Source organism: Crinia signifera, chromosome 4 (genome assembly GCF_055691185.1).
Source record: "Crinia signifera chromosome 4, ASM5569118v1, whole genome shotgun sequence".
Classification (NCBI taxonomy): domain Eukaryota; kingdom Metazoa; phylum Chordata; class Amphibia; order Anura; family Myobatrachidae; genus Crinia; species Crinia signifera.
The window spans coordinates 130,186,902-130,331,080 of record NC_139220.1 but is presented as its reverse complement, the minus strand read 5'-3'; the positions used below and the strand labels follow the sequence as shown (position 1 = coordinate 130,331,080).

The 144,179-nt window shown below is 43.2% G+C and overlaps 1 protein-coding gene across 1 annotated transcript; it reads right to left on the bottom strand.

The window, feature by feature from the left end:
- Nucleotides 1–59,346: 59,346 nt before the first annotated feature.
- Nucleotides 59,347–129,191, bottom strand: WIF1 (Wnt inhibitory factor 1). The gene is made up of 10 exons (XM_083179671.1): nt 128,895–129,191; nt 128,563–128,702; nt 96,597–96,705; nt 83,971–84,111; nt 75,204–75,299; nt 70,830–70,925; nt 69,652–69,747; nt 66,335–66,430; nt 65,116–65,211; nt 59,347–59,572 (listed from the first exon to the last, which is right to left on the bottom strand). Exons 1-10 carry the CDS (start codon nt 129,034–129,036, stop codon nt 59,451–59,453), a joined length of 1,134 nt encoding a protein of 377 aa, XP_083035797.1. The 5' UTR covers nt 129,037–129,191; the 3' UTR covers nt 59,347–59,450.
- Nucleotides 129,192–144,179: the final 14,988 nt, after the last annotated feature.

Below are 144,179 nucleotides of genomic sequence, written 5' to 3'. Positions count from 1 at the left end.
TTGTACCAACAAACACTGGTTGATGACCACTCGGAGGATTGGCTTCAAAAATTGCAACAACAACTGGAGACTTATAAAAAAGATCTCATTAAATATAAGCGTGAAAAATATATGAAAGTGCTTGCAGATTATGAGTCTCAGAACGTGTACAGCTGGCTTACAGGGTCCTCTAATGAGAGAACGTACCCTGCTCGCCGCAGATACAGACGCGGCATGCCGGCGGACTCCTCCAATGACTCTGCAGCTTCTGCTAGTGACAGTGAGCGACGGGGCCGTGGCCGTGGGAGACCCAGGAAACCGTTTGTCCCTTTAGGGATACGCACCCGGGCACAACGGATAGAAGACGGCGACCCAATAGAAGAGGGGGGCAATGGCAACGCAAACAAATCAAGCAAACCCCCGAGTCGCAGCAGAAAGTAGTTTTTAACTTGTCCTCAACTCCCCTTACGAATGAGGAATATGAAGTTCTGCAAAAAGGTCTTAGTTTTGTACCTACTACTAGATTCGATCCATTTACCTGGAAGGTTGAAACACATAAACTCAACCGTCAGTTGAAAGTTCAAGAATTCTTTGGGACACACAAATCGATTGCTACAAGAGACACTTTACCCCCGGAACTTTACAAATTGGCTCCTAAATCACAATTTGATCCTCCCTCTGCGAGTGCTTCCATCAAATCGTTTGTACGACTTATTGATAAATCTGTGACAGATGCCAACAAATTGGACTCACATTCCAATCTGAATAAAAATCAATATAAAGCCTTACAATCGCTCAGTTCCAGGAGGGACATTGTTATTAGAGCCGCCGATAAGGGCGGTTCTATCGTTGTACAAAATTTGTCTGATTACAAGGCAGAAATCGCCAAACAGCTTAGCGATACTGCCACGTATAAATTATTGGATGCTGATCCTACGATCGTTTTTAAACGTGAGCTGGACCAGTATCTCAATAGTGCTCACACAGCTGGTGTGATAACCGATAAAGTACTTAAAATACTTACTTGTGATTTCCCTAAAAAACCTGTACTCTATACACTTCCAAAGGTACATAAAAACCTGCAATGTCCCCCTGGTAGACCCATCATATCTGCCAGGGGGTCTATTTTCCAGGTTGTGTCAGAGTACCTTGATGTTTACCTGCAGCCAGTAGTGCAAAAGTCTATATACAGTCTGCAAGACACTACAGCATTATTGCTAGATTTACAGAAACTTACTGACGTTCCAGAGAAATGTGTTTTAAGCAGTATTGATGTGAGTTCTCTTTACACCTGTATTCCTCACGCAGAAGGTGTTGCCGCTACTCGGAAGCTTATTTCTTCCAGCATTTATTACAAAGGGCCATCGGTGGAATTTTTTTGCCACCTTCTGGAAATGGTGCTGACCCGTAACTATTTTTATTACGATGGTCGGTACTATCTCCAGACGGCGGGCTGTGCGATGGGGTCCTCAGTGGCCCCATCGTACGCGAACGCCTATATGATGGCAGTAGAACAGCAAATTTTCTTTACTGATCCTATCATCTGTAGCGGCATTTTTTATTATGCTCGCTACATAGACGATATGCTTCTTTTATGGAGTGGCACCCCTGACGCGTTGACGGAGGTCATCACCAAACAGAATAATAGCAACAGCCCAGTGAAGCTCACACACTGTTGGTCTTTCTCCACCATCGATTTCCTTGACGTGCGCATTAGCCTGACAGAAGGTAACCTACTTACTTCACTTTTTGTAAAATCCACAGACCGCAATATGTTGTTGAGCCCGACCAGTTTTCATCCAGCCGCAGTGGTCAAGGGGCTTCCTTACTCACAACTATTGCGTGTCCGTCGGATTTGTAGTGATCCCACAGACTGTGAAATCCAAATGGATTTAACGATCTCCAAATTTATTGACAGAGGTTATGATCGCCAACAACTAATATCTACTAAACAAAAAGTTATGGCAATCCCCCGTCACAAAACCCTTAAACGTAGATCCAAGTCTGTTTCCAAAAATAAATTGTTCTGGCCAAACAAGTATAACACCAACAGCGTTATTGCTAAAAATGCAGTCAAACAATATTGGCCGATTGTATCTGAGGACACTGAGCTACCCGGTTTGCATAACAAGAAGCTGATTACCAGTTACTCACGTGGACGTAATCTTCGTGACTACCTGGTACACAGCGACATTACTGATTTTGATAAAACCAACGTCACTCCGTTCTTTGGGGCTCCAAAGAAGGGGTGCGTTAAATGCACTGGGTGCACCACCTGCGGATATATGGCAGTTGGTGATTTTATTAAACATCCCACCACCAACAGAAAGTTTAACATTAATTTTCGTTTAACTTGTTCTACCAAGTTCGTTATTTATGTTTTAATCTGCCCGTGCGGGAAGTACTATGTCGGGAAAACCGACTGTCAGTTCAAGATTCGCATGGCACAACATCGCCAGGCGATCAGAGCAGCAGTGCTGAAAGGCGACAGTGAACAGCCTGTCGCCCGGCATTATGCGCTGATGGGACATTCACCCACTGCGCTTAAGCACAAAATTATTGATCATGTCCCCCCACTTTCTAGGGGAGGCAATCGCTCTAAGCTGCTCCTCCAACGGGAATCCAGGTGGATCTTTTTACTTAATACACTTAGCCCTAATGGCTTGAACGAATCTTTAGGTCTCAACTGTTTCCTTTAATGCATTAACATGTTCTATATGTCTCTGCATCATTTTTGTATTGGCACATTTTTGCCTTGTTCATTTTTACTGAAATGCTTGTTATTTTGTCCTTTAGCTTGTATGTTTCTATGGTGACGGGTGCACACTGGGTGACGTCATCATGAATAGCCGGCGTGGCCACGCTGCCGCACGGCTCCTGCAGACGCTGAGGTGTGGGTGTTTGAGCACTTAAATGGTGAGTTGTTGTTTATTCTTGTTGTATCGCCCTGACGAAAATGCACCAGCATTGAAACGTTGGCAAAGTCCTGGCTGTGTGTCGCGTGTTTATTTATCCTGAGTGCCGCCTGCAAACCTGTGTTATATTGGGAGACATCGTGCATGTAGTCCTACTTCCAGGAAGGCAACAGGAGCAGTTACCTGCAAGTGTGTCAGTGAGTGCCAGAACACTTGGATATTTCTATTAGCGTGCTTATTCTTAAGCACCGTGAAGATTCAGGCACCCTGTGTTTTATCGTCTTACCTCACTCCGTGGCGTCTGTGGTGTTCCTGTCTGTTTGGACAGCAGGTCCACTTGGGATTATTCCCTGATTACAAGTCTATTTGGACTACGTCTACAGCATTATGACAGAACACACGTTTGAACGCGTGGTATTGGATGCTGGAGACCTCCATTCTTATTCGGATGTAGAGGCAAATGACATCATCTACAAAGATAAAGTCTTTTCCATTGCAGCCAACTCTCCACCAGCAGAGTTGTATCGAGACTTAGTCCGTTTAAAGCGCAGAGAAGTGGATTTTTATTACCACGGCGCAACGCTTTCAGAATATTTTACAGAGAAACGTATTCCACGCGGTTTCCGTATTAAGAATGTGCCGACTATAGGCAGGCACAATGTGCAATTTTGTAAAAAGTGGTGTGCCATCCTCAATAAGTGTTCTTTTGATTTATTATTATTAGTTATTGAAGAGTCCAAGAAAGAACTCAGTGCTACAAAGGATAAAATCACACAATTTGAAGCATTGTACCAACAAACACTGGTTGATGACCACTCGGAGGATTGGCTTCAAAAATTGCAACAACAACTGGAGACTTATAAAAAAGATCTCATTAAATATAAGCGTGAAAAATATATGAAAGTGCTTGCAGATTATGAGTCTCAGAACGTGTACAGCTGGCTTACAGGGTCCTCTAATGAGAGAACGTACCCTGCTCGCCGCAGATACAGACGCGGCATGCCGGCGGACTCCTCCAATGACTCTGCAGCTTCTGCTAGTGACAGTGAGCGACGGGGCCGTGGCCGTGGGAGACCCAGGAAACCGTTTGTCCCTTTAGGGATACGCACCCGGGCACAACGGATAGAAGACGGCGACCCAATAGAAGAGGGGGGCAATGGCAACGCAAACAAATCAAGCAAACCCCCGAGTCGCAGCAGAAAGTAGTTTTTAACTTGTCCTCAACTCCCCTTACGAATGAGGAATATGAAGTTCTGCAAAAAGGTCTTAGTTTTGTACCTACTACTAGATTCGATCCATTTACCTGGAAGGTTGAAACACATAAACTCAACCGTCAGTTGAAAGTTCAAGAATTCTTTGGGACACACAAATCGATTGCTACAAGAGACACTTTACCCCCGGAACTTTACAAATTGGCTCCTAAATCACAATTTGATCCTCCCTCTGCGAGTGCTTCCATCAAATCGTTTGTACGACTTATTGATAAATCTGTGACAGATGCCAACAAATTGGACTCACATTCCAATCTGAATAAAAATCAATATAAAGCCTTACAATCGCTCAGTTCCAGGAGGGACATTGTTATTAGAGCCGCCGATAAGGGCGGTTCTATCGTTGTACAAAATTTGTCTGATTACAAGGCAGAAATCGCCAAACAGCTTAGCGATACTGCCACGTATAAATTATTGGATGCTGATCCTACGATCGTTTTTAAACGTGAGCTGGACCAGTATCTCAATAGTGCTCACACAGCTGGTGTGATAACCGATAAAGTACTTAAAATACTTACTTGTGATTTCCCTAAAAAACCTGTACTCTATACACTTCCAAAGGTACATAAAAACCTGCAATGTCCCCCTGGTAGACCCATCATATCTGCCAGGGGGTCTATTTTCCAGGTTGTGTCAGAGTACCTTGATGTTTACCTGCAGCCAGTAGTGCAAAAGTCTATATACAGTCTGCAAGACACTACAGCATTATTGCTAGATTTACAGAAACTTACTGACGTTCCAGAGAAATGTGTTTTAAGCAGTATTGATGTGAGTTCTCTTTACACCTGTATTCCTCACGCAGAAGGTGTTGCCGCTACTCGGAAGCTTATTTCTTCCAGCATTTATTACAAAGGGCCATCGGTGGAATTTTTTTGCCACCTTCTGGAAATGGTGCTGACCCGTAACTATTTTTATTACGATGGTCGGTACTATCTCCAGACGGCGGGCTGTGCGATGGGGTCCTCAGTGGCCCCATCGTACGCGAACGCCTATATGATGGCAGTAGAACAGCAAATTTTCTTTACTGATCCTATCATCTGTAGCGGCATTTTTTATTATGCTCGCTACATAGACGATATGCTTCTTTTATGGAGTGGCACCCCTGACGCGTTGACGGAGGTCATCACCAAACAGAATAATAGCAACAGCCCAGTGAAGCTCACACACTGTTGGTCTTTCTCCACCATCGATTTCCTTGACGTGCGCATTAGCCTGACAGAAGGTAACCTACTTACTTCACTTTTTGTAAAATCCACAGACCGCAATATGTTGTTGAGCCCGACCAGTTTTCATCCAGCCGCAGTGGTCAAGGGGCTTCCTTACTCACAACTATTGCGTGTCCGTCGGATTTGTAGTGATCCCACAGACTGTGAAATCCAAATGGATTTAATGATCTCCAAATTTATTGACAGAGGTTATGATCGCCAACAACTAATATCTACTAAACAAAAAGTTATGGCAATCCCCCGTCACAAAACCCTTAAACGTAGATCCAAGTCTGTTTCCAAAAATAAATTGTTCTGGCCAAACAAGTATAACACCAACAGCGTTATTGCTAAAAATGCAGTCAAACAATATTGGCCGATTGTATCTGAGGACACTGAGCTACCCGGTTTGCATAACAAGAAGCTGATTACCAGTTACTCACGTGGACGTAATCTTCGTGACTACCTGGTACACAGCGACATTACTGATTTTGATAAAACCAACGTCACTCCGTTCTTTGGGGCTCCAAAGAAGGGGTGCGTTAAATGCACTGGGTGCACCACCTGCGGATATATGGCAGTTGGTGATTTCATTAAACATCCAACCACCAACAGAAATTTTAACATTAATTTTCGTTTAACTTGTTCTACCAAGTTCGTTATTTATGTTTTAATCTGCCCGTGCGGGAAGTACTATGTCGGGAAAACCGACTGTCAGTTCAAGATTCGCATGGCACAACATCGCCAGGCGATCAGAGCAGCAGTGCTGAAAGGCGACAGTGAACAGCCTGTCGCCCGGCATTATGCGCTGATGGGACATTCACCCACTGCGCTTAAGCACAAAATTATTGATCATGTCCCCCCACTTTCTAGGGGAGGCAATCGCTCTAAGCTGCTCCTCCAACGGGAATCCAGGTGGATCTTTTTACTTAATACACTTAGCCCTAATGGCTTGAACGAATCTTTAGGTCTCAACTGTTTCCTTTAATGCATTAACATGTTCTATATGTCTCTGCATCATTTTTGTATTGGCACATTTTTGCCTTGTTCATTTTTACTGAAATGCTTGTTATTTTGTCCTTTAGCTTGTATGTTTCTATGGTGACGGGTGCACACTGGGTGACGTCATCATGAATAGCCGGCGTGGCCACGCTGCCGCACGGCTCCTGCAGACGCTGAGGTGTGGGTGTTTGAGCACTTAAATGGTGAGTTGTTGTTTATTCTTGTTGTATCGCCCTGACGAAAATGCACCAGCATTGAAACGTTGGCAAAGTCCTGGCTGTGTGTCGCGTGTTTATTTATCCTGAGTGCCGCCTGCAAACCTGTGTTATATATATATATATATATATATATATATATATATATATATATATATATATATACACACTGCTCAAAAAAATAAAGGGAACACTGACATAACACATCCTAGAGCTGAATGAATGAAATATTCTTATTAAATACTTTGTTCTTTAAGTAGTTGAATGTGCTGCTGACAACAACATCACACAAAAATTATCAATGGAAATAAAAATTATTAACCCATGGAGGTCTGAATTTGGAGTCACACTCAAAAGTTGGAAAAACACACTACAGGCTGATCCAACTTTGATGTTATGTCCTTAAAGCAAGTCAAAATGAGGCTCAGTAGTGTGTGTGGCCTCCACATGCCTGTATGACCTCCCTACAATGCCTGGGCATGTGGCAGATGGTCTCCTGAGGTATCTCCTCCCAGACCTGGACTAAAACAACTTCTGAACAGTCTGTGGTGCAACGCGGCGTTGGTGTATGGAGCGAGACATGATGTCCCAGATGTGCTCAATTGGATTCAGGTCTGGGGAACGGGCGGGCCAGTCCATAGCATCAATGCCTTCATCTTGCAGGAACTGCTGACACACTCCAGCCACATGAGGTCTAGCATTGTCTTGCATTAGGAGGCACCCAGGGCCAACCGCACCAGCATATGGTCTCACAAGGGGTCTGAGGATCTCCTCTCAGTACCTAATGGCAGTCAGGCTACCTCTGGCAAGCACATGGAGGGCTGTGCGGCCCCCCAAAGAAATCCCACCCCACACCATTACTGACCCACTGCCAAACCGGTCATGCTAGAGAATGTTGTAGGCAGCAGAACGTTCTCCTTGGCGTCTTCAGACTCTGTCACGTCTGTAACATGTGCTCAGTGTGAACATGCTTTCATCTGTGAAGAGCACAGGGCGCCAGTGTTGAATTTGCCAATCTTCATGTTCTCTGGCAAATGTGAAATGTCCTGCACAGTGTTGCGCTGTAAGCACAACCCCCACCTGTGGACGTCGGGCCCTCATACCACCCTCATGGAGTTTGTTTCTGACTGTTTGGGTAGACACATGCACATTTGTGGCCTGCTGGAGGTCATTTTGGAGGGCTCTGGCAGTGCTCCTCCTGTTACTCCTTGCACAAAGGCGGAGGTAGCGGTCCTGCTGCTGAGTTGTTGGCCTCCTCCACATCTCCTGATGTACTGGCCTGTCTTCTGGTAGCGCCTCCATGCTCTGGGCACTACGCTGACAGACACAGCAAACCATTGATGTGCCATCCTAGATGAGCTGCACTACCTGAGCCAGTTGTGTGGGTTGTAGACTCCGTCTCATGCTACCACTAGAGTGAAAGCACCGCCAGCTTTCAAAAGTGACCAAAACATCAGCCAGAAAGCATAGGAGCTGAGAAGTGGTCTGTGGTCACCACCTACAGAACAACTCCTTTATTGGGGGTGTCTTGCTAATTGCCTATAATTTCCACCTGTCGTCTATTCCATTTGCACAACAGCATGTGAAATTGATTGTCAATCATTGTTGCTTGGAGTTACTGTACATTGTGTTGTTTAAGTGTTCCCTTTATTTTTTTGAGCAGTGTACAGTATATATATATATATATATATATATATATATATATATATATATATACATACTGTACACTGCTCAAAAAAATAACGGGAACACTTTTAACAACACAATGTAACTCCAAGTCAAAGTGTTCCCTTTATTTTTTTGAGCAGTGTACAGTGTGTGTGTATATATATATATATATATATATATATATATATATATATATATATATATATATATATATATATATCCAGATTTGTTGTTTGGCACTCTAGGATAAAAGTCAATTGCCGGGGTGCCTCCACGGGTTTTGAATACGTATAGCACAACTACCCCAGGTTCCCCTGGGAATAAAGAGCGGCACTCTCCGGGCTTGTAACAAAGAATTTTAGTGATGCAAAAAATCAAAAAGGTTGTCACATATACATCAACGTTTCAAGGCTTTGTCAGCCTTTTCATCAGGACGGACATCTAAAGTGCAATAGTGATTGTGCAGAAAGAAGAGTATAAGAATATATATATATATTTATATATACATACATGTCCACGCTTGTCGGCACTCTAATGATACAACTGCTCCGGTGCCAATTCAATATCAATGCAGTAATCCAATGGAAAAAGCACTCTGGAGACTTGTAAAGGCAAAAGTAGCGTCTGTATTGAGGAAACTTTAACGTTTTCAGGACCTCAGTCCCGTCATCAGGGCTGTAGGATTTTCTGATGATGGGACTGAGGTCCTGAAAACGTTAAAGTTTCCTCAATACAGACGTTAATTTTGCCTTTACAAGTCTCCAGAGTGCTTTTTCCATTGGATTACTATATATATATATATATATATATATATATATATATATATATATATATATATATATATATAGTCAAATGAGGCGTGCGGCTCTCCATGAGAGAGAGATAGAGAGGAAGATTAAATGTTTCACATCTAAATTGCTTTTCCCATAAATAAAATTGGTTTCCATAGAAATTTACATACACAATTTGTGCAAAAAAGTTGTTTTTTTACATTCTGGAGGTCATTAATCTTAGGCATTTCCAAAAAATATTAATTTTATTCTCATGCAAGCGGTACAATGAAAATAGCAGATGTCAGAAAGGCTTAGGTGCTTTTATTTGCCAAGTGAAATGATTACTTAGGACATAAATATAAAGGGAGTGTACCAGTTAGAGAGACTTAGAACATAGAAAATATACAAATGGTTACATAAATGAAGGTTGATGTCTCAATTGGCTGTAAGTCAGATCAATAACAGAATGAAATTTTTTGAGATGGGTCCTACGATGAAACTCATTAACTACAAAAGTTCAGATGGGGAATGTTTGTTACATAGAAAACCGTGCATCAGCAGCACCTGTCTAATTCACTTAAAGGTGCCAGAGTCCTTGACATACACTCAGCCCACTCAAATAACCTAATATTTGTCAATAACAAAAAAGGGACATTCTGCATAAACCTACATGAAAGAGACCAACTGTGACAAGATATCCTATATACTGTAATAAAAGCCTAATGCTGCTCCTCACCCCTGAGGAGCGCTGGCAGCCACTAGATGGTGCTCGTTGAAGCTCTGATCGTGTGCGCATGCACAGACACACACTATCGTCCTTAAACCTCAGCATAACAGAGCCCGCGGTCCAAGCAGGACTGTGATTTTGTAGTAGGGCAAAATTCCTCTGAATGTATTAGATTGGATGGCAGTGCACCATAGAGTCAGTAGCAGGGAAGGCTTCAGGGGTGGGGCTGCAGCACAGTTCAAAATTCAAATAGGGGAGCCACACCCACTGCCACCAAATGCCATTCCAAACTGACCCACTGGCAGTTGGTGTTTCTCCCTTATTTTTTGTGATGGTCCAGCATCCCACCCAGGGCCAGTCGTTTTGTGAGGTGTGGAGGGACAGATGGGGGTCCCCCTACTACCCACTGCTCAAGTGTCCCTCTTCCATTGCCACCAATGTTGGGAGGTATGGTCTAAGGCAGCTGGAATAATGGAGTTTTGAATACTTTCAGCAAACCATTTATACTGTTAGCATACAGAATCATCTGCATTTACATAAGAATAAAATGGGAGGGTTTGATTTTACTACATAAAATTCTACCAAGACAAACTTTGCTATTAGATAAATCTGGTGCCTAAATAAACCAGCCATATGCTTCAATTAAAATGAATTTAATAGACAATTCTGCTTCTCAAAATAGATACGTTAAAGACCATTTGCCCCACTGGACAAATATCTACATCTTTATGGACTACATTTGATCGCCTGCCATTTGGAGTGTATGTTATTTTATTGCCTACACTGAGTCTTGGGAAACAGGATTAAGCGTTATTCCATACAAGTTGGCAATAAATGCTTTCCTTTTTCATTGTGCCAGTGTATAGTATTAATATTATTAATGTCTCTGTTGAGTTGACGGTTTGCTTTAGATCATTTTATTGTTTTCAAACTTTTTATGTTACATTACATTACAAGCAGTAAGAAATTATTTACAATTTATTTTCATCCAAACAGTCATTTTTAATCAACAGCCTCCTCCACCACAAACTAGAAATGTGGAGAGGCCCCTCAGTATCTGTGTTAGAAACTAAGAAACTAAGTGTGGATTGCAAAATGTTCAGGTTGTTAATGCATACATACTACACAGTTATAGCCAGAGCCAGATTAAGGTCTAAATGGGCCTGGAGCTGAAAATTATCAAGGGCCTATTATGCGCAATAATAGGGGTTGTGGCCAGCACCTAATAATGTGGGGGGCGTGACCGTCTGCTCATGGGTGTGTCTCTATTTGTGTAAATACTTTCAACTAATTATATATGCCTGGAAAAGGCAGGGAGCTGGCATAGGAAAAATGCAGGGAGATATTGCCGGGTGCCCAAAAAAGGTGCACCCGCAGGACGCCGATGTCCTAAGATACTTGCGGGGTGAGGCGGCACTCCAGTCATAAAAAAAAAATACTGAAAGCCGAAACTTGGTAGACAACATTTCAGCACCTTTTATGTGGTCACCTAAGTTTACCACACCATATACCCCTTATACAAATCATGCAACACAATCGTAACCATCTTATACTGTACTTGCCTCTTACACATTATGCCACCAAAATTCACACCGACTGAGCAAAAATTCACACTATGGCACATGGATCGAGCCAAAATACACACTATATACCAAACAGATTGAGCAATAATGCACAATATGCTTCATAAATAGGAGCATTGTGCGCATAAAAAATTTACACCATAATGCCCATTACATGTTAAGCCACACACCATAATATCCATTACATATTATGCCAAACACCATAATGCCTATTAAAAATTATGCTACATAAGTGCTGCTTACCTACATGCTCATTGCCAGGGGTTCCATGCTCGTTGCCATGTGGGATAACATGCTCATTGCCAAGGGGGAACACATGCTCATGTAACTGGGGGACAGCAGCCGGGCAGAAATTACAGCCATTGACAGCCTGGCAGAGAGCAGCGGGCTGCCTGGCTGTATTTAGAGCACTGCAGGTTCCAGCTATTTGAAATAATACCCCTTTCACACCAGAAAATGCAGGGAGTTACCCAGGCTGGCCCCTTTTACACCAGCCTAGTCCCTGCATTTTCTGGTGCGAGGGAGAAAGAACCCCCTCCCCCCCTTTAACCAACCAGCTATATCTTCGGAACCAACTGACCCATTTACATAAGACCAGTATCATATTGAACTTTTGAGTGGGCTTTGAATGATTTTGGTCCCGTGAAACTGGGACATTTGGTTCCCGATAAATCTGTCCTCAAACAACATGAACAGCCATGAAATTACATTTCAGAAATTAAAAAAATCGGTTTTCCCGCAATATCTCTGGAACCAATAAACCCATATGGACCAGCCTGGTATCAGATTGAAGGCCCAGTGATTTGGGTTCGACTGAGATCTGGCAGCCATTGAAGTCAGATGGGGGTCGGAATTAGTGGGTCCCATATTATCCTACGGGAAAATCGTTCCAGCTTTGCCTGATGGTATCTCTGGTTCCCAGGGGGCTAGCAACGCGGGGCTGGGCTCGTTGGAAAGCCCTGGTCCTCAAGAGTGGGCCTGGTGCTGTAGCTCCATCAGGTCCATTGTTAATCCGGCCCTGGTTATAGCGGTTATAGGGGTAGAGTTGATAAAAAAGTGACTATTTGATTGGCATTAACAGCAAAAACACCATGATCAATTATGAACCGACACACAGGGCTAAAGCCATTGAGAGGTTATATAAATCTATTTCTATATAATGTCTGCTTATACCTTATTCAGCTTATACTGCAAATTTGAAGACATTTGTTTTGTTTGTTGGTTAATGTTGTTTTTGTTTTGTTTGTTGGTTTCCACCAGGAAAAAGTCCCAGAACTAAGAGGATTATCTGAACACATCTCTTTTCATGGAATCAAATGGTTTTAAAATGTTGCGCATGCACAAAAGTGAATTTACACATTTTTAAGATATCTCTGATGGATTCTGAGTTTAACAGATCTTCGCCAGATGTCGCCATGAATACTGTGTACCAAGATATGTGTCATGATAGTGGAATGGGCATGTAACTTAAGTTTTGTGCTACTTTGAGTTATGCATACAGAAGGGGACAGGTCTGACAGGTCTCTTGCACTTAGCATGGGGTTAGTGCAAGTGCTAATAATGACAATTGCTCCATTTCCCATCTCAAATCCCTCACTTCTTCCCCCAGTAGGATCCAGCATTCCAATCCCTGTGCCCCCCCTTCCCTGCACCATGGCCCTTATTCAGATCTGATCACAGTACAAATTTGTTCTCAAAATGAGCAAAACCATGTGCACTGCAGATGGGGCAGATGTAACAGGTACAGTATAGAGAAAGTAATATTGGTACTTCTTTTCTTTCACGGCGCCACTAGATTAGGAAAGATAGGATATCGCGGTCATCGCGGGCATTGAATGCACTAAAAAATCGGGTGCGACGCGATGCCCGCGATTTCCCATAGGGACCAATGTTAAATTTCTCAATTGACACGATTTTTCTGTTCAATGCCTCAATTGACACGATTTTTCCATAGGAATCAATGTTAAATGGCCCACAGAGGCCAAATAGACACCCTGAAGTGTGAAATGGCCCCCACAATTGTTAACGCCACCCCACGATCAACGTGAACCCGAAGCGTGGCGAGCGCAGTGGTACGCGTCCTACGACCTTTTCATACCCCCACTATCCACGTCGGCGTGGAGTTGAGAATAGAATAGTGTGGCGAGCGCAGCGAGCCACCGAGCCCGAAGCGTGGCGAGCGCAGCGAGCCCCGCGAGGGGACGAGGATACCTGTGAAGCCCGCGAAGGGACGCGTTTACCTGTGAAGGTATCCGCGTCCCCTCGCGGGGCTCGCTGCGCTCGCCACGCTTCTCCCAAGTCTAGTCTTACCTGTCCTATGAACCTCCAGTTGCAGTCCTAACAAACCCAGACGTTGCTGGTCTCTTCTATATTGTCCCCATCACCCACCTTTCCCCTGTGCCCCCACAATCCCAAATTTCTAATGGAAGCTCTGGTTGCATCTATAGATCATAGGCGAATCTAAGGGGTGGTCCGGGGGTGCACCAGACCGCAGCCTCATAAAATTTAAAGAAATGACATCCGGGCAGAGAGAGCTGTGCATTACCCGGCTGTATAGTAAGGGAATTGCTCGTTGCCAAGGGGGAGTGACTGTGAGACACATCCTGCTGGACACATCCAATTTAAAGTAATGACAGCCGGGCAAAGAGAGCCGAGTGCTGCCCGGCTGTAGTCTAAGCAGGAGCATTGATATTTTCAGTTCTCTCTCTGGACCACCTGCAGCCAACCAGGAGTGGCATTGGTGGTATTGGTAGCCGCTCCTGAGTGTAAGGGCACCTTTAGACTACAGCCGGACAGCGCACCACTCTCTATGCCCGGCTGTCATTTCTTTAAATTAGGTGCATCCAGCCACTGTCTCACTCCCCCTTGGCAACGGGCAAATCCCTCCCCCCCTTGGTGACGAGCAATTCCCTCCCCCCCTTGGCAATGAGCAATTTCACTCACCCTTTGCAATGAGCATTTAACTCCCTCTTGGCAACAAACATGTATTCCCCCTTGGCAACGAGCATAAAGCCCCCTTGGCATCAAGCATGAAGCCCCTGGCATTGAGCATGAAGCCCCCTGGCATCAAGCAAGAACCCCCTAGCAATAAGCATGTAGGTAAACGGCACTTATGTGTCAAATATGCAATGGGCATTATGGTTTGTTATATAGTATGTAATGGGCATTATGGTGTGTGGCAAAATGTGTAATGGGTATTATGGAGTTTTCGAAAATGTGTAATGGGCATTATGGTGTGTGGTCTAAAGTATAATACCACACCCCCTTTTATAATGCCATGCCTCCTTTCCATTAGGCCACACCTATTTCAGCTCAGGGCTCTGCCGCGCAAAGGTCCGCCCTGCTTGTGTATTTGGATCTGTGACCACCCATTACCATAATTCGCCTATGCTATAGATGATAATACATCGGGTGATGTGCTTTCCCACTTGAAGCCACACAGATGCACACAGAATGCATTAGCCCTATAGAAAATTAAATTAGCCTAATGTAGTAAATCTGGCTTTCACAAAGTCATACAAAAACATCCAATTGGCATCAGATTCATAATCTGCACTTCAGTGACTACAATTCCTATTTTTTAAGCTAGATTTTGAGTCCATGGTATAAAGCATATAATAACTTAACTGATATTTTGTTTGAAACAGAGGCAGAATTAGACCATACTGTACTTGCCTACTTTTGAAAGCTAGTTTCAAGAAGATTATAGTAGAATTTTGCACGCTGCCCCATTGAGGGGGCGTGTCATGCTCCTCCCAAAGGGCGTATCTAGTTCCATATATGGAGAGATTGTGAAAAGAGATTGTTAACGTGGCCCCTAGAATGGTGGGTGTGTACTGCTACATATGAAAGGAATCTTTTGAAATGACTTATATCCAAATGTAGATGAGCCCCAAAGCAGTTAGTAATATCTACTGTACTTGGTAAAGAGCTGGGAAATTGTGCTGATGATTTAATGTGAATGTATCTATCTCTCATTCCTTTTTTCCCCAAAAATGTAACAGTGTAATGTGGGCTAGGTGAAATGAGGGAGATTGCTAGACTAATGAGGGAGAGAGGGAGATTGCTGCTATTTCAGGGAGTCTCCTGCAGAATGAAGGAGGGTAGGAAGCTATGAAATAGATCTCATTGGATTGGACTATATGAACAATGCCAATTTGGGGCCTCATCCATCCAACAATTCATAACACTATATTTTTGCTGCTAATTACAGTTAGATATTAACCTTCATGAACTTCAATCTGCTCAGTGCTTGAACCCTCGTCAGGCTCGATGGTCATTATTCTTCTCCAGGTTCTCTTTTAAAATTATGTTTCGTCCTGGCACTCAGAATGTAAAGGCTGACGCCTTATCTCGCTCCATGGAGGAGGATCAATCCCCGCAGGAAGATTACCGCATTCTTGATCCCATTGCATTTGCTCCCACGCAAGTATCTCCTGCAGCTCCTTCTAGTAAGACATTTGTGCCCCCCGAGCTCCGCCAAAGACTGTTGTCATGGGCCCATAAATCTTTGTTTTCCAGGCATCCCGGTGCCCGAAACACCCTTGAGATTCTGCAACGCTTCTATTGGTGGCCACAGATTAGAAAATATGTCAAAGAATTTGTGGCGTCCTGTCCAGGGTGTATGCAGCATAAAATTCCACGTCAAGCTCCTGTGGGCATGCTTCATACCTTGCCAATTCCGACACATCCATGGACACACATATCCATGGACTTCATCTCTAAGTTACCCAAGTCTCAAGAATTTAACACAATCTGGGTGGTAGTTGACCGATTCTCAAAAATGGCTCGGTTCAAACCTCTCCCAGGTTTACCGTCTGCTCCCAGTCTGGCACAACTCTTTGTACAGAATATCTTTAAAAGTCATGGCTTGCCAACAGAAATCGTCTCCGATCGTGGAGTGCAATTTGTTGCACGATTTTGGAGAGCTTTATCTTCAGCGCTTCAGGTAAAACTGAATTTCTCTTCTGCCTACCACCCGCAATCCAATGGCCAGACTGAAAGAGTTAACCAAGACTTAGAAACATTTTTACGCATGTATGTATCCTCATCCCAAGACGATTGGGCTAAACTCCTCCCATGGGCGAAGTTCGCTCACAACTACAGGTACCATTCTTCTACAGGATGCTCTCCCTTCTTCATTGTCTACGGTCAACATCCCAGACCTCCCAGCTTGGAGGCATTACCTGTGACTGAAGTCCCTGCAGCCACTGCAGCCCTGAGACACTTCTCTCAAATATGGAAGAAGGTTCATATCACCTTAAAGAAAGCTTCTGTAAGATACAAGTTCTTTGCTGACCATAAGAGATGTATCGTTCCTGTACTCCATCCTGGGGATAAGGTATGGCTTTCCACACGAAACCTACACTTAAAGGTACCCTCCATGAAGTTTGCACCTAGATTCATTGGTCCATACTCTATTAAGCAAAGAATTAATCCTGTGGCGTATAAACTGAAATTGCCTAAGTCTTTACGTATTTCCAATTCTTTTCATGTCTCTCTCCTGCCTCCCTTGGTTCTTAATAGTTTCCAGACATCCCCTCCTGTGTTACCTGAGGTTCAAATGGAGTTTGAAGTCAACAGAATTCTGGATTCACGACATGAGAGGAGGAGGTAAACAATACGCTGGGCCACCAGGTGCCCGGCTGCAGTAACTTATAAAGCAGCCCAGGGGGCACATGGCACCCTGCCCCCGACCCAGCCCGCTCCTGGCAGCCATACACTATCAGCTGCAATGCTCTCAAATTAAGTTCAGGAATATTGTGTAGACATTAGTGGCGTATGAGCAGGAGACGGGTGATCTGGAGATGTTATACCTTAAAGAGGAGGGAAGCTACAAGTATAAGTAATTTAAACAGATAATTGACAAATGCTTCCAACAGCGCCCCCTACCTTGTAGTGCAGTTTATGGTGGCACACTTTCCACTGCCCTAGTTACAACCCTGTTGATCTGCTTTTAAAGAGGTACAGTAAAGAGTGAATAAATGAGAAAGAGAGAGAGAGAGAGAGAAAAGAAAGAATCCTTAAGATGGAAGAGCAAGAAAATCCTAGAGGGAAGAGTGAGCGAATTCTGACGTGGGAAGAGCAAGGTCCTTGGAGAGGGATTAGGGAGAAATGTGTGAAGAGTGAGAATAATTTCTAGATGGAACTGTTAGAGAATCATGGAGAGGGAAAGGAGAGAATCTTTGCAAGGGAAGAGTGAGAAAATCCTAGAGAGTGAAGAGGGAGTGAATCCTTGAGAGAGAAAAGCGAGAAACTCCTAGAGAGGGAACAGGGAGAGAATCCTGTAGAGGTAAGAGCAAGAGAATCTTGGAGAGGGAAGAGTGAGAGAATCCTGTAGATAAAAAGTAAGAGAAGCCTGGAGAGGGAATAGCCTTGAGAAGTAACTTTCAGAAAATAATATTGTAAAAGTTGTAGTAAAATGGGCTTACTGTCTGTAGTCATATTGATTTGTGTGTCTCCAAAGGCTCCAATTAAAAACAAGTTGTAACCCTTTAGTAATTTACAAATAGGTCCTGGCAGCATCACAACTACATTTTAATAAGAAAGTTAAACAAAAATACTATAAATTCCCCCCCCCAAAAATAATAATAATAAAAACAAAACACTGAAGGTATATCATAAAAGAAAGGAGCAGGTACATGCTCTAAAGTATACTTATACTGGAGGGTTCAAACAGGGACAGAAATAATTTATTATAGAATATACGACTATTGGATGAAGTGTAACATAAACTATTAAACTATTTAATCAAGAAAAATAGAACACTCTTTACCATTCTTCAGAACAGACCTATGCACCGCTTATTCCAACCTCATTTACTAAGAAATATTCCATCTCTAGCCAAATGAATTGAAAACCAATCCTCTTGAACACAGCAGCAATAAATATGGTTAGGAGAAAGGACAACTTGAAACTTACACAGATGACAAATTAGATGCTACTGACCCATATATCACAAAAAAAACAACAAATTTTAGCTTAAATTCTGTGTATACAAATTTGAGTTGGAACAGATTTCTCCTTATTTTTGTGCTGCCACCTACCTAGATGAAATGTTTCATGAGACACAGCTGGAAAAGGAACAACTGGAATATACACACTCAGACATTATGAACAAAATGTACTTTATTCCGGGAGCACAGCCTAAATACTGAGCACACAGAAGAAGCCCTGAATAGCTGAGCTGCTGGGCACCTGTTGTAGATTGAGGTGAACTACTGCAATTTACTATGCTGGAAAGCTTAGCAGAGCAATTTGGCAGAAATAAAAAAGCATTCAGTCTTTGTAGTAATGATTCAGTTACTAATAAGAAAAGTGGGAACAGAGACCTATTTAAATTTGAAACACGTTTGAAAATCTATAATATATTTAAAGTTATAAGCATTCCTTTGCTGTCTACGTGCACATGTTCAGTGCACAGAACTGACAGGTTACTGGAAATAGAACCTCTTGCATAATGGAGTTTTGGGAAATGACCTTGCAATAACAAACATAAAGTTCTGCATGTTTACTTAAAGAGTTAGTTAATAAATATTGTTCAATTAGCCCACTGCAACATACCGTATTCTTATATCAGGGTTGCCTACCCTCCCAGAATGGCCGGGAGGCTCCCGAAAATCGGTTCCCCCTCCCGGCCCCCTGGAAAGGTGGGCAACCCTCCCGGATTCTGAGGGACCCCAACTCCACCACCGATCGTGGCATCTTGCCCCCTAACAGCAGCATTTAATTACTGCAAATACACGTGTCTCCGATTAGGGGGCGGGGCTAAAATGTCATCATCGCATCATTTTAGCCCCGCCCCCTCCACGGAGATCTGTGCATCGGGTTAGTTGCATTCCTGGGGCTTGATGAAGTCGCGATCAATTGCTTCTGAAAGTCTCCTCTCCGCCGTCTCTGGTCTTGTCCCAGAGACTAGACTAGAAAATTAGGCAACTCTGTCTTATATTAAGAAATGAGCATCATAACAACAACCTGTAGCAGGACACCACATTAACGCAATCTGAGCTGAGACTCAAGCACTGTATTCATGGTTTGGCTCTGGGCATGTGCGCATTGTATTTAACAGCAATTGACTCCTGGCAAGCATGAGCACCTTATGGGGCCACAGGCTGCTTATACGCAGCCTATACAGCCACGTCCTTTACTGATACAGCATTGGGCATACAACAGAAAATCAAGAAAAGAGGAAAATCAGAAAGCAAAGAATGAGAAAAAACCCCAGAAAAAATCCCCAAGGAAATCGAAGGAATTACATTAATTGGGTAGGTCAGTAATGTAGTATATTATATTAGATTTACCAATTACTGTTATGTTCATGTAATGTTTCAGATGGCACTTGTTTAGTATATGGACAAATGCAGACCCAGATTAAGACCCCCGTGGGACCCCGTCCAAGATCTGAAAATGTGTCAAGGTTTGATGGCAGGTGTCATATAAATACTTAAGTCATTTGTTCCCAAACTGTGCGTCTAGGCTCCCTGGGGTGCCTTGGAGCACTTGCAGGGGTGCCTCAGGTTGGTGGTCCAGAATCAATTCAAGTTATTTATGGTCAATGAAATAGGCAAAATCAGTGCTTGTGGCTTCCAATTAAGAATATGTGGGTAAACAGAAGTGAATCCTGTTTCTCACCACATAAGTGGACCTAAGGAAAACATTTAAATCACAACTTTTTAAATATTTTTTCCTGAAATTAGTAACTTTTGGCCTAGGGGTGCCGTGAAAAATATTCTGATACTCTAGGGTGCCGTGATTCAAAAAGTTTGGGAACCACTGACTTAAGTATATATCATATGTACCAGCACAGCTCAATATAACACCATGTCATGTGGGGCCAATACAATTAACCAGTACCGTATACTTGTTTTATATTGTATATTTATACACAAATATAAAAATAATAAAACAAACATTTCTAGCTTCTGCAACAATAAGACCTTGGTGCAGGTACGCAACCTCCAGATATCAGACAAAAAACTGACCTGAGAATTTGAACCAAATTGAATAGTAGATACACATTTATACTGTAGGATGCCTATAGTCCAGAGTAGAAGAGGCTATTAAAGCTCACCTACTTAATGCATTAAGAACCAGAAATGTCCTAGAATCCTACAGACCCTTTTTATTAAACAAAATTAGAAAGTCAAGCCAAAATTGTACCAGCCGACATCCTCTCCCTGTAGCTGCTGATTATGGTTGGAAATTGCTGCCATTCAGACGTGGATGAGCAGTAATTACCAGCAACGTAGATCGGTCCAAACTAGGGAATTACTTTCTGCATTGCAGAAATTAAATTGACATTGCTGAAATGTCAACATGAAATATGTAGGCATCTGCAGACTATTGATATGTTCACAATGTTGACAGCTGAAATGTCGTCATTCTGTGCAATGCTGTCATTAGGGTGAGGCTGTGGACATGGAGGGTTATAATTAGGGTTATATATATATATATATATATATATATATATATATATATATATATATATACACAATCCAAAGAACGGCACTCAGGAGGCAAACTTTCAAAGTCAAGGAGGATGTGTATTAAATCAAGCTTTCGGGGTATTAGCCCCTTCATCAGGACACAATCCTATATCAAACAAACAGTGAAACTAACACAATATATATACCTTATCCACACATACTCACCCACGCCGCACCTCCGGGATTCGCGCCGCCAGTCAGAAGATGTCATCCAGATGCGCACTTCCGGGTACATGCGTCCCAGCGTTGCCAAGCAACCACCAGGCTTGCATTCCACGGCGACCATCTTCCGGAATGTCACGACTGGGGATTTGGGACCCGGGAGTGACCTTGGTGGCTAGCTGACAACCCAATGGAAACAGGACGGAGGCAAGTGGATACAAATGGGTAATGTTTATTGCATAGAATGAACTGGTACAGGGGACATTAGAAAGTCTGTAAAAGTCTTTGGAAAGCTGGGAACTGATAAGTTACTTGGAGGCACGTAGTAGAGGCACGGGAGCACAGGAGCTGGAAAGCACAGAGTAGGGCCACTGGAGAGCAGGTGCCGGAAGCACTGTAGGCAGTGGTGAAGGTGGTTGCGGGTGCAGGTACTGAGGCACGCAGAGACAGGTGGACACAGGTGCAGATGCTGGAGCGTGCGGGTGCAAGTGGTCACAGGTGCAGGTAACTCGGAAGCACAGGTGCAGGAAACTCGGAAGCACAGGTGCAGATAACTCGGAAGCACAGGTAACTCGGAAGCACAGGTGCAGGTAACTCGGAAGCACAGGTGCAGGTAACTCGGAAGCACAGGTGCAGGTAACTCGGAAGCACAGGTGCAGGTAACGGAAGCACAGGGGCAGGTAACTCGGAAGCACAGGTGCAGGTAACTCGGAAGCACAGGTGCAGGTAACTCGGAAGCACAGGTACGGATGAACACTGGCACAGATGAACACAGGTGCAGATAACTTGGAAGCAGGATACAAATGCTGGGTAACTGGAATACCACAGAGCTAAAGCAGGAACACAAGCTGAAGCTTCCTCCCAAGTTATTGACAACAATGCAAAAGCAAAGTGTCTATGCAGGGCTGGGAGGATAACCCCTCAGAGCAGTACTGATTGGCCATCCGGGTGATTGGGAATGGCCACACCTGGAACAGTCTCTGGATGAGGCCAACAGGGAACTTGTATCTTTCAAGTGGTAACCACAGAGTTAATGGCTGAGTCAGAATCACCCAGGTGCTCATTACAATCAAATACTCAGATCTTGCTGCAGCAGGCTGAGAAACAAGACTGACAGGCAGGTAAGACAGGACAAACACACTGAGTTCTGGCAGGATTGTGACAGTACCCCCCCTTTACGGGTGGCCACCGGACACTTCAGGAACTTTGAAGAAAAGTCACAATTCTGCCTCATCATCAGAACAGGTGGACCATCCATCGTCGATGTAAACGGAATTCCCGTTCCATTGGACACGATAATGAGGATGACTTCCGTCCTGAAGGAACACTTGACTTGGACGAAGAGGACCACTGGAGAAAGACGTAGAATCAAATTCATCAGGGATAACTGAAGTATTTTTGACTGGAACTGAGACACGAGAAGATCGGGCCCTTGAGGCTAAGGCACCACTAGGACTCAAATTAAATCTTGTTCGATATCCAGGGGCTTTCGGATAGCCATCTTTAGCATCTAACTGAATTTTTCTCAGAGGTAAGACATGGCAAGGTGAAACAGGATTTTCAAGGAAAGGGGTAGAGTCATAATCCTCATCATACTCGGAATCAGAATCCATGTCTAGAGTTAAGACTGCCTTGCTCTGACTGGAGGTTTCTGAAGACTTGTTGGGGCAAGGTACCGTAGAAGGTTCCACTTGAGGATGAGACAGAGAAACACAGCCAACTCTTAAGCTCATGGGTACAGACCTTGAAGATGTGGGATATTCAGCAGAAAACTTGAAGGAATCTTTGGAAGGAGACAGAGCCATATAATTTAGTTCCATATCTATGGACTGAGTCTTCGGTGACGACTGTGAACCAGCCTGTTTTCTGGCAGCCCGAAAATTTTTGATATATTGGTCAAGAAGAGCTTGGTCTTGTTCGGGGAGTTCCATCTTGAAGGACTGAGCTAAATCTGTGTTAAAGTATAGAGTCTCTAGAGTACTAACTGTTTTTTCAACACAGTGGGAGTCGATAGAAGACAGGCTGGAATTATCAGGATCAGGTAAGTTTGGAAGAGTCTCTGGGCTGAAGGATAGTACAGACTTGGAAGTAGACAAACTTGGACCAGCTGGAACCGGAGGACATCCGATTGTACTTGAACCAGCTAGGACCGGCAGGGACTCTGGATTGACGGATGGGACCGGATGATCACTGAAGATGCTTAAACCGGCTGGGACCGGCATGGACGCAGGATTGATGGATGGCAACGGATGATCACTGAATATACTTGAACCGGCTGGGACCGGCATGGACTCTGGACTGACGGTTAAGACCGGATGAGAACCAGAGGTGTCGGAATCGGCTGGAACGAAATGAGCCTCCTGACTGACGGCTGGAACCGGATCATCATTGGAGGTACTTGAACCGGCTGGGACCGGAGTGGACTCTGGACTGACGGATGGGACCGGATGAGGTCCAGAGGTGTCGGAATCGGCTGGAACCGAATGAGCCTCCTGACTGACGGCTGGAACCGGATCATAAATGGAGGTACTTGAACCGGCTGGGACCGGAGTGGACTCTGGACTGACGGATGGGACCGGATGAGGTCCAGAGGTGCCGGAATCGGCTGGAACCGAATGAGCCTCCTGACTGACGGCTGGAACCGGATCATCAATGGAGGTACTTGAACCGGCTGGAACCGGAGTGGACACAGGACTGCGGACCCCCTCTTGGGGCTGGAGACTGCGGACCCCCACTTGGGGCTGAAGACTGCGGAACCCCACTTGGGGCTGAAGACTGCGGACCCCCACTTGGGGCTGAAGACTGCGGACCCCCACTTGGGGCTGAAGACTGCGGACCCCCACTTGGGGCTGAAGACTGCGGACCCCCACTTGGGGCTGAAGACTGCGGACCCCCACTTGGGGCTGAAGACTGCGGACCCCCAATTGGGGCTGAAGACTGCGGACCCCCTCTTGGGGCTGAAGACTGGATGTGGTCAGAATCACTTTGTTCTTGGGCTTGCGGAGTGAACAATTCTCAATGAAGTGGTCTGGATTGCCACAGTAGAAACATAAATGGAGAGACCTGCGTCTTTGGCGTTCAGATTCTGAAAGATGGGACCTCCGCTTGCCCTGGACAGAAATTTCGCTCTGAAGGTTGGGAGGCCTTTCAGATTTCACAGGCACTGTCACTGAGACTCCTTTCACTTTGGAGCTGTAGCTGATGGGCTTCACAACCTCAGGAGTGTAACTGAGTAACGTAGTTATTATGGGAAAAATATTTGCCAAAAGTTCTTGCAGCTGGATAAGTGAGTGGTGGTAGGTGCCCATTGGTATTGCTGTCAGATTTTGCATAGCCACTTTAAAGTCACTAGCCAAGTCCAGGGGCTTTTGCATACTGTCACGACTGGGGATTTGGGACCCGGGAGTGACCTTGGTGGCTAGCTGACAACCCAATGGAAACAGGACGGAGGCAAGTGGATACAAATGGGTAATGTTTATTGCATAGAATGAACTGGTACAGGGGACATTAGAAAGTCTGTAAAAGTCTTTGGAAAGCTGGGAACTGATAAGTTACTTGGAGGCACGTAGTAGAGGCACGGGAGCACAGGAGCTGGAAAGCACAGAGTAGGGCCACTGGAGAGCAGGTGCCGGAAGCACTGTAGGCAGTGGTGAAGGTGGTTGCGGGTGCAGGTACTGAGGCACGCAGAGACAGGTGGACACAGGTGCAGATGCTGGAGCGTGCGGGTGCAAGTGGTCACAGGTGCAGGTAACTTGGAAGCACAGGTGCAGGAAACTCGGAAGCACAGGTGCAGATAACTCGGAAGCACAGGTAACTCGGAAGCACAGGTGCAGGTAACTCGGAAGCACAGGTGCAGGTAACTCGGAAGCACAGGTGCAGGTAACTCGGAAGCACAGGTGCAGGTAACTCGGAAGCACAGGTGCAGGTAACTTGGAAGCACAGGTACGGATGAACACTGGCACAGATGAACACAGGTGCAGATAACTTGGAAGCAGGATACAAATGCTGGGTAACTGGAATACCACAGAGCTAAAGCAGGAACACAAGCTGAAGCTTCCTCCCAAGTTATTGACAACAATGCAAAAGCAAAGTGTCTATGCAGGGCTGGGAGGATAACCCCTCAGAGCAGCACTGATTGGCCATCCGGGTGATTGGGAATGGCCACACCTGGAACAGTCTCTGGATGAGGCCAACAGGGAACTTGTATCTTTCAAGTGGTAACCACAGAGTTAATGGCTGAGTCAGAATCACCCAGGTGCTCATTACAAGCAAATACTCAGATCTTGCTGCAGCAGGCTGAGAAACAAGACTGACAGGCAGGTAAGACAGGACAAACACACTGAGTTCTGGCAGGATTGTGACACGGAAGTCTTCACCTACCATTGCCGCAATGCGTCCCGATAGTGCTGCGGAGGGAGAGAACAATAACATTAACCACATGACATACATAAATGCAAAAGAGAGACATATAATACACTAAACAATACATATTGCACCAACAAGCGAGATCATAGCAGGGAATTCCAATTCATTTTATCATTTAGTCCGTGTGGATAAATGGTGTCCAGGCGGTAAATCCACCTGGACTCCATCAGCAACAGATTCTTAGCTCTGCTGCCACCACGGGGAGACTCCGGCACATGATCAATAATAAAATATTTAAGAGAGGACAATGGATGATTCTCGTCTCGTCCAGAGAGTGACAGATCAATAGCAGACCTGTGGAGCCCCATTCTTTCTCGAAAAGTGCGAGTGGTTTGACCCACATAATAGAATCCGCAAGGACAGGTAATGACATATATCACAAACGAAGTCAGAACATGACAGATAGAATATTCCTTACCATTATGTGGATGTCTAAAGCTCTTACAACTGACCAAATATTTGCAGGTGACACAACTGTGACAGCTGTAACAACCTGGAGGTTTTACATAAATATTGGTTGCTCTAGGGCAATCCATACCGGTGATATCTGTCTTCACCCAGACGGTCCCTGAATGCCGCCATGGGACGAACCGTGTGAAAGGCTGGCAATTCAGGGTCGCTTCTAACTATAGGCCAAAGAGCTCTAGACGCATGGTGAAGAATAGGACTAGCCACCGTAAAAGTAGAGGTCCAAGGTAACATGTCAGCTGAGCTTCTTGTATTAGACTTTAATAGCTCAGATCTATTCATAGACAAAACCGTGGTCTTCTGCTTCTGCAACTCATTAACATCATAACCACGAGCCACAAATTTCTCGATGAGGTGATCAAGGCGACCAGGGACCAAACCAGGATCACTGATCAGCCTTGCCACCCTCATCATTTGGGACATAGGTAGTCCCTTCTTCAGGGCCGGGGGGTGATGGCTTGATGCCATCAAGAACATGTTTCTGTCTACATTTTTGTAGAAAACATCTGTGGAAATATAACCATCTTTAATGCACACAGTCACGTCTAGAAACTGAGCTTCAGTCTCACTACAAGTAAACGTGTACTTAATAGGAGAGTCATGTGAATTGACCCTGGTCATGAGGGACATGAACAGCTCCCATCCACCCGTCCACAGAATGAAAATATCATCTATGTAACGGGTGTACAGGAGCAAATGTCCACGGACCCCAGGACACCCCAGAAACATACGCTCCTCCTCCTGAAACATAAAAACATTAGCATACGAGGGTGCGATGGCAGATCCCATAGTGCACCCTCGTAGCTGCAAATAATAATTCCCATCAAACAAAAAGAAATTGCGCTCAAGTATTAAACCCAGCAATTGCAGGAACAACTCATAGTTGAATGCATCAGCATCCAGGTGTTCAGTCAAGAAAGACCGCATCGCATTCAAACCACCTGCATGGGGTATAGATGTATAAAGGCTGGCTACGTCCAGACAGCACATAAGCGTCCCAGGGGGCACTGACTGTATTTCAAGAAGAAGTTTAAGGAAACTGGTAGTGTCTTTCAGGAAAGTGTCCTTTTTGGAAAGGAGAGGTTGAAGAATAAAGTCCAGCATTTGTGAGACTGATTGAAACAAGGAGTTCCTGGCGGCTATGATGGGCCGTCCAGGTGGTTTCGATGCATTCTTGTGTACCCTTTGGAAGTGTGTACAACACTGGTACCACAGGGTGACTAGGGAGAATCCGATCTTTAATCTTAGCAGATATATGTCCATCGGCTACCGCTGTGGTTAGGATCTTAGACAATTCTTGTTGGTATTTGGCCACAGGATTATTGGGTAATTTGCAGTATACCTCTGACAACTGTTGGTATATCTCCGCCCGATGGTCAGAGGTATTCTGGATTACCAGGGCACCCCCTTTATCCGCCGGCCTGACTATAATATCTTCATAGTTACTCAATTGCCGGAGGGCCATCGTTTCATCCCTGGATACATTTTTAGACACTTTGCCAGGAGCTGCTACAAAACGATTGGCGGAATCGTCCAGCAGACGGCCAAAAGTCCTCAGGGAAGGATTCAATGAAGGGGGGTCAAATTTGGAGCCAGAAGAAGTAGCCAAAAACCATTCAAGAAAGTAGAGGGCCCAGCTGTCGGTTTATGTTGATAATATTTTTTTAACCGAAGCTTCCTCATAAATCTATGATGGTCACACTTCCAATTAAACTGATCAAAGTAATTCGTAGGTACATAAGACAAGCCTTTGTTTAAAACAGATAGCTCGGATGGTGACAGAGTGCGGATGGACAAGTTGAAGATCACGGTTTATATATATATGCATCTATTTGATTGCAAGTTTGGAGGAAAAGTCACATCACGGTACATTTATTTGACTGGATACTGAGAAGAATTCTGAATGGAGGCATATAATAAACGATAGAATTTTAGGGGAACATTTAGCATTTGGACACAAACAACAAATACAGAACTGCACAAATGTGAAATTATCATAATAGGCTTCAGCAAATGTATCATGAAAATCAAGTGGTATCTAAGGTCAAATGTGCAAAACAAATGGTCACACACCTAGGCAGCTCACCTCTCTGTGGTGCAGTAGCTCACACAATGGACCCTATTCTAGTTTACTCGCTCCCCTGTGTGTACTCGCAGGGAAGGCATTTTTAGCGACTGCAAATGCACAGTCATGTATGCGCATGTGCAGCCGCTGTGTGCGAGTGGCTGGGTGCTTGCACACAACAGTGCGGACGAGAGACATGGGGTGGTGGGCCGGGGGGATGCGCCCATGGGAACGACCATCGTTTCATGGGTGTTCCCATGAAAACTCTGGCCGTTCTCATGGTAATTACCCAATGGCATGTGAGCGGGGAGCTGATGTCAGCGGATGTCAACTGCCCACCCGCTTCCCGCACAGGGTGCACGCAGATTTGAGACACCACAGAGGTTGCTGACCATTGAATGATTTCTCCCCCGCACCCAAGGCTGTGAATCGATGTTTTTGCTAAGCATCAATTCATGCAGGTGATTGCAGCATGTGAGGGGGGGGGGGGGCAGGTGGCCGTGCGGGTGGCATCTGGTGGACTCAACAGGCTGTGAAATTCGCAGCCTTGTGAGTCAACCAGAATATACCTAAAGAAGGCTATCCACTTTGCATGCACTATGTTATTTGTTCCCAAGTTTTTTGATTCATGGCGTCCTATAGAATTTTATCCAAAGCACCCCCTAAACACCCCCTAAGCCAATGTTCTTATTGAGAAATGAACAAAAAATATACAATAAATAAATTGTGTTCATATGTTCAGTTGCAGTTTTGCTAAACAGGCAAACCGCAGCTAAATTCTCTCACATGCCGGGGGCTGTCCAGCAAAGGCAAGGCCACCCACCATGTAAAGTAAAGGCCCTCAACGCGATCGCAATACAATTCTACCACTACAAATAAAGGTAGCCTCCTGCCTCTGCTGCCTGGCAGCAAAGGCATACACAGCACCTCCATTTTTTGGTTTGCAGCTCTCCTGAACTGACCTGAATACGGTCCGGACACACCTGTGTTGCCAGGCTGCACCCTCTCCTTAACATGCCAGTTGCCAACTTGTCACTGCCGTCCACTGACAAACAAATTGCAATCACATCCTTTCCGGGACGTAATTGCATTTTGACACTTATCACACCTTATCACGGACTCATGCAAAGCTTGCTGAATTAGCCCCCTTATTGGGGCCATGAATGAAGGGATGCCCAATGGAATTAAAAGCTGTCATGAATAGATAGAAACAAATTTATCAGATCTGTCTTTGGAACCATTAAGCGCGGTACAGAATCATGGCTCAGGACACATCAAGGTGTAGTTGGACAAGGGCCGTGTGAATTAAATGGCGCCTGCTTAACAGGGGGTGGGTGTTGTTATAACAGAGAGGCTGAGCAGAGGGCAGGGTAAACTTGTGGGCATCTAATTGGGGCAGTTTATGGGCAGCAATGGGGGAAAGGCAGATAAAAACAAAAAAATACCTGCCTCAGAACCAGAAAACCTCGCAACCCTCTCTTCAACAGGGTCAACACTTTTCATGCAGGCCGCTACCGTGAGATTAAAAAAGTAGAATAAATGGGCATGATAATTAAGACAACTACAACAGATTAGACGCCTAAAGAAATAACATTTCTAATAACCGGGCAATGGGCTTTAAACCCCTCTCCGCCAAGAGCATGTAAATTCCACCAGGGAACGAGCATTTAAAAACCTCTATCAATGAGCATGTAAAACTCCCCCTGCCAATGAGCCCCGTGGCATTGCACAAGAAACATATAAGTGCAGTGCCACCCTAAATGTAAAGTCTAGATATGCCCCTGGACCGTGGTGATACATATACGGTGCATATTCCGGCACTCCCGGGTTCATAAAGCTTACTGTGCCGTACTGTGGACACACCCCCCTCCTCCCCTTAGGGCCCTGGGAAGCTGTTGTCCAGAATTTCTCTTGACACCCTTGCTCATGCTGGTATAGGGTGACCCCTGCAATCTGGGAAGTTTTGGACTTTTGTTAGGATGTCCTCTCTCTCTCTTTCTCTCTCTTTCTCTCTCTCTCTCTCTCTCTCATTCACTCATACTAAGCAATATCCCTTGGTATGCCATTGTAGACCTTCTCTGGGAGCCTTTTTTCTAAGACCTCCTACTATCTGACTCTTCTATCTCTCTCTCTCTGTCTGTCTCTCTCTCTCTCTCTCTCTCTCTCTCTCTCTCTCTCTCTCTCTGTCCCTCTTTGGCTATGCCCCTTCTTACCAGTGAGAAATGCTCTTTGTCTTCTTATAGCTACTGTATGTGTCCATCCAATTCATTGTTGCCAAGGCTAATGCCTTGTCCTGTTTTCTGCTGCCCTATTTTAGTAGCAGCACATGGAGATGCCATTCTCCATTTTTGTCCTAATTCCCTTTAGCTGAAATAACCAAAATAAATCTGCAGCATAGATGGTTAAATCAAAATAACAGGCACTGATTAAGTCAACTGTGCTCAAGTACGGCTACCCTTAATTTTTTTTTAGAAAAATATCAGGCAACAATGAAGGTGACTAGATAAGGACACAACTGGCACAAATTTATAAATCAGAGTTATACTTCAGAAGCAGATTCAATGGGTATCCAAGTTATTTTCAGAATCAACAGTAAATATACTTTGCAATCCATGGAAAGTAGTTTTACTGTTTCCTGAACTTGACTTACTTTGCAATTGTATTTTTATATAAGGCTTAATATGTTTTATCATGTTTTCTTTATTATAAATGAATACATTTATTGGTTAAAATTTAATCAATATTAAACACCAATCACCACCTGCAGATTTATTTATATTAAACATAGAATTTGATAAGATAAGAACCACTTGGCCCATCTAGTCTGCCCCTTATTCTAAAAAGAAACACTGCAATATTACTTGAGATAGATGCCAGATTTAGAGAAAAACTTGTTAAACATAAGGCTGATCTTCCTGGCTAGACGTTCAAGGTCTGCTGATCCCCGCCTGACATCTCCACTCTGCAGAAGGTCTACGTCTCTCATCCACACTCATTACCCGCTCCCACTTATATTTGCAGGATTTTTGTCGGGCATCACCCACCTTATGGAATGCCCTTCCACGCACACTAAGACTCTCCTCTAGCCTTCAAACCCCCTGAAAAGTCACCTCTTCAGGCAAGCTTATCATATTCCAGAACCCCCACATAACCTCCAGTAGCTTTCATATGTATATTGCATCCCATCAGGACTGTTTTACAATCTGGTGGGACTGCCATGCTATGGAATCCTATTCTTATGTATCCCTCCTATTATCCCTTTAGATTGTAAGCTTGCGAGCAGGGCCCTCCTACCTCCATGTCGGTTTGTTTCTACCCAGTTTGTTTAATCACTGTTGTTTCTGATTGTAAAGCGCAACGGAATATGCTGAGCTATATAAGAAATGGTAAATAAATAAATATTGTCATAGATCAACATATTGACAGGCACTATGTAAAAATCCTCAGAAATGTAAACATGCTTACAATGTCTTCATTTGACATGTTGCCAGGTGAAATTTCGACATTCTCAAACAGCTAAATAAGATGCTGGAGACAATCTAGCTGCCAGGAGAAGGTAAGGGACTAGGGACCGGTGTCAACAATATTTCATGTCAACATGTTATCCTTGTCGACATAATACATGTCAACATGGTCACTGTTATCATGCTGTTAGACTACATCGTCAACCTTACGTAGGTTGACATGATAACTGTTGGCCAAACATAGCACACCCTTGGAGAGAGTCTATATGCTATACAGAGGCGCTGCATTTACAGACAATCTGATACTATTTTAGTTTGTCCTGGTGAATGTTGTTGTTACTAATACTAATACATCACAACCTAACGGTGCAACTATTTCATGGTAAGATACTGAGCATTCACTCAGTATATCACTCTTACCATGAAATAGTTGCACTGATAGAATGATGGCGTTTCAAATTGTAGTTTACAACAATCAATATATTATTTGGTGAATTTATCATTTAAATATTAACTAAGCCATTTCTAAGCAAATAATAAAAATGGCATTGCATTGTTGAAGGACCTTTCCACTGAATGGATAGCAGATGTCTTTTTCAATCCACCTTGGCTCGATTTCTTTCCTGACCACTTTATAATTTTGATAGACTGACAGATTTGCATCCCTTGCCATACTTTTGCCAGTAACAATGAAAATTATGCTTTTTAGAATATAATATTTTATGATTCCCTGGTATTTCTGAGAGTCCTTTAAGCTTTTACTCTCAAATTGTTTCCATGATCCCAGTAAATGTTTTACATTTTTATTTTTTAATGCCAATTTATATATTGAAAATACTGGTGATAAGTTAACTGACAATATACAGATTGGACTGACGCTACAAGCCAGAAGTTGTCATACTGTATTCTTTCCATATACCAACAGATCATCCAACCAACTCAATTTACTCTTTTAAAGCTGGAACAGATGCAGCATTTAGGCCTTGACAGCGCTTTGCTAGCAAAGCAAAAACAAAATAAAATACATAACTGGGCAAAACCATGTGCAGTGCAGACGGGGCAGATGTTAAATGTGCATATATTAAGATTAGGGATGTGGGAGTTCATATTGGGGGAATCCAAACACCCCCAATCCGAACTCGCTATCCAAGCCAGTTCAGGTGTTCCCAGCCAGACTTGGAGTACGGGTCTCAGGACCTCGCGAGATCCAGCCGTCAGAGCTCACAAGATCCGGACCCTATAAAGGGACGGGCGTCCGGAGGCCATCTTCACTCCAGTCTAGGAGAGTAAAGATGCAGCATGTGTCCTGGCCACCTGCCCGCCCGCTGTCCCGCTGATACTTAGTAGTTTTTACTACTAGTATACAGTGATGCTGCTGTTGTCCAGTCCAGTGATAGACAGCACTCAGTTCTGTAGTGTACAGATGGAGCGGGTCTCGCTCTTGCAGGGGATGGCGGAAGATTCGCCATCCGCCATCCCCCACCAGCCGCCGTAAGGGGACGCGTGCGCGTCGCCTTACAACAGGGCTCCCCCCGGGTCCTCGCCGACGGTCGCCCCGGGTCCCCGCCGCCTCGCCGCACCCCCCCCTAACCCTGTCCATCTCCCTGAAGCGGAGACGGACGGGGTTCCCATCCACCCGCCGACAGGAAACTGAGGCGCGCGTGTGTGTGAGACCCACGCGCGTCTCAGTCAGATGGGGCGCCTCTCCGCCAGATTCTGGCGCTGGCGCATCACCAGCAAAAATGAGAGGTGCTCCATCTGTATATACTGTAGGCCAGTCCAGTGATAGTGCTGTGCTGTATAGTCCAGTCCAGCGATAGTTCTGTATAGGCCAGTCCAGTGATAGTGCTGTATAGGTCAATCCAGTAACAGTGTTCTGCTGTAGTGTATATAGGCCAGTCCAGTGATAGTGCTGTGCTGTATAGGCCATTCCAGTGATAGTGCTGTATAGGCCAGTCCAGTAATATTGCTGTATATAAACCAGCCCAGTGAAAGTGCTGTATTAGGGGTACACTCTCCTGTGCCGCCCGCATATAAATAGTAAATAACCCCAAAATAAAAGGCTTATTTTAATCCGTCTAATTTTTTCAGGCTTTGCCGTGTGTGTGTGTGGTACATGCTCCTGTGCCGCTCGCATATAAAAAATAAATAACCCCAAAATAAAAGAATTATTTATAATCCATCTAATTTTTTTTTCAGGGTTTGCCATGTGTGTGTGGTACACTCTCCTGTGCCACAGATAATAAATAATCCACACTGGAGAGTAATCCGGGCACTGTGGGAGAGGGGTGGTGCTGTATTAGATATTAAATTGCAATGAAGAGTAGACACACTGGAGTAAAACAAAGGTAGTTTGTGGAAGGCCCAACTGAAATATTGCATCTATTTCCTGCAATAATATTACATGATTGTATGCTAGAACTCACAGAGGGGAAGATGACTCTCTTTGTTGGGGCACAACTTATTAAAATCGAATATTCTTTAATGATATGCATTAGAAGTAGGACTCACAAACACCCATCAAAACATTTAATATTAAAGATAGACTGTGAAGAAATTAATGAAGAATTTTTTTTGTGAAAAGTTATTAGTAAGAAATTATTAGTGAAAAATGATGTGTGTATCGGCCTCAGTCAGAAATGATCTCAATGTGGGGATATTCATTCTCCCATGAGGCATTATAATCGCCTGGCTGATATTTATTTTGAGTGACAAAAGTGCAAATAATATAATTAATGACTATATATAAAATAGTGACATAAAATGTACAGTGAAAGTTTGGCGAAGTATTATAGATGGTATTCAGGTGACTGTCACAGATGGGTTACCACAGCATAGACCTGTGGTATTCCTGTAGCACATAATTATGAGGTTATCTAGTACATGTTGAACATGGAGATAAAATTCTACAATAGGGAGAGAGAGGAATATAGACAAAAAAGCTGCTCTCTTGAATCTCAAATCATTCCTACTGTTATGATCCGCCTCCAACGGATCGGTGTTATGTACTATTCACATTTTCTGTGTGTAGTTCATGTTCTCCCTGGGTTTATCTCAGCCTGGGTGTGTGTGTACTCGCTAGTGGCATCCAGTGGTCAGCCTGGGCCATTGCAGGTTACTTTCAGTACTGTGTGTTCTGGACTCAGGTGTCTTGATTAGGCTCCTAGCCTGCAGTGCACACCTTCAGGCTATGTGTAATCAGCACACATTGTGCTCCTTATATAAACCCTCTGGTTGTTCAGTCCCATGCCGGTTATAGCTTGTACCTCAGGGTCTCAAGTGTTCCTGGTTCCTGCTTACCCACTGCTCCTGGTTCCTGTGTCCAGTCATCCTGCATCCTGTCATTGATTCCCAGCTGTGTCCTCCATCCAGTCTCCTGTTCTCCCGGTGTCCGTGTGTCGTCCTTTATCCGTCTCCCGGTCCCTGCAGCTCCTGTTGGTCTTTGTGGGATTCCTTCTCCAGATATTGATATCCCTCGGTTCCAGATAAGTTGGGAAGATTCCCCCTCTTTGTCTCCGTACTTATCATTTGCTTATTGTGTCAGCGTATAGTGTCAGCGTATAGTGTATTGTTACACCTGTCAGCGGTTCTTAGTGTGTCAGCATATCGTGTATTGTTACACCCGTCAGCAGTTCTTAGTGTGTCAGCATATCGTGTATTGTTACACCCGTCAGCAGTTCTTAGTGTGTCAGCATACTGTGTATGGTTACACCTGTTAAGCATTAGCACAGCGGGTTCCTGTTTAGAGTGCTATCCACTGGCACCCCTCTCCGCAGGGCAGGGTGGTTCTCGCCTCTTTGTTTGTAGATAGGTTTCCCCTTGTTCATCACTGGCCTTGGCGTGTGTGTTGTCCTAACATAAGACCAGGTGGCATCGAGGTGGGAGCCTGACTAACGGGCTCCCACGAACGCGGCTATTATTGGTGAAGCCTAGCACCCCGCACACACACGTCAACTCCATCTGGGTACAACGGAGTCAGGTTGGCGAGGCTGCCCTGGTCCTGTCTCTATCTCCTTCCAGCCAGTGTCACGTGGTGTCTCGCCAGACAGCGTGGCACAGGAGATCGCCCTGGTCCTGTCACTATCTCCTTCCAGCCAGTGTCACGTGGTGTCTCGCCAGACAGCGTGGCACAGGAGATCGCCCTGGTCCTGTCACTATCTCCTTCCAGCCAGTGTCACGTGGTGTCTCGCCAGACAGCGTGGCACAGGAGATCCTAACATTATAACCGGCCATACAGCACTCTGGAGCTGAGTTCTGCCCTCTCAGTCCAGAGATTTCAAGCCGTGTCAGCTTTTTGCCCGTGTCAGCTTTTTGCCCGTGTCAGCTTTTTGCCCGTGTCAGCTTTTTCTTGTGTCAGTTTTTTTCTTGCTGGTGTATAAACTTGCATGGCCATATCATGCAGGCCATGCAAGAGTCATTAGCGGCTCTAAATTTGGCATTCAATGCCGTAAAACCTGGGCAGTGGGAGATTTTGCAGCAGTCTCTTCTGCAGCTGCAAAGACTCATCACTGATATTTTTCTGATCCTCCCAGAGGTCACTGGGGTTTGTTCAGCCCCTAATGAGGCCCTGCCTAGGGAAGTATTAGGCAGCAAGTCCTCAGACCCAGAGGGTCAGGTAAAGCATAGAAGTTATCTACGACCGAAGCTTCCGTTAGAGGAGCGTCAGCGGCGTAGAAACCTTAACCTATGCTTATACTGTGGAGATTCTGGCCACTTCTTGCAGACGTGTGGCTTGCGTAATTCCGGTGGTGCCGTCAGGGTATCTCCTCTGGCCAGCTCTGAGCAGGTTGTCAGATCTAAGCCTGTCTCCACTGTGGCAGAGGAGCTCTCTGCCGAGTCTCCCAGTAAAAGCACTCTGCCTTTTTCTACTGGTTCCAGTGCTGATGTTTTATTGACCAGGGAGTCAGAGTTGCAAACCCTTGAAGGGAAAACCCAGGTGGTTGACTCAGATACCGGGGGCCCGCTGAGCCAGTCTGATGCCGGGGGCCCGCCGAGCCGGTCTGACGCCGGGGGCCCGCCGAGCTGGTCAGATGCCGGGGGCCCGGAGGCCGCAGCCCCGAGTGGGGGCCCGGAGGCCGCAGCCCCGAGTGGGGGCCCGGAGGCCGCAGCCCCGAGTGGGGGCCCGGAGGCCGCAGCCCCGAGTGGGGGCCCGGAGGCCGCAGCCCCGAGTGGGGGCCCGGAGGCCGCAGCCCCGAGTGGGGGCCCGGAGGCCGCAGCCCCGAGTGGGGGCCCGGAGGCCGCAGCCCCAGAAGGGGTTCAAGTTGGTGTCACCCCAGAAGGGGTTCAAGTTGGTGTCACCCCAGAAGGGGTTCAAGTTGGTGTCACCCCAGAAGGGGTTCAAGTTGGTGTCACCCCAGAAGGGGTTCAAGTTGGTGTCACCCCAGAAGGGGTTCAAGTTGGTGTCACCCCAGAAGGGGTTCAAGTTGGTGTCACCCCAGAAGGGGTTCAAGTTGGTGTCGCCCCAGAAGGGGTTCAAGCCTGTGTCGCCCCAGAGGGGGTTCAAGCCTGTGTCGCCCCAGAGGGGGTTCAAGCCTGTGTCGCCCCAGAGGGGGTTCAAGCCTGTGTCGCCCCAGAGGGGGTTCAAGCCTGTGTCGCCCCAGAGGGGGTTCAAGCCTGTGTCGCCCCAGAGGGGGTTCAAGCCTGTGTCGCCCCAGAGGGGGTTCAAGCCTGTGTCGCCCCAGAGGGGGTTCAAGCCTGTGTCGCCCCAGAGGGGGTTCAAGCCTGTGTCGCCCCAGAGGGGGTTCAAGCCTGTGTCGCCCCAGAGGGGGTTCAAGCCTGTGTCGCCCCAGAGGGGGTTCAAGCCTGTGTCGCCCCAGAGGGGGTTCAAGCCTGTGTCGCCCCAGAGGGGGTTCAAGCCTGTGTCGCCCCAGAGGGGGTTCAAGCCTGTGTCGCCCCAGAGGGGGTTCAAGCCTGTGTCGCCCCAGAGGGGGTTCAAGCCTGTGTCGCCTCAGAGGGGGTTCAGGCCTGTGTCTCCCCAGAGGGGGTTCAGGCCTGTGTCTCCCCAGAGGGGGTTCAAGCCGGTGTCGCCCCAGATGGGGACGCTGTCCATCTAATCCCTAAGAGGGATTCTGATTGTCCTGTCTCTGAACAGAGTTCCAGCCATGTCGGTAACATGGAGAGACCATCTGTTGGTCTTTTTGTTGTTGCCCAGCCAGAGTTTCACTATAGTGCTGCCCACTTAGAAGTGCATCACAGTGGTGATCAGCCAGAGACTCATCATAGTGCTGCCCAACCAGAAAGACCATCAGACTTGGAAGAGGTCATAACCTCTAAGGGGGTCCCTAAAGTCTCAGCCTCAAGGGCCATAATTCCAGCTATACAGTCCAGTCAGTTAGCGGATAATGAAGTTACTGTTGATGCTTTGAACGATATCTCTACATCTATAGTTTTTGATGGGGACCTAACCCAATTTGTTGCGCTCACTAAATTTTTTATCACTATTTTGGAGTCCAGACCATTTTTAGGTATCACTTCAGATAATGTGGTGCTCTATTTAATTTATTGCTTCAGAGGTGAACCTTTCAAATGGGCGTCCAAATTTATTGAATCTGAGGATCCCATTCTTAAGAATCTCCCAGCATTCAGTGATGCTGTATTGAAAAAATTTGGTCCCAATAAAAGTGGTTCACCTGCCTCTGGACTGACCATCTTCTCTGCAGAGACTCCATCATGCACAGGAAAGTCAGTACAAAAGTCCCAGCCCATAGCTATGGTCGCTGGGTGTGCTCGTTTTAACAGGAATGCCCCTGGAATCTTAGCTTTTACACCAGTGGAATCCAGGCTTGATTCTGTCTTGAATTCAGAGATCGATGGTTGTCCAGTGTCTTGTCCAGTGTCTACTCAATCTGTCAAGAGTCCTGCCTATGTTCAGTCTTGCGATACTACTTCTTCTCCAGTGCCAAATGTTACCAAGATTGAAACCATAATCCTTCCCTTAGATGCGGACTCCAACTCAGATTACAACTCTGAAATCGATGAAATGTCTTTAGTTGAGGGTACCGTTAGTTCAGACAATATTTTTGGTATTACTGTGTTTACTCCCAGGCAACCTGGGAAGAAGAAGAAGAAGTCTTGTCGGAGACATTGAGTCTGTTTTTGTTCTTGATTCCCCTTGATCAAGCTGGGGTGTCCGGAGTCCACCTTTTTTAGGGGGGGATTCTGTTATGATCCGCCTCCAACGGATCGGTGTTATGTACTATTCACATTTTCTGTGTGTAGTTCATGTTCTCCCTGGGTTTATCTCAGCCTGGGTGTGTGTGTACTCGCTAGTGGCATCCAGTGGTCAGCCTGGGCCATTGCAGGTTACTTTCAGTACTGTGTGTTCTGGACTCAGGTGTCTTGATTAGGCTCCTAGCCTGCAGTGCACACCTTCAGGCTATGTGTAATCAGCACACATTGTGCTCCTTATATAAACCCTCTGGTTGTTCAGTCCCATGCCGGTTATAGCTTGTACCTCAGGGTCTCAAGTGTTCCTGGTTCCTGCTTACCCACTGCTCCTGGTTCCTGTGTCCAGTCATCCTGCATCCTGTCATTGATTCCCAGCTGTGTCCTCCATCCAGTCTCCTGTTCTCCCGGTGTCCGTGTGTCGTCCTTTATCCGTCTCCCGGTCCCTGCAGCTCCTGTTGGTCTTTGTGGGATTCCTTCTCCAGATATTGATATCCCTCGGTTCCAGATAAGTTGGGAAGATTCCCCCTCTTTGTCTCCGTACTTATCATTTGCTTATTGTGTCAGCGTATAGTGTATTGTTACACCTGTCAGCGGTTCTTAGTGTGTCAGCATATCGTGTATTGTTACACCCGTCAGCAGTTCTTAGTGTGTCAGCATATCGTGTATTGTTACACCCGTCAGCAGTTCTTAGTGTGTCAGCATACTGTGTATGGTTACACCTGTTAAGCATTAGCACAGCGGGTTCCTGTTTAGAGTGCTATCCACTGGCACCCCTCTCCGCAGGGCAGGGTGGTTCTCGCCTCTTTGTTTGTAGATAGGTTTCCCCTTGTTCATCACTGGCCTTGGCGTGTGTGTTGTCCTAACATAAGACCAGGTGGCATCGAGGTGGGAGCCTGACTAACGGGCTCCCACGAACGCGGCTATTATTGGTGAAGCCTAGCACCCCGCACACACACGTCAACTCCATCTGGGTACAACGGAGTCAGGTTGGCGAGGCTGCCCTGGTCCTGTCTCTATCTCCTTCCAGCCAGTGTCACGTGGTGTCTCGCCAGACAGCGTGGCACAGGAGATCGCCCTGGTCCTGTCACTATCTCCTTCCAGCCAGTGTCACGTGGTGTCTCGCCAGACAGCGTGGCACAGGAGATCGCCCTGGTCCTGTCACTATCTCCTTCCAGCCAGTGTCACGTGGTGTCTCGCCAGACAGCGTGGCACAGGAGATCCTAACACCTACTGTCCGGAGAGGACAGTGAACGGACCGAATGAGGGTTGATTTCTATTGAGATCAAATGCTGAGAGCAGTAGAAGGAAGATAAAGGGATCTGCTGTTGAAAATCAGCGTCCAGTATCACATGTTGGTTATGAGTGACCAGCGCAGGAGATCAATAAAGAGCCGAACACAATGAGAGTCCCTTAAATAAGAGTTGTGAGAATCCCTTAATAGGGATTACTATTGAGATATACAGTATGTCTCTCTTATACCATGAACACATATAATCTTGATGAACAATATAACTCTTATATAATAAGCCCCCTCTTCCCCAAAAATTATAGTAGATAAGTCCTCTCTTATAGTATAAATATATATATATATATATATATATATCAAAAATACACCACACAGATAACGATGCGCAAAAATAGAAAAAATAATGTCCCTTAAGGGTAAGGGAAATACCGTCCCAAAGTCTGTGTAGTCACAGTCCACTGGATAATGTCCAATAGATATATCCAATCGGTAATTGTAGCACTCAGATCTTTTAGGATCCGGCAGCACTGTTTTCCACCGAACCGGTGTGTTCCTGGGTCCAAACAGGTAGAGAATCTAGAAGAGTTTTGAAAACAGGCGCTTCATAGTGCAATAAGACTCTTTTAAAAATTTGTATTTATTAGGTGAAAATAATGAACAGATAGGGATAGGGTAAACGTACCAAAATGAGCGGTATCAACAACCGCAGTACATAAAACATATAAACAAAGTGCAGGGCACCAGAGATAGGGAGCCGGTGTACACTCACTGCTCCTTCTTAGTAGTGACGTCGCTAGGCCACGCCCCAACGCGTTTCGTCATCGACTTCGTCAGAGGGCTGGCCTAGCGACGGTCAGTTGCCTCATTTATCCTCCTTCCTGCCTCAATCACAGATTGAACACAGTTGGAGTCACTTAATTAATAATTGGCACCCGGTGTGTGCTCTAGCATGTTTACTATGTCTATCACAATTTAAAAGACATCGTTATTTAACCTAGCATTATATAAAATTTGTTTGCATTATCAAACAGAACAATAAAAAGAACAATAAAAATTCATTTGCATAACAAGTTATAGGGTCAGATGCCTTCACCCAAACCAGATAAATGTACAATAAATTGTCACATTTTTAAAAAAAAAAAATCACTTTTTTCATAAACACATTAATTGTATAAAACACTACTAAACTTTACATATATCATGGCATAAATTTGAATTTAAACACTAAATACAGAGACATAGCGTGGCATAAGTTTTAGGACTAAATACATGGCATTATTTGTACTCATTAGCATCGGCTTTCATAGTGCTGATATAATCAGCGAATATACGAAGAAATAAGCGTTTAATAAAACAAACCAACTTTTATGGAGGCTCTCTTAGATTTTTACAGCTCAATCATTCTTAATGTAAAAGTAGGAATAACCCCGCTCCAGTGGGTTTCCTAAGTAATCACTAATAGCGACATGGCAGCCGACATTGTCGGCATTATTTTTACTTGTGCGGATATATAGCGTAATAAAACCTTTTAGGAGCTTTTTAAGAACTTTTTAGGATACAACGAAAAATAGACAGATATTGTAAGTCTGTTATAGTTGGTTCTATATATACAAAGTTACCACAAAGAGTTTTTTTGATTTTTCAGTTCATTAAAGCATCAACATACGTTGTCAGACCAATATTATAAACAACAAACTGGAGAAACCTTTATCAAGGGTCTCCCTAATGCTCACAGCATACGTGATCTTGGTCACAAATGGATAGGTCCGTTTCTCACGGAACCTCCAGACACGCCGCCCGGCAATCATGCCGACAGACATTTACCAACCTTATCGCATCAAATACATAGCTCAAAAAAGAGAACTCCTAGAAGGGCTAGGAGTGTCATAGTACTATTAAAGGCTAATACATCATTATCAAACAAAGAGAAGGAAGAAATAAACATAAAAATATATTCATCCAATAAACGGGGTGATTTCCAATCCCTCGTTTAACCCTTGCGGGGACAACGTTGCTAGGTTGAACATCCACCAAGACTCCCTTCTTAGGAGCTGCTTCTCTCTATTACCTCCCCTGATATCCAGGTTCACTCTCTCCAGGCCTACGAATTTCATGCCTGAGGGATCCCCATTTTGGCAAGATAAAAAATGCCGTGGAACACTATGATTTTTTAATTTATTTTTTATGTTCCTACAAATTTTATATAATGCTAGGTTAAATAACAATGTCTTTTAAATTGTGATAGACATAGTAAACATGCTAGAGCACACACCGGGTGCCAATTATTAATTAAGTGACTCAAACTGTGTTCAATCTGTGATTGAGGCAGGAAGGAGGATAAATGATGCAACTGACTGTCGCTAGGCCAGCCCTCTGACGAAGTCGATGACGAAACGCGTTGGGGCGTGGCCTAGCGACGTCACTACTAAGAAGGAGCAGTGAGTGTACACCGGCTCCCTATCTCTGGTGCCCTGCACTTTGTTTATGTTTTATGTACTGCGGTTGTTGATACCGCTCATTTTGGTACGTTTACCCTATCCCTATCTGTTCATTATTTTCACCTAATAAATACAAATTTTTTATAAGGCAAAAATGTGGAATGGTTTTTAAGCGCTGAAAAGGTTCTCCTTAATATAAAGTCACCAAGTCAGTCAAATTCGATCCTGAGCAGGCAAGTTAGTCCAAAATGCTTGTATCCTCCATATATGTAAAAGAAAGAAAAGTGCAAATAGTGCATAACGTTTTAAAACAACAAGTTTTATTATGAGTTTGCACTTACAATTTTGGAGGAATAATAAGGCAATTGGTTAAAACCCGGGGCACAGCAGGAACACAGAAGTCCAGAGGAACACGCGATCCAGTTCCGGAACTGGGGGACGCCGTCCAAATGTGACTGATGCTCCTGGGGTCCAAACGGGGGATCAGAGTCTCTGTGGCAAGGCACGCCAAACGCGTTTCGGATCCTGGGATCCTTCGTCAGTAGCGTGCCTAGCCTTACCAACAGATAGTTTAAATAGCAGCGGGGACTGATTAGCAGCGATCGTCACTTCCGGATTTTTCCACGCATTCGTGCGTTCCACAGCGCTTCAATTTTTCCTCTCCGCCTCGTTATGTGACAGGCGGAGGATTGCGGAGCAGTTTCCGGCTTGGAGTTCATAGCAAGATGGCGGTGCGTTCCACTGCGCCGCTGTCTTGCGTGTCAACTGATAGGAAGTAATCTCAGCAATTTCGCACATAGGCATTGGAATAACAATTTTGTACAGGCTGATAATGTAAAAGAATCTTGCGTGTCAACTGTCTTGAGTGTCAACTGATAAGAAGTAATACCAGCAATTTCGTACATAGGCATTGGAATAACAATTTTGTACAGGCTGATAATGCAACAGAGTGATCTTAAAGTGACACAGTGAACAATAATAGATAATTTAAAACCACAAGTGTTTAAATAGATGTGAGAAGAAAGATGAAGTTAATGGAGATCACGATAAAACATATTGTGGAGGAGTGGTCACAATAAAATTGTGTATCATAATGGAGAGATGATCATGATAAAAAAATATATAAATAATATATTAAAAATTGTATATTAAAAAGTATATTAAAAAGACAATGTTCGATTAAGATAAAAAATGTTTCAATTCAAAATCACCGTTTAAACCTTTGGGAACAAGGGTATTTAAGCGGTGAATCCATCTCATTTCATTCTGCGCCAGGCGTTTATCGATGTCTCTTGTGCGCCATTTGGGGGAGATGAGTTGAATACCCCAAAAATTTGTAATGAAACATTCTCTTGAGTTATGGCAATTTTTAAAATGGTTGGAAAAAGTGTGGGTTACTAATCCTTTGCGGATATTATAGATGTGTTCCGCGAGGCGAACTTTGAGTGGTCGACTAGTTCTTCCAACATAAAATAAATTGCACGAACATTGCATTAAATAAATTACATATTTTGACTGGCACGTAATAAATTCATTAATTTTAAAAGACTTTCCTTGTACAGTAAAATCTGGGATTTTCTTAATCGTCCCTTTAACGGTTTTGCACATTAAGCAATCACCGCATCGGTGAAAGCCTTTAGTCCGAATGCTGTGGCGTGGTGCTTCTTCTACAGTACTTTTCACTAAGTGACTTTTTAATGAAGCTGACTTTCTGTATATAAAAACCGGTTTTTCGGGTACCAATGTCCCTATAATTGGGTCTTGTTTAATTAAGTGCCAGTTGTTTTTAAAAACAGTCTCAATTTTGTGATGGGCGTTATTAAACTGAGAAATAAAGGCCCATTGATATTTATTTCCACTTTCTATTTTTGAGGGTTTGATTTTCAAGAGTTCAGACCTTTCTATTTTGTCAATTCTATTTTTTGCGGAGTCTATAACGGTTGATTCGTATCCTTTAATTTTTAGCCTGTTGGTGACCTCGTTAATTTGTTTGTCACAGACCTCTGGGTTTGAACAATTTCTTTTAATTCTTGTGAACTGACCGAATGGGATTCCTCGTAGCCAGTTTGAATGATGCTGGCTATTCATCTCTATATACCCATTTGAATCAGTGGGCTTGCGAAAGGTCTTTGTCTGTAATTTTCCATCCAGGATATAAATAGTCAAGTCTAAAAAAGAAATTTCTTCGCAGCTTGTATTAAAAACCAAGTTAATAAAAACCTCGTTTTTATTTAAATCCTCACAGAATTTTAAAAGCTTATCGTGACCATCTCTCCATACAAATAAAATATCATCTATAAAACGTTTCCATAGGACCAGACCCGCCCCCAGCTCACCATCATGCCAAATATGGGTATGTTCCCAGTAGGACATGAAAAGATTAGCATAACTGGGGGCGAATCTGGTTCCCATGGCAGTTCCCACACACTGCAGATAAAAACAACCATTGTGATAAAAATAATTATTAGACAAGATAAAATCTATACTCTTTTAAGATAAAATCTTTTAAATTTTCATCCAACAATGACTGATTAAGAAAAAAGGAGACAGCTTTGAGGCCTATTTCTTTCTGTATAATTGTATAAAGTGTACTAACATCGGCACTACACAAGATGTCTCCTTCCTGCCAATTGTATTCATCTAGATTTCTCAAAAGATCTCCAGTGTCTTTCAAGTATGCATTGGTTTTCAACACGATAGGCTGCAGATAGAAATCAACAAAAGCTGACAAGTTGCTGGTTAAACTATTGCAACCGGAGACAATGGGTCTCCCTGGCGGATTTTTTTCATCCTTGTGGATTTTGGGGAGGACATATAAGGATGGAATGGATGGTTCTTTGATGTTGAGAAAATCAAATTCCTTTTTGGAAATAACACCCTTTGATAAAGCTTCTGAGGTTAAATCGATTAATGCTTTGCTTATACGTAGGGTCGGGTCACTCTTTAATTTCTTATAGGTGTCTTTAATTTCTTATAGGTGTCTCCTGTAGTAAGTTGTTTATCTATTTCTCTCAAATAAAAATCTTTATTCATTAAAACCACTCCACCACCTTTATCGGCAGGTTTTATAATTATGGATTTATCATCCTTAACCCCTTCCCGACATTTGACGTACATTTACGTCATGGCCGGGAGGTACTTCCCGACACATGGCATAAATGTACGTCATGAGTTTAAACTGTCACTGCGTCTCGAGACGCAGTGACAGAGGGACGATGTCTGCTGTCCCTGACAGCAGACATGTCCCTGCATGCCCAGGGGGGGCTGCGATGTCGCCCCCCCGTCGGCGATCGCTGTGATTGGCTGTTCAGTGTGAACAGCCATTCACAGCGTTTTCCTGTGTTACCAGCGAATCGGACGCTCGGTAACACAGGTGTCAATCACCGCCGGGCGTCAGGGGGCATGAGGGGGTCATCGGTGACGATGACACCTCACCCCACCCTCACCCCACCTGCCCCCAAGGCTGTGATTGGTCCGTGGGACCCACGGACCAATCACAGCCAAGGCGCGACATTTAAACTGACGGTGACTGCGCTGCAGACGCCATTCCGGTCTGGAATAGCGTGCAGAACGGTCACCGTGCCTGCCTGCCGTGAATACCGACCTGATCCTTGCTAATACTTACCTGATCCTTGCAAATACCTTACCTGATCACCTTATCACTGCTTGTAGCGTGCTGGACGCTTCCTGGATCTGACTTCCTGAGACTTCCTGCTGCTGCTGCAGTGTGATAGAGAGATAGAGAGATAGAGAGATAGAGAGAGAGATAGAGAGAGATAGAGAGATAGTGACAGAGAGAGCTATATTTTGTGTCTGCTACCCCCCCCTTTTTGGGGGTGCAGGGGTTTTCTATATATATATAACTGTCAGTGCTGCTGCTGCAGTGTCATACAGTGATAGATAGTGATAGATAGTGATAGATAGTGAGAGGTAGAGAGATAGAGAGATTTGTGTCTGCTACCCCCCCTTTTTGGGGGTGCAGGGGTTTTATTTTATATATATAACTGTCAGTGCTGCTGCTGCAGTGTCATAGAGTGATAGATAGTGATAGATAGTGAGAGATAGAGAGATAGAGAGAGATAGTGACAGAGAGTGATAGAGAGTGTATATTTTGTGTCTGCTACCCCCCCTTTTTGGGGGTGCAGTTTTTTTTTATACATATAACTGTCAGTGCTGCTGCTGCAGTGTCCTAGAGTGATAGATAGTGAGAGATAGTGAGAGATAGAGAGATAGAGAGAGATAGTGACAGAGAGTGATAGAGAGTGTATATTTTGTGTCTGCTACCCCCCCTTTTGTGCTGATCAGTATATCTGTGCTGATCAGCAACTTTTTTGGGGCGCAGAGGTTTTTTTTTTTATATATATACCTGTCAGTTGCTGCCAGTTGCACTGTCAGTTGCACCAAAGGTTGTGCACCTGCTGTCCCTCACTGGTAATCAGTGTCGCATCACTGATCACCTTTTTTTTTTTTTTGTGAGTGCTGTGGGGTCTTTTTTTAATTTTTTTTTTACACACACTGATTTTGTGGGTGTCCTGTGGCCACTGTGCGCCGATCAGTGACGTACATCACTGATCAGCTTTTTCGGTACAGGGTTGATCAATTTTTTTTTTTTTTTTTTGATCAGATTCCTGTTGCCTTTGAGCGCTGTTCAGTGACAGACGTTACTGACCAACATCTGTGCTCAATTTTTGGCGCAGGACCTTTTTTTTTTTTTTTAACCCCTTCAATTTTTTATTTTTAACCCCTTCATTTTTTTTTTTTTTATTGGTATAAAGTATTTTTTTTTTTCTGCACCACATACACACTACATACCCCCCGGATTGAAATAAAGTTTGTACCCCCCCCTACACTATACACGTGTTGAAACATTTCACTACCAGTAACACAAAAATAAAAATGGCATCCCAAATGTCCTCCCAAATGTCCTCCCAAATGTCCTCCCAGTCATCCAGGAGAATGTATTCAGTGGAGGAGGCATATGCCATGCTTGCTTCTGACTCTGACACAGCCAGTGATGCAAGCGGGGAATTTGAAGGATTCGTCTTAAGCTCCTCTTCCTCCTCTGGTGATGAGGGACCCCCTCAAAGACGCCCCCGTAGATCAGCTGAGATTCCCCCCCCAATAATTGATCTAGTATGGACCCCACCACCAGACAATTTTGAGCCCCAGGTTCCTGAGTTTTTGGCCATGCCAGGAATCCAATTTGATTCCACAGGTCTCAGAGAAATTGACTTTTTCAAATTATTTTTCTCTGATGATTTTATAAATTTAATGGTGGACCAAACTAATTTATATGCCCAGCAGTTTATTGCTCAAAACCCCACGTCATCATTTGCTAGGTGGACCCCTGTAGATGCAGTAGAGATGATGACGTTTTGGGGTCTGGTGTTTCATATGGGCATAGTAAAAAAGCCAGAAATTAGGCAATATTGGAGTACAGATGTTCTGTACAGTACTCCATTTTACCGTATGGCCATGCCCCGGACTCGATTTGAGACAATTCTTAAATTTATACATTACACCGATAATGCACAGTGCCCACCCAGAGATGATCCCACCTTTGACCGGCTATTCAAAGTCAGGCCGGTCATTGATCATTTCAGTGCCAAATTTGAAGAGGTGTACATCCCTGAAAAATTTATTTGTATCGACGAGTCCCTTATACATTTTAAAGGAAGGGTTAAATTCCGCCAGTACCTTCCCAGTAAGAGGGCAAGGTATGGCATAAAAATGTATAAACTGTGTGAAAGCACCTCAGGGTACACCCACAGGTTTAGGGTTTATGAAGGGAAGGATTCAAGAATTCAACCGCCAGAATGCCCCCCCTCCCTCGTAGGTGTTAGTGGGAAAATTGTCTGGGATTTAGTGCACCCCTTCCTGGATAAAGGTTATCACCTCTATGTGGATAACTTTTACACTAGCATCCCCCTGTTTAAGGCCCTTGGTTCAAGAGGTACAGCAGCTTGCGGTACTGTGCGCAAGAACCAAAGAGGCCTCCCAAAAACGCACATTGCCCAAGTAATGAGAAGGGGTGAAAGCAGGGGAATATGCACCGAAAATATGTTGTTGGTCAAATATAAGGACAAGAGGGATGTCCTTATACTGACAACAATTCACGGAGACAGTACCACCTCCGTCCCTGTACGAGGTACCAGTACCCACACCTCCAAACCTAATTGTATCCTGGATTACAATAGGTACATGGGCGGAGTGGATCTTTCAGATCAGGTACTGAAGCCGTACAGTGCCCTGCGGAAAACAAAAATCTGGTACAAGAAGGTGGCCGTGTATATCATCCAGATGGCACTGTATAACGCTTACGTGCTATTCCGTTCTACCGGCCAGAGGGGGACATTTATGCACTTTCAAGAGGAAGTCATAAAGGGCCTAATATTTGGGAACCAGCAGGCAGAGGGCCCCAGTACTTCTAGTACTGGCCCCCGTATTGTACCAGGGCAGCATTTTCCTGATGAAATCCCCTCCACTGGAAAAAAGGGCAGGACACAAAAAAGGTGCAAAGTTTGCTATAAAAAGGGAATAAGAAAGCAAACTATTTTCCAGTGTGACACTTGCCCCGACAAACCCGGCCTATGTATAAAGGAGTGTTTTAAAATATACCACACATCTATGGAATATTAGGTTCATAATTTCACCGTGCTTCGGGGGTCTTGCTAATGCCACATAGCACCCACCATTCATTCCACCAGAATCTGAGCCGCAAAATCCAAAAATCACTCCTTCCCTTCTGAGTCCTGCCATGCACCCAACTGGTATTTTTTGGTCACATGTGAGGCATTGCCGTACTCGGGAGAAATTGGGGCACAGATTTTGGGGTGCTTTGTCTCCTTCATTCCTTGTGAAAATGAAAAATTTTGAGCCAGAACTGCATTTTTGTGTAAAAAAATGTAATTTTTCATGTTCACTGCCCAGTTTTATCAAAATTGGTGAAACCCCTGGGGGTTTGAAATGTACACTATACCCCTAGATGAATTCCCTGAGGGGTGTAGTTTGCAAAATGGGGTCACTTGTGGGGGGGTTCCACTGTATTGGTGCTTTGGGGGTCTTGCTAATGCGACATAGCACCCACCATCATTCCACCAGAATTTGTGCTGCAAAATCCAAAAATCACTCCTTCCCTTTTGAGTCCTGCCATGCACCCAACTGGTATTTTTTGGTCACATGTGAGGCATTGCCGTACTCGGGAGAAATTGGGGCACAGATTTTGGGGTGCTTTTTCTCCTTCATACCTTCTGAAAATGAAAAATTTTGAGCCAGAACTGCATTTTTGTGTAAAAAATGTAATTTTTCATGTTCACTGCCCACTTGTATCAAAATTGGTGAAACCCCTGGGGGTTTGAAATGTACACTATACCCCTACATGAATTCCCTGAGGGGTGTAGTTTGCAAAATGGGGTGACTTGTGGGGGGGTTCCACTGTATTGGTGCTTGGGGGGTCTTGCTAATGCCACATAGCACCCACCAACATTCCACCAGAATCTGAGCTGCAAAATCCAAAAATCACTCCTTCCCTTCTGAGTCCTGCCATGCACCCAAATGGTATTTTTTGGTCACATGTGAGGCATTGCCGTACTCGGGAGAAATTGGGGCACAGATTTTGGGGTGCTTTGTCTCCTTCATACCTTCTGAAAATGAAAAATTTTGAGCCAGAACTGCATTTTTGTGTAAAAAAATGTAATTTTTCATTTTCACTGCCCACTTGTATCAAAATTGGTGAAACCCCTGGGGGTTTGAAATGTACACTATACCCCTAGATGAATTCCCTGAGGGGTGTAGTTTTCAAAATGGGGTGACTTGTGGGGGGGTTCCACTGTATTGGTGCTTGGGGGGTCTTGCTAATGCGACATAGCACCCACCAAAATTCCACCAGAATCTGAGCTGCAAAATCCAAAAATCACTCCTTCCGTTCTGAGTCCTGCCATGCACCCAACTGGTATTTTTTGGTCACATGTGAGGCATTGCCGTACTCGGGAGAAATTGGGGCACAGATTTTGGGGTGCTTTTTCTCCTTCATACCTTCTGAAAATGAAAAATTTCGAGCCAGAACTGCATTTTTGTGTAAAAAATGTAATTTTTCATGTTCACTGCCCACTTGTATCAAAATTGGTGAAACCCCTGGGGGTTTGAAATGTACACTATACCCCTAGATGAATTCCCTGAGGGGTGTAGTTTGCAAAATGGGGTGACTTGTGGGGGGGTTCCACTGTATTGGTGCTTGGGGGGTCTTGCTAATGCGACATAGCACCCACCAAAATTCCACCAGAATCTGAGCCGCAAAATCCAAAAATCACTCCTTCCGTTCTGAGTCCTGCCATGCACCCAACTGGTATTTTTTGGTCACATGTGAGGCATTTCCGTACTCGGGAGAAATTGGGGCACATATTTTGGGGTGCTTTTTCTCCTTCATACCTTCTGAAAATGAAAAATTTTGAGCCAGAACTGCATTTTTGTGTAAAAAAATGTAATTTTTCATTTTCACTGCCCACTTGTATCAAAATTGGTGAAACCCCTGGGGGTTTGAAATGTACACTATACCCCTAGATGAATTCCCTGAGGGGTGTAGTTTTCAAAATGGGGTGACTTGTGGGGGGGTTCCACTGTATTGGTGCTTTGGGGGTCTTGCTAATGCGACATAGCACCCACCAAAATTCCACCAGAATCTGAGCTGCAAAATCCAAAAATCACTCCTTCCCTTCTGAGTCCTGCCATGCACCCAACTGGTATTTTTTGGTCACATGTGAGGCATTGCCGTACTCGGGAGAAATTGGGGCACATATTTTGGGGTGCTTTGTCTCCTTCATACCTTCTGAAAATGACAAATTTGGAGCCAGAACTGTATTTTTGTGTAAAAAAAATAATTTTTCATTTTCACTGCCCAGTTGTACCACAATTGGTGAAACCCCTGGGGGTTTGAAATGTACACTATACCCCTAGATGAATTCCCTGAGGGGTGTAGTTTGCAAAATGGGGTCACTTGTGGGGGGGTTCCTAACTTTTAGCATCTTATGGTGCCTAGAAACCTACATGGTGCCTAAAAAATAATCTCATAAAAAGGAGGCTCCAAAATCAAGTAGGTGCTCCTTCTATTATGAAGCCTGTGGTTTGGTCACCGTGCACACTAGGGCCACATATAGGATATTTATGAAAACAAAAGAATTGGGGGAATCAATTTTCAGTCACATTTCTCTAGTAAAATGTACTGTGTTCCTTAGAAAAATGTATTAAAATTGCAAATCTGCAAAAAAAAAGAAATTTTGAAATTTCACCTACACTTTGTTTTAATTCCTGTGAAACACCTAAAGGGTTAACAAACTTCCAAAATGCTGTTTTGAATACTGTGAGGGGTGCAGTTTTTGAAATGGCATCATTTATGGGGGTGTCTCACATACAAGTCCCTCAAAGTCACATCAGAACTGAACTGGTCCCTAAAAAAATCAGTGTTTGAAATTTTCTTGAAAATTTGAGAATTTGCTATTCATATTTGAAGCCTCCTAGTGTCCCAAAAAATTAAAAGGAAGTTGAAATAATGATGTCAACATAAAGTAGACATATGGTCTATGTTAGTTATTCACTATTTTGAGTGGTAAGATTATTTGTCTCACAAGCAGAAAATTTAACATTTTGCAAATCGCTAAATTTTCCATTTTTTCACGATATTTTGGTATTTTTCACAAAAAAACACAGACTGTATCGACCCAAATTTACCACTAATTTGAAGTACAATGTGTCACGAAAAAACAATCTCAAAATCACTGGGATAAGTAAAAGCAAAAAAAAGTTATCCCCACTTAAGTGAGACATGTCAGATTTGAAAAAAAGGGCTCTGTCAGGAACGCAAAAACTGGCTCTGTCAGGAAGGGGTTAAGGGTTTTAAGTGTCTCGTATTCCTTTTTACTTAAATTACACTTTTTGCCGAATTTGTTGTCCTTTTTATCCAAAATTTTGTTGATTTCGTCACAAACAACTTGATTAAAACAATCTAAAAAGCTACCTCTGCAGTGTGTGGGATAAAATGTAGAAACTGGTTTAAAAGGTGTAGGTGTGACCACTGATTCATTCCCCTCACTTAAATCCTTAGATTCAAAAAAACGTTTGATTGTGAGTTTACGTATGAATTTTTGGACATCTAAAAATAAGTCAAAACTGTTTGGCTTACATGTGGGAGCAAATTTCAAACCCTTTTGTAATATATTAATCTCCGTTTCTGTTAAATCTCGATCCGTGAGATTAAATACTTTTCCTTTGGATTCTAGGTCTTCTGGCTTATTTACTCTTGGGGATAATTTTTTGTTTTTAATTTTAGTGGATTTTCTTTTTACACCTGCCCTTTTTCCTCTCTTAGTGGGTTTTCTTTTTGTATTAATAGTAATGGGTGGAACCGTTATCTTCTCCTGTAATTGTGACGGTCTCGATCTAAAAAAGGAGATGTTTCTCTTTCTCTAAAAGTGGGGTTTGGGTCCAAAGTGGTGTACCGATTAGATAGATTGATATTATAATCACTTGTAGTATTTCTATATTGTTGTCGATACGGTCTTTTTGGTGTTTCCCACTTCTCAAAGTTATTACCTTCTTTATACCGATTTAGTGGGTTATGTCTAAGAGGTCTCCTATATTCTCTTATTGTATTGTCATTAAACACTGGTAATTGCATGCGATCTTCAAGAGGTAAATTAAACCTATTTTTCCTCCACATAGGTGCTTTTCTTTGTGGGGTGTAGGGGTGTAGTACTTTTTATTATTTATAGGGATCTTTTTCGGAGCTGGGGAAGTTGGTACATTGGGTATCAAATCTTTCTCGGGATTTGAATCCCTAAGAAATTTTTTTCCTTTTCTTTCCCTATCCCTATCTGTTCATTATTTTCACCTAATAAATACAAATTTTTAAAAGAGTCTTATTGCACGATGAAGCGCCTGTTTTCAAAACTCTTCTATATATATATATATATATATATATATATATATATATATATATATATATATATATATCTGTCGTCGGGTCGGCACTCCACACAAAAGTTAATGAACTGACCCTGGTGCCTTCCCAGGAAGGGACAAATCTCCACCAACAATATGCAGGGTTTAGGGCGGCACTCACTGGTTTTCTTCTAGAAATCATACACCTGGACACAGGCAAGTTCCGTTCAACGTTTCAATCCTTTCAGATTTTTATCAAGAACACAAATGACAAGTTGTACTCACCAGACTTTTAAAGAACAAACAGTGAGATCCTGTGTGGTGTCCCTCCCCCATTGGGTTGCGGTGGATTGCCGTGAGTGCATTTTCCACGAGAGGTTTGAGCCTACTCTCCTCCCGGTTACAGTATAACGCTGATGCGTTTTGCACACGGCAATCCACTGCAACCCAATGGGGGAGGGACAATGCACAGGATCTCACATGGGTGCACTGTTTGTTCTTTAAAAGTCTGGTGAGTACAACTTGTCATTTGTTTTCTTGATAAAAATCCAAAAGGATTGAAATGTTGAACAGAACTTGTCTGTGTCCAGGTGTATGATTTCTAGAAGAAAACCAGTGAGTGCCGCCCTAAACCCTGTATATATATATATATATATATATATATATATATATATATATATATATATATATACCTTTAGAGATACACACTATTCGAATATAGGGTGAAGGAATAATGGACTACATAGGTTTACTTAACTACATAAGTGCTCCATGTTTCTCCTGTCGGCATCATAGCCTCTCATCTGTGACTGTCATACCTTTCCTGGACGCGTGTTTCGCCAGGAGGCTTGTTCACGAAAAAAAAATGCTTTCATTAACTTCTTCACAGTCTATCTTGTTTACATTCATTTGCTCTCTCCAAATATCTTACATCTGAAACAAAGTCTGCTAGTGCCTTTACGGGAAGCGAGCTGGTAGCTTTTTTTATAAATGCTTTTAAAATAAATTCAAAATAAATGCTTTTTTTACAAATCTTGAGAAGAGGTTTGGACTGCACTATTTCATAAGGATCATCCAGTTCACATTGATTCCAAAGGTCTAGCGCTGTGTTGAGAACCCCAAGGAGAAATCCTTTGGTCATTTGATCTTTTTGGATTTTTTCATCTCTTTTTTTCGAGCTGGTAGCTGACATCCACTGCCCCCCCCCCCCCCCCCCCAATCTGGAAAACTACCATGAGAATGCCCAGAGTTTTCATGGGAACACCCACGAAACACTGGGCGTTCCCATGGGCGAGTCCCCGAGCCCGCAACCCCACACCCCCCAGCCATGCTGTTGTGTACGAGTGCAGTTTGCCGTGGCCGCTTGCACACAGTGGTTGCACATGCGCATAACTGGGAAGTGATTCAATCTGAATAAGGCCCTAAGTGTAGGATGGAACATTTAAATTATAACTGTTTGTTTGAATTCATCGGGGTCAATAGACTGATACAGATCAACGTAATTTTAGTGTTTAAGACTAACAGGTCCTCCTAGACAACTAAAAGTTACTTTATCTTTTCTGTCTTCATCACAAAATAAAATGAAAACTTAATCCCTCCAGATGCTGAATGCATGTTGATGCGGTTCTCCCGGGTCTCTGTACATGCTCCACGTTGCTTCTCTCCTCGTGTCCACTGCATGCTGCTCGGGGCCTAGTTTTTAAAACTGCCATCCTGTCTGTCACTGCAGTGTCACTGCTAGATGTGCCAGGTGTTTGTGCTGCCCACTTGTGTCACTTTCTTGATCATTTATTGTTTGTCCTGCATTTGCTTTAATACAAAGCACCCCTGGGCTTATACAGCAGACAGAGCAACTATTTTTTTTGTGTGGCTCGAACAAACCAATTTTTTCAGCCACAGTTATGGCAGTTATGGCAGACCCTGTCACTGAAAGGGTTTGTTAAACTGTGCATGTCCTGTTTATTTAGGACAATTTCATCTTACACTTCCTTTTTTAAGGAGGTGCAAGATGAAATACAACATAATACAACATAAGGGTGGGCGGGAGGACCCAAGGACAATTCCATCTTGCACCAATTGTTTGTCAGTTTTTAAAACTGCCATCCTGTCTGCCTCATACCCATGAAAAAAACTAATGTGGGCCACATATTGCCACCCTTAATGCATATATCTACAGTGCAAAACAACCCAATACCCCAAAAAAGCGGGCCAGTGCATATCGCAAAAATTTAGGGCTTTGTGGGACAGGGGATTATGCACACGGTTATACCTATTACGACACACACAGTAATACCCATTGCACAGTATGCCGCACATGGAAATGCCACTTACATATTATGCCATATAATACCTACATGCTCTTTGCTAGGGTTTATTACTTGATGCCAGGGGTTTCTTGCTCGATGCCAGTTGTTTCATGCACAGTACCAGGGGTTACATGCACAGTGCCAGGGATAACATGCTGGGTAATTAACACTAATCTTAGTATTTCCTTCTTCAAATTCCTAACGTAGTTACTCTCAAGGGTGAAACTCCACACCGATTACCTATATGGTTTTGTTACCATCTTACTTCAATTACTTGTGGATTAACATACACATTTTTGGATTGAAATTAACTGTTTTCCCATGCCTGTGCACTTGTCTTTCCAATTTCCCCTATCATAAAATAACATGCTGGGTGCCAGGAGTAACATGCTGGGTACCAGGGGTAACATGCTGGGTACCAGGGGTAACATGCTCTGTGCCAGGGGTAACATGCTCTGTTCCAGGGGTAACATGCTCAGTGCCAGGGGTAACATGCTCCATGCCAGAGGTTAAATGCACAGTGCCAGGGGTTAAATGCACGGTGCCAGGGGTAACATTACATGTACAGTGCCAAGGGAGAAGTGTGTGCACAGCTCTCACTGGGCGGTAAAGGAGACAGCCGGGCAAAGTGGTGAAAACCCGGCTGTCTCTCTTAGAAAAGATCCATCCATCCGCGGCGTGGCTATTTAAAATGATGTGCCGGGCCTGGCTCACAGCCTGGCAGCCAATCAGGCAGCGGCAGCTTCGATTGACTCGTGGGTCGCAAGCCGTGCGTGTAATTTTAAACAGCAGCACCTTGGATGGACCTGCTCTAAGAGAGAATACTTAAACACATTTTTAAAAATCCCAGCTGGTCAGTATTCCATTCCATCTGCTTTATAGCCTAGCTAACCAAATTGTTTACTTTGTGTTGAAACTATTTTGTTAAATGACTTGGATACCAGAACTATTTTTTTGCACATTTTTATTATATAATTGTCATTTCCATAAAAAATAAAAAAAAGCAGCATAAATTTACTTCTGAAGTGTGATCTCTTAATACCAAAGTATCTGGGTACTTTCTCCTATTGTTCTCTTTTATGTTTATTTAGGCAATTTTTTTCAATAACTTTTAACTTTGTAGGTTATTTAGACATGATCTTCTAGCTGCAGTCTGGGCAATAATCAATAGATAGCGCATGTGTATGCCTCAGAGTATGCATGCGTGAGGCCATCCTGCAACAAAATCTGTCTACTTTTTTTTATCACTGGCCATCCGCAAGTTTACATTTGTGGGTGGTAGCCGGCCATTTTCTGTGGGTGTCATGAAAAATACAGGCGTGGCAACGAATTTTCAGGGAAGGCATGTGATGTCAACTCTGGCCCCGAACTGCCTGTTTTTATCGCAGCAACCGAGTAGGTCCTGGGCTATGCATAGACTGCTCCCAGTGGAAAAATCATTTAATGGTGAGTGATTGCGAATTAATTTGCTAAATAACAGGGTTGCAAAGCTTATTGTAGCCTTGCACGGGGAGGATTTCACTCTTTCTGGGCAGCATATACCCAGCTAGAAGAAGCAGGGGGCGGCGGCTGCAGCCATGCTGAGAAAGGGGCAGAGCTTTAGGCGGGGTTAACAGATTGAGACTAGTTTGGAGGTGTGGTCATTGTGATATCATCATCTTGGCCATGACCCCCGCTGTGAAATGCCGGTATTACAGGCATTTCACATCAGGGGTGGGTCCACGATAATGTGATTCACCTCATCAGGTCCCCACGGACCCCCCAGTCAAAGGAGAATGCGGGGGACTTGCCCACCTTCCAGGGTGCCAGGATGTGGGCCTACTTTTCAGGATTTTCATCCCACTGCTCTGCACAGTAGACAGTTTACATTAATAGTAAATACTCAAGTACAGTAGTTAATTAAATAATGTATGGAATGTATTACTATTGTTCTCATTGAACATAATTACTAATAAAAAAATAATTAAACTAATTAGACTAATTTAGATTGCTTATTTTATAAACTACAGAACTGCTTAACAGTAGGGGAAATGTGGCATGTGTGATCTGGGGTTTCTGTGTGGCATAATGTGAACTTGGGGCACTACAGTGTGTTTAACGCATTTGTGGTGCTGGGAGTATTTATTTACACATTTTTTTTATAAGTTGCCCTGGGACTTCCAAAAACTGTAAACCAGCCCTAGTTACTAGTTCAATTTGGTAAAGGGTTCCACATTTATGGCCTTTGCATGCTCTGCATGTGCTTGCATGTGTTTCCTCCAAGTGTTCTGGTTATCTTCTTCTTTCCAGAAACATTGACCCTTGTCAACTGTATGTGTGATAGCATGTCAGGGAATTGGGTCTGTAAGCTCCAATGGGGCCAGGATTAATCTAATATTTTAAAATCCCATCCCCTAGAAGGTATATAATAGTGTATGCTTTACACATTCATAGTAAAACAGCATTGGTATATCCAATTTTGTTTATTTAATGTAAGAACTGTAATTTAAATTAATATTTTACATACAAGTTTGGTTTACTGGTTTATACTGGCCACACTTGTCAATGTGGCAGAGATATTGAGCAGCTAGGTTACTATACAGAACGTGGCCTCAATACAACTGTAATGGGCCCTTAGCAGCCTAATATGGTAGGCTACTTTTCTTGAGCACATCTATATTGCAGAATGGCCATTGTTTGTCTTCTCTTTCTCATAAACCTTTTATCACTTGTCAGAGATGTCCTGCCAATGTTATGAAGCATTTTAATACTATTACAGTGGCTGGGAGTGTTCCTCAATACAATTGCTTGGGACTGTGGCCTAGCAGTGAGACTAGTGTTATGTTGTATGATACTGATGGGGTGTTGAACAAATGAAAGATATGACAAAGAGCAGGCAGAGAAATAATAGCAATTGGGCACTACAAACGGTGTAATGGTTAGCATTACTGCCTTACAGCACTGAGGTCATGGGTTCCATTCCCACCATGGCCCTAACATTGCAGAGTTTGTATATTCTCCCTGTGCTTGTGTGGGTTTCCTCCTGTTTCCTCCCACAATCATAAAATATACTGGTAGGCTAATTGGTTCCCAACAAAATTAAACCTAGAATGTATGTGTGTGTGTGTGTGTGTACATGTGGTAGGGAATATAGATTGTAAGCTCCACTGGCGCAGAGACTGATGTGAATGTTCAAATATTCTCTGTAAAGCGATGCGGAATATATGTATGCGCTATATTAGAAACTGTTAATAAATAATAAATAAAAGAACAACACAAAGCAATACAACCCAACAAACATACAAATGTACACATACAATCCAAGTGGCCCTTTTATTTTATACATAATAAAGTTTTATTGTGATGACGTTAATAATAAATTTGAAGCCAATGCAACATGTCTTTACACATTCTGTAGTTTTCTATATACTAGTTTTGTATGCCATTTTATTATTACAATGCAATCTCTTAACTCGTTCTTGAAATAAAAGCACATCTGAACTATACAGCTTGATTGGCCTTTTAGACTGATGTATTAAATACCATCAAAATATGGAAAGAGATTTAAAAAAAATTAAATTATGTCACTGATAATGTTTCAGAAAAAAAGCCACAGCAGTTAAGAAATTAACACCATACTGTGCGGTAGCAACCTGCAAATGTTAAGGAATTAGGTGTAAAACATTCTGGACAATGTCATGGCCTCTCCTTGGAAATGAGATTTATTATTGCAATTAATAAACATAATGAATGGTGAACATATATTACATAGGTTATAAGAACCACTGAAAGAATACTAGGCTTCTGTAACAATTACATCAAATGAAATGTTATGTCAGAGGGTTATTAAGATGAAGCTAGTAAAACTCAGGCCGGTAATGTCAAACTGTTATGAACAGCATTTTATACCCCAACACAAAGAAGGTTAATGAATGCTCAGAACTTTGCGTGAAAAGTTTCAGATGTGTTTGATCTTCACCAGATATAATTAGACTCGGGAGGAACGTGCCTGTCTTCAGTCCTCTTAGGTGAAGGCGTGTGCTGTCTGTTTTTGGTACCTGTTGGCCTTAGAGCGTTCATGACATTGGCTCCATAGCCTGTAAAATGAAGAGAATGGAACATGAACTAGGAGCATCGTGCAACATTATTCACATGTTCAACTTATTTCAAGCACTGTATTAACAAATAACATTTAAATGTGTTAAAGAAAAGATACAAGCAGCAATGCCTATCAGATGTGTATAACCAAGAGGTAGTTATGCACTAACCACCCCATCAAAAAGCATGATCTCTTGTAATTCTTCTATCATCTATTTAATTTCTTGTAGATGCAATCTATTGAATGTTGGTAAAACCAAATGATAATCTGAATGCGTGAACACATTCTGCAATATTAAACATGGACTACAAACACACACTGGGCCTGATTTAGAGGCTCATGCAAACCACATGCACAGTAATGCAAATATTCATGTAACTCATACCGCTTTCAGAGCGCAAAATGCAGGGTCGCAACAGGACTTTGAAACGATTCAGTCCCATGCAGCCCTGTCTGTGCAGTCTGTTCAGATCACATCAGCGAACCGGCAATATTGCAGGAGGCAGCGCTTAGAGATGGCACTGCTCCAAGTGCTGCCTCCTCCATAGTGTGAATGGGATTAACCCGTTCACACTGCACAGCAACACGGCAACGATCCCTTCTTTTTACCCGGTTCGTATTACCGGGTTGCTTAGCTGCTTCCAGAGAGAGAAAGTTCTGACACAGGTGCAAGGATTGATGGTGGACATGTCAGGTACAGGGGGACATTGACACTAGCATTTCTATATTATTGCTCCTGCATCTCCCCAAAAGACACAGCAGCAGCAGTGAACCAGGCTCACAGTGTATGACACCATTGCAGTCAGATACATGTGAGAGATCTCAACTGTCTTAGGCTGAGAGGATTAGAGGTGGTTCTTTGTAACCCTAGAGATGGAGATAGAGACAAAGATTAAGGATTTTTAAACTAATACACTTAGGGCCTTATTCTGTTTGGTACGGTGGGACCGTATACGGGCGGATCGGGGTTTTTTTTCATCTGTGCATGCGTATCTTTAGCAATGCGCATGTGCGGCGACCTCACACCGCTCACAGATGGGTCTCTCCGTGCGAAAAAACCTGTCCCCAAGAACACGGTCATTGTGTGCGGCATGTGGGCATTTTTATGGGAGCGGCCAGAAAAATAAGGAAAACTGGGCGTAAACATGGGCGTACACAGGGGTGTGCACACAAAATGCACGCTGCTACTACCGCTCGATCGGTGAACGCACCGTGCATTTTGGCCCAAAAACAGGCGGACGCCAAAGATAGCTCCAGACCACCCCTAGAGATACCGTATGAGAGCGGACTCCTGGGTCTGCTGATTACTAGTCACACACATACACCTGAATTTAATAAGCAATGCTGCAGGCTATTAAGTGAAAACCATTATTTCACTACCTGAAAGCCACACACAGCCCTCAAACACATTGGAACCTTATCTTTCTACACTTCTCAACATGTAAAGGTTGGTTTAATTTTAGGTAATAATCATTCTATGACCTGGTTATATATGTCCAGGTAGTTATTTTATAACCATCTACACCCATTCAGAAAGTGTTTTTGTATACTTTAAAAAGCAGGACACTCAATTCACAGGAGTCGATATGTGTCAACTTTTTCACTGTAACACAAACATACCAGTTTTTTATTATGAAAAAGACACATAAACCACGTCTAAGAGCAACAAGGATGTTTTTGGACTCAATTTCCACTTGCAATGATGGAGCAATGTCCTAAGGCCATGGCCACTATTTTGCACACAATCTGTATATTTTTGCCCAACAACATACATTATGCACTTTCATATCTGCTATGAATTTTATGTAGCACACTCTGTATGTAAGATGCCACCAAGCACATTATTGCAATCACATATCTCTAACAAAGGATTCCTACATCTGCCTATCACACTCTAAAGTCTTATTTTGAACAATAATAGAACATGTTTGCATGTGGCGTACGCTCAGATATACGGAAGGTGTCGGTGGGAAAACGGACGAGATCCGTCCGTGCACTGTGGCGTACGCTCAGATGTACGCCAGGTATCGTGGCTAAGAGGGAGATCCATCCGTACACGGTGGTGTACGCTCAAGTGTACGCCACTCCCCATTGTCGGTGTCTGTGACCGTCCATGTGTGGCTGTTCTGTGGGCGGACTTACACTCACCGTGAGCATACGGGAAACGTACAGTGTGACGGACTGTACGTACGTTTCACCGTACCAACCAGAATATCCCCCTTAGTCTCGTTGGGCTTACTGAAAGAATTGAGGTTGGGCCTGATTAATAAATGGATGGATATCACACAGCCGCTACATCTCAGTACGCAGTGGCTGTGTGAGAATATACTAACACCGTAGGAGACGTCTTGTGTAAATAAATGATAAAATAAAAGCACCTAACTATTTTAGACCTGCCACAAGTACCCAGCTTATATTTAAGTGGATGTTGTAAGCCTTAGATACTGCTGGCCTGTCCTCTATTCATATCTGAGTAAGCTGTCTATATATACAGCTTTGCTGCCTTGGTTGGAGTCCAGAGCAGTCCTTGTAAAAGATGAATAGCAGAGCCAAGGTAAGAGAGTCGGAGACCACAGCCACAGTGCAGACGTGCCATCAGTGTGCCTATGTTTTATATGGACAGCGATATAATTGAATGCTCCAGGGAAAGTTTAGTGTGTGTTGGAAAGACATATTTCCAATTGCTTCTGCACAAGTAAGAGCTGGTTTATGGTTCCCTGGAGAGAATGGAGGAGAGAGCAGGCCTCCCAGCCAGGTAAAACTCTGACTAACACGCTGCTGTGTGTGGCCTAAATAAGGCTGTTCCACCTTAGTATCTGTGTCTCGCCAAATGGGGAATACGGTAGGGAAGTGAGTCCTTTTGACTTACCTATTCTAAGTGAGCAATTTCTTTATTTTCTTGGACTTGCGTTCTGAAATGAGGTGTACTTGAAAGAGAGTAGTGCCTATGGTGATAGAACCACTGGTTCTCACTGCATCTTCTGCACTTTAACCTTAATTTGATCAGCAGTATAAAGCAGGGGTGGCCAACTCTACCAAAAGATCTACCAACAGTTTATGTTTCCCAGACCACCCAGCTAGGGTACAAGTGTAGTCATTGCTAACTCACATTTTCAAACATGTGGTGCTTTCATTCCTAACCGACACATTCTACAGATCCACAGGTGGCCTTAAAAACATGAACTGTTGTTAGATCTCGAGGACCGGTTTGGCCACTCCTGGCAAAAAAGCATATTTCGTGTTACGAAAAGCCCAGCTTCCCAGCCCAGCACATATGCTGTGTGCAGGCCTGCAGTGTTGCCAGGGTGGCTGATACAGTGTGGCCAGCCTCCCACAATTAGGCCACACCCCTGAAAAGTAGCCAGGCCTGGCCCTGCTCAGAGTGCAGGGTGTGTGGTGTCAGACCCAGGGGCCCATGTGCAATGCTCACCCTGCACCTACTATAGGAAAGCCACTAGAAATATGTGTTTTTTTTTTGTTATGTATATGAAGGAATGGTTTCTAGAGCTAACTTACTGGAGATCAAGTTTCTTACAAGTATTAAAAAAAAGTCCAATGAAAACGGGTTCTGTTACTGTTACTATAAGCCGGCAACTTATGCAGTATAATTAATTGAAACACTTTGACATATACCTGGTTTGTGGGATGATGAGAGTAAATTAATAAACAATTTTTCTTATTCCAGCAATCCTTCATTTGAAGATTTCCAGGTTTATATGAGGCGCCGATCTTGCCAGTGCTTCAGCTCAAACTTTTTATTGCAAAGTTCCCTTTCTGGCTCTTTTAAAATGGAACCCTTGTTATATGACTGCTGTGTGTATATTATGACTCTTATGCCATGTCACTGTTTGTTCAGCATACTTACAGATTTGGTAAACAGTTCTGCACGGTGCATGAATACATAGGCACAGACCTGTTTGAAGTTCTGTCGCACTCCATAATAGTGCCTATCATTATCTGCCAGCATCATCAGATTAAAAGCTTGTGTTGGACAGGAGCCAAAATGTCCCTGCCAGTTTAAACTCCTGTGGTGGTCTGGCTCCTGTTATGCTAAACTCATGGAGGTAAAAAGACCCTAACACTGTTATTTTGACTGACACTAGGAAAATTGGCAATTTAAAGACGGTAGTTATTTATTGAAGATAATCAAGCTATACAGTATGTGTTAGAAGAAGGTGCTTACAATATGGCACCCATCTTAAATTAGCACTTGGTTAAATGCCCTTTTATTAGAGTGGCTAGAGTAAGTTGCTGGTGTCACCATCATCATGATTCTTTACACCAGGCCTCTAGTACCTGCACAAGATGTGCCTTCTAAGAAACATGTCTGGGGATGTGAGAAAGTATAATTACACATGTCCAGGGGGCGGCCTACACTTACTAGAACATAAGCTTTCTGTACAAAACTAGACTTCCCTGCTCTTTCCAGACGTAAGTGGGCACAAGATATGCACAAATCTAAATATGGATAATTTACATCAAGTCCACAAAAATGACTGTCCACCCAGCTCTAAATAATGTCTTCCCATGGGAGTACTTTTAACTGTGCTTCAAATTGTAACAATAGCAAAATGAGTCCAAAAATATAAATGTGGCTTCCTGCCCTCTTCAAAAATGGGTCTGTTCTGACTGTATTACTGGGGGGGGGGGGTTCATGCCCTTAGCTGTGGACCCCTCCCCTTGGCATACATGGGTCTGATCTGGCTGTATTACTGGAAAATACAGCTTTCTTCCCATTGTCATACATTGGTCTAATCTGGCTGTATTCCTTTAGGATGTGGTCTCCTGTCCTTAGCTGTGGCTCCCTCATCTTGTCATACTGTACATGAGTCTGATCCTGTTTTTTTGTACAGTTAGGTTACGTGTGCGCAGTAAGGGTTTTCCAGCACTTTCATGCTTGCAGAATAGCAAATATCAGTATATGGGCCTAATTATGTGAACAAAATTAGATCCCGGGTCACAAAAGTCCCGCCACCCCTGACATAGACCAATATTTTCTGATACTGGTACAGTATGTGCACTAATCAAGTCCTGTTTTTTTCTATGGTGTCCTGACAGATACATAGGAACCACTGCACACTGAGAATGCAACCCCCCCGTAATATTTCTGGTACTTGTACAGTAGCACTGACTGGCAGCTCACTAACTAAAGCAACGATAAGGATGTGTCCAATATGCAGTAATATACAATGCTTCCACCACTGAAGTAACTATTGAAGAGTTGTTGTTACCCTAAACAGAAGTCTCCCAAAGAAAACTTTGAAGGGATGTTCGGTGACAGAACTTACAACCCAAATGGGCTTCAATCCACATGTGACAGCCCAATGCATGTTCAATGTAGGAGACCATTCGGAACAGATCAACAGTATCTCTGGGAAACCTTCGACAAAGAGGTGACATAACTTCTGCACCATCAGTAGTTACACCACAGATCCTTATACTTTAATATTTAGCAGCCATTATACAGTAGGTTAGACACGAGAAGATATAGAACATTATTTATGAAAGTAGCCAGTTCGGTAAGACAGAGCGCTCACTTACGTTTGTTACAGTATCTACCATTCCATCCTTCCTTACACTGGCATTTGTTGGGTTCAATGCAGGTTCCATGTGATCCACATGTGGGTTCACAAACAGCTGTAGGGAAACAGCATAAGCTTATATAAAACAACTAATACAAAGAGCAATAATAGTATATATATATATATATATATATATATGAATAATAACAATAATAATTGATAACAGCTGTACTACTTTAGGCCATCTACAATATACTGTACATAAATTAATGCAAACTGTTAAATTACACCTTCCAGGTTATGCTCACAAAGTATGCTTTGTAAAAAGGGTAGTCAACGTACTGTACAGAAAATAAGCAAATACTCCGTGGCTTTCCCTATCACCCAACTAACATCTAACAGAGTTCACATCTATACTAGATCAAACAGCTTGCCCGGCAATGTTCTCACTGCCTCAGGAACCTGAACCTTAGCTCCACCCCACCGCATTCTAATTGGCTGGGTTAAATCCATGTTTTCTTCATCCAGAATCTGATTCAAAACGAAAGAGCAGAGTCTTCCCTAAATGTACATGTAGTAAGTACCTTACCACATATCTCTCCTCCTAACATCACCAAATCAGGTTGGGTTATACATCATATGAAAATTACCTGGATAGTGTATACACATTTTTCTGTAATAGATCAGGTCAATGTTATACTGTATAGGGGAAGAGCTGTAGCATCAAGTACATACATCTCTTTCTTGGTTACCTTGGGGTTTGATTTGCAACCAATGTAATGGCGAATGGTTAATGACCAGCATAAATTATTTTCCTAGCAAATCGTACCAATTATTTTCCTAGCGAGTAGCTCACTTTATCACTAGGAAATAATTTTCTACAATAGCAACTTCTGTATTTCTTTTTTTAATTTCAAATAGTCTGGTTTAAATGTTTAAATTAATTGCAATTAAATTTTGTTTTTTATTAAAAAATGGTCTACATTGAATGTTTAACGATGTTAATGTTCTTATTTTAAAGTGGTTCAACATTGGATCTGCTACTAGCGCAAGGGTATTGAGCCTGACTAGACGTTGGACTTAAAAGGGTTAAAGTTTTACTAGTAAATCTAAATATGTTAAAACAATTAATTCTCCGTAGTCTTACTAGCAATATACTGTTCAAAACCATAAGACATGTTGTAGCAAATTTGCAACTTGTTGCAGGATAAGTATTCTAATTCTAATTCACTACTCACGTTTTGAGCAGAGATCTCCTTGGTAGCCCTTGGAACATTTGCATTTGTTCTTACCACTGCATTTGCCTCCATTCCGGCATGGCTGGTGACATTTACCTAAGGAATCCCACAAAAGCACATACCATTCTTAAATTACAAATCTCAATTTACATAAACATCAATCATCCTTATCCCTAAACGAAATGAGTAAATCCACCTAAACACTGGTGTTTATTTCAATAGATTTATTTTCATTTCTTTGATCTAGGACATTTTGCAAAGTACCAGACACATTCAATTTACAAGGTTTATTTTTTATGGAAACAAAATATAAGTACCCTGCAGTTCCCATGACCATATGCCATACACAATGTATGTGTAAATGGCTTCATATTTTAAACACACACACACACACAAACACACACAAACAAACACACACACACAAATATAAATAAAACATTTTCAAAAATATAAGATACCCCAATACACATTAATCATGCCTCCAACTTCCTACTAATACAATAAAGAAAAATGGGTCTCTATGTACTAAGCCTTAGAGCCAGATGTATCAAGCTACAAAAGTGAAAGTGGAGAGTGATAAACAACCAGCCAATAAGCTCCTACCTGTCATTTTTCTAACTCAGCCTGTAACATGACAGGTAGGAGCTGGTTGGCTGGCTGTTTATCACTCTCCATTTTATCACTTTTTGATACATCTGGCTCTTAGAGGACGATAAGGTGGTTGGAGCTAAAGTACCAGCCAATGAAGTCCTAACTTCCATGTTACAGGGTGGGTTTAAAAAATGACAGGATCAGGTTGATTAGTTGGTACCTTATCTCTGTTCACTTTATCTCTCTCTCTCAGGCTTAGTACAAAAACCCCATAATCCTGTATCTATATTCGGTACTTATATGTTAGTTGGGCGCCCACTATAGTTAGTACGCTCATACCCCCACTATCCATGTCGGCATGGAGTTGATTTTATATAGTGTGGCGAGCCCAAAACGTGGCGAGCGTAGAGAGCCCCCCGAGGGGACGCGTACAACTAAGCAAATAGCTTAGTGGGCACCCAACTAACATATAAGTACCCTATATTCTGTTGTATGGACGTTTTCATAAGGCCTCCATTACTGTGTTTCTATTGGGCAATGAAAATCTAACAAGAAAATGGGCAATGATCCTTTATTAATATGCAGATAGCGAATGGCTGTCCACTGGTAAGGACAATTGGCACCTCAGGAAAAGAGAACAGAAGATATTGCCAACGTGTGCTTTAAAGTATTGACTGAAAAATAAACTGAACTTCAAATTATACTTACTCAATATTAATAGTACCATATCAAATGAACGTCATTAAAAATAGTGGGCCCTGGAATGAAAAGCAATATCCACATGGCAAATTTTATTTTCACACCTCTACTGTTCTGGCACCAACTTCATACAATGTAACCAACTGTCATTTTCCAAATTCCACTTTAATGTAACTACTGTATTCCAATTGTTCATTTACTTTATGTAGCAACACTGAAGAAGCAAGTACAGAACTAAACTTAGTAGAAATCTAACATTATCACAATTTCACCCTCTTTCACCCTCGTCTGCACATCTGAAAAATCTCAAAACAAAATGTAACACTGTGCAGGCAGGGATGCTAAGATCCTCCACCCGTGACCTTTCCATGCATGCTCTACACCAGGACATAGTCACTAAGGAGTCCTGGGAGAAGTCTCATGTCGCGTTCTGGTAGCAGCAACAGCAGCACTCACAGCAGTGTAGCAGCATCACTCACTCCAGCATAATACAAGCAGGGTAAGGAACACATTATATCAGGAGGGAAAACTGGGGTGTTATTTATAGTGTTCATTCTTCTTTGAAAACCCATGCAGTTCCTCATCCTTGCTTGGGGTGTCGCTGTCTGCTGTGGTGTTTCTAGCACAGGTCTGGTTTGCATATCAGTGCTGATACACAGACCACACTGTGCTAGAAGCACTACAGCAGACAGCGACACCCTAGGCAGGGAAGAGGAACTGCATGGGTTTTCAAAGATAGCGGGTGCTAGAATGAACACTAATTTACACACCAGTTTATACCCCCTAAAGGGGCCCATACATCTGCTTTATATCGTGGCGATCCCTTAACTGTCATACTGGAGGATCAGTGAGTAAAACATGCTTATATATCCTACTTATCTGATCCCGGTAGGATCTTTGTTTTTACATGATTAATGTCCCCAATCTGCTGACAGGTAGCCGACCATCAATGCCTGCCAATTGGCGCATCTGTCAGTGGGTTGGGGATCAGAGGATTACCCCCGTAGGTGTATGGGCCCAATAAGGTCAAACCCTTTTTGTGAGGCCAAAAATATGGGCGGCATACATTTTTATTTGTTTGTACTGGGAGCCAAATAGATGAGAAACAGCCCTGGTACCTACCCTCTCTTCTCGCCACCACTGTCTCAGTATTTACTTGATATTACTATATTTTTAGTACATATAAGGGTAAATGCAAGTTCTAGACTGAGAATTGGACCTTAGAATATTTATTTTATTAAGTGGAAAATGTAGGCTGATGACTTTCAAATCTGTATCAGATGAATTGTGGAGAGAATCTCACACGCTATATGCCTATAACTGCCTCATTTGTGACTCTATAGCCTACATTTTCCATTGAAGGAAAAATGCCATTAAAGTCTACATCCTCAGTCTAATGATAGCAGAGAGATGAAGTGTACCACTCTTTAAATGTTTAGTTTGAATTTTATACTGTAGTTAGGAGTAAATCTAGCTAAAAGGTTGTGACGATGGGGCAACATTAAAAGATGCATTTTAGATTGAAGTTTCAAAAATAAAGCTTCCCATGGCAACACGGTGCATAGTCACAAACTGTAGATGTACTTTTTCCTAACACTTAACCAGACTCCTTGTGCTGTATTTGTTGGTTTCATTCTTTTCTTCATATTAACTAAGGATTTATCAAAGAGATCATAATTTCCCCCTGTAATTTAATGCAAGAAAGGGTTTGCCCCCCTCTCTCTCTCTCTCTTTCTTTTATATACATATATATATATATATATATATATATATATATATATATATATCCTTTAGATCCTGGCTGATAGGAAAATGTAAAGGAATCACGCTCTGCTTCTTTAACATCACCGTTAGAGTGGCATGTGTGATAGACTTTGATGCCAAACCTTTGAAAGTTCTTTGATCTTGACATAAATAAAAACAGCTTTTACCTTGCTGTGGGGGTTACAATTTATTACTTTTTAACCTAACACAGACAAAGGTCAAACAATCTCGGAATTTCATCATAATTGGTTCTGGTCACTTACTTGTTTCACACTGATCTCCCTCATAACCTGATGGGCAGATGCACTTTCCTGGATAAAAGCATGTTCCTCCATTCAGACAGTTAACTGTACAATTCGCTGCATAAAAAGATGAAGCGTAATATGTCAGTGTTATTGCTGCATTACAGCTCGGTGCAGAGACATCCTCTGTCAATTATTACGCTCTTTTGGATTTTTTATGACTTTATTTTTTATTCTTACTAGGCTAGTAGAGGTATGTATGCTTCATATGTAGTCCTACAAGTCATATTACATTTTGTAGTATTTTAGCAGGTGTATTATCTGTGTACTGTATCTATGCACCTCTGCCATTATCTTATAAAAATGTACCACTATGATGCAGACTGCTGCGGTACAGTATGTAGTATGTCACTGATTCTAAAAGCAAAGGATGATGCACTGATCATGGATTTTATCTATACTTCCATAATTATATACATAATAATTCACTTATAAACATCTATTTATTGAAATATTTGAAAACAAAAAATATTGAAGCAAAACAGACCCACACCACAACAGGTTCTACCACTGGGCACACCAAGGCATTCACATAGCATGCCAGGGTTTCCAGTGCACCTAAACCACTGAATGCCCAGGATGTGGACAGCGGTTCTGTCCAGACCGGAGCTGCGTGTTGTACACAATGTCAAAGAAAATCTGATACATAATAAAGGCTCATTATGTATCAGTTATAAGTTGGACAAACACAATTCAGGTCATGGTTTTATGTTTTGTACATTATTAGCACACACACACACACACACACACACACATACGCAGCTACAATGCCCTTTTCTGATAGTTGTAGTATTGAAAATTAGAGAAAGCAGCTGGCCTTCTGATAGAGTTAATTAAGTGCCCAATGACCTGACACTTCCCATTGTTACAAGCCAACATCCTATGGCTACCTGAGCCAGGAATTCCACCACACGGACTATGAATTTGAAACACTGATGTTCAGCATTGCTAATCTGTTGCCATAAATAACTCAGCATTGCATCATACACATGGCCAAAGTGAATAAGCACACCATTGCATCAACAGATCAGGTCAGAAAGATTCAAATGAAAGATGGCAAATTCAAGTTCTACCAGTTACCATATTTCAGGGCAAATTATAACCAAAGATATGTTTTATAATATGTGTATTATTTCTACCTTTATCACAGTTGATGCCATAGTATCCTGGGGGACAGATGCACAATCCTGGAGTTACACAGAGTCCACCATTTAAACACCGCGGCGTGCAGAGTGCTATAATAAAATACGTATAAAATAAATCAATTCAGTCTCAATGTCGTACAATGTTGTGTTTTTACACGCATGCTAATCTCACACACACAGATAACTGCTGAACACAGCGCCTGTAATCAAAATGTTTCACAATGTTAAAAAAAGAGGTAGAGTAGAGATGTCACTTTAAAAACCGACAAATCATCATTACCCCAAAAAAAAGAACAAAAAGGCTGAAGAACAAGCTCTCTCTCTCCTCAGGGATTTGTAAAAAGAGAGCTTGTTCTTCAGCCTTTTTGACATCTCTACTCTACCTCTTTTTTTAACATTGTGAAACATTTCGATTTCAGGCGCTGATACTGTCCTCAAATGTGGGAATGAGCAGTACAAGTAAAGATGTTGATGATGACATAATATAAATTGAGGATGTTAGTGTGGATTACAACAGGATGAAGGTGCTATTTCTGTACTATCTGATACGAATGAGGATATTGATGATGAAGGTGATGTTGTTTGTGTGTGTCAGCCAAAAGTGGAAGCAGTTCTTGCCCATGGTAAACATAAAATCACACCTGTTAATTGTGGGATTATTTTTACCTAAATCCTGATTATTTTTGTAAAGAAATCTGATCCATTTATGATGCCAATGTTAGTAGATGAACCTCCTTCAACTAGGAACCTCCTCCATGTTACATCATTTCTACCAAATATCTGACATTTATTTTCCAAAATTATAATATTTTGTTCAGTCATAAGAAAAATAACAATAAGTCCAATAAAAGTAAAAAAAATGGTTTGTGAGGACCCAAACAAACCAAGCACTTCAGCAAAACAATTGGCAGTCCTTGTCGCTAAAGTGCTTGGTTTGTTAAACTGTGCATGTCCTGTTTAATATATGACATAATAATGGTGGTTGGGAGGTATCCAATGATGATTCCATCTTGCACTGCTTTTCATTTATTATGGTCTGTTTGGGGGAATTACTGATGGTCTACTTTGCTGAGACAAATTTTTTATTAGTTTGGGTATTGCTCTAAATTCTGTACTGCTCTAATTTGCTAAACATTTTTTAAAAATAAATTATGTGGTAACTCACACATGTTAATTTTAATTACTCAATCAACCTACAGTCATTCTTCTATTTTCCGGGTTTCTACTCATCCAATTTGTTGCAAAACAGGTAGAGGTCTTAATCTAGGCTTGACATATGTTAGTTTAAATTCATTAATCGGTTATTTTTGTCTTCTTTTATGGCCTCTTCTCTCCTAATTTGCTGCAGAACAGGTACAGTTTTGATATAAGCCTCACATATGTTATTTTTAATAAATCAGTCAATCAATCATTGTTGTATTTTTTATGACCTGCACTCTCCTAATTTGCAGCAAAATAGATGTTGATATAGTACACTACTTATTTTTTTTTAAATAATCTATTAAATCAATATGACTTTCTTTTACCTGCTTTTAACAGTTATACAGTATACTCCACTACCATTTCACCCAGGCCTTTGAGCTAGTTCTTAACTAATTGAAACATTATTGTTTATTTACTATGGAACTAGCTTATATGGAATACACAGTCCTTATTTATCAAACCTTGTAGAGATGTCAATTATCACCCCATCACCCAGTCAACTTCTAACTGCTTTTTACAGGCTGATACAAAAATGACAGAAGCTGATTATTTATTAATAGCAACTTCTCCAGTGAATCTCTCTCCAAAGATTTTTTATTGTACCATTTACCATTTCCAAGGCTGACTGACTTTCATGGCAATAAACAGAACTGATAGTTATGTTTGCAGCAGATTTAGAAGAACCTATGAGTATCATTGTGTAATGGCTCATTCATGTATGTGCCAATCTTTAAAGAGTTAAGTGGTGCCATCTGGGGATAACTGTAGAGCCATCTTTTAATCTAATCCAGTTTGTCTCCTTATGGGGAATTTCAAAAGAGTCGGTAGTATGCATATCAGATCAGGAATGTCTGTAATTATGTGGAAGGTAAACTATCACATTTGGTAGTCAAATCATCAATCATTGTATAAAATATTGTAGTATTGGCATTGTCGGATTGTATCGACAGGTCACACTGAAGAACACAAGGTTTGCAAGGCTATTTTTCCAAACATTGGCAGGGCTATAAAACCACTGCTGCAGGCTATCACATACTCAGATTGCATTTTTGTTTGCAAACACCAAATACAAAACAGCACTGAACAATTCAAACTGTATTTATTTCACAAAACTATGTTAAACCACAAAGACTTACAAAGAATCAGGAATGCCCGAATACCAAAACAGAGGAAGCAAATTAAATTGCAATTTATTATGAGAATGGCCCTGAGATACACAAATTATATATATATACACACTTTATCATACCTCCCTATATTCCTAAATGGACAGGATAGTTTTGATTTGATATGACTATCGCAATAGTCAGGACTTTGTTGGGAGCAATATCCAGACATGTGCAATTGGTCGAGATGAAGGGTTGATCAATAAAAAGGTCCACATGATTTTCTTTTATGATTTTTTTATTTGAAATTTTTATTTTTCTTCACATGGACTCCAATTGAGGAGTGTAAAATGTGGGCAACCTATTGGGGGTCCATGTGTTCAGGTATAGACCCTGACACCATAAAATTTATAAAACTCAAGTCAATCTTTTCATGTGTCAATGTTTCCCACCTTATGTCAATTTTGTCGTTGTGTATGTCAACCTTCTACTGCCAACCTAGACATTGTATTTGAGCTATACCAAATATCAGTGGCGTAACTAGATACATGTGGGCCCCATAGCAAAAGTTTGTAAGGGCCCCTATTCATCACATAATGCTGAAAAATGTATATAGCACATGACACTTTGACAGGCAAAGTGGGCCCCTCTCAGCTCTGGGCCCCATAGCAGCTGCACCCCCTGCTGCACCTATGGTAGTTACGCCCTTGCCAAATATGTTGGGAGCTATTGCATGTAAACTGCTTTTTAATGCTCTTTCAATACTGCACATTATAGTGGGCTCTGTAGGGGTGTTTTGGAGGCAAGGAAATATAAGCACACTCATTGTGTGGTGGACAAGCCTAGTGAATGGAGTTTGGTCACTCCTCCATGAGTCATGTCTTGATTTAGGATTTCACAATGTTGGGAGATAGTACCACATAGTACCACATAGTACCACATAACTTGTTTGCTAACACTAGCATTTACTTTTTCAGGGGCTCTAAGGAGTGTGGGATTTTACCTAAGGGCTGCGGGACAGTCAAAGACTCTACAGGCAGTCCTATTGGCAGGTGCTTCCTCCCTCGGGGGCTGCCAGTCCAAACTGTTATAATCAGAGACCTGGCTTCTTATAGCCACTCCCTCTCTTATCCCTTCCTGTCAAGCCTGCTTCTATGGGCTGCGCTGCAGTCAATGCAGTCCATAGAAGTCTGGGTTTGTGCATGTGCAGTCAATCCTCAGAAGGACTCAACAGTATGTCAGTGGCAGCCCTCCTACTCAACATGGGTAGGAGCCACCACCGGATCTCGAGCACGATCATTTATGTTTTTAACCATGTTTCACGATAATTGGTCATGGTATGCATCAGTGCAATCGTTATTTTCTAGTTGTTATTTGAGAGGCTACCATCTCATAAACATTAACTAACAAAATTCGGCACTTATGTTATATCTGGGCGCCCGATTTTTTTCATTGCATCGCATCGCATGCAATATAGTGGCATACAATTCATGCGATGCGATTTTTCATTGTAAAGACCCGATTTTTTATTGTATAGTCACCCATGGGTGATTTCATACCCCCACTATCCAATTACGCATGGAGTTGATATTATATAGCGAGCCACCGAGCCCGAAGCATGGCAAGCGCAGCGAGCCCCGCGAGGGGACGCAGAATACATGTAAAGTAATCTGCGTCCCCTTGCGGGGCTCGCTGCGCTCACCATGCTTCGGGCTCGGTGGCTCGCTGCGCTCGCCACACTATATAACATCAACTCCATGCGTAGTTGGATAGTGGGGGTATGAAATCACCCATGGTTGACAATACAATTAAAAATCGGGTCTTTACAATGAAAAATCGCTTCGCATTGCATAGCATATACAGTAAACACAAAAAGTAGGATTATACAATTATACAATCATGTGATTAATTTTTTTTTTTTTACAATTAGTTGCTTTTGTAGTGATGTATATTACATTTTATCAATCCATTTAACCTGTTTTCTTTTTTTTTTTGGTCTGTTTGACTTATGACACAGCTTCTAAACTTTATTTATCTTAAAAACATAGTATGGCTTTACCTTTTTCACAGTGTGGTCCATAGAACCCATCCGGACATTCACAGACATGTCTCTCATTACAGAAGCCTCCATTTCTACATCCACCAGGACATTTTGCTTGAAAAAGAGAAAACTAAAGATACTAAATTAAAGTTATTTTTAAATACTCTAAAATATGCAACCCAGCATACGATCTGTATTATATATAATACGAAATACCCCTAATAATGACAGCTAGGAAAATCTTCCCCCCTCCCTATACCTTGCTGCTCCACTGCTGCTTAGGCGGTATCACCAGGACCCAGGCAGTGCTGACTGTGGAGCCAGGGATGGCTTCCCAGCCCTCCCACAGGTTGCGGCCTAGTGCAGGACAAAGCTGGGGACTCAATTTTGGCCGCACTCGTGGCAGCAGGTTCCGGACGTTTCTCCTGCACAACAGGGGCAGCGGACCTCGGTCTGCTCCCGGCCTCAACCCCACCACACCACCGGTGCCGTCCGGGTTCCGGAGGGAGGGCTGCAGCCGGGTACTTTATTTTGGCCGCACTTGCGGCAACAGGCGCCCACGGGTGGGAGCCGGCGACATCAACCACCCAACCATCCCTCCTGCATAATAGGGTGGACCTCGGCCTGTGGCTCCTGGCCTTATCCCCACCACGCCACCAACGCTATCCAGGATCCGGCTTCAGGCAGGAGGCCACAGCACACCATGGGACAAGGGCTCCTCCAGCCACCCGAATTAACCTTTCATTGCCTCCAGGCCTGACTGATCATCCATCCACCAAGGTACTGTGCAATAATACATGTTGCCCTGACTGCAGGGCTTGAGGTCTGTTTGGGCAAGTTGAGGCCTGTTAATTGAAGAAACCTGGGCCTCAATTCTTACAGTGCTGGGTATACCTCCCCATATCCGGACTCTGCTAACCATTATATCACTGTGATCCCTGCTGCTGGGGTTTTATCACCATCAGGTACTACCCTCATACAGCCTAGAGTGATTTCACTTGTCATGTCTCAATACTAGTCCTGATTCATATTCATACTCTTCAGACCTTCTACAACACCCCATTCTATGGCTGCCCCCCTCGATATACACAGCCCATCTGATACATTTGTCTCCCCTATTGAGGGAGAAATGCTGTGTATCTACTGTTTTTTACACTATGTGACTGAACTCTGTTTCTGCACCTTCATGTTTTGAATATATTATTCAGAAAGACTATGGCCGGCTGTTGCACTGTAATGTAATCTGGCCTCTTCCTCTATGTCCTGACGGACCTAAAGTTTTTGCTGCTCTGATCTCCCTTACAATGTGATCTATCCTCCTGCAATATTCTCACACACATAGCCTCCAAATTACTCATCCTACGCTCCTTCACCTGCCTCCTGCAGCATAGCGGGACTTTGGTTTATGAGAAAGTTCTTGGTACCTCTTCAAATGTCCTGTATGGACCAGGCTGTCGACCTCCCCGACGACACCACATATGGACACTCCACTGATTCTGATTGCTCCTTCATTAGATCTTCATCAAGAAATAAACGCAAATCCACCCCTAAACCTGCCCAATCCAAAATGAAGCCTGCTGATATTGCTGCGGTCATTGGCCCCTTGCTGGACAAGAAGCTAGTGGGGCTTAAGGAATCCATTGATTCTACCCTCACCCAAATGACCCAACATTCTCAGCATTTGGACACGGTGGAACAGAGGGTTTCCTCGTTGGAGGCCCACCTTCATACAGCCCAAAGCACTATAGATGTCCAGTCTAAAGATATTGTGGCCCTCCAAGAGAAAATTGATGACCTAGAAAACAGGAGCCTACACAATAATCTGCCAGACGGTGAAGGGCCATGAGTTACTCCACCTCCTATCCCCCTGGCTTCTAGAACAACTAGCCCTTGACCTGAAAGGAATCCCACTAAATATAGAAAGGGCACATCGCATTTGCCCCGACAGACCAAATCCTGAAGGTTATCGAAAGACTGCCACCCTCTCCTACCAAGGTGAACGATTGCTAATTTTTCAGGATTTCTCCAACCTGGTGGCCGCTTAACGCAAGGAGTTCTCACCCGTTTGTAAGCACCTTATTGATTCTAATATCAAATTCTCCTTGCTATACCTGGCTCATCTCCGTGTCTTTATGGATAGGAAACCGCTCTTTGACAATCTGGAGGAGGTGAAGGCCCACTTTTCTATCCCGGACCCTTGAAGCTTTTTCCTCCCCTGTTATTCTGCTGGGTTAAATTTTTACGCTAGCTTGTCTTTTTGCTAGAGCTTACTACTGTATGTCTACTATTAACATCGCATGCTAATACTCTGTTCATCTTTATTAATGTTGGCTATGATGTGTGAATATTTATCACAAGCTATTACTGGTTAGGCGACCGTTAGGTCTATTTGCATTTTTGATATTAATGTTTTTCTTGTTAGTTTTTATAGCAGTTTTTGCCCATCTCGACCCCAGGCCCATCCCCTCTATGGGATTCCCCCCCTTTGCTCACTGAGACAGAGGGGGTTTCCTTCCTATTCCTATTTCTTATTACTTACTGATCCCACCCATGGGGGTTGGTTGATATGACTGACCAAGCTCCTTCATCCACACCTCATAGGGGAGCTATCCCTTTTCTTTCATTTAACATTGTATTATGGAATGTAGAGGGCCTAAACCACCCAGTTAAATGATGAAAGGTTCTTTCACATCTCTCTCGTATGTCTCCACACATAGTTTTTTTTACAGGAAACACACTGGCATCCTTTGCTCAAATCTCCTTGGCTTGGGGATTATTTTTTAAGCTCCTTACACACCTATGCTACCTCTTCCCTGAACTTGCCCTTTCAACTTAATGAATCCTGGGCGATATTAGGGTATGTCATGGATCAACTCTCTGTCCCTAAACATGATAAGAAACTCCTAGTGATTCTATCAGCGGTTGGCAGGAAAGCCATCCTACAGCAGTGGATACACACTTCAGCCCCCTCTTTAGAAATGGCAACCTCTAGACTACTTTTTTTATTTACCATGGACTGGCCGGAGACGTCCCTTCATAAAGAATCCATGACCTCAGCCCTATATAAATGCTGGGACAAATATATTCAAACCCTTCTTCTTAGGACTAAAACGGCAATAAGGGAATGTTTCCAGTCCACCTCATGGTATAATTTGCAACTTCTCCAAAATAACTATCTAATACTCCTCACACCACCCTTGTCTCTTCTCTCTCTCCTTCCCTCTCTTACTTTTCCTTTCCTTTAACTCTCCTTTTCCTTCTCCTGCTGGACGGCTAGATCAGTCCATGGATAAGTTGATGGCTTGGTTCTGGGAACGGGCGAATGTTATATTTTGTTTTGTTAGGTTTTATTTTGCTGTCTGTTTTACCCCTTTGTCCCATGTTATTGTTATGGTGTGATGCCTTTTATAGGATTGATCTGTGACATCCTCCTTATTTCCTCTTTTTATGCGGCTGTCATCGTCAATCCTACAGTAATATATTTAATATTACCATTTAGAAATTGGGGCCACCATGTTATGTCCCTAATCTTTTCAATTTAACTTTATTGATATTTGTTTGGAAAATTTTGAAAATTGTGGGTTGTTCCTAATCTACTACTACTGTCCCATATCTTCTTTATTTGTATGCTATGTGATTGGTGAGGATCAATAAAATATATATATATATATATATAAAAAAAAAAAAAGAATAATGATATATAGATCAAAAAGGTCCTGTTAAATCAAATAAATTGTAACTTCCCACAGTTGTGGATTTCATATGAACCATGAAACTAGATGAGAAATAAAGTGGGTCTACAAGGGATATGTTGCTTTGTTTTTCAATATACTATTTTTTCAGAATCTGTATGTTTTGTTTTTTCGGTACTTGTTTAGTTTCACGGCGGCAGTTTATGCTACATTTGAAGCTACGCTAATAGTGTAGCCCAACGGCTGACTTACTTGTGTAGTTTCAAGGCGGCAGGCTAAGCTACATTATCAGCATAGGCTGCCGCCGTTAAACTACACAAGTGTTGCTGGGAACTGCATCTCTGTCCCCGGCGTCCCTGGCAAGCCTAGTCAGCACCTCTCTCACACTGCTGGCGCCAGCATGATCCCCTCTCTTTGGCAGAGAGGGATCATGCTGGCGCCAGCAGAGAGGCGCTCCATCTTTTTCAGACAAAGGAGTGCTCCTGTGTCTCATTAGCTATTGCGGCAGGGTACATCAACCCTGGGGACAGCGTTATGGGTTCTGTAGCGTGTGCATCTCCTTTCCAAAGTGGGGGTGCGGACGCAAGTGCGTAAGTTCATTCACAATGAAGGAGGCATTTGCCAGTGCTCCATGTTACATACTGGAAAATGCCTCCTTTTGAATCCCCCACTATCCATGGCAGCCAGAAGCGTGGCGAGCAGACGCGGTACGCGTCCTCACGACCTTTCCATACCGCCTCTATCCATGTCGGCATGGAGTTGATCTAATAAAGTGTGGCAAGCGCAGTGAGCCACCGAGCCCGAAGCATGGCAGATTACTTTGCATGTATTCCACGTCCCCTCGCGGGGCTTGCTGCGCTCCCCACGCTTCGGGCTTGGTGGCTCGCTGCGCTCGCCACACTTTATAAAGTCAACTCCACGCCAACGTGGATAGTGGGGGTATAAAATGGTTGGTAGGACGCAGAACGTGTGCGCTCGCCTCGCTTCAGGCTGGCATGGATAGTGGGGGTGTTTCAGGAACACATTCACACCTGCCATATCATACACCTGAGACAGCAAGTTGAAGAGTGTCAGCTTATTAGCAGCCATGACTGAAGTATGTCTGCCTGTCACACGCTGACTAGAACTGCCTATGCTGACTAGCTGAACACACTAAGCTACTTCTGACTGATTACGCTGACTACTACGCTGACTAGCTGGTCACGCGGAACACACTACGCTACTTCTAACTGACTACGGAACACACTACGCTACCTCTGACTGACTACGCTGACTATGCTGGTCGAGGGTACACGATGCCGATTCTGAAAGGGACGCTACGCTAAGTACGTAACTGCCGCCATGAGACTAAACAAGTACCATTTTATTTCTCTACAGGAGGATTGCAGGTACCACCAGGTCTTGGATGCTAGGGAGTAGTTACAGGGATGGTGACATGATGGAGTGCTGCAGTCCAAATAGTAGAAGGGGGCTGGGGCAGGATAAAGTGGAGGATGGAACGAGGCAGATTGGGGAGAGGAGACACAGCAGGAGACATAGCAACCTCTTTAAAATTGACATCTTTTTTTACATCTTTTTTGCTTTGCAGACGCAGGGAAAAGCCACTCAAAGGCCCTTATACTGGTTCACTCACAAAAGAGAATTCCTTCTGAAATGGACAAAACTATGTGCACTACAGGTGGGGCAGATGTAACGTGTCCGCAAATGAATATTAAAGTCCATTTTTTGGCTAGCCAAAAAAAAAAACAGCCTTAAAAATGCACACTAATCGGCTATTTTAGAGTTGGACATATGTAAAGATTATCAGTTGTGCAAGCTACATGTACCCACACTAGACCTAAACTGAAACAATCCATCTTACTGCATACAATACTGTTTTACTTGTCGATGTTTGTAATTTATCAAATCATCTGCTCATGCAGTTTAAATTATATAGGAAAAACTGATAGAAAATTTAAAGAACGCATGGGTGGACATCGCTCTAAATAATTGCTACAGCTTGAGGCCTGCTGGATCTATAAAATGGATGTGCTATCTCCAAAAGGTCTTAATGAGAATTTTTCGTTCTCCGTTTTTAAGTGAGGTATTCATGTATTCTTTCTAGGTTGTTGCATTTATTATGTATCGGTTTATTATGTATCTAATTTTGTTCTGATTTAGTAATGTATACTGGTAATATGTTCATTTGTATGTATTCACTGTGCTACTTCTTTGTTTAACAGTTGCTATGGTGATCCCTCTTGCAGTCTCCTGGCTGATGCCGCTGACTAAGCAGACGTTACCTGATGATGTCCCCCCCCCCGGCGCGATAGGATGGGTGCGTGGTCCTATTCCTGCACGCTTCTTTCTGTCTTGGTGGTTCCTATAAAGGTATGTTTCTTTTGTATTTTATTTGTATCCTGAAGACAAATTATATTTGAAACGTTGATACAGCTACACGTCTGTTGCGTGTTTCTTTGAAGTCATTACAAAGGTTGGAGTACCGCACCATCAGCGCCTATATATTATCTACCTATCTATCTATCTATCTATCTATCTATCTATCTATATATATATATATATATATATATATATATATATATATATATATATATATATATATATATATACATAGACGGGGAGGCGCGGCACACATGGCTGGAAGAATCTGCAAACATCAGTGTACCGTGCAGCTCTTCCAGCCGTGTGTGTCGCGCCTCCCCCGTCTATGTACAGATGGGTCAGGTCCCATCCTTGCTGGCGGGTCGCCAGAACGTCAGCGCTGGCGACCCGCCAGCAGCCACGCCAGCGAATACACTGAGACGCGCGTGCGTCTCACGCCCACGCGCGTCTCAGTCTCCGTCGCCAGCGCGACGGAAACCCTGTCCGTCTCCGCCTCAGGTAGACGGACAGGGTTAGGGGGGGTTAGGGGGGGTGCGGGCAGGCGGCGGGGACCCCGGGTTACCGCCGGCAAGCCGACGAGGACCCGGGGGAACGGATGGAAGCGCCGTCAGAAGGGGACGCGCGCGCCTCTCGTGCGCGCGCGTCCCCTTCTCACCATCGCCATGGCGCTGGCGGGGGATGGCGGCTGGCGACGCCAGCGCCATCCCCTGCCAAGATGGGACCAGACCCATCTGTAACTATATCCAGCGAGGGCACCCGGTAAAGTAACCTTGAATAGCGGTGGAGCATTGGTGTGTGCCGGTCTAGTGTACTCATATATATATATATATATATATATATATATATATATATATATATATATATATATATATATATATATATATATATTATAGTAGCTGGCACTCAACTCCGTGGGTTAAACTGGCCCGGTGCCTTCAGCAGTAGTGCAGTACAAACTGCCCCATTTACAACGGGATGCAGTTAAAATCCCGGCGGTCGGGATCCCGGCGTTCAGAATCCCGACGCCGGAATCCCGACCGCCGAAATGCCGACACATTCTCCCTCCTGGGGTGTCCACGACACCCCTGGAGGGAGAATAAATTAGTGTGCCGAGCGTAGCGAGGCACCGGGCCCGCTGCGTGGCGAGCGCAGCGAGCCCGCAAGGGAGGGCGATCCACGTCCCCCCCTTGTCGGCATTTCGGCTGTCGGGATTCCGGCGTCGGGATTCTGAACGCCGGGATCCCGACCGCCGGGATTCAATACTGAATCCATTTACAACAACATAGAAACCGTGGCACTCGGGACTTAGCTTGAAAGAACAACACGTTCTTTCCCCTGAGTGGCTACGTGTTGTTCTTTCAAGCTAAGTCCCGAGTGATAGATAGATAGATAGATAGATAGATAGATAGATAGATAGATAGATAGATAGATAGATAGATAGATAGATAGGGCACTACAGTAATCAGACTCAGAAAATAACACATTTCCAGCCTACTAAACCTAGATTACTGTAAATACTAAATGTACTGTATTCTAACTTCTCAAAGGAATTAGAGATATTCTTCAGAATAATCCATTACAGTATCATTAAACTATCTGCAAAAGTTCTTACTAAAACTGACTAAAATTGGACTAAAACTGGGATCCACTGACTAAATCTTGTCTAAAACAAAACAAAAAAAGAGACAAAAATTTGATTTTAAACCAACAAATATTATGTAAGCGATTAAAAAGAAATTTCAATTCTTTGTCAAAAAATAGCTTCACAGTATTAACAGTAAATGCTAAAATCACATTATTTACTGTATTTATACCAGTATAATAATGCAATAAAGTCTCACATAGACAGACAGAATAGTGTTTGACACTGTTATTAATAAGTGCAAATATTTTCCATATAAAATGTAATTGGATACAAACAGAAATGAAATAAGACTAAATAAAAACATATGTTCAACTCTTTAAAAATCCAATCTTCTTTTCTACAAAGACCAAATTAAAATAAACAATAATGCAAATAGATGTCCATAACTTTGTATCATATAGTTGCTGAGTATTGGGAAGGCAAATATACAGTAAACCAATAAGAACGAAGTAGCTAGGTAATGATAATATAATCAGGGGTGCAGATAAATGAGCAGGAGCAGGTACAGTTTACCTAGGCAGTGTACGGAAGGTGTAAACATGCCCCTAGGGTGCTGTGACACGTGGTTAGTACTGAACAAGTAGTAATAGCCACAATCTTTTCCGATGACCACCCCAGCTCCCAAGTGCATAAGCTATCTGGTATTCTGGGTGGCGCTGACATAAACATTACATATTGTTGCATCAGCACTCCTGAATTTTCAGGAGATACATATCTAGATACAGTAATTGTATGTACGTGTACAGGTTCATGTCAAATTGTCTTACATTTAAGTGAATTTACTCTACTTACTCCACTTATGATTGTCTGCTCTTTCACCTCCTTATTCCATTCCAGCCGTAAGGAGAACCAAGTCAACAATGTGTAAAAGTCTACAAATGGTGTATGCCTGTGTGCAGTATGGAAAAGTGTATATTATGCACAATATATACATAAGCCCCTAAAACTCTACTTATGAGAGGTGCGTCTGTTTGAAGAAGCAATATTTTAAGCTGCCATCCAGTAAGGCTTAGCTAAGCAATCAATGATGTTAGCAATATGATAAACAGGGTTTTTTTTTAGTTACCTTGCTGGCATGTCTTGAAAAAGATGGCATTTTGTGGTGTTTGAAGAATCACATTGCCTTCTGAATTCATCACAATTACATTAACTTCAAAGGCTGCCACTCCATCCTGATTGCCAAGGCATGGAAAACCAACCTGTACAACTAAAGCAAAACAATATAATTGGCCCAAATTATTATAAACCATGACCAACTGTAGGTAGAAAATCCAATTGTAAAAAAAAAAAAATGTATTAAAGAAAAAAAATCATAGATATTAACTAGACACATTTGGTGAAATGTAATAGGGTGAGAGATTTGCTAAGAAATCTTAAATTTTTTTACACTGTTTGATTTTGCAGCGTAAATGATTGCCGCTTTAAAAATACTGGAGATTTCTTACCAAATCTCTCACTTTCTGATTCTCTCATCCTATTACATTTCACCCATAATACGTTACAAAACATCAAGTTGAGGTAAACAGGGCAAATACATCAGTATCCAGGATTCCTATACTGTCTAATATGCTGCTTTCACATTGCCTAAACGTTTAAGACCCGGTATTTCGAAACAGTATTTAATACGGGTCTGAGACACTTAACCCCTTTCACATTGCAGGTGAAAAACGTTTCAAATAGCATTTAATACCATTCACACATTCAACCCGTTCAACCCGTTTAACCCCATAGAAATGGCTCTGAAACGGGTAGGACTCTGCTTTTTAACCTTTTAACAAATACCGGTATTTGTTAAACGGTTAAAGCACCCTGAGCTTTCACACTGCAGCTCTACCCATTTTTAAAGGCTAAAAAAATGCCAATTTACTGTTTAAGAACTCCAGTGTGAAAGGGGTATCAACGTCAGTTAAATACGAAAGTGCAGGATTTTCATGAAGGCATTGCTCAGCAAAAAATATTATACAAATTTGTCCTATTTTTATAATTAAAAATAGAAGATCTGGAGATGGTAGGGGAACTGGGTCCTCTCAAATCTCCAGAAAAAATCTGGCACTGTTCAAAAAAGGATTTTATAGTATACTCAATGTATTGAAAATTTTAAATATATAAACCATGCTTCTCTCCTGCAGCAGGTGTGAGAGCTTGCTAAGCTCTAAGCATTGGACCAACAGGAAAGAAAATTGACACTGCGCTGGAGGGGAGAATGTGTATTTAAATACTTCACACTGATTTCAAGGACACAGGACACGCTGCTGATACAAATTAATTATTTATATATATATATATATATATATACAATCCAGCAGACCGGCACCCTCCTTCAATAGTAACTGCCGCGGTGCTAGGAAACAGTGTTTAAATATCGATTCCAACAACCTGCACCCACGGACTTGCTTCAGCAAAAAAGACTCATACCAAACATGCTCTTGTGGACAAGCTTTCGGGCTTTATTGCCCTTTGTCAGGTCAGCAGCATACAAATTACAAAGTGCAAATATCTCACCTTATATCCCCTAGTGCCATTTTATATGTTCGCTATTGAAGAGGAGATGTTTTTTAACAGGGATGTTCGTGACAGGATCTTTTATTATAAAAGATATATAGACGACATCCTGTTATTATGGTCTGGTTCAGCCTTTGATTTTTCTGAATTTGTGGACAAATTGAACAACCTTGATTGCCCTATTAAGTATACTCATCAAATGAGTTTGGAAGAGATAGACTTCCTTGATGTAAAAATTGTAATACAAGAGGGTAAAATTGCTACTAGGCTGTTCACAAAATTAACAGACAGGAATACACTGCTGAGAGCTGAAAGTTATCATCCCCCTGCAACCATCAAGAGCCTTCCATATTCCCAATTCCTCAGAGCAAGAAGGATACACAGTGAGGAACAGGAATATGAGAAGTGCCTTGATGAGATGTCTGCCAAATTCAAAACAAGAGGATATTCTGATGAGATAATTGCAGGAGCTAGGAGTAAAATACAAGGGGTCTCTAGACAAATATCCCTAACTCCACCTCCCAAAAAAGATAGGAAAGTGCCCAATCGTATGCATTGGGTACAGCATTTTGACACCGCCCATCAAGCCATTAAAACCACATCTAGGTCTCTGTGGCCTATTATTCAATCTGACAAGGAACTCATGAGTCTAAAACATTCAACCTTAATGCCCTGTTATAAACGGGGGAAAAATATCAAAGATTGGCTGGTACATTCAGATATCACTGAGCACATGCAACGTGATGAGAGAGTTCTAAGGAGAAGTCCAGGGTGCTATAAGTGCACAGGTTGCACTACATGCCAGCACATGATAGCAACAAAAAATTTTTTTCATATACACACGAGAAGAAAATATGTGATTAAACATATATTGACATGTAGTACTACCTACGTGATCTATATGGTAAAGTGCCCGTGTGGGCTGTGCTACATTGGCAAAACCATCCGGGCCTTTAAGGAACGGATGGCTATGCACAGGACCTCCATTAGAGCTGCGTTATCTGGAAAGCCATCTGATCAACCACTGGCAAGGCATTTTGCTGAATTTAAACATAATCTTGCCAGTTTTAAACATATTATCATAGATCATGTACCAGAGAATAAAAGAAGAGGAGATAGACATAAAACTTTATTGCAGCTAGAATCAAAGTGGATTCACTACTTAGATACAGTTAAACCAAGAGGATTAAATGACCACTTGAATCTAGCTGTTTTCCATTAATGACAATGTTGTGTGATTATGAGATTAATGCTCCCTGTTTTAGAATCATAAAATTCAGTTCTTCATCTATTTGCACACAGTACTTCTGTTTGTACATTTTTATATATACACGGTTTGCACTGTAAAAACGGTATTGTTTATGTATGTTCAATGTATTGGTTTATGTATTCCAGAAACCTCCGTCTGAAGCCGGGTTACCATGGTAACGTGACGCCGGCGACGCAGAGCATGAGGAGTGCACCATTGAGTTCCGGTGAGAGCGGGACAACGTGGGGATGCACCCGGAAGTGACTGCGGCGTGTGGGGCGGACCAGTGGTGGCCGTGACGGACGGAAGGGATATGGCACTAGGGGATATAAGGTGAGATATTTGCACTTTGTAATTTGTATGCTGCTGACCTGACGAAGGGCAATAAAGCCCGAAAGCTTGTCCACAAGAGCCTGTTTGGTATGAGTCTTTTTTGCTGAAGCAAGTCCGTGGGTGCAGGTTGTTGGAATCAATATATATATATATATATATATATATATATATATATATATATAGTCATTTTCATGTGTGCGGCACTCCGTAGGTATGCAGATTGTAATAAGCAGGGAATTCCGGTGCCCTCCGTGAAAAAACCCCTGCACTCTGCAGGCGCCTATGCAAACAACGTGGATACGGCGGCACTCGGATGGAGACAAAAGAGACAGGAGACCTTGTTTCCCGACGTTTCAAACCTCAGTAGGTTTTTTATCAAGGTGCAATAGACCTTATATATAGGGAAACAAAGATATATATAGGGAAACAAAGAGGCGGCACTCGGAGACGGTGGTAAATGTCAAAAACCCCCTAAGGTGGTTTAATGTGACATAGGCGCATTTCTTGTCACGTAAGAAAGGCTGTCACAAATGCCTCGGATTCACAACATGTGGATACATGCTGATGGGGAATTTCATTCTACACCCCCACTCAGGGAAGAAATTCTATATCAACAAAGCCCTCACTTGTACATCCAGGTTCGTAGTATACAGGCTCTTCTGCCCATGTGGCTGGGCAAGACGGAGCGACAGTTCCGCGAGCGAATGGCCCAACATCGGACAGCCATCAGGGCAGCCATAGCCAGCGGCACGAGTGAACAACCAGTGGCAGGCCACTTTGCCCAGTTGCAGCACGGAGTAGCCACCATGCGACACAAGATCATCGACCAGGTTTTGCCATCTCCCAGAGGAGGCAACAGGGGGAAGACCCTGCTTCAGCTGGAAGCTAAATGGATTTTTCGTCTGGACACTGTGCAACCTAAGGGACTAAACCAATCCCTGTGGCTAGGATGCTTCCTTTGAAATGACACACACCTAGAAGTCCGTGCATTCATGGCAGTGAAGCACTGCCATACTTACTGCAGACGCACGGGTCCACCTGATTAACCACCCTATTACCCATTAGGCAGAGGCAGCAGTTACGGGTCACACTGGGGGTAGTTACTGCTGGCAGGTAGATTGCACAGCAATACAGTAGGACATCCCTATGGCGAGCGCAGCGAGCCACTGAGCCCGAAGCGTGGTGAGCGCACGCGGATACCTGTGAAGCCCGCGAAGGGACGCGTTTACCTGTGAATGTATCCGCGTCCGCTCGCAACACTATTCTATTCTCAACTCCACGCCGACGTGGATAGTGGGGGTATGAAAAGGTCGTAGGATGCGTACCGCCGCACCTCGCGGGCTCGCTGCGCTCGCCATGCTTCGGGTTCACGTTTATAGTGGGGGGGTGGCGTGGGGGTGCATTTAACATTGTAAGCACCCATTAGGGTGCTTATACGATTTTTTATCGTATAGGGGGTCAAAATCGCATCGCATCGCATGCCATCGGGTACATGGCATGCGATGCGATGCGATACGTTCATCGTACGACGGACATCGGGGGCGCCGCCAAAATACACAAGTACCTAATACTCCTCTCACAATAATATGGTCATAAGTAAATCATGACACTATGGTCAGAAGGCCAAATGGCAAAGCATAAATGTTCCTAATGAATATAAATCTAGGATAGATTTCCCTTTATAGTCAATTGTTGGAAACACCATATGAAATAGTCAGATATGTATGTACTAAGTATAAATAGATGTGCTAAAGTAATCGCAATAGTTATCATTCAGTTGATGCCATTTGCAAACTAATGGGGTTATTCAATCCCTGACGCTATTTCTGACAGGGAAAATAGTGACGGTGACCATTCAGTGCTGTCGTTTCCGAAAGCTTTGAAAAGGGCAGATCAATAGAATGGACCCCACTTTAAAAGCAGTCGGCCCAGTGGATTGTCGAGATCACAGCTGGATCTCGACAATCCACAGCCTTTTTCGCTGACACGCCCCCCTTTTCAATGATTGGCAGGCGGGGCATAAAATCCTGTCTGCTGATAAACTGGTGAGCAGAACCAAAACGGGTCAGGGTCCCGACTGTCGGGACGTACCAACAATTGGGACCAGGGATTGAATAAAAAATCTAAAGTACTTAGTTCTATTTAGCTATTTTAAGCCACAATACTTTAAATATTTAAATAGATTTTGCTGATGGTTCATATTATTATTAGGTACTTGTTTCCTAGCACGGCGCCCGTCGTGGTAGATCGCATACCTTAAGTTAAGGTAACTTAAGGTATGCAATGGACGCAATTTTCTGTAAATTAAGTGATTTTATTGCCGGCAAGGAGAAAATCGCGTTGATCGCGTCCATCGCATGCCATTATAATGGCATGCGATGCGACCGACGTGATCAACGCGATTTTACATAGGGCTCAATGTTAAATTAGCTTTCAATGATAAAATTGCGTTGATCGCGTCCATCGCATGCCATTATAATAATTATAATTATAATTGTCATGCGATGCGATCAACGTTATAAAGTGTGGCGAGCGCAGCGAGTCACTGAGCCCGAAGCGTGGCGAGCGCAGCGAGCCCCGCGAGGGGACGCGTATACCTGTGAAGTTATGCGCGTCCCCTTGCGGGGCTCGCTGCGCTCGCCACGGTTCGGGCTCGGTGGCTCGCTGCGCTCGCCACACTTTATAAAATCAACTCCACGCCGACGTGGATAGTGAGGGTATAAAAAGGTCGGAGAACGCGTATTGCCGCCGCTCGCGGGCTCGTTGCGCTCGCCACACTTCGGGTTGGCGTCAATAGTGGGGTGGCGTTAACAATGGGGGGCCATTTCACCCATGGGGGGGGGGGTATGCAATTAAAATTGGGGTTTTGGGGGCTTTTTCATTGGGCCCAATGTAAAATTGTGTCTCAGGGACCATTTTACATTGATTCCAATGTAAAAATCGCGTCGATCGCATCGCATGCGATTTGGTTGCATGCGATGCCGTCAACGCAAATTTTTAGGTCCCGATGCTTGAGATAAAAATCGCTGGCGCTGTGCTAGGAAACAAGTACCTATTATTATTATTATTATTATTATTAATAACTGGATACCAGAGTACTAGGTAAAACAAATGGTCTTGCCTGTATTGATCTATAGATACATTTAAATTAAAATTATTTCCTTACCAAAATCAATTTAGGAGACACCATATCTGGACTGCGTTTCAAATATTTCCCCTTGTTCTCTTTCATGTCCCATTAAAATACACATTGGCTAAAACCTCATCCTGTTATTCAGCTATAAATAGCACGTAAGTCATGTTCTGATTACAGTGTATTGGGCCCACACATCAGACTAAACACATGCTGCGATGCACTGTAATGTTTCATGGTGAATAATGAACTTGTAGCACACATTTCCGATACTGCCATCTTGAGACCCAAAAGCTAATTGCATGCTAATTTAGTTTAAAAAGTATAGATTTTAGTATGGACACAAAAAGATAATATGCCATACAAATAAAGTTACATTAAATTGGAAATTGCTGATTTTCCCACACATATGGCAGCCACTGAGTATATACAATATATACGCATAATAATTAAAATATATACAGTAAATTACATTTATTTATATTAAAAACAATAAAAATAGTAAAGCACATTAGAAACTTTGTCATTTCAAGCATCTATTTAATTATATTAATCAGCTACCTTATTAGCTAGTATTTTGCACTTTTTTAGGGTGCACAAGCCTTTCTTACCTCCAGCTGGTGTTGTTTCCTAGCATGCAGCTGTGGAGGGAAATCTGAGAAAAGGTTTCTACTTGTCTCCCAGACCTTTAGTGCAGTACACAACTCAGAAGCACATTAAGACAAGGCTTCTCCCCAATATAGGTACAGCATAACGCGTTTCTCCACCTTAATCACATCTCAACGTAATATCTTTGATTGCCTGCACATGTGTTTAATTTTACATAACCCACTTAAGATGTGTATGGCAGACAGTGTAAGAAGGATATGAAAGTAAAGTCTCATAATTTATCTGACCACTTAGTAAACGTAAGTGTGCATTTAGTGGGATTAATCAGTTTTTGGTGTATTCGGTAGTACAAGAACATTGGCCCGAGGACATCTCTGCCATTAGGCAGCTTTAGGCCACTTTAGGCAGATGCTTAGGGGCATCACAGTCTGGGGGCACCCCCCAGTCTTTTACAAAATTAAGGAGGACTCTAAGAGAGACATCCTTGTTGAGCTAAATGCAAACGGGTATCTGGTCCTTGGGTCGACAATGTCTATTTCGACAGTCACTAGGTTGACCACTATTTGTCGACAGTGACTAGGTTGATGTCTAAGAATGGTCGACATACCCTAGGACGACAATGGTAGAATGTCGACACAAGCTTATGGTTGACATGTTCATGGTCAACACTCAAATGATCAACACACATTTTTCATGTTTTTTTTTGGTTTAGACGGACTTGGTTAATACTTTACTATCCTAGTCAGCATAGAGTTAGATTATAATATTGTGAGGAGTGCAGAGAGGCAATGCGCCAAAAGCATGGCGAGCGCAGAGAGCAACGCGCCAAAAGCAATGAGAGTGCAGTGAGCCATGCGCGGGGACACGGTACACTTATAGTGTGCATGTCAACATAGATACCAAAAAAACATGAAAACACAGTGTTGACATTTTGAGTGTCGTCCATTTACATGTCGACCTTAAAATTGGGTTGACACTCATCCACTTCAAAGGTTGAATTTTGATCAACCAGTTAATCAATTAAGCAAAAGTCATTATCAATCGGGTCCCATGTATGCTGTGGGAAGCACATGGCAGGTAGCACAGCCAGGTTTTCATGTGTGCTGTGGAATGCATTGGGCAGGTAGCGCAGCCGAGTCTCCAGGTGCGTCGAAGTAAAGCCTAGATTCCATGTTTGCTTTGTAATGCATAAAGCAAGTACCACAGCTGTGTCTCTGTGTGCATGGAAGGAAGCACGGGGCAGGTAGTAGTCAGCAGGAGCGTAACTAGATATTCGTAGGCCCCATAGCAAAAGTTTGTAAGGGCCCCTACTGTATGTACCAAATAATGGCGATAAATGTATATAGCAAATATAACTTATACAGGAAAGCTGGGCCCCCTTCAGCTCTGGGCCCCATAGCAGCTGCACCCCTTGCTCCTATGGTAGTTACGCCCTTGGTAGTCAGGTCTCCACGTGTGTCATCAGAGGGACATGGTGGAACTTAAGACACTGAATAGTTGTGCAACATGCATTGTGGGAAACACCGCCCTCAGGACAGCAGGCAGGTGGTGTGGTTCTCCAACCACTTCTATGCAGGGATTCTGTGATCTGAATAAAGCCGGTTTCTGGTGGGGATGACCTATGGGAACAATCAGTCTTGGTGCTGCCATGCCCTGGCACAAGTTTGAGGACTCCCGGAGCGAGCCCTTTCTTGCCCTTCCCTTCCTCTGAGTCCTGTGTTCTCAACCTCTAAGGCACATCTCCCTGCCAAATATGTTCTCTGGCTGCCCATACTCTCTGATCCTCCAGAAGTCATCACAATTCTCTTTTGTTGGGTTATGCTGCAGGAGGGGTTGGGTTAGGATCCCAACTGCTGGGATTTCGTACCCAACCCTGTTGCACTACAGGTGGCCAGATTTAAAATGTGCAGAGAGATTTAGATTTGGTTTGGGTGTGTCCAATCTCAAATCTAAATTGCAGTGTAAAAATACAGCTGTTCATTAATTGTGGACTACCTGCAGAAGCAGAGTTTTTACCATCAATGCAAAAACAATAAATACATTTATCAGCACCTCAAAGTAAATCCAGGTGAACAGTTACTTGATCTTTTTTTTGCTTTATTCCAATCTGAGAATCAGTCCCTTGGTCCAGTAGGGGAATTTGTTATAATTATAGCTATATATATATATATATATATATATATATATATATATATATATATATATATATATATATATATATATATATATATTGGGGTTTTGGCAATGTGTTTCTATTAGTGTGTGGGTGCATCTTACATTTAGTCATCCAATAAAAATGTAATACTGTACTAGCATCTTTCTTTTTTTTTATATCATAGATTTTATTGAGTAAATGTAGTTACATAACATTTTCAGCAAAAGAAACAGACAGTTATGATGACATTTACAGTAATTAAAATGACAGGTCATTGTAATGGACAGGTTAGATCAGGAACAATGAATCATGACTGTAGTGACGATACTCATGTGAAGTGGGATTTTTGATGTTGTTAAGTGACGTTAACTGACAACCCCTTAAATAGGGCAGTGGCCAAAATGTGCAATTTAGCTAGATGTGGGCTTATATTAAGAGATCTTCACTGTAACTTGTAATAGGTTCAGAGGAAAGCTGGGCGATTTGAAGGGGTATATAGGGGAGGGAGGGGGGGAGGGAGGACCCAACGACGGGGAGAGACAAGTCATAAGAAGAAGCGGGAATAGTAAGTAGCGAGGTTGAGGTGAAGAGATAGGTTATTCATATGTGAGAGAAAGTTTTAAGACTGACCAGGAAGAGGGGCGTTGTGATGTGTATACCATGGGAGCCAAACAGAGTGGAATTTACGAACAGTGTTGTTTTGTAGACTTGTGATATATTCCATTTTAGCTATGAACCATATTCTATTAATCAGTTCTTGTTGGCTAGGAGCATTTGTTTTTTTCCAATTGCTTGCTATTTGATGTTTAGCCGCGCAAGCAATGTGCAGGATCAACTTATTAGATTCCTTAGGGAAATGGTCAATTGGGGCACATAAGAGTAGGTTAATGGGTTCGATGGGAGTAGGAGGGATGACAAGTCGAGTGAGGAGGGAGAGAACCATCTTCCAGAAATGGGCTATAATTGGGCAGGACCACCAGATGTGGTAGAACGTCCCCCTCTGCCCACAGTTTCTCCAGCATAGGTCTGATGAATTAGGATAAATGCGGTGAAGACGAGTTGGGACCAAATACCACCTGGAATATACCTTATAGGAATTTTCTTTAATTGATACGCTAATTGAACATTTTGTACTAGCATCTTTCTTATTTGTTTATTTCCAAGAGATTTACATCAGGAATGTTGTGATATAAAAATTATTTTGTTATTGGACGCCATTTCAGTTGATATTCCAAAATATAGTAGAATAAAATATATGTGCTACCCACATATTTTATCAGGTGTAGTATTCACAATGAAGTGACACACCCCACTGTTGAGGGTTTGCATGATAAATTGCAGTCGAAGAAGTTTTATATCATTCTGTACAATTTTTATAAATGTTATGTTTATATGTAAGTTAAGACCATGTAATAATCAAAGTTTTATTATATACCAGTCACCAGCCTGTCAATATGATGGCGGTGTTGGGTCCCTGTGCTCTGTCATGCTGAGATGTGTAGGGGGGGCTAGGTGTGTGTGTAGGTGGGGGTTCTAGGTGTGTGTGTAGGTTGGGGGGGCTAGGTATGTGTGTATGTAGTGGTTATAGCTGTGTGTGTAGGTGTGTGTGTGGGTAGAAGGGGGGGCTAGGTGTGTGTGTAGGTTGGGGTTCTAGGTGTGTGTGTGTAGGCGTGTGCTCGGTGTGTTTGTAGGTAGGGGGGCTAGGTATGTCTGTATGTAGGGGTTATAGGTGTGTGTGGGTGGGTGTGTGTGTGTAGAAGGGGGGGCTAGGTGTGTGTATGTGGGCTTCTAGGTATGTGTGTAGCATACCCTCCAACTGTACCGAATTTGCTGGTAGAGTACCGTTTTTTAGCAGTCTGTACCGGCAAATCCAGTTTGTACCGCATGTACCCATTTTTCAATAACTACAGTGGGTGCGCCGCAAAATCATTCCTCCAAGTCCTCCTGGAGCTCCCGGGCCCCGCTCCGGCGTGTGCTGCCTGGTCCGCCGGCTCTCCCCTCTCCCCCTCCTGTTCCCATGAGTGCATTGATGTCACGCACGCAGCTGAAAGGCCGTCTCTGCCCTCACTATCTGGACGCCAATCTCCGTGGGGGAGAGGGGTGCATTGGGCAGCTAAGCCGCGGCACGCATGAGAGGGGGATCCATCCCACAGATCCGACTTTGCAGCGGAGCCTCAGCCTGTGCCACACATCACAGATGATCCACTACAGCGCAGAGCAAGTAGGTGGCTCTGCTCAGCAGGTTGCACTTTGAAAATCACTCCAGTCTTCTTGTCTACACAGCATGTGACGCACCTGTTTGCCAGGCGTGCATCTCATGTCACATGTGGTTTGATGGGCTGCTGGCATATTAAATAAGTATACTTATTTATTAACTAAGTATATTAAATAATAATTATTTAATATACTTAGTTAATAAATAAGTATACTTATTTAGGTACTTGTGAGTTATCTGGGCTGCCGATTTTTTGATTGTATGCCTTAAGTTAAGGCATACAATCAGATGCGATGCGATGCGATATCGCATCGCATCGCATCGCATCGCATGCGATCATCGGATGCGATGACCCGATTTTTCCATAGGAATCAATGTTAAAATGGACTGAGTCCATTTTAACATGGAATTCAATGGGAAAAAGGGGTCCTTTTCATACCCCTACTATCCAAGTGGGCATGGAGTTGGATATAAACCTGTGGCGAGTGTAGCGAGCCACCGAGCCCGAAGCGTGGCGAGCGAAGCGAGCCCCGCGAGGGGACGGTATTCTGTGTCCCCTCGCGGGGCTCGCTACGCTCGCCACGCTTCGGGCTCGGTGGCTCGCTACGCTCGCCACAGGTTTATATCCAACTCCATGCCCACTTGGATAGTAGGGGTATGAAAAGGACCCCTTTTTCCCATTGAATTCCATGTTAAAATGGACTCAGTCCATTTTAACATTGATTCCTATGGAAAAATCGGGTCATCGCATCGCATCGCATCGCATCCGATGGTCGCATGCGATGCGATGCGATGTGCCCGATCCGACCCGATTTAGAAATCGGCAGCCCGGATAACTCACAAGTACCCTTATTTAATATGCCAGCAGCCCACCAAGCCACCATGTGACATGAGCTGCACACCCACTTTACCCATGGCCACGCCCCTTCCTAAATGTGTACCGATTTCTGCCCTTCAAATGTTGAAGGGTATGGTGTAGGTGTGTGCTAGGTGTGTGTGTTTAGATTGGGGAGCTAGGTGTGTGTAGGTGAGGGTTCTAGGTGTGTGTGTCGGTATGTGTTTGTAGGTGTAGGGGGCTAAATATGTATATGTGTAGGAGGTTGGTTTATCTTCATACTGAACAGAGCTCCATCTGGCACCATCTAGTGGCTGCTGGCGCACCATAGAGGTGAGGAGCAGCGTTAGGCTTTTATTAAACAGTTCACTATTTTTTTCTTATTAAGATATGAGCAGAGGATATTAATCACAGGACTACGCATCAAGCAGTTATGTTATTTTAAATGTATATGTCAAAGCGCAGACATTTGTACTGTTTTTCTGTTTCATTTACTGTTGTAGTTTGTTGTGCCATTAGGAACTACATGGAAATAACTGCAATACGTTGTCTTACACAAGTGATTTATACAAAGATATCCTCGGAGTTATGCCATGCTCAAAGTGGAAAACTGTTTGGGATAAATCAAAAAAAAAACACTTAAAACATTCATGTTACCAACCTGAAGCCTTGTGTGGAACAGTTCCCAATAATGGTATGTTAACAGTTGGATCAGCCATGATTCCTTTATCCAGAGAACGAAGAGACAGGAACTCATAAAAATATTCCGCCTGTAACACAAAACATCCAAGTGTCTTATTTTCAAATGATCTACATATAACTAAACAAGGTTTAAACTTGGAGTAGGATGAAATGTCACATCCTGAACATACATGTAAAGTAACAGCTGCAAAAGTGCTGGCTACTGGGTGCATATTTGTATATATATTACTGCTCCTACTCCTCGTTTCATGTGGAAACAGCAGTTTTTACAATATTGTAAATTCACTGCACTTGGCAAAAGCTAAAAAACAGAACCTTGATGTCCTTGATTCAGCTAAATAACTCAAGTTATCACTGTTCACATTTTTTTCATTTACACCATTTTCCCAGAGGGTATGGATCATTAGGTGACCAGCATTATGGTCGACAAGCATTAGGTCAACATGCATTTAGGTCGACATGAGTTAAGGTAGACATGCAGAAAGGTCGACATGACTTTAGGTCAACAGGGTCATTAGGTCGGTATGGGCAAAGTCGACATGTTTTTTTTTTTTTTGTGATGTGATAACCTTTGCAGTCACTTGCTGGGGTCCTGTAATTATTTTTATTGTTTGCTAGGGTCCCAGAGCAAAACAGTTTGAGGACCCCTGCTCTAGATAGATAGCATCTTATCTTGAAGACAGCATCTTATCTTGAAGACAAAAACTCCTAACTGGCCTTTTGGCTATTAGGCTTTTACTCAGTGTGACTAGGGCTTTCCAGTGCAAGATGCACTTGGGCCATCTTCAAAGCAAGAAAAATCACACCCATGGTCTCAATTTGACTAGTGGAATAAAGGAAAAAATTAGAACACAGAGTACATAGACCTTGTTACTACCCATGTTTAAGATACGGCGGTGCGGGGGGTGGGGTTGGCATTCGGACGGGCATCAGGCCTATGGTGACATTACATAGAGAAACACAGTGCACCGAGGGAATACATGGATTTGCAAGATATAGATTGTGGACATCTTTGACAGTACGGTAATTAGTATTTTATGTTACCATTATGAAACATTTATACACATAATATTTTGGATTATTTTGTAACATTCATGTATTTTATTTTAATTTGACCTGTCATTTACTGGTTCACTAGCTGCCTCGTCTCTTTCACTACCTGCCATCTGCCTTTTATCTCCGCACATCCACCCTCTTACGCTGCCTTTTTCTCCATTGTCATTTTTGCAGTGTACCACCGTTTTGATATTTGCATTGTTGACCTCTGGATCCCATCCTGTTTTTAGATGGCACCTGCAAACCTCTTAGTATAAAACTTTGTCATACAGTACTTGTATTGATGCGTTTTCACTTCATAGCTTAGAACTTATATATTGTATGAAAATTCTTTCTATAATAGGTGTTACTCATGTCAGACAATATGGATGCTTTAAACACTTTAGTATTGGCATAGTTATTGGCTTTAGAGCTGATTCAGAGTTGGATGCTGCTGCAACCGCATTAGCATCATTTGCTTTAGTTTTGTCTGTGACTTTATGCCAATGTTATAATTAGCACTTCCTCTGGTGTAGAGCTGTGCATCTGATTGAGGAATGTTTGGACGCCCAATTTGAGAAATTGCAATCACAACAATAGAAGTACTATTGGGCCTTGCACCAGCCCCATGCTAGGTGCAGACTCTCCATCCGAGTATGGCCTCCAATGCAAGTGATAGAGCGGGCGATTCTCTAACACAGGAATGTCACTCACTTGAAGATCCCCTAGCCGCCAGTTTCTGTTACTCTAGATCAGGCATGTCGAAACTGTGGCCCTCCAGCTGTTGTAAGACTACACATCCCAGCATGCCTTGCAATAGTTTCAGCATTCCCTACTAGCAAAACTGTGGCAAGGCATGATGGGACTTGTAGTTTCACAACAGCTGGAGGGCCATAGTTTGGACATGCCTGCTCTTGATTGTGGTGACAGTGTTGGTTGTTCTCTCATGACCTAGAAGGTAATTGGCTAGTTTGCCCATTTGGCTGGAATGCGACTGCACTCTCAATCAGTGATGGAATGCTGCTTACAGCTGCTGCTGCTGCTGTAAGGAGGATAAGCTTGGCTTATCAGGCATGAAACCAGATCTTCAAAGGTCCACAATCCTCCGCTGGCATCAGTATGACGTTTGCACAGACCGTTCCCCTCTCTTTGGTGCTCTATGCAGAAGTGTTTTAGGAGACACAATGAATCCAGACCTGGGCTAAACATAGACATACTCGTTTTGCATAGGCTTAGGCATTGTGTGCTTTCCTGCGAATGCGTTTGCAGCAGTGCACAGGGGAAGGGGTGGGACCTCAGCGGGCGGCATTAACATCTCTGAACAGCCCAGCAAACAGGTCTGAATCAGGCCCAATGTGGCTATGTTTTATAGATTATGTCCCAAAATTTAGGGAAAAGGGGAATTGGGAGATCTGCACAGGTGAGTGCTAATATATTACTTTAGTTGAGGCCCCAATTAAGTTATTATTGAAACATATTTAGTTATTTATGTTATTTATGTGGGGGTGCAGCCAGAGGAGGATTTTCCAGAAGGCAGCCTAGGCACTTGCCTAGGGCCCAGCAGCTCACAAAGGGCCCCATAAAGATATTCAAAATGTCCCCAGAGGAGCATTGCATGACTACGGCCTGATGCCATGACATCACATTGGCCTGCCCACACGCACAAAGTCCCTCTGATGTTCTTTGAGAGGATAGAAAAATAATTGGACAGACAAAATGATTTCATCCACTGTATGTGGGCAGTCAGTTGCACTTCCAAAATATGTGCCAAGGTACTCTATCAAAGCAGCCTGCAATCAGTAGAACAAATATAGTTCTATGGATTGTTTGATGATGGCCCCAAACCGGTATCTTGCTTAGGGCCCCATGAGATCTAAATCCAGCCAACGACAATAAAATAGATTATATACAATAGGCCTGATTCTGGTTGACTCGGTAAGTTGTGAAGACTCCCAAAAGTGCCGCCCTTGCCAAAAAAATCCCACCCCCTCCCCCAGCCACCATTATGAAAACACATCCCTTTTCATACAGTATGTGCCCACAGCAGAAGAAATCATTCGATGGTCGGCGACCGTTGAATGATTTCTCCTGAGCTCACAAATATCAGTGGAGACCGAGTTATATTTGCGGACACCAGACTGAGACAGGGCAGGCGGAAAAAAAGGGACTACTTGTACCACAAAAAAATGGGTGTGGTTTCACAAGGAAGAGGCGTATTCACACAATAGTACCTCAGCCCCAAGAGTACAGGGAAATGGAAAGTAAATGGGGAGGCAGAGGTGACAAGTAGATAGGATCCAGGCAGTGACATTCATAAGGTTAAGTACTCCTGGGGCGGGTCCAATTCAGATGAGCATGACAGTCTACATATATAAATACGTACATAAATACATACATATATATACATATTTATATACAAATGCCCCTCAAGGTGGAACTTATATGTAAACTCCTGTTATTTTGCTGGTTACCCTTCACAAGTGCGAAGCAAACTGCAGTATATAGACATAAATGAAGAAGAAAGCAGCTGTACCCTCCACAGTTTGGCTCCCTGCCCTGCGCCATTGCATAGTCAAGGTTATGGTCGGCGAGACCCTGCCTTTGAACTAACCCAGCTATCCCATTCAGGATGAGCTGTACTGAACTGCTGTTATGAATTTTTTTATGTGATACTGTATGTAATGTTTTATTACGTAATATAGTTTTTTTCAACAACAAAAAAATCATGTTTGAATTTATCGGGAGAAAGTAAAAACAAAATGTGAAATAACTAATATAAAAAACTGTGATTACAGAACATGGTGTAATTGGAAAATAATGAAGATTATCTTACAATTGTAATAGTTGCAATTGGACGTTTTTTATAGCCTGTGATGCAGTTAAGTGGAACAGGCTTCTTATTAGTATTCTGATGTGAAGTGGGACTGTATGGTGATACATACTGTAAGTATTTATGTGTGTTTTGGGGGAAACCCTAGAAGTCACTGGCATAGTAGCCCTAGAAAGGTATCTTATTCAATGGATTGGGCTATTATTAACTACCACCGAAAGGTAGTGTCCGGTGGCCAATGGATGAGCATAATTCGATTTGCGCTGTTTTAAACCAATTCCAATGGATCAGACTGAGAAATTGGGTGAAAACAGGCCAAATCCCAGGTGTTTGACATCCGATCTGATGCGTGGTCCTGTGTGCATCGGATCCAGAGATTGAGCCTGGTGCCCCAAGGATAAATCAGAATCAGACCCATCAGCAGCAAATTGCGGGTGCTTGAAGTACCCCGGCAGCTCACTTTAAATTGTTAAAATCTGAGATTTTGGAGATAAAAGACTGTGACCAATTTCACTGCATTGCATGATGTCACATCTGTGATATCTGAATCATGGCTTCTTGTTTTGCAGAACACAGATGCACAAAATACTGTATCGGCACATACACCCTGGGCAATTTTGAGCTCAAAGCAGCTCCGTTTTGTCGTTTGAGCTGAATTCAGCTCAAAAGCCGCCCAGTGTGCAAGAAAAAATGACAGGGGTGAAAATCGCAAGGCAAGGGGGAAAATTGTGTATGCACTGAGCGATTTCCAGGCCTAGGATTTCAGCGATCCTCGCTGTGCATACATGCTCGGCAAAGATGCCCAATGTGTATGCATATATAATATATTATATATGATCAAATGAAAAGATCATGGGTGGAATGTAATAGGGTGTGAGAATCAGAAAGTGAGAGATTTTGGGAGAGGTTTCTTTTTTTTTTTCAAAGTGGCAAACATTTACATAGCAAAATCAACCTGATTTTGCAGTGTAAATGATTGCCGTTAAAAAAAATGGGAAAACTCTCCCCAAAATCTCTCACTTTCTGATTCCCACACCCTATTACATTATACCTTCAGGAGGTCATTCTAATTTGCACACTTTCCAGCGCATTCGCAGAGGGGAGCGATGTTTAGCTACTGCGCATGCACATAAGCATTTATGTGCAGTCTCTTTTTGCGAGCGGGCGTAGCAAATTGATTATTCACTGGCACATTCCCACGCAGCAGTGCAGACCTGGGCTTGGGGCGGCCATGGTAATGCCCATGGCACTGCCCAGCGTTTCATGGGCGTTCCCATGAAGACGCTGGGCGTTCCCATGATAATTTGCCGGTGGCACGGGTGCCAGGGGGCGGGCAGCTGACGTCACCGGATGTCAGCTGCCCGCCCTCTTCCCGTACAAGGGCGCCGCAGGTCAGCATAGACTGACTTGCAAGCACTTGAGAAATCATTCGATGGTCACAGACCATCGAATGATTTCTGCCTCGTACGCAAGCTTTCAAAACATTATTAAATATTTTCAGAAGAAGATTTTGACCACTATACACCACAACCTATCCCCCTAAACAGGTATAAAGTGTATTTCAGCACTTTCAGGTTTAGCTGACACATCATAGCTTTTCCTTGTTTCGTTTCGCAGTGATAGTTATTGAGCCTATTTGACTAGAAAGAGTTCTCTGCTTGTAAGAAGGTTAATCCATGCCTTGAAAGGTAAGACACATGGCTAACTGGTACAGACTGATGTTGGACAGGCTTCAAACTATTAAGCCTTTGTTCTTAAGACTTACAGAGTGGCTTTGATGTCTTGAATAAAACACACCGGGCACACTAAAGACCAAATGCCTGATTATGTTCTAACGAAAGTATAATCAATAGTGAACGCAAGTTAAAAGGGGGAGAATTAAAATGCTTTTGTAATTAAAGCTTTATTGACTGTTTATGCCTCGTTTAACCCATTCTGCAAAGAGATGTTTATATTATAAATCTGTGATGTGTATGAGCTGTGTAACAGATATTCACCTAGCTTAGGCTTTACTGTGACAGCCCCCTATATGACAATATTTGCTGTAAAGCTGGCCATACTATACCTCCCAACTTCTGCAGCTGTGAAATAGGGACACTCGCGTGGTGGTCCATGCCAGGGGGCGTGGTCTATAGCAGGGGTCCTCAAACTATTTTGCTCTGGGACCCCATCAGACAATAAAAATAATAACAGGACCCCAGCAAGTGACTGCAGAAGGTCATCACATCACATGTGTAGGCCAGGGTTGCCCCTACCGGCCCCCTGGAAAGATGGGCGAAACCCCCCCACACACACACACACACACGATCACGGCTTCATTCCCCCCTGACACACCATTTAAATAACCTTATCTACTTAACTTCCGATGAGGGGGCTAAAGTGCCATTATCTCGTCATTTTAGCCCTGCCCCCTCCATGGAGATGGGCAAACCGGGTCATTTTCCAGCATGAGGGTGGGGCTTAATGACGGCATGTTCAAGCCCAGCCCCCCGAACTCCTTCTGAAAGTCTCCTCTCCGGGCTTCTCAGTTGACTACTGTCAGGCAGCGCTGCTCGCTGTCACAGCTTGCCAGCAGCATTGAATACACCCCAATGTCTCATCAATGATCACTATATAACACAGAGGAGTGTGACCACCATACAGTACAGAGAGTATTTTTGATCGCCTTACAATATCATTCCCTCATCAATTATGAATCCTTCATCAAAGAATTAACTACTGCCCTCCTCATCGTAACAACCTCTATTCAATTTAAGTAATATAATTAATTCCTGTAAAGTAATTACATACAGTACATAAATTCCCATAATTAATTAGCATCATCATGCATATATCTTCCTCAGGACAGGCTATATTAAATATTGCAAATACTTGGCAATTAATTCAGCCTCTATTTCTTTTTTGTAAAGTATATTGATTGGGTTTTTTCTAGAGATGTGCAGACTCGGATTCCAGAGATCCGAGCCCCCACGGACGTCATAATTCCGAGCCCGGTTCCGAGCAGCGCTCGGAGATTCCCGCCTGACTTGGGTACGTCCGCGTGGTCAGAATGTCATCTCCCGGCGCCGGATTGCGCGAGGCTTTAAAAGCGGCTTCTGCGCCCGCCATCTTCACTCCAGTCTAGTAGTGGGTTGGGAGAGGGTGTGTTGGTGCTGCTGCTGGGGCTTAAACTTGAGCTTGACCTTGAACGCAATATTTTTTAATCGCTGAGGCTGTCTCTCAGTGTTGCTGTGTAGTCTAACTGTGTACTTGTAGTACTACTGTCTCCTCTGTGCGGTCTACCTCTGGTGTGCTGTGCTGTAATTAGTTAATATATTCGCTGGGGCTGTCTCCCTCAGTGCTGCTGTGTACTCTGTTCTCCTCTCTGCTTAGGAGAACAGTCTAACTGTGTACCTGTAGTACTACTGACTCCTCTGTGCTGGTGCCTACCTCTGGTGCTGTGCTGTGCCTGTAATATTATATTACATATTAATAATTAATTATATTATATATATAGTCCACTGGTGCTGCCTGCACTGAATCTGCCAGTATTATTTAGTTACTCAGTCCCCTGTTGCCACTGGCAGTGCTACTGCCTACCTAGTGTACCTACCTAGTACATACTGCTATATCTAATTTAATAAAAAAATAATACTTGTGCTGTGTGGAACTGTAAAAAATAATTCCATGCTGCTGGTGCACTGACGTGTGCCACTGAGTGCCACTGCCAAGCAGTACCTAATATAAAATTAATTATTATATAAATTCTGCTGGTGCACTGCATAAAGCTACTGGTGGTGTGTAATATAATAACTACCTTTTGTGGTGACCACTGGCAGTGCTACTGCCTGCCTGCCTACCTACCTAGTACCTAGTAGTTTATTTTCTCTACCTACTAGGCTGCTATATTATTAATAATTACTTGAATTATATATAGTCCACTGGTGCTGCCTGCCTGCACTGACTACTGTGAATAGAGGTTGCCAGTATTATTTACTCAGTCCACTGTTGCCACTGGCAGTGTTACTGCCTAAGTGTACCTACCTAGTAGTACAAGTACATACTAGGCTGCTATATCTAATTTAATAAAAAAAATAATACTTGTGCTGTGTGGGACTGTAAAAAAGAATTCCATGCTGCTTGTGCACTGACGTGTGCCACTGCCAAGCAGTACCTAATAATAAAATGAATTATTATAAATTCTGCTGGTGCACAATACTAGTATTGCTGACATATCTACCTGTCTTGTGCCTAGTACTGTCTTATCTACCTGTCTGGTGCCTAGTACTGCCATATCTACCGTCTGGTCTGGGGCTCACTGCCTAATACTGGCGTATCTACCTGTCTGGTCTGGGGCTCACTGCCTAATACTGCCGAATCTACCTGTCTGGTCTGGGGTCCACTGCCTAATACTGCCATATCTACCTGTCTGGTCTGGGGCTCTTTGCCTAATACTGCCGTAACTACCGTCTGGTCTGGGGCTCACTGCCTAATACTGCCGTGTCTACCTGTCTGGTCTGGGGCTCACTGCCTAATACTGCCGTATCTACCGTCTGGTCTGGGGCTCACTGCCTAATACTGCCGTATCTACCTGTGTGGTCTGGGGCTCACTTCCTAATACTGCCGTATCTACCTATCTGGTCTGGGGCTCACTGCCTAATACTGGCGTATCTACCTGTCTGGTCTGGGGCTCACTGCCTAATACTGCCATATCTACCTGTCTGGTCTGGGGTCCACTGCCTAATACTGCCATATCTACCTGTCTGGTCTGGGGCTCTTTGCCTAATACTGCCGTGTCTACCTGTCTGGTCTGGGGCTCACTGCCTAATACTGCCGTATCTACCGTCTGGTCTGGGGCTCACTACCTAATACTGCCGTATCTACCTGTGTGGTCTGGGGCTCACTTCCTAATACTGCCGTACCTACCTGTCTGGTCTGGGGCCCACTGCCTAATACTTGCGTATCTACCGTCTGTTTTGGGGCCCACTGCCTAATACTGCCGTATCTACCGTCTGTTTTGGGGCTCACTGCCTAATACTGGCGTATCTACCGTCTGGTCTGGTCTGGGGCCCACTGCCTAATATTGCCATATCTACCTGTCTGGTCTGGTGCCCACTGCCTAGTACTGCCGTATCTACCGTCTGGTACCTAGTACTGCCTAATCTACCTGTCTTGTGCCTAGTATTGCAGTATCTACCGTGTGGTGCCTAGTACTGCCTCATCTACCTGTCTGGTCTGGTGCCCACTGCTGAGAGTCATTCGTATGAGGGACTTGTCTTTTCAATGCATACAACTGATTGCATTCCACTAATGAGAGTAATTGATTGCTGCACCAACTGCTCCTTGGCTGCACTGTGTAAACAGTGCACAATCAAGCCAGATAGGGGTCTTGTTGGATGTTAAACTGATCGAAACAGTTACACACTTGCAGACAAACTTTGTGCTGCGCGAAATGCCCACTGCTCCTTGGCTGCACATGGTAAACAGTGCACGATCAAGCCAGATAGGGGTCTTTTTGGGGCCTAGTTTTTTAAACTGCCATCCTGTCTGCCACTGCAGTGCCACTCTTACATGAGCCACGTGTTTGTGCCGCACACTCGTGTGGCTTAACATAGTTATCTAGCTACCTCTGTGCAACCTTTTGCCCTAAAAACAATATTGTGAGGTGTGAGGTGCTCAGAATAGACTGGAAATGAGTGGAAATGAATGTTATTGAGGTTAATATAGTGTAGGAGCAAAAAAAAAAAAAAATCAGAACCCAAAACCCCAAAAATCCAAACACAAAACACTTAGGAGGTGTTTTGCCAAAACCCATTAGAACCCAAAACCTCAAGGTAATCAGAACCCAAAACCCGAAAAGTGGCCGGTGCACATCCCTAGCTTTTTCCAGAGAGAAAGAGATATTTAAAATCTTACAATGCAGATTTAGCAATCTTACAATGCAGAATACGTCAGCCATAGAATATACAGTAGCATGAGATGGAATTTGTATAATCATATGACAAATTTGCATCAAATCAACAATAAATATATCATATCTCTCTGGTTATTTTGAAAAATAGTAAAACAATATTTAAAAGGATAAATCATGATGGTGAGAGGGGGAAGGGAAGGGGAAAAGTAATCTTACGTAAATGGTCCTATTCCAGCGGTGATAGGCCAACACTACACGTATATATATAACTAGCGTACAGGGCTGTCATCATAAACTTAACATACAGAAATAGTTGGCAGTGAGGCAATAATAATATAAAAATGAAGCAAACTTAGCAATAAAGGAAACAGTATAAGTAGAGCATAATCAAATTATTCACTGAGTTCCATATCCACACATCCATAAGTCCACCAATCTGTCTTGTCCAATGTTTAAAAAATTGCATTTGCATATCAGTAATCAACGTATCTATATATGAACCACACTAAGTATACAATTATTTACCACCTTTTTCTAAATCTGTTAATGTGGTATGTCTGTCTAGGTATAGAGTCTTTAACGGTAACGTTTGACATCAGAGAGAGACGGTGCTGTTTTGGAGATCCAGTGTCCAAGGAGAGTTTTCTTAGCAATTGTCACTGTGGGGTAGATTTATTAACATGTCCCTAACGTTCTTTATGAAACAAGTTTCGCTTCACCACTTTTTCATGGTGAAGCGGCCCCGCAGTTCGCCCCAATGTATTATTGCTGATGTATTCGTTATGGGAGTGCATTATCCCCACCCGATGCTTGCTCCCATAACGGGCGTGCGCTCCCCCCTGCTGCTAACTACTGCGCATGCGGCGGTTACCTCGTCTTGCTATGTGTACCCGGCGCATGCGCTGACACATTCGACAGACGGTGGGGACAGATTGGTGGAGATTTTGTCTACACTGCTACAATCCACATGGAGGATGGGCATTGAATGGTTTTTCTACATTCGATGCAGATTTGATCCCAATGGGCGCCGTGTATTGTAAATTGAATAGAAATATAGGGGTTTATTCTAGTTCATTCTTTCTGACGTAATCCTTCTTAGATGGACAAAACCATGTGCACTGCAGGGGGGCAGATGTAACATGTGCAGAGAGAATTAGATTTGGGTGAGTTATTTTGTTTCTGTGCAGGGAAAATACTGACTGCATGATTTTACACTTCAATATAGATCTCACTTTGAAGAAAAACCCCACCCAAATCGAATTCTCTCTGCACAAGTTACATCTGCCCCACCCGCAGTGCACATGGTTTTGTCCATCTAAGAAGGATTTTGTCAGAAAGAATGGACTAGAATAACCCCCATAGTCTTGTCAGGCAAGACTACATAGTACCGATCTGTACTATATAGTCAAATCAAAGGCATTTTGCCTACCAATCGAATCAGGATCGAATCGCAGGCAAAATCGTACAATGTGTACATAATTCTCTGCACTTTAGGATCATTGCTGAGGCAGCTCCAAGTCTGGTATCCCCACTGACTTCCTTCTCCCTATGCAACCTAGGGAACATACCCAGCCTGGGCCTTATTAACTGCACTCCTGAGGAAAGATTGTGTGTGTTAAGGTGGCCATGCACCTACAGATTTGTTGTCAGATCTGGCTGGTTGGAACAAAACCTGGTTAAGGATGAGAGCAAATGACAGTTGACTATTTGCTTGGAAATGCTGGAAAACTGACAAACTGTCATTCAGATACTACCAGGTTTTTGTTCCAACCAGCCAGATCTGACAATAAATCTGTAGGTGTATAGGCACATTTACTCTTATGCAAAATCATTGTTATTGTAATGTCATTCTTATGTATTTGGCCACACCTAGGCCCTTTTTCTGATTGACGCGGACTTTACCGCATACTTTCGGATCGCGTGTTTTCGGCGTCTGCGCATGCGTGGAGAACGCAACGCGCATGTGCCACGCCTTGACTCCGTACCAGTTCGGCCAAATCCCGTCCAAAACTGTTCCCCGCAATCAGTCGGGAAATATGGGCGTATTATGGGCGTCATGCGGAATGACACATGGGCGTAGTTTCAAAGTGGGCAAAACGGGGCGGAAACATGGGCGGATACGGGGGAGTACACTTATGTTGGGGGGCGTACATTCGGATAGCACTCCGAATGCACGCGATCAAAAAGGGCAGAAATGTGCGGTGTCCACAAGTGTACTATTGCTTAGCGGACACCACTCGTTCATGCGGTAGGCGAACGTACGCCTAATGACTACAAGCATTAACACCTGAACCCAATAGAATCGACTCCTTTACGCATTACTCACTAATAGGACGCTTGTCAGTGCTTTAATTGAAACCATTGCACTTCAATTGCTGTAAGGGTTAATGCATGTGTTAGGCATGCTTGTAAGGATATATTGGCATCTAATTGATTCCAAATCCAAATAAGAAGTTTTTTATGAGGATAGGTATTTGAATAAGTGGGTCATGTGATGTCTTGCAGAAGATACATAATAGTGGGTTGTTTGGCGTAAATACTCCGCTTACGTGCGGTAGCACCGCTTGGCTCCCGTTCGGATGCGGTATTCCCGAGCATACTCTGTAATACTCTGTAATACCGTGCAGAATCTGAGTGTTTCTCCCGCACACGCATGGTTTGTATGTCGTCCGTAAACACGCCCTGTTCTTAAAGAGTGAGTCCGTCCGAATGCGGAGGACCCGTGGGCGTTTCTACGGACGATGGCCGCACGCGGCAGAACACCGTGGCGTGCGGACCGCACCGTAAGAATGCGGGAATATCCGCACCGATCAGAATAAGGGCCCTAGTGTTGCCATGCGGGTTGGGGGTGTGGTTTCTTAGTTATAACTGTCCTTTTACAACATGGCTACCTGGAACTAGCATGCAGTGTCTGTCTTCATTTAATACATCTGAAACATGGTGTCAGAAGATCCTGAGCCCATAAATGACTATGATTATTAAATGATTATTGGAGGTGCAGCAGCTCAGGGTTATGAGAAAACATGCAGAGACAAGACAAAGATAAGGACTGCATAGATATCAAGTGGATTGAATCATCTGCCTTATCTGGAGTGGGAGCTCAGCAACATGGCATCTACAAGCAGTATACCCAGGGCTGTCTTTTCATATGGGCTTAATGGGCACTTGCCCAGGGGCCCCAGGTGTACAGATAGCCGAGGGTCCCCTTTTTCCAGGGATACCAGAATTTTGAAAATCGGCCCTGGGGAACTGGAGATATCCAACTTCAAAACAGCAGTCCACATCGGACCTGTTAGTTGCATTTCCCAGTCAGATTTCTTAGGTTCTGTCTAACTTTTCTGAGAGTATGTGCCAAAAGCTGAGACTTTCCCCTTTCTGTCGACACTAGCAGCTTGTCTCTATCATGCTCAGAACCAGAGATATCAGCCTTCCAGCAGCCGGTCCCTGCTCCAGCTCCAAACGTCTGGTGTACAGTTTTATATTTTTGTCAATGGATTGCTCTGGCTCCTGATCTCGGATCCCCAAGTTCCCAGCACCTCCTGAAAGTTGGGACTCTAGGTTTTATACTATTGAAGGCTAAGAAATCTATTTCCAGATAATGGCTATATCTGCAGTCAAACAAGCTGCACTTCCATTATCCAACCCTCCCCTGCGTATAAAACCCCCCCTACCTCCCTGGAAGTCCTTTACAAGGGACCCTTCATTAGGCTCGGTGCCCCCTTCCACACGTTAGTGTTCTCCCTCCCACCACCTGTGCAGTAAAGGAGTAATTAGCAGAAGTTACTGCTCCAGGTCCTACATGTTGAGTGGAAGATAGAGCACCCCCTGCCACCCGTGGGACATCAAAGCTGCTGCTGATAGAACCCCCCACCATTCGATGCCCATTTGAATTTCTATTCGATTTTGCTTCTATAAACAAAATCGAAAAGAAAAATAGTGCATATCTTACCGCGTGTATGCTCTATAAGCCTGCAAAAAACGTGATTTATGAAAGGTATTTTTTTTGGCTGCAGTAAGCAAGAGGAAGGTGAATACATTAAAAAGTTTGTTATGGCACATTAATAGATGAGCTTTTACGAGACAAATTAGTATTGGGCATAAACTGTGAGAACACACGTCACTGTCTCTTAAGAGAGTGGAATTTGGAGCTGTCAGCAGCTATTGAAATGGGTCACACAGCAGACCAGAGAATCAGGGCAACGTACAGACAGACTGATAATGTACCGTGTTTCCCCGATAATAAGCCCTACCCCGAAAATAAGCCCTACCCTTGTTTTTGGAAACTAGTCCAAAATAAGCCCTATACCGAAAATAAGCCCTAGAGGAAAGCCTGAAAAACTGGAAAGAAATTAGGAGAGGAGCAGGACTGGGGGAATGGTGTCTATAAAAGCAGGACTGGGGGCATGGCGTCTGTAAAAGCAGGACGGGGTATGGTGTCAATGTTAATTAAAATAAGCCCTACCCCGAAAATAAGCCCTATGGTGTTTTTTTCTTATTATCAGGGAAACACGGTAAATGCTGCGACAGACAACAGCACGGCAAGAGTAATGTACTGGATACCCCAAAGGATACAAAATTCAGCAGCAGAGCTCACCAGCAGCCAGACACACAGCCTGTAAATACTGTGGTAATAGGCACAGGCAAGGGAAAGAGCAGTGTCCAGCATTTGGGAAAACTTGCAGCTCATGTGGTGTCACCAATCACTGTGTCTGTCAAGCAAGCGCTGGAATAAAGCAGGGAGAGTGCACACAGTAGAAGACACACCTGGAGCTGAGACACCGAGTGCTGAGGGCATTTACACAACAGAATGCATTGGGACTGTAAGATCAGCAGGCCAGAAGTGGTTTGCACATCTGACTATTAATAACAAGAGGCAACCATGTCAGTTAGACTCAGGGGCAACATGTGATGTTATGAGTCTGGAATAAGATGAAATTGGCTACTAGACTTCCGCATACCTCCCAACCGTCCCAATAACCGCGGGAACGTCCTGGTTTTCGGCTTCCCTCCCGCAGCTGGCAGTGTCCCACGGCAGGGGGGACAGTTGGGAGTCCCCCGTTAGTTGCTGGTAAGCGGTAAATATACACTGTGTGCATGCACAGAGCATCTATCCACGCGGCCAGAGGGTCTGGGGGCTTGACTAGAGGCGAACGGAGCCTCTGGGCCATGCCCCCACAGCGTAACACAGGGGCATGGCCTCGCAGGATGATGCGATTATAGGCCATGCCCTTCCCATGGCAAGCCACGCCCCCTAATTCGGGGAGCGTGCCTGTGTCCCTCTTCAGCATATCTAAAAGTTGGGAGGTATGCTTCTATTACTGCCAAGTGATACTAAACTGAAGCTGTATTCTGGAGAGCTGATGAGATCATTGGGACGGTTCAGAACAGAATGTGTTGTTAATGGACGTACCCACATGCTTACTTATGAAATTGTGGAGGCCAATCAGAAGCCATTAATGTCGGGTTCCACATGTGAGCGCTTGGGGTTGATGTAATTTACTATTCCTGCTGAGCTAAATAAGATGGAACATTATTTGTCTGGACCATTGAGGAAAGAGCAAATAATATATTCCTATAATGATGTGGGACCAGTGAAGTCTGCTCCTGGAGAACAACATTTTAAACTTGATCCAAGTGTTCCACCATTCCAATGTGCTCCACGCAATGTGCCTATAGCCCTCTTGCCGAGAGTGAAAGCTTTACTTGATCAGTATGAAGTAGATGGGCATATCGCACCTGTGACTGAACCAAACGACTGGATTAGCAATATAGTCATTGTGGCAAAGCCTGACACGCTAAGGGTGAAATATAATAGGATGATATATTCAGAATGTGAGAGATTTGGTAAGAATTCTTGTTTTTTTAAAGCGTCAATCATTTACACTGCAAAACCAGTTTGATTTTGGAGTGTAAATGATTGCCGCTTTAAAAAAACTGGAGAATTCTTACCAAATCTCTGATGTCCCATGCAGTGGTAACAGCTGCAGAGGACTTGTTTGTTGGCAGTGTAGGTCCACAGTGGATGTAAGGTCCAGGTTAAGGGTCCAAATATGTTTGTATTCCACACCAGAGATAAGGAGAATGGTGTCTGATGTCTGGTGACTGATGCGTTTCGCTGAGGGGTCCTCAGCTTTTCAAAGGTGTCTTTCCCCTAGTCAGATCTCCATATTTATACCTGTACGCAAACATGGCCCCTGATTGTTGCAGCTGTTTGCTGTTAGATCAATATTAAGTAAATACAGTAATCATAATTTTCCTCTGAACAATTCTCTTAACATTACCATTTTAAAAAGTAAAAAAAAATCATTTATACAATATAATATATAGAAGCCAGACATTATATAGAAGACAGACATAATTTAAGAATAGATGTATAACTCTCTCTCCGATCACATGACCTCTTAGGCGTCACATGATCACCTTGCAATTGCAAATTCAAAGCTAAAGATCACCTGTTCTTATTTATATTTTATGTATGTCATTAATTATGGTCTAATACCAAAATAAATGTTTATATATTTTTATTAATTGTTGTGTGTAAATGAATCCTTCCACAAAAAGCGCAGTTTCCTATACCTTTTTCTACTGTAGATCTTATGACTGCATACCGTATACCAGATGACAAATCATTATCACCCGCTAGAGTTCTAAGGACTCCGGCCAAACAAAATTCAACTCCGTCTAAACCTATCTATATTCGTGGAATCGGTACATCTGTCAGAATGAACTTAGGTCTACAGTCATTAGGTCGACCCCACTAGGTCGACTGGCAGGAAGGTCGACCTGACTTAAGGTCGACATGGGCCAAGGTCGACATGACTTAAGGTCGAATTTGCATAAAGGTCGACATGAGGAAGGTCGACTGGTCATAAGGTCGACATGGGTTTTTCACTGTTTTTTTATCCGAATGTCGACACAGTCGACATGGACACAGTTGGTAATGAGAATCGGACCCTCGCATCGCTCGCTTCGCTCGCAATGCTTCGGGCACGGTGCCTCGCTGCGCTCGGCACACTATTTTATTCTCCCACCACGCCCTAGTGGATGGTAGGGCATGAAATACCGCCTGTCGGCACATGTCGGCTCAAAAAACAGTGAAAAACCCATGTCGACCTTATGACCAGTCGACCTTCCTCATGTCGACCTTTATGCAAATTCGACCTTAAGTCATGTCGACCTTGGCCCATGTCGACCTTAAGTCAGGTCGACCTTCCTGCCAGTCGACCTAGTGGGGTCGACCTAATGACTGTAGACCTAAGTTCATTCTAATAGATGACCGCTTCCCATATTCGTAGTGGGCTTCAGTCTCGGCCGCCTGACAGACTTGATTTATATTTAAAAAAAAAAAACATCTAATGAAGGACATTATTGTTAGCATTGTTAGTTATGTTATACTTTAAGCCAGGGGTGTCCAAACTTTTTGCGATGAGGGCCAGATTTGGTGAAGTGTACATGTGTGGGGGCCGACCATTCAGCCTGACATTCTTTGAATCATTAATCACAGCAGAATGGTACCCCACTCTGCCCCCATTCACTCTATGTCCCCCAGCCTGCCCCCATTCACTGTATGTCTCCCAGCCTGCCCCATTCACTCTATGTCCCCCAGCCTGCCCCCATTCACTGTATGTCTCCCAGCCAGCCCCTCCTTCACTGTATGTCCGCCATTTACTGTATGTTCCCCACTCTGCACCCATTCACTCTGTCCCCCAGCCTGCCCCCTTCTCTTAATGTCCATCAGTGCCTCCATTCATTGTATGTCCCCAAGCCTGACCCTCCTTCACTGTATGACCCCCATTCACTATGTACCCCACTCTGCCCCCATTCACTGTATGTCCCGCAGCCTGCCCCTGCTCCCCCTTCTCTGAATGGCCATCACTGCCTCCATTCACTGTATGTTTCCCAGCCCCTTGTGTGAGCAAGAGGAAGGAGAGGCAAAGTAGGCACTGCAAGGACAGGAGATGATTGGGCTCCCGCTGCTGCCCTCCTCTGCTCTGCATGTTACGGGAGAAAGCTTCCCCTTTGCTGCCCCCCTCCCCAAACACTGCTGTCACTGTGATTGTGGAGTAGGGTGATATACGATTGCAGCAGCAGGTGTAGGATAAAAAACACATCTGACCAGTGGTGTCACTAGGCAGGTGCGGGGGTGCGGCCCGCATCGGGTGTCACCAGTTAGTGGGGTGACACCAACATCAGCCGTGCTGCCACACCCGCTGCCGCTTTTATGCAGAGGTGAGAGAGAAGAGTGCATTTGGCATCTCTCCTTCCCCTCACTATCCGCCGCTTCAGAGGGGAGGGGAGTAGAGCGCTCAGTACGGGGCGCATATTTCCTAGTCCCGGGTTCGCTCAGTGGTAGCTTGGCACTTACTTTACCTCCTGCCGGGCTGCCGCTGTGTAGCGGTTCCTCGCTTGGCGGCAGGAGGTCAGATAGTGACCTCCTGCCGCCAAGCGATGAAGCGCTTCCCGTTGGCGGAGCGGCAGGAGGTCACTATCTGACCTCCTGCCGCCAAGTGAGGAACAGTACACAGCAGAGACTTGCCTTCCCCAGCGCTAGAAATCGCGCTTTATTCCTCCCTCCTTCCCTCATGACATGCCGTCAACCCGCTGCTCCACCCAATCATCTCCCTGCATCTGGTAATCGATGTTTCATTTTAAAACTGTGTCTGACTCCAGCCTGCATACCTACTGATGTATAATGGGCATCATGTGTGTGGCATATGTTTAATGACTCATTAAAGTTTAATGAGTCATTAAACATATGCCACACACATGATGCCCATTATACATATGCCCCACACCTTGATGATCTTTAATAAGGAGCATCAAGGTGTGGGGCATATGTATAATGGGCATCATGTGTGTGTAACATATGTTTAATGGAGCATCACGCTGTGGGGCATATGTATAATGGGCATCATGTGTGTGGCATATGTTTAATGGAGCATCACGGTGTGTGGCATATGTATAATGTGTGTGGCATATGTTTAATGGAGCGCCACGCTGTGGGACGTTTGTATAATGGAGCTTCACATTGTGGGGCATATGTATAATGGACATATGTATAATGGGCATCATGTGTGGGGCATATGTATGATGGGCATCAAGGTGTGGGGCATATGTGTAATGGGCATCAAGGTGTGGGGCATATGTGTAATATGGCATCACGATATGTGGCATATGTATAATGGGGCATCACGGTATGTGTCATATGTATAATGGGGCATCACGGTGTGTGTCATATGTATAATGGGCATCACAGTGTGCGTCATATGTATAATGGGCATCACGGTGTGCGGCATATGTATAATGGAGCATCACGTTGTGGGGCATATGTATAGTGGACATCATGTGTGTGGCATATGTATAATGGGCATCATGTGTGTGGCATATGTATAATGAGCATCCAGGTGTGGGGCATATGTATAATGGAGCATCACGGTGCGGATCATATTTATAATGGACATCACAGTATGCGGCATAGGTATAATGGGCATCACGGACTGCACTTTTGGGGTCATGTGTATCTGGCACTGCACTATTGGGGGCATATGTGTATCACACCTCCATTTTCCATGGCCGCACCCCATGTGGCTACAGCTCTTAGAGAGCCCTCATAGCGGAAAAAATGGGGGATGTAGCTTTGCAGGAGTTCCACGGTGGTAGTTGAACCCTTCGGCACGCGCAGATGTCTCTTCTCTGCCTCCGTTGTTGGGAGGTATGTTTGTGACATATTGGACATTGCAGTGTGTGGCATATTGTGTCTGGGGCATTGCAGTGTGTGGTATAATGTGTATTTTTTCTGATATTATGCAGATTTTTAAAAAAAATTTAATTTAGTAGCTCTTCAGGCGGTTTATTTTGTTGCGATTAGCTCCCGTCCCAAAAAAGGTTGGAGACCACTGTCCTAGTCCTTCCCCTTCATTATGTCTATGAGTCTGTCCATGTCTGGGCCGTCAGCCAATCAGAGCTTGCAGGCCGGCTCCTGATTGGCTGCGGGATCAGAGCAAGATATAATTGGCTGACAGGGAAAGACTCATAGACACAGTGAGGGGGAAGGAGATATGCACCCTGCGATGAGCGCTCCCCTCCCCTCTGAAGCGGCGTGGTGGCTGCAAGGAGACAGGACAGCAGGCCAGGGGGACACCGGACTGGGGTGTGGGCAGGAGGGGCATGTACCCCCCCTACCCAGCAGCAGCAGATGGAGACAGCAACAATGGTGAGTTGCTGGTGGGAAATTCTGGCACTGTGGGGCATATGTGTTTCTGGCACTGTGGGGGCATATCTGGAACTGTGGGGGCATATGTGTATTTGGCACTGTGGGGGAATATCTGGCACTGTGGGGGCTTATGTGTCTCTGGCACTGTGGGGGCATTTGTGTATCTGGCACTGTGGGGGCATATGTTTAATGGACATCACATTGTGCGGTGTAATGGGCATCATTGTATGGGGCATTACGGTGTGGGGAGCATTGGGTAATTGCCATCACAGTGTGGGGTGTAATAAGTATAAAGGTATGCGGCATAATGTGTAATTAGCATCACAGAGTGCGGTGTATCGTGTAATTAGCATTGCGGTGTGGGGCGTAATGTGTAAATGGCATCACGTGTGCAGCATTATGTGTAATTGGCATTACGTCATGTGTAATGGGTATAGTTCGCTAAAATTTGCAATCTGCAGGTACACAATACAATCATGGTATAGACCACGCCCCCTTCTCATAGGACACATCCCCAATTTTTTGGCACGCCTCCGGCGCGCACAAGCATCCACTCTCCGTCTTCCTGAAAGTTGGCGGGGGGTGGGGGGGTGGGGGGGGAGGGGTGCCACCATGAGTTCCTACACCGGGTGACACCAACCCTAGTGACGCCACTGCATCTGACTGTGGGGGCCGGCACCTCCTCACTGCAGCAGACAGCAAGGTAAAGGCACGCTCGCCGGGGCCCCACCTTTAGTGTCCTGTGCTTCCCACATCTGATGCTCTGACTGCTTCCAGTTGGAGGCTGCGGGCCTCTTGAAATAACAGCACGGGGCCCGGCGCAATTGGCCCCCGGGCCTGACTTTGGCCATGCCTGCTTAAAGTATATTAAAAAAGGGAGATGTTTGTGTAATGTCAATCTTATGTATGACTGAGGGTATGAGGTCACTTATTTTGTTCTGTCAGTTTTTTCCTTATAACTACATTTTCCCAATGAACATCTGCATTCTTATCACTGGTAAATACTGTGACTGTGAAGTGTTACTGAAAACCTTACATGTCCTCTAAATTATGTGTAAAAATTAGCTGTTATGAAAAGCTCTATGGATCACCAGTGTACTAAGTGCATGCAGGTTGCCCAGCCAACTTCAAGTCTGCCCAGTTAAACATTTCAGTACCAGATATTTTCTAAAAGGGTCAAATATGGCCAAGCTAATGGATTGGCATAATCAAATATTATTAACTTCTGACTTGATATTCACACTTTCTTATAATTGGGTACACCAGTGGTTCCCAAACTGTGTGCCGTGGCTCCCTGGGGTGCCTCGGGACACAAGCAGGGGTGCCGCGGCTTGGTGGTCTAGGACCAACTCAAATTATTAATGGTTAATTATTTATGAGCAAAACCAGTGCTGGTGGCTGCCAATCATAGAATGTGTACAAACAGAAGCAAATACTGCCCTTTACCACATAACTGCCACTAAGAATCGCATATAAACCCAATCTAATAAATTTTTTTGGGACCTAGGGGTGCCGTGAAAAAAATTCTGATTCTCTAGGGTGCCGTGAATCAAAAAAGATTGGGAACCTCTGGGGTATACCATTAAAGAAAGACCATTTCAGTTGTAGTTAGCCATTGCTCTTCTATTTGTCCACCTAGTGAGATGGACTTGACAAATTCAATTAAGCTACTGTACATACACACCTACTGTATACAAACTTCGGACAGCTCTTTAGATCCAATATCCACTCATGAGAGATTTGTATGCACTGGTGACTACATTTTATTGAAAGAAAACTGGTTGTATGTGAAGGTTTTATGAGATTACTAAAATTCATCATATGCGATGGTATAGTATTGGACCGTTCAGTTTAATACTTTTGCCCATGATTTTCCAGCAATGACACATTTTGTTTCTTTTTCACAGATATTTTAGACAGATGAATTTTGTGGATTGTAAAGGTGTGTAGGTGAAAATCAACATTTTCATAGTGATTTATGGTTAGAGGTGGATTGGGATGAAAGCTGTAAGCAGCCCTGATGGAGGTGGGTTCTGTTGAAGGGGCAGAGTACCTCCTCATAGGGCCTGAGTTGGACACAGTTGCAGCAGTCCTTGTGTGTTTTGATGCAGTTTTGTTTGCGTCTTTATGCTAATTCCACTACAATACCCTTCCCTGGCGTCATACGTGGATTCGGAAATTAAAGTGTCACTGGAAAAATTTCCAAAAAGTGGCTCCCTTACACACCCACTTTGCAAGCCTGACACCATATACCCTCTAATACACCCATGACACCAATCTGTCATCCTCTACCACAGATGCCCCAGTCCACCAGGACATTTCTTGGGACTTTTGTTGCCAATAAGCCTCTGCTTATGTTGCCTTATTTCATTTCAAATAACAACTGTGTGTACAGAGCACAGAGGATGAATGCTGTAGGAATCTCTAAAGTCACATTGAGCCACTATTATTATTCCATAACCCTGTGACACACCTATAAATTCACGTAATCCCCAGTTCAGACTTGCCTACCATCCCGCATTCAGGGCCTTATTCTAGTTCTCTCTTTCTGACAAAATCCTTCTTAGATGGACAAAACCATGTGCACTGCAGGGGGGAAGATGTAAAATGTGCAGAGAGAATTCATTTGGGTGAGTTATTTTGTTTCTGTGCAGGGTAAATACTGACTGCTTTATTTTTACACTGCAATATAGATCTCACTTTGAAGTAAAACCCCACCCAAATCTAATTCTCTCTGCACAAGTTACATCTGCCCCACCTGCAGTGCACATGGTTTTGTCCATCTAAGAAGGATTTTGTCAGAAAGAGTGAACTAGAATAAGGCCCTCAGTGAGAGGCTCACGGTTTTTGACTGAGCCTCCCTCTGCCCCACAAATCCCCTCATACCTTCCGGGTTTTGGGACTCATTACGTGAAGTTCGGACTCACATTTTCTGTTCATATGGAACCAGGGGTCCAAGTGCTAATAAAGCTTTTATATTGCAAAAAATTTCGAGGTCAATTGGCTTACAGACCTTTCAATTATTCATACAGAAGCATAATAAATACATTTCATCAATGATGTTTATTGCAAAAGTGTTTTTTTGCACTGCATGAAGAAGCCCCCCATAGGCGAAACACGTGTCCAGCCACCTAGCGTTTACCCCACGGCACCGTCGGATTCCGGCACAACGGGACTTTGTACCCCTCCTGCATCGCCTCCACACAACATAAAAAATTATACTACATAATTTAAAATGTATTTTGGCTGTGCGGGTCCACCCCCATTTCCCTAGAACATTGGCAGGGTAACCAGCTAATCAACAAAGGAGCTGCTTGCCTTTAAAATGAGTTGAATACATGTCTTGACGTGACTGCATTAAGATACTTTACTGTTAATTCATCTTAACTACAGCATTTCTGGATCCTAGGATTACTGAGCTCTGTAGTGATCTTGCGTATCTTTATTACATAACACTGTATAACAATCTTTAGCTCTATTTCAGTAATTTTTCCATTCATATCGTACTCATGAGACACATCTACGATGAAACTTCTAAAATCCACTAGTATCCACCAGTATCTAAAATACTCTACACCAGTTTGGATGTCTATCATGCAATAGTTTTATTGTACAATTATTCTACTGCTCACTAGTGTCTTCCAAACTCTTCACACTTGTTTGTTTGCTGGTTAATACCACATCGTGACCAGCAGCAGATTGAAATAAAAGTGCCCATATTGAAAGCACCATCAGCTTACACTGACAATTACAAGCACCATCAGCTTACACTGACAATTACAACTATATGGCATACAGTAATTGAACAATAAATGAGAGGTAATATGGTATGACAGTATGTACATGACTGCATTAGGATTAGTCTGATACGACAGCATATAGGGCCTGATTCTGGTTCACTCGCAAAAGCAAATTATTTCTCTAATGGACAAAACCATGAGCACTGCAGGCGGGGCTGATTTAGCTGATGTGCAGAGAGAGTTAGATTTGGTGGGATTTTTTTTTACTTCAAACTGATATATATCTTGCAGTGTAAAAATAAAGCAGTCAGTATTTACTCTGCACAGAATCAAAATAACACCCAAATGTAACTATCGATGCACATGTTACATCTGCCCCCCTGCAGTGCACATGGGGCCTTATTCAAATCTGATCGCAATACAAATTTGTTCTCAAAATTGGCAAAACCATGCTGCACTGCAGGTGGGGCAGATGTAACATGTGCAGAGAGAGTTAGATTTGGGTGGGGTGTGTTGAAACTAAAATCTAAATTGCAGTGTAAAAATAATTCAGGCAGTATTTACCCTACACAGAAACAAAATAACTCACCCAAATCTAACTCTCTCTGCATATGTTACATCTGCCCCACCTGCAGTGCACATGGTTTTGCCCATTTTGAGAACAAATTTGTACTGCGATCAGATCTGAATAAAGCCCATGGTTTTGTCCATTACGGGGAATTTGCTTTTGTGAGTGAACCAGAATCAGGCTCATAGTTTACAGTGCAGTGCATAGTTTCCAGAGCAGAATGCAAATTACAAGCACACACTACACTGATTAATTCAAATAGTTAATGCACTTCTATGGGTTTGCATCATGAGGGAACAAGGTGATGTACTGCTGTAATGGAGCAGAATAGTATGCGTGATACATCAGCCCAACTCGCCCCAGACTCGCAGATTTCAGTACATGCCCTATGGGGCTGCACACAAACATCTGCACATTTGAGCTATTTTTAAGAGGAGCAATATGGGTGAGCTGACTCACAGCTAATTGAAACAACACCATAGAATATATCTGAACATGTATTCCCCTGTTTATTTAGAGGGTTTTTTAAATGTTTCATTATTTGTCCCTTGAAGGCCGGAGTATAACTTAGTGAATGCAATCTTTCTGCATTTGTCTACTGTGAGAGCAGAGCTGGATATTGTTGCTAGTAGCTCTGTTACCTCTAGTAGTGTCCTGGGAGTCATGTGCAGATCATGAGCGACCAGTATATGGGACTACTTTAACTACTACATAATGTTCTATTTCACTTTGTGCACAGATAATAAAGACTTTAAGATTCATGTACAGCATGTCTTGACTGTTTGGAGTCTCAGGCCATCAAATAATAATAATAATAATAATAATAATAATAAAAAAATAATAATACAGGTTTAAAGAATATTTCCACCAATTTTAAAAAAAGGCAGTGGGTATTCCTAAGGAGATAAAGGGCCTGGTCCGGAGTTTCATGCACCTCTTCATGTATATTTTGCTAACAGTATGATATTTGATTGTCGGGGTTATTCTGGTTGGCACGCAAAGCTGCGAAATTTGCAACTTTGCATGTCAACTATGAGCCCCCCCACACGCCGATTTTCCTGCACATGTGCGAATGGATGTCCATCTAATGATTTTGAAAGCGTTCTAAGATCTAATGCTGGCCATACATCAGAAAGATCGATCTTAAGATCGATTGTGCTCATGATTGTGTCCAATTTCCCTTCAATTCCCCGGCAGTCCTTGGTGGTTTTTGGACACACAATGTGCACACAATCTGCATACAATCCATGTTACAATCAATTGAGATTGTATGATTGGGTACAATATCTTTCTGATGTGTGGCCACCTTAAGACACCTCTCTGGTGTCTTAGATATGTGGTTTACCTGTCTGGAAAGAGGACAGGCAGCTGACATACGCAGCCCACCCCCCACACCAGCGTGTGAATTTCATGGGTGCTTCCCCTCGCTGCCGCCCCACACCCCCTGTGCGCACTGCTAGGTGCGAACGAGCTGGCGAAAGAGCAATACCCCACAACTGCTCGCACAAAGCGGCTGCACATGTGCATAAAACTTTATGCACATGCGCAGTTGCTGACCATCGCTCCCCTGTGCGAATGTGCAGGGGAGCGAATGTATCTGAATAAGGTCCTACAGCATATGTGCATCTTCATGCGTATGAAAAGTGCTGCCACACTGTTTTCCATTCACAAGTGCAGCTTTCCAAACTAGTGGCCGCAGTTACACCTACTGTACCCAATGGTGAGTGCAAGAGATCCATCTGACAAAGGAATCACCTTGCGATATGTATGACTCGGATTAGGATGCAACTCTTGCTACATGCTCATGACATTGCCATGTGATGGTTCTCTTCGATGCATCCACCCAACTGCAACACAATAACACACATTTCCCACATAGAGAGAAAGGTCTGTGACAGATACACAAAGTGGCATATACTTGCTGCAGCACATGCACATTTTGCAGAATTAGGTTGTGTGACTCAAAATTAGGCCCAAAGTGCTTTAAGGTGAGACCAGGGTGCCTTATTGTATTCAGGGATCTATGTAGTAAGCCTTGGAAACAGAAAAAGTGGAGATAAAGGCAAATTCTCTCTCTAATGGACAAAACCATGTGCACTGCAGATGGGGCAGATGTAACATGTGCAGAGAGAGTTACATTTTGGTGTTATTTTGTCTCTGTGCAGGGTAAATAATGTCTACTTTATTTTGACACTGCAATATAAGTATGAACGAAACCAAGACAAAAGATGACTCTCTTTGTTTGGGCACTTCTTATTTGTAATGATTCTTTCTAAAAAAAAATATTTACATTTTTATTAAATATACATTAAAAAAGTTGTACCAAGTTGGATGATGTTTTAAGGGGGTAGTATCACATAAGATACTTTCAGACAAACTGAACCACAATAATGTGAAAAAAACCCGCATATATAATGATCAAAAATAAGTGAGTGTATCAGCTGGGATGTTCAATGTTCTCAGATGTTTTAGGATTTCCAAAGAACCCTGTGAGGCATTAATTAATCCCAGGTGAATTTGATGTGCAAGTGATATAATAGATAAACAGAATAATAAAAAAAACTTTTGTATTTAGTGAAATTTAAAAAGAAATTGGCAAAATTTTAAGTAGATATGTCGTGATCACCGATGGAATACTGTATTAATTCATTTTGACTTCATAGTGGAGATATCTTACTACACAGGTTAGGTAGTATGGCTTAAATAGATGAAAAAATAGGCTCACCTACAGGTTTCCCCTGCTGTCCCTAAACACCGCCGTGTGTCACAAGGACAGTGAATGGATCTGGGTATGGGTACAGCAATAATGGGGGTCACGGTAGAGTGAGTGAAAAAAGAGTAGAGGGATCTGCTGTTGTATGCCAACATCCAATTGCGCCCCTGATGGTCGCCCAGCACAGGGGGTTGCTTTTTGGAGTGGCAGCAATAAGAGTCCCTTAAATAGAAGGGTAAGAGACAGTAATCTTAATATTATATAGTGTAACACATAAATTGGTAAATTCTCTATAGGTGTCAATTGGTGCCCTGTCTCTTTAAATGATTCTACTTGGGGTTTAATATTGTCCTCTATACTTCTATGTTAACTGATAAATTACAAATACACATTATTTAACAAGGTATAGCATGACATTATTCCAAGTTAGATACTTAGCCATCAGTAAAAAGAAAGTGTCTACCTTCTCCTAATTCCGTATCAGTTCCCATCAGTGAAAAACATACCACCAACCATGAACGCGCGTTTCACCTCTCCTAAGGGCTTGTTCACCTGTCTGCAATATTGGTTTCAGTTTGAAGTACAAATCTAACTCTGCACATGTTAAGCCCCATACACAAGGGGGGATATATCGCCGGTGGCACATTCCCATCGCGGGCAATATGGTCGCTCAGCGACCATATTGCCCACGATAATAGACATAATCGCCTCATGTGTACACAGCCTTACATCTGCCACACCTGCAGTGCACATGGGCCCTTATTCTGATCGGTGCGGATATATCCGCGTGCGTTCGGGCCGCCGATGTTTTGTGTCTGCGCATGTGCAGAGGCGTCTCTGCGCATGTGCGAGCGGGGCGTACGGCCAAATCCCGCATGAAATGTGAACACTCCGAACAGGGGGTGGAGAGGGGCGTGAATGGCTATTTGGGCTCATTACCATATGCATACGCCCCGCGTTTCATGGGAGTTCCCATGAAAACGCTGGGCGTACGTATGGTAATGCGGCCGTGACGCACGTGTAGGGGGCGGACATATGACATCGCCGGATGTCAGCTGCCCGCCCAGATCCCTGCTTTTGCACGGAAAAATGTCCGTGTGGTCTGAGGTTGCGGGTGCTGGTGGAGCACACGGTCCTGCATTCGATGGTCTGCGACCATCGAATGATGGGGGAGGTTCCCTTAGATGGAGGAGGCGTATTCCGTGAAAAATACACGTGCGGTCCGTTCGGACAGCTTCTTACCGCATACGGACGGAGTTGGCGATCCGTATGGAAGGCGGGGTTTCGCACGCACGGTCCTGGCCGCATAATCGGCTCCGGCCGCACCGATCAGAATAAGGGCCATGGTTTTGTCCATTAAAGCGTAAGTCTGCGTTTACAGGTGTACCAGAATCAGGGCCAAAGGGTGAAATTAATAGGATGAGAGATTCAGAAAGTGAGAGATTTGTTAAGGATTCTATAGTTTTTTTAAAGCGGCAATCATTTACACTTCAAAATCAAACTGGTTTTGCAGTGTAATGTGCAGAGTTAGATTTCCACCAAAGTATCTGACCATAAGCTCTTAACTGTCATGTACAGGCTGTGTTTGATAAATGACAGTAAGGAGATGGTTAATTGGTAGTTTATTTCCTTCCAGGGGATGCAGTTGAAATCCCGGCGGTCGGAATCCCGGTGGTGGAAATCCCGACGATGGAATCCCGGCAGCCGAAATCCCGACCGCCGAAATCCCGGCACTTTGTCCCTCTGTGGGTGTCCATGACACCCACAGATGGAGAATAAATTAGTGTGCCGTGCGTAGCGAGGCACCGGGCCCGCTGCTTGGCGAGAGCACCGAGCCCGCAAGGGGGGGGGGGGCGATCCATGTCCCTCCTTGTCGGGATTTCGGTGGTTGGGATTCCGGCGTCGGGATTTTGACCGCCGGGATTCCTACCGCAGGGATTTCAAACCAATCCCCTCTCCAAGGCTTAGTATATACACCCCTAATTCTGTTTTTCACTCCACCTTTTCTCTCCATTTTAAACAGGGCATGGAAAAAACAACCTGCCACCAAATCATCCGAATGGTCATATCACGACAGAAGAAATTAGTATTTTGATAATGTTAGAAGCAGTGACCTGCCTCTCATGTAATTATGATATGAGGTCCAAACTCTGTGGGTTCATTTTACTTAAATGGCAGTTCTATTGAATATAGGATGTTGCCCACAGCAACCAAACAGATTCTACTTATTAATTTAGCAACTTCTAAAAAACAATAGATTGTAATTGGTTGGCCATAGCAACATCTTATCTTCAATAGAACTCCCATCGTAGAAAATGTACTCCTATGAGAGCAAGCTGGAAGTTGCAGACTGAGGGTTGCACAGTGAAAGAAGCATTGTCTCCCAAATGAGTAGTACAAACTGATGTGAGGAGTTCGTTACCTCTTACATCTCTTTATACATCCAGTTTGCTCAAACGCAGTTCAGATAGTGAAAGCATATCTCTTATAGGTTGCTATGGGTTACAGTATGGTTCGCTTATATTAACCTGTGCACCCATATTTATAAGTGACCAACAGTGTAGGACTTACAATTATACTACTGTATATGAATACAAATGTTCTTTGATTTATGTGATGTTCAGCTGAGGTTTGCTTTCAATAATAAAGGCAAATGAATAAATATAGCTTGAATTGAAAAAAATAGTATTTACTTGATTCTATTATACAATTTTACTGTATCAAATAATTTACAATACACAGCCATCCACTAGTAGTTGCTTACACCAGTGTTATATTATATTGTTATAATACTTTGCAGATTTATTTGTCCTTTATGTATTAACAGAAATGTAAACAGGGCACAACAATTGAAGTGGACTCATATACATTTGCTTAATTACAATAATGAACACTTACAATTGCAATTTTGTGTATTTTAAAATGAATAAAATACACATTCTCGAGGGACTAGATTTTAGAGCACAGGAACTGCTGGTAGTATTGTCCGTGAATAGTATAATTCTATATAATGACACAAATGACAGCAATGTTATCAGTGCTCTTGTTGCATATCCTGTGTGCTTAATTGACTGATCTGCATGACATTAATGATATCACTGATGTGGGAACAGAGGTTGTGTACTGAACATTTATACTCTGTAAACTACTATGGAATCCAGATGTAGCTTACAAGGTGCCTTGCATCTCATCTCTGAGCAATAAAGCCTTTTTTGGCCAAAGATTGAGCCGTTTACCGCTGTTTTCTATCAGATACAACAGATGGCATGCACATGCTTGCTGTACTAAATGAAGTGGGATCCCAGCAGTATTATGCTTTGATCCCTGGTGGCATGTCTACAACACCAAGATGCAAAATACCACAGAACAGGATCTCAATATTAAAGGCTGGAAGCCGAACACTCCTGATATGTGAACCCCTTTAAGTAACATAGCCATGCCCGCAAAATGTAAACATATTCTGGCAGCCCACTTCTGCAACAGAGCTCAGGAAACAAGACATTTCCTCTGATCAGTGACACCCTACTTAGAACAGGTACAACTACATGTTACCTGGGCACAAGTTATTAAATGCAACTTTGGAAAGGAGACACTTATAAATCTTATTAAGAAATCTGCTCTGCTCACATAAAAAAAGAATAACAATGCAGTAATCAATGTACTGATCCAACTAACATGCATTCTATTTTGCTGTAAAACTTGATAAACATGAAAGACCCAGATTGAAGTTGTGAGGGATAAATATATAGAACAAGCTTAGTTAATTATGTTGGATTGGCAGCTAAACACATACCTCACCCTTGCACTGCTGCCCGACTGTCATTATTACATAATACCCAGGGTATTGCTTTCCCAATATGTCACCTGATCCCTTTGATTAAGGTCTTGTTTTGGATGAACTTAAAAGAAAGGTTAAACACACATTTTTGTTTCTCTTTCATGTTACTATGTGTGACATATTTACAGTCAGTTTTGTGTTTGAGCAGCTGGCTGTCTGAGAGGGGCAGCTGCTAGGGGACTGACATAGTATCCTTAAATATTGGATGGCAGCACAACATCCGAACCTCGCCAGACCTCTGCCACCACCATGACCCACTTCAACAGGTTCTTAAACATTTGAGCACTCAATTGTTTCTTCTGATTGCTATCAATAAATATTATATATAAATGTCATGAGAAAATACTTTTCACACTGTCTGCCAGTTGTACCAGTGGACCAGTGGATCTGCCTCTCAGAATGTAACAGATATGCTACATATAGTACAGAGTATAGTAATAACGAGTGAAAGTGATGAAAATAGTTACACAAAATTCCTAACTGCAGTGTTACTGTCCCAGCAATGTTCCACTGTATACAGTATTCGTTTGTCAGTTTCATAGATTGTCATCCATGGTTTAATCACTTCTGTGTTCTCTCCCACTCACACATTTATGTGTGTGAAGTATATTATACAAAACAAGAATAGTTTTATATTAACATTAATATATGAGGAATCCCTTCATTATACTACTAAAATATTGAAGTATGAATTCTATAAAAGTTTCAACAACAAACGATACTTAATATAGACATGCACATATTATATATATATATATATATATATATATATATATATATATATATATATATATATATACAGTATATGGCAACTGAAGGTGCAACACCAGACAAAGTTATGTTTTGTTATTGGGAGTGCTGGGCCTTCTCTGTGTGTTGTGTGTGTGTGTGTGTGTGTGTGTGTGTGTGTGTGTGTGTGTGTGTGTGTGTGTGTGTGTGTGTGTGTGTGTGTGTGTGTGTGTGTGTGTGTATATATATCTATATATATATATAGATATATATATATAAAATTTAGAATACGATGATACATTATTCATATGCACACAAACACTTTCCCACCCTAGTACATCCATTAATAGCCTAGTCCTTACATACCTGTCCTGTGGCTTGCCAGGTAAAGTTCATTGCCTGGATATTGACAGGGATAGCGGGCATTCTCTGCTGGGCTTTTCTAAAATCATGAGTGAACGGTGCCATTTTTCCCTCAGAAACAATCAAAATATCTTCTTCAAAGCCTGAGAACAAATGGCATGGTGATAAAAAGACAGGTACATGCACTCAGTGGTAAATGAATTGCTTCTATGCATTACACTTGCCAGAGCTGTGCTCACAGATGCAAATATTTGCAGATTCACTATTAAAGCACCAAAACCCCTTAAATTCTAACTTCTTTTTGAATCCACAGTAATAAAGCAAAGTGTGGATACCTATTAGCACTCTTGCTTGGTATGCATCAATCCACATGTACAAGCTGTCTTCCTGTTGTTCACCAGCCTCTGCTTGTGCAAATACACAGAAAAGAATGCTGCAAATCTGGAGTACAAAGCAGCAGATTGCTGTTGGGGCCATGCTGCTCAGTAACTTGCTACTGCTTAGCTCTCCACTTTTCGCCTCCCTCTGTCTTGGGCTCTTATACAGATAGTATTTACTTTGCCCGTGTGTTTCGGAGCAGTGCTGCCGACTGCTCTGATCTCACGCAGGGGGCTGGCTCCTGGCAGATTGGAGTCAATGAAGTAGTAAAGGAGGGAGCAGTCAGAGAGTGTGTGTGACACGGGGGCGGTGCCTGGTGATTACAACTGGCAGCATCTTGCTGAGCAGGGATAGCCACCAGGGGGCGCCACATCACTGTACAATATGTGTGTTAGAATGAGGAATACGTGTATTCGCTGGGGAAACTTGAAGAGAAAAAAAAGTAGTGTAAAAGTGACACTGAGAAAAGAGAGCAATGAAGCAAATTGCATGGAGGTCCCTTTTTTGGACCAGTTTTATATGTACGGATGGATGGATGTATTTCAATTATATATACAGTAGATGGACAAAAGGTCTAAAGTACCTGAATGGCATGACAAAAACAATTGAAATTAAAAAGTAAACTTGGACCTTGTGGCTATATAGATGCACAGGAATCCGAGCTCAGCTCACCCTGCCTAATTAGTATTTCACAGGCATTCTCTGTCCGTGGTGCTGAAGGTCTATGGGGGCATGGAAGGTTACCAAACACTCATAACAAAACTTGTTATCCAAAAATGTAACTAAAATCCACCAAAAGAAAATTGTATTGGTGGCATTTCTGAGGTCCAAAATTGTGATTTATTTGACCCAGCATACTTTGCACCATGTGTATTTTGTGTTTAATGCAGTTTGCAATGTTACTGTAGAGCAGGGGTGGGGAACCTTTATTGTGTCAAGGGCCATTTGTATGGGGAAAAAATCCTTCAGGGGCCATATGTAAAAAAATTTTTTACAAATTGTCCTGCTGCAGCCGTCCCACGCTCCGGCGGCTGCCGCTGAGTAGGAGTCTCCTGCTGCTGTTGATTAAGAGGAATCTTGCGAGAACTACCAACCTCTCATGAGAATTCCCCTTTCTTGACTCCCGGCAAAGCAGCCGGGTGGGTGGGTGGGCCACTCAGACTGGCTACGGGGGCCGCATACGGCCCCCGGGCCTGAGGTTCACCACCCCTGCTGTAGAGCCTCGCTGTATACAGTTCTAGCAATGCCTACTTGAGTAATTGTATTCAATGATGCAGAGTGATCATTCCTTTTATAATCATATATTTTTCGGTACTTGTTTCCTAGCACGGCGCCACCGATTTTAATTGTATGCAATCGGGTCGCAAAAATCGGGTCAATCGCATCGCATGCAACCAAATTGCTTCAGACGTATTACGTGTCCCCTTACAGGGCTCGCTGCGCTCGCCAAGCTTCGGGCTCGCCACACTATATAAATTCAACTCCACGCCGACGTGTATAGTGGGGGTATGAAAAGGTCGGAGGACGTGTACCGCCACCCCTCGTTTAGGAGTTGACTTTATATAGTGTGGCGAGCGCAGCGAGGCAAGCGCAGCGAGCCCCGCGAGGGGACGCGCATTACTTCAGACGTATTACGTGTCCCCTCACAGGGCTCGCTGCGCTCGCCAAGCTTCGGGCTCGCCACACTATATAAATTCAACTCCACGCCGACGTGTATAGTGGGGGTATGAAAAGGTCGGAGGACGCGTACCGGGTTGGTGTTCATCGTGGGGTGGGCGTTAACAATGGGGGGCCATTTAACATTGGTTCCTATGTAAAATCGGGTCCATCGCATTGGTCGCATCGCATGCCATTATAATGGCATGCGATGGACCCGATTTTACACGGCCATGTAATATACAATGTTAAATTGGGTCGGTCGCATCGGTCGCTCTTAAATTTCGGGTCAGTCGGGTCCCATCACATACCTTAAGTTAAGGTATGCGATGGGACCCGACGGGCGCCCTGCTAGGAAACAAGTACCTATTTTTCTCTATCACTTTTTTGTTCACTTATCTGCCTTAATATATTCTGATTATTTATATTAGTAACATTTATATTGGTAATGCAAAGATGTCATGGGTAACATTGTCCAGTGTTTTACCAGAAAATAAGTTCTAGGCGGGTCCCATTGTTTGAAAGATGCCCACTTCCCCTCTTTCCAAAATGGGTTCCCCTGATTTTATGGATGCCACGTTGAAGGAGATCTACACCCATCCATAGACTGCATGAGTAGGGCTCTATCTATATATAAGGCTAAATACTCCTCACCTCTATGAGGTGAAGTATTGCCACTGACCACTAGAGGCCACTTGATGGACCAAATTACTCTTTTGTCTGCTAAAAGATGAAAGTGAAAGCTTTTTTTTGCAGGGACACTGATCTGTTTCATACTTTCTGGATATGTAGAGAGGGAGCTGTGAAGACAGAGATTGGAGGAAGGAGCAGATAGGGAATGGGGGTGGGGTGGAGAGTTTGTGGGCTAAAAACAGTCACAGCTCAAAGTGAAAGTAAAAACTGTCACAGCTCAAAGATAAAGTACATTGCAGAAGCTGTCATTTTGATGAGCCTTTAACTAGTATAAATGAAAAAAAAAATGGTTTTGAGCGCTTCTGAATATATAAAACTGAGTAAGCAGCACCTGTAGCGTAAAAATGGTTTTTAATAAATGGGTTACGGTATAAATGGTAGACAATGACTAGGTCAAAACCTTGAAATGGTCGACATACCCGAGGTCAACACAAGCTTATAGTCAACATAGACTTGGTTCACAAGAATAAGGTCAACATGAGTTTTTCACGGTTCTTGGTGTCTATGTCGACATGTGTACCATGTCCTCCCCAAGATTTAGGCACCGTGCCTTAATGCACTCGGCACACTTTTATATTCTCACTCTATGCCCACTTGAATAGTACAGTATGAAAAAACACCTTTAAAAAAAAAGCCATGTCTATGTCGACTATAAACTTGTGTCCACATTTTGTCAATGTCGCCCTTGGGTATGTCGGCCATTTCAATGTGTCTACCCAGTCTCTGACGACCATTCGTGGTTGACCTAGACATTGCCTACCCAGCAACCGCATAACAATTAATGTATACAGCTCCTTTTAGAAGTACTTGGTGGATACCAGTACATTTCCGTTTCTTTTCCTATACTGGTTCTGTCCTTCAGCTGGAGTGCTGGAGTAGATGTGTCTTGCTCTTCTTCTCCAGCAGGGGTAGTGGTGAACAATGTTGCTGAATATTGTGTCGGGTGAGCGCCTGGTCCGTTTAGCATGGGGATGAACATGGGTCTGGGCATCTGGATATTCCACTCTGCGACCTACATCATAAAGGATGACACCCACTCATTCACAACTACTAAGTGGTTAATACCCCAGTCGCAAAGCACAAAGCAAATGTAGTATAAAATGCAGAATAATATCTTTAGTAAGAGCAGTCTTAATAGAAAAATATGGCAGTTATTCCACTCTACATTCTGAATCCACAGCCCCTGGTATAGGCTGTTGTATGTTAAGTTAGGTGTCAATGTGGGATGATATAATTCTGTGTTATACAGCTGAATGTGTCTTTTTTTACTTGTGATTTTTCCTGTGTATGCTCTGAGTGCATATAAGTCCATCCCCACATCAGTCCTACCTTGGAACATTAAAAACATTCCTGTACTTGCATTTGCCATTTAAAAGAAAAAAAACCATATGCATCATATGCTGCACCAGAAACTTTCACTTGGGTCCTACGCATGTGTAATTGCGCTGATCTCCACCAATTTATATAGTGATAAATTGTTTTGACTGTGCTTTTACCTCACCTGTAAAACAGGTAGTACGGTATACAGAATGTGAACATTTTGAACCATTTCTCTGGTAAGGGGCAAAGGATACCATTTGCTCAATCCAACATTGTACTATATTTGCTTTTATGGAAATGTGCAGGAACATAATTAGGCCCAGAAACGTAGGGACACATTCCTAGACTGAGCAAACAGCAGGCAGCTATACATGTGTTTGAAGTACAGATATTTTACAACCACAAGTCATGTTCAATTAGCGATTCATCGTGAATGTTATTTTATTTTCATACCCTTTTCTCTGCAAAAATACTGAGCTGAAGTCTCCTGGAATAATAATGTCAGACTGTTTTATTAAGTATTATTTTGTAATTTTACGTATTTATTTTGCAGATAAATTGCCTCTTTCCAGTTTTAGAAGAGCTTTTGAATTCCATTTTGCCCATGTCAGAATAACATTTGAAATATGTTCATTGAAAACATTGTGGAACTAAACTAGCAAATTAAGTAAAAAAAGTTGACGCAAATTGTATGAAGTTAGACTTTTTAGTGCATAATGGAAATATGCATGACGGAGACAATTAGGACATCACCCCAAAGTGCTACCTAATATTACATTCAAACCACCCTTATTTACTAATTTTAAGTTTTCCTTTCCTTCCTGAAATCCTGCTCATTTGGAGGCCCATGCAAGGTTGCGAATGGACCTTGTATTTTTCATCACTGAACATGTGCATCTATGGGTGCTTACAAGTTGTTCACTTCTCAGTTGCATTTCCACTTGCCTCTGAATTTGTGAAACTTATACAGGTTGAGTATCCCCTATCCGAAATGCTCGGGACCACGATCATTCTGGAAAAGGGATTTTTCCGGATTTTGGAATATTTTTTTAAACATACTTACCTGTCCCCTGGTGGTGCCCCGATGGTCCCTCAGCATCCACTTTGTCCCCCTGCATCCACGGAAGGCCTCCAGCCCAGTCTCCGGCATCTCCAGCAGTCCCAGGAGTGCATTGCGCGAGTTCCCAGGTGCGCCGGTGACATCACCGGCGCGCGTACACACTCGCGCAATGCACTCCTGGGACCGCTGGAGAAGACGGAGAGGATGCTGAAGGCCTGCCGTGGACGTCGGGGGACTTGGTAAGTATAGAAAAAGGGTTAGCGGGGTAAAAAAAATAATTTAAATCATTCCAAAAAAAAACACGCGTTTTTTGGAATAATTCGGATATGGGATGCCTGGATACACGATACTCAACCTGTACTGCTTTCACATTGCAACCCTGCTTTCAACCCATTTTTGTAACCATTTCATAAAACGGGTCAAAAGACAGTTAAACCCCTTCACATTGCATGTTGTAACCAGTATATTACTGTTTATATACTGTTTTTTGTACCTTTCACATTCAACCCGTTTCACCCATAAAAAAACATCTTCTTTGCTATAAAACTATATTGTGCAATTCCTGCTTGTGGGCAGTGACAACACGCAGGGAGACAACCAATGACCCTTGTGCAGATTATCATGTGGAATTCAAAACGGTTCTGGGCCGTTCAGACTGCAGGAAAAACGGCTCAGAACCGTGTAGGATTCTGCTTTTAAAACGTTTTCAAATGCCGGTATTCTGTAACCGGTAAATTGACTGGGGACCTTTCACATTGCAGCTGGTACCGTTTCAAAATGCTAATAAAACGGCAATATTCTGGCTTACAAGTGCAATTTGAAAGGGGTATTATAAGCTCAATGAGGATATGCCACAGATGTGGAGATGGAATTGTGGGATATGTTGAGTTGTGCATATTCAGAGATACATCTGATTACATACATATTCTTGTGCAAGGATAGTGCTGAGGCAGGTGTGCAGCACAGATACTGATGATGCCAATGTACAACCAAGCTTAATGGTGCTCACATAGAGGATACTACATAGTAAATGGGCACATGTATGCATTTTGTTCCATGCACATAGTGAGTGATTCAAGTTGATTTGCAAAAGCAAACTCATTCTGTAATGGACAAACCATGTGCACGGCAGGTGAAGCTGATGTAACATGTGCACAGAGAGTTACATTTGTTGAGTTATTTTGTTTCTGTGCAAGGTAAATACTGGCTGCTTTATTTTTACACTGCAATGTATATTTCAGTTTGAACACACCCCAGCCAAATGTAACTTTCTCTGCACATGTTACATCTGCCCCACCTGAAGTACACATGGTTTTGTCCATTAAAGGAGTTTGCTTTTGCAAACCAACTTGAATCAAAGCCATACTGCAATTACGGCAAACTTGAACTGCACCCTGCACTGCAATATATACAAATTATGACATTTAGATCTGTTTAAATTTGTATGTTAATGTATTGCCCATAAAAAACACTGCTTCAGGATGTCAGGTTTTTTCTTTTTTTTAATACATATTAGTTAGTACCAACTTTCTCTATTCCTGAGTTGTTATAAATATTTTGGAGGGTTAAATCCAATGCATGTCTGCAAAACAGATGCAACTGAGCAACAATATATGAAGAACAAGATACAGAATATTAAGGCTTTTCTGCTGTGCAGCGACACTTTCTGCAGCTATAGCTTACTGTACTGTGACTACCAAAATCATATCAAAACCATTGCACAAGAATTTAATAGCCATTATTATTAGGTAGCTTTTCAACCTTAGAAGCAATGAACCTAGATATAGCTAAATTGTATTAATAAATTGCATTACATTAAGAAATACATTTAAGAATTTATAGTATAAATAAACCAGTGGTTGTCAAACTGTGTGCTGCGGGTTGGTGGTCCAGGAACAATTCAAATTATTTACGATCAATTATTTATGGGCAAAACCAGTGCTGGTGGCTGCCAATCATAAAATATGTGTACAAACAGAAGCAAATCCTGTCCCTCACCACATAACTGACCCAAAGAAACACATCTAAACACAATCTACTTAATTTTATATTTATTTTTCTACACCTAGGGGTGCTGTGGAAAAATTTTGATACACTAGGCTGCCGTGATTCAAAAAAGATTGGGAACCCCTGGTATAAACCCATCTCCTCAATCCCCTTTGTGGAATAATCCTTCATTCCAGCATGTTTGTTCCACCGCTATGGCATCTGTATGGAAATCGGCTGATATCACTCACTTCTGTCATAACGTTGGGCAATTTCCCCCATAATCCTTTGCTGAAAGCCTTGAAAAATATGGAATCCCCAACTCCTCCCACTACCAGTATCTACAAATTTGGCATTTCATTACCTCTATTATTCTCCCATAGAAAGGCTGTGTATACCCCGCTCCAATGTTAGAGGTGTTATATCCTTTCTATACCATTCTTTTCTGACATTAGTCCTCGTGGAACACTATCTACGAACTTGCTTGGAAGGCAGATTTAGTCTGTAAACTAGGTGATGACACTTGGGAAATGATAGGACTATCTCCAAATGTTCAGTCAGTGTAGTCATCCATAAAAACTCATAAAATGTGTTTACCAGATGGTACTTTGTCCCAGTACGCCTCTATTAGATGTATCCTACTACCACTGACCTATGTTGAAGGCATTGCGGTCAAGTTGGCACCTTTTTTCACAATTGGTGGGCCTGCCCATAAATGACTCCATTCTGGAACATGGTCCGTTCCCTTTTATTAACCCCTTCCCGACATTTGACGTATATATACGTCATGGCCGGGATGTACTTCCCGACACATAACGTATATATACGTCATGACTTTAAACTGTCCCCGCGTCTATAGACGCGGGGACAGAGGGACGATGTCTGCTGTCCCTGACAGCAGACATGTCCCTGCATGCCCAGGGGGGGCTGCGATGCCGCCCCCCGTCGGCGATCGCTGTGATTGGCTGTTCAGTGTGAACAGCCATTCACAGCGTTTTCCTGTGTTACCGGTGAATCAGATGCTCGGTAACACAGGTGTCAATCACCGCCGGGCGTCAGGGGGCATGAGGGGGTCATCGGTGACGACGACACCTCACCCCACCTGCCCCCAAGGCTGTGATTGGTCCGTGGGACCCACGGACCAACCACAGCCAAGGCGCGTGATTTAAACTAACGGTGACTGCACTGCAGACGCCATTCCGGTCTGGAATTGCGTGCAGAGCGGTCACCGTGCCAATCTGTCGTGATACATACCTGATCCTTGCCTGAAACTTACCTGATCACCGCTGATCACCGCTGGTAGCGTGCTGCCAGCAGCTGGATACTTCCTGGATCTTGTGACTTCTGTGTGTGCTGCTGCAGCAGTGTCATAGAGTCACAGATCGTGAGAGATAGGGACAGATAGTGACAGAGAGTGATAGAGAGTGATAGAGAGTGCTATATTTTGTGTCTGCTGCACCCCCTTTTGTGCTGATCACTATATCTGAGGTGATCAGCAACTTTTTGGGGGTGCAGAGGTTTTTTTTATATATATATACCTGTCAGTTGCAGCAAAGGTTGTGCTGCCTGTGCAACTGACTGCTGCCCCCCCTTTTGTGCTGATTGTGCTGATTAATTAACTGATCAGCAACTTTTTGGGGGTCCAGGGTTTTTTTTTTATATATATATACCTGTCAGTTGCACCAAAGGTTGTGCTGCGTGTGCAACTGACTGCTGCCCCCCCTGCTGCCCCCCCTTTTGTGCTGGTCAGTTTTAATTAATCAGCAACTTTTTGGGGGTCCAGGTTTTTTTTTTTATATATATACCCTGTCAGGTTGTGTGTCTGCTGCCCCTCACTGCTAATCAGTGGTGCATCACTGCATCACTGATCTGCAGTTTTTTTTTTTTTGGAGAGTGCAGTGGGGTTTTGTTTTTACACCCACGTTGCTTGTGTGGGTGTCCTGTGGCCGCTGAGCGCTGATCAGTGACGTACAATCACTGAACAGCATTTTTGGAACAGGGTTGATATCATTTTTTTTTCTGCAGTTTTTTTAAATTGTTTTTTTTTTTTGGAGAGTGCTGTGGAATTTTTTTTTAAATTGTTTTTACACCCACGTTGCTTTTGTGGGTGTCCTGTGGCCGCTGATCAGTGACGTACAATCACTGAACAGCATTTTTGGCACAGGTTGATATCATTTTTTTTCTGCAGTTTTTTTTCTGCAGTTTTTTTTTTGTTTTTACACCCATGTTGTTTTTGTGGGTGTCCTGTTGCCTTTGAGCGCTGTTCAGTGACGGACGTTACTGACCAACATCTGTGCTCAATTTTTGGCGCAGGACCTTTTTTTTTTTTTTTTTTAACCCCTTCAATTTTTTTTTTTTTATTGGGATCAAATTCCTGTATAAAGTATTTTTTTTTCTGCACTACATACACACTACACACTACATACCCCCCGTGTTGAAATAAAGTTTGTACCCCCCCTACACTATACACGTGTTGAAACATTACACTTACAGAAACACAAAAATAAAAATGGCATCCCAAATGTCATCCCAAATGTCATCCCAGTCATCCAGAAGAATGTATTCAGCGGAGGAGGGATATGCCATGCTTGCCTCTGACTCTGACTCTGACACAGCCAGTGATGCAAGCGGGGAATTTGAAGGATTCGCCTTAAGCTCCTCTTATTGCTCAAAACCCCATGTCATCATTTGCTAGGTGGACCCCTGTAGATGCAGTAGAGATGATGACGTTTTGGGGTCTGGTGTTACATATGGGCATAGTAAAAAAGCCAGAAATTAGGCAATATTGGAGTACAGATGTTCTGTACAGCACCCCATTTTACCGTATGGCCATGACTCTGGCTCGTTTTGAGACAATCCTTAAATTTTTACATTACACCGATAATACACTGTGCCCACCCAGAGATGATCCCACCTTTGACCGGCTATTCAAAGTCAGGCCGGTCATTGATCACTTCAGTGCCAAATTTGAAGAGATGTACATCCCAGATAAATTCATTTGCATAGACGAGTCCCTTATACATTTTAAAGGAAGGGTTAAATTCCGCCAGTACCTTCCCAGTAAGAGGGCAAGGTATGGCATAAAAATGTATAAGCTTTGTGAAAGCACCTCAGGGTACACCCACAGGTTTAGGGTATATGAAGGGAAGGATTCAAGAATTGAACCGCCAGAATGCCCCCCCTCCCTCGTAGGTGTTAGTGGAAAAATTGTCTGGGATTTAGTGCACCCCTTCCTGGATAAAGGTTATCACCTCTATGTGGATAACTTTTACACTAGCATCCCCCTGTTTAAGGCCCTTGGTTCAAGAGGTACAGCAGCTTGCGGTACTGTGCGTAAGAACCAAAGAGGCCTCCCAAAAACGCACATTGCCCAAGTAATGAGAAGGGGTGAAAGCAGGGGAATATGCACCGAAAATATGTTGTTGGTCAAATATAAGGACAAGAGGGATGTCCTTATACTGACAACAATTCATGGAGACAGTACCACCTCCATCCCTGTACGAGGTACCAGTACCCACACCTCAAAACCTAATTGTATCCTAGATTACAATAGGTACATGGGCGGAGTGGATCTTTCAGATCAGGTACTGAAGCCGTACAGTGCCCTGCGGAAAACAAAAATCTGGTACAAGAAGCTGGCCGTGTATATCATCCAGATGGCACTGTATAACGCTTACGTGCTATTCCGTTCTACCAGCCAGAGGGGGACATTTATGCACTTTCAAGAGGAAGTCATAAAGGGCCTAATATTTGGGAACCAGCAGGCAGAGGGCCCCAGTACTTCTAGTACTGGCCCCCGTATTGTACCAGGGCAGCATTTTCCTAACGAAATCCCCTCCACTGCAAGAAAGGGCAGGACACAAAAAAGGTGCAAAGTTTGCTATAAAAAGGGAATAAGAAAGGAAACTATTTTCCACTGTGAAACTTGCCCCGACAAACCCGGCCTATGTATAAAGGAGTGTTTTAAAATATACCACACATCTATGGATTATTAGGTTCATCATTTCACCGTGCTTCGGGGGTCTTGCTAATGCCACATAGCACCCACCATTCATTCCACCAGAATCTGAGCTGCAAAATCCAAAAATCACTCCTTCCCTTCTGAGTCCTGCCATGCACCCAACTGGTATTTTTTGGTCACATATGAGGCATTGCCGTACTCGGGAGAAATTGGGGCACAGATTTTGGGGTGCTTTTTCTCCTTCATACCTTCTGAAAATGAAAAATTTTGAGCCAGAACTGCATTTTTGTGTAAAAAAATGTAATTTTTCATTTTCACTGCCCAGTTGTATCAAAATTGGTGAAACCCCTGGGGGTTTGAAATGTACACTATACCCCTAGATGAATTCCCTGAGGGGTGTAGTTTGCAAAATGGGGTCACTTGTGGGGGGGTTCCACTGTATTGGTGCTTTGGGGGTCTTGCTAATGCGACATAGCACCCACCAACATTCCACCAGAATCTGTGCTGCAAAATCCAAATATCACTCCTTCCCTTCTGAGTCCTGCCACTTTTTGGTCACACATGAGGCATTGCCGTACTCGGGAGAAATTGGGGCACAGATTTTGGGGTGCTTTTTCTCCTTCATACCTTCTGAAAATGAAAAATTTTGAGCCAGAACTGCATTTTTGTGTAAAAAAATTTAATTTTTCATTTTCACTGCCCAGTTGTATCAAAATTGGTGAAACCCCTGGGGGTTTGAAATGTACACTATACCCCTAGATGAATTCCCTGAGGGGTGTAGTTTGCAAAATGGGGTCACTTGTGGGGGGGTTCCACTGTATTGGTGCTTTGGGGGTCTTGCTAATGCGACATAGCACCCACCAACATTCCACCAGAATCTGTGCTGCAAAATCCAAAAATCACTCCTTCCCTTCTGAGTCCTGCCATGTACCCAAATGGTATTTTTTGGTCACATGTGAGGCATTGCCGTACTCGGGAGAAATTGGGGCACAGATTTTGGGGTGCTTTGTCTCCTTCATTCCTTGTGAAAATGAAAAATTTTGAGCCAGAACTGCATTTTTGTGTAAAAAATGTAATTTTTCATTTGCACAGCCCAGTTGTATCAAAATTGGTGAAACCCCTGGGGGTTTGAAATGTACACTATACCCCTAGATGAATTCCATGAGGGGTGTAGTTTGCAAAATGGGGTCACTTGTGGGGGGGTTCCACTGTATTGGTGCTTTGGGGTTTTGCTAATGCGACATAGCACCCACCAACATTCCACCAGAATCTGTGCTGCAAAATCCAAAAATCACTCCTTCCCTTCTGAGTCCTGCCATGCACCCAAATGGTATTTTTTGGTCACATGTGAGGCATTGCCGTACTCGGGAGAAATTGGGGCACAGATTTTGGGGTGCTTTGTCTCCTTCATTCCTTGTGAAAATGAAAAATTTTGAGCCAGAACTGCATTTTTGTGTAAAAAATGTAATTTTTCATTTGCACAGCCCAGTTGTATCAAAATTGGTGAAACCCCTGGGGGTTTGAAATGTACACTATACCCCTAAATGAATTCCCTGAGGGGTGTAGTTTGCAAAATGGGGTCACTTGTGGGGGGCTTCCACTGTATTGGTGCTTTGGGGGTCTTGCTAATGCGACATAGCACCCACCAACATTCCACCAGAATCTGTGCTGCAAAATCCAAAAATCACTCCTTCCCTTCTGAGTCCTGCCATGCACCCAAATGGTATTTTTTGGTCACATGTGAGGCATTGCCGTACTCGGGAGAAATTGGGGCACAGATTTTGGGGTGCTTTGTCTCCTTCATTCCTTGTGAAAATGAAAAATTTTGAGCCAGAACTGCATTTTTGTGTAAAAAATGTAATTTTTCATTTGCACAGCCCAGTTGTATCAAAATTGGTGAAACCCCTGGGGGTTTGAAATGTACACTATACCCCTAAATGAATTCCCTGAGGGGTGTAGTTTGCAAAATGGGGTCACTTGTGGGGGGCTTCCACTGTATTGGTGCTTTGGGGGTCTTGCTAATGCGACATAGCACCCACCAACATTCCACCAGAATCTGTGCTGCAAAATCCAAAAATCACTCCTTCCCTTCTGAGTCCTGCCATGCACCCAAATGGTATTTTTTGGTCACATGTGAGGCATTGCCGTACTCGGGAGAAATTGGGGCACAGATTTTGGGGTGCTTTGTCTCCTTCATTCCTTGTGAAAATGAAAAATTTTGAGCCAGAACTGCATTTTTGTGTAAAAAATTTTATTTTTCATTTGCACAGCCCAGTTGTATCAAAATTGGTGAAACCCCTGGGGGTTTGAAATGCACACTATACCCCTAGATGAATTCCCTGAGGGGTGTAGTTTGCAAAATGGGGTCACTTGTGGGGGGGTTCCACTGTATTGGTGCTTGGGGGGTCTTGCTAATGCGACATAGCACCCACCAACATTCCACCAGAATCTGAGCTGCAAAATCCAAAAATCACTCCTTCCCTTCTGAGTCCTGCCATGCACCCAAATGGTATTTTTTGGTCACATGTGAGGCATTGCCGTACTCGGGAGAAATTGGGGCACAGATTTTGGGGTGCTTTTTCTCCTTCATACCTTCTGAAAATGAAAACTTTTGAGCCAGAACTGCATTTTTGTGTAAAAAAATGTAATTTTTCATTTTCACTGCCCAGTTGTATCAAAATTGGTGAAACCCCTGGGGGTTTGAAATGTACACTATACCCCTAGATGAATTCCCTGAGGGGTGTAGTTTGCAAAATGGGGTCACTTGTGGGGGGGTTCCACTGTATTGGTTCTTGGGGGGTCTTGCTAATGCGACATAGCACCCACCAACATTCCACCAGAATCTGAGCTGCAAAATCCAAAAATCACTCCTTCCCTTCTGAGTCCTGCCATGCACCCAAATGGTATTTTTTGGTCACATGTGAGGCATTGCCGTACTCGGGAGAAATTGGGGCACAGATTTTGGGGTGCTTTGTCTCCTTCATTCCTTGTGAAAATGAAAAATTTTGAGCCAGAACTGCATTTTTGTGTAAAAAATTTAATTTTTCATTTTCACTGCCCAGTTGTACACCAATTGGTGAAACCCCTGGGGGTTTGAAATGTACACTATACCCCTAGATGAATTCCCTGAGGGGTGTAGTTTTCAAAATGGGGTCACTTGTGGGGGGGTTCCTAAATTTTAGCATCTTATGGTGCCTAGAAACCTACATGGTGCCTAAAAAATAATCTCATAAAAAGGAGGCTCCAAAATCAAGTAGGTGCTCCTTCTATTATGAAGCCTGTGGTTTGGTCAACGTGCACACTAGGGCCACATATAGGATATTTATGAAAACAAAAGAATTGGGGGAATCAATTTTTAGTCACATTTCTCTAGTAAAATCTACTGTGTTCCTTAGAAAAATGTATTAAAATTGCAAATCTGCAAAAAAATGAAATTTTGAAATTTCACCTACACTTTGTTTTAATTCCTGTGAAACACCTAAAGGGTTAACAAACTTCCAAAATGCTGTTTTGAATACTGTGAGGGGTGCAGTTTTTGAAATGGCATCATTTATGGGGGTGTCTCACATACAAGTCCCTCAAAGTCACATCAGAACTGAACTGGTCCCTAAAAAAATCAGTGTTTGAAATTTTCTTGAAAATTTGAGAATTTGCTATTCATATTGTAAGCCTCCTAGTGTCCAAAAAAATTAAAAGGAAGTTGAAATAATGATGGAAACATAAAGTAGACATATGGTCTATGTTAGTTATTAACTATTTTGAGTGGTATGATTATTTGTCTCACAAGCAGAAAATTTAACATTTTGCAAATTGCTAAATTTTCCATTTTTTTACGACATTTTGGTATTTTTCACAAAAAAACACAGACTGTATCGACCCAAATTTACCACTAATTTGAAGTACAATGTGTCACGAGAAAACAATCTCAAAATCACTGGGATAAGTAAAAGCAAAAAAAAGTTATCCCCACTTAAGTGATACATGTCAGATTTGAAAAAAAGGGCTCTGTCAGGAAGGCAAAAACTGGCTGTGTCAGGAAGGGGTTAACAGTTGTATCTAGCCCTCTTCCCTTAACCCCTTTGCTGTATGCACCTGTTGAACAAATGCCTAAAAATTTAATTTGGTATACAATATATCTAAAATGGAGTACATCACTAGCCTCCAGAACAATACAGTGGACAAGTTTTATTTAATTTGGTCTCCATGGTGCTCCGTTCATGCAGTGACCCTTCCCAGCCTTTTGTAAACCAAGATTTATATATACATTCATGAGGCGAGCTCAGGGAGGACAGAAACATCCTGTGGAGCAGAAGGGCCTCCCGTGGAGTGACATCCCCCCACCTTGGCTCACTTTTGGACCCATCTCTCTCCCCCCCCCCCCTTCCCTCATTTCTTTTTTCCCAATATCCTGACTTACCATTGTATGTTCGAGTATGTCTATTTTTGTCATTTTTATTGATATATATATATATATATATATATATATAATGTCAATTTTTCTATTGCTTATACATTTTTGTACTGCTTCTAGTGATAGTACTCTATAATCGCAATTGAGTATTATTT

What these genes read in the sequence shown, in the direction of transcription:
- WIF1 (XM_083179671.1), bottom strand. Translation starts at nt 129,036, where the DNA reads ATGGCCCCAACAGCAATCTGCTGCTTTGTACTCCAGATTTGCAGCATT. An exon ending in GGGAGATCAGTGTGAAACAA is followed by an intron (nt 66,431 to 69,651) that starts GTAAGTGACCAG and finishes GGGATTCCTTAG; the next exon opens with GTAAATGTCACCAGCCATGC. An exon ending in TGGTAGATACTGTAACAAAC is followed by an intron (nt 59,573 to 65,115) that starts GTAAGTGAGCGC and finishes TTCATTTTACAG; the next exon opens with GCTATGGAGCCAATGTCATG.